The 123,798-nt window shown below is 37.7% G+C and overlaps 1 protein-coding gene and 1 long non-coding RNA gene across 4 annotated transcripts; both read right to left on the reverse strand.

Moving 5' to 3' along the window:
- Nucleotides 1–73,791: 73,791 nt before the first annotated feature.
- Nucleotides 73,792–106,878, reverse strand: SAMD9 (sterile alpha motif domain containing 9). Of its 3 annotated transcripts, none has more exons than XM_036864380.1 (3): nucleotides 106,814–106,878; nucleotides 97,527–97,622; nucleotides 73,792–80,993 (listed from the first exon to the last, which is right to left on the reverse strand). In XM_036864380.1, the coding sequence occupies exons 1-3, from the start codon at nucleotides 106,842–106,844 to the stop codon at nucleotides 76,234–76,236; spliced, it is 4,887 nt and encodes a 1,628-aa protein (XP_036720275.1). In that variant the 5' UTR covers nucleotides 106,845–106,878; the 3' UTR covers nucleotides 73,792–76,233. The 3 variants fall into 3 exon arrangements, with proteins under 3 accessions (XP_036720275.1, XP_036720276.1, XP_036720277.1); XM_036864381.1 differs by lacking the exon at nucleotides 106,814–106,878 and adding an exon at nucleotides 89,171–89,427 and having other exon boundaries at nucleotides 97,527–97,750; XM_036864382.1 differs by lacking the exon at nucleotides 106,814–106,878 and adding an exon at nucleotides 89,217–89,427 and having other exon boundaries at nucleotides 97,527–97,698.
- A 4,492-nt stretch (nucleotides 106,879–111,370) lies between these two features.
- LOC118900586 lies at nucleotides 111,371–112,077 on the reverse strand. Its single transcript, XR_005021169.1, has 3 exons — nucleotides 112,034–112,077; nucleotides 111,587–111,654; nucleotides 111,371–111,478 (listed from the first exon to the last, which is right to left on the reverse strand). It is a non-coding gene; the product is annotated as an uncharacterized LOC118900586 (long non-coding RNA).
- Between the last annotated feature and the right edge of the window lie 11,721 nt (nucleotides 112,078–123,798).

A 123,798-nucleotide genomic window follows, 5' to 3' on the forward strand; every position in this document is an offset into this window, starting at 1 on the left:
AAAAAACCCCAGTCAGTCACCTTTGAATGATGATAAAGAATCAATTTATTACTTTGAACACCAGTAAATAAAAGGAAAGAATCAAGCAATTATCCTGCCTTTTCAGATGAATTATATTACTGTGTAATCTAAAGTAGATGAAAGAAATATATCTTTATATAAGTATTCCAGCTAATGAATGTAAAAGAAATGACAGAATTAGAATATCACCATTTTACAAACCCTAATCAATGAATATATCTAAGCATCAAGCGTCAAAGGCTACTAACATCACATAAAGAGCTACATCATGTGCCTCCTGATGAAAGAACACATCACCGCCTATAAACTTGCCAAACCTGAGTCTGAGCAAGCCTCTGGCCCCAGCTGCCAATGTGCTGGAAATACAGAGGACAGAAGAAATGTTAAACTCTGTGCAATCAGCAAAATCCAGACTGTGGGAGTCTCTACAGGTCAAATGCCCTGGGTTCTTCAACAGATCACTTGCAAAGAAAAGAAACAGAGAGGAGATCTCTAGAATAAAAACAACTTAAAAGATATCAATTTTTTAAAATTAGGGAAGTATTAGAGTGTCTGAGGTGCATTGTGGGGTGGAAAAACTATGAAGAAACAGAAGGAATGATTACAGTGCTCGTCAGGTTGGTGTGTACTTCTGGGAAGAGGGAAGGTGTTGAATTTGGATGGGACATAAGGAGGTGTTTCAGGGACGTTAGCAAAGTTCTATTTCTTGACCTAGGTGGTGGTTACAGGGTGCTCCCCTTATAATAATTCATTAAGCTACGAATTTGTGTGGGTTTTGGTTTCTATGTTTCATCTTGCCACAGCAAGTTTGTAAAATAGGCATTCAGAATGAGAAAGGTGCCTTTCAGCTGCCTTGGTGAGTTCCCCTCCTCCCTGTTTCCTATGTTTCTCTCCCTCTCTTCTCTTTCTCTGTCTCTCTCGTCATCATAATTACTCTTCCCAGCTCCCAGCCCTCAGCCACTCTTTGGGCTGTAGCTTTTGGCATCTCCCTCATGTGGTTCTTTTAGATCCAAGTTGAAACTCTTGTCTGCTTGTTGGTTTTGGTAACTGCCTGTGCCTAGTCTCATGTCACAGCCAAGTGGGACAGCTGGGAAGAGAAAAGAGAGTCCAGAAATATGCTTCTTTTTTGTTGGCTTTCAAGCTCTGCTGCTAGACTGAATTTCGTCATGATCACGTCCTATTAAGGGTTTCCCACTGTATATTTTTATACATTTACATGATTTCCTATTTCTTTTAAACAGGTTTATCTTCTCAGTTATTTATAAATTTAACAGACTTAAATGGTAGACTCAAAAAGGATGAGTAAATATTTTAGACAAATGTGTTTAAGAAACAACTAATTAATTTTACTGAATACCTTCTAAAGGCCACGTGCCAGGTTAATTTTCTTTACAGCAGTTGTAAAAAAAAAATAGTAGCTACCATTTATTATGCATCAACTATGTACTAGGCAGTTTACATATTTTATCCCTAATCCTGCAAACGACAGATTATCTCTACAAAGTAGGTATCAAAGGAATTTGAGGTCCTGGAGGGTAAGATGAGTTTCTCAAAGTTTCTTGTGAAAATAAAATTGAATCCATGTTCTTCTGGCTCTAGAGTTTGCCCTTTTCACCATGTGTGATGACTGAATATTGACATATAACATGGAAGTTTTCATTATAGTTAAAGTGTTATTTTTATTTTTTTTTATTTTAATTAACTTCATGATGAGGTACAGCACTGGACTTGAGTTTCAGCCTGAGTTATAAGATTTACTATGGATGATGTTGCTCTGGGGTTGGGGTCCTTTCTGTCATGAGGGCAAAGCACAACTGTCACGGCAAACATATAAAATCATATTTGAGTATTACAAATTAAAGCTAATCTTACAGAAGGGTTCCTGATTGCCCCGCCAACTGTTGTCCTTCCTTTTCTACCCCTGGCTCTGCTTCACTTCAATTTTTCTCACTTCATTCACGATTTGCTTTTTCTCTGAGTACAGTGTAATAGAGGCTCATGTGTTGATAACACACTGCCAATTTCTTGCTAAATCAATGTAAAATGCCTTTTCTTCTGAACTATTAGATATTGATAAAGAACTGGAATACTTGTAAGGAGAATTGACCTCATATAGTATTCAATCTCAGAGCTCATTTACATTTGGACACATAGGAAACAGTAAACAAGATTAGACTAAAAGAGAACATACTCATTTTACTGTAAACTTGCTCTTCATGTGACCTAGTCCTCATCTAGAAAAAAGCCACCTGATGCTGGGAGTTTTTCTATTTTGAGAATTTGCACAATCCAGTTTATTTACTGCATGAGAATAAATATGCATAGACAAGGGGGTAAGAACTTGACTGAGTTTCTTGATTAGTAGCAATCTTATGAGAAAAACTTTTTTATTTCTTTAAAAAAAATTTGCCTTTAAAATTTCTCTCATAGCTTTTCAAATGGAACTTGAAACACATTATGATTTTTTGAGTGGGGAGAGACTTGTTTTCTGGTTTGCTTAAGCATTAATGTATTGGCAGGGTTTATTTAACTACTCTGCCACAGTGCAGCAGAAGAAGCATTAATAATATTTGTGTGAATCTTATATTGATAAGGTTATATGTTTTTTCATGTTTATAAAAGTGTGAATATCGCTGAGACTGTTTTCTTCTTTTTTAAAGAATCCAAGGGGAGAAGGGTGGGGGAAGGGATAGTTAGGGAGTGTGGGATTGACATGTACACACTGCTATACTTAAAATGGATAACCAACAAGGACCTACTGTATAGCACAGGGAGCTCTGCTCAATATTATATAACAACCTAAATGGGAAAGGAATTTGAAAAAGAATAAATACATGTATATGTATAACTGAAAAAAAATATGAACTACTGCTATTTAAAAAAAAAGAAAAGAAAAGAAAAATCCGAGATAAGAAAAAAAAAAAAAAGAATCCAAATCCCTCTCTCTCTCTCTCTCACACACACACACACACACACACACACACCCCAAACTAAAATCTGTGCTTTTCTTTTTGAGTTTCTTCAAGAGACAAAGCCCTCTAATATGCGGGAATGAGTCTTTGGCTTTTTTTGTTTTTCATGCAACTAATGATAAATTTTTAAAGTGCTAAACATGGCCCTGAGAACTATTTGTATGTTAACACCTGGACTTACTGAATTATTTTCAAAGCAATCAAGTTACATATCTTTCTTTTAAAGAACCTGGCTACCAACTGAGAAACTCAGAACACTCCACAGACATGGTAATTATATGTATACCTAAAGATCACTTAAAAAGTAAGAGTTCCAGGTTTCTGGCCCTGCCACACAAAGTGAAAATTATTTGGCCAAGTGAGATGCTTACATTAGTGGGCTATAATAAACAAAATCCCATAATAATTAAAACACGAATTTCTAAAAATCAGTCAGTTTTCAATAGCCAGTGGTTCTTGACTCGGCTGTGCATTAGTATTACCAGGAGGGAGTGTGTGTGAATGCTTTCAATAAATACTGATGCCTCGTCCTTTCCCAGGTCTCTAGGTGTGGATCACAGACATCAGTGTTTTTAAAAGCTCCCCAGATAATTTCCATGTGTCCCCAGTGTTGAGAACCATGCTCTACATGATAATTTCTAAATACATGGCAAAATTATTTATTCCTTGATCAGAAGGTCTGATTTAAATATGGGAGGCAATCAGCGAAGTTTGCTCACTGGCAATTCCTTTATTTCATTTACAAGGCATTGCTGCATGGGGGAATTGTGTGAAAGTTCCAAAGCTATTTTACCAGATATTTGTGGCACCAAAGGGTGTGGGAACTTTGCAGGCTGTAGATTTATTCACTCGGGACAGTGTGAAACAAGTGCTTTTCTAGGGTCTGGGAGAGCTTTTTAAATAAGAGCATTTAGGGAAAGTGAGGCAGTAAAGCTTTCTCTCCTCCCCTTCATTTTTATTTTCTCAAATGTGTCAGTGGTATCCGGACTGATCAAGATAATGATGGTCACCTGAATGACCCAGAATGATGCTTCTTCAAATGAAGGGCAGTTTGGTAGAAGCCCAAAGGTCAAACTTTACATCAAAATCCTGATCTTCATGTTCTCCAGAGCCATCTTCACTCACTGATAACAATTTCCAGTTTCTTTTGTACAGCGGGCATTTTGTTACGTTGGAAGGCATTTTTGTTTGCTCAGTTTATCTGATCTGAAACAAGGGTGGTGTGTGGAGAGGATTTGCTTTCTGGACACTGTGGCATTTTAGTGAAAAAAGACCAGCCTGTGTGGTTCATTCTAATTTTTTTTTTTTTTTTAATTTATTTTTGGCTGAGTTGGGTCTTTGTTGCTGCACGCGGGCTTTCTCTAGTTGCGGCGAGTGGGGGGCTATTCTTCGTTGCAGTGCGCGGGGTTCTCACTGCAGTGGCTTCTCTTGTTGTGGAGCATGGGCTCCAGGTGTCCGGGATTCAGCAGTTGTGGTTCGTGGCCTCCAGAGCGCAGGCTCAGCAGCTGTAGCACACGGGCTTAGTTGCTCTGCGGCATGTGGGATCTTCCTGGACCAGGGCTCGAACCCGTGTCCCCTGCATTGGCAGGCAGATTCCTAACCACTGCACCACCAGGGAAGCCCTGGCTCATTCTAATTTATCAAAAGCTGCCAGGCTTGGCTGCACTGCAGATCTAGCAATCTACTTCAATGTAAACATTTTAATTACTATTTCTAACATTTGGCTTTCCTTAAAAGCCAGAGAAAAACTTTAATTTTTTTTCATAATGCAAATACTGGAAAACCCCTTTAAAGAGCCATTCCATCCCTTCCTCCCTCTCCCTCTCTCTTTTCCCCTCCCCCATCACACACACACACACACACACACACACACACACAGTTTCGATTTAAAAACAAAAAGAAAAAATCTATAAATGAAAGAGGAAAATGAAGAAGAGGGGGAGAGAAGAAGGGAAGAAAGAAGGAAGAAAAGAAAGATGTATGACAGAAAAGAAAAGAAGAATGAACTCCTATCTTACACCACTCACAAAAATTAACTCAAAATGAATTAAAACTTAAACAGAAGACCTGATATCATAAAACTCCTAAAAGAAAACATAGGGAAGAAGCTCCCTGACATTAGTTTTGGCAATGATTATTTTGGATATGACATCAAAAGCACAAAAAACAAAAGCAAAAATCAACAAGTGGCACCACCTCAAACCAAAATGCTTCTGCAAGCAAAAGAAACAATCAACAAAATGAAAAGGAAACCTATGGAATGGGAGAAAATATCTGCAAACTATATATCTGATAAGGGATGAATATCCAAAATATACAAAGAACTCATACAACTCAATACCAAAAAAACCAAATAATGCAATTAAAAATGGGCAGAGGGAGAAATTATGGAAACACTCCCATTTACCATTGCAACAAAAAGAATAAAATACCTAGGAATAAACCTACCTAGGGAGACGAAAGACCTGTATGCAGAAAACTATAAGACACTGATGAAAGAAATTAAAGATGATACCAACAGATGGAGAGATATACCATGTTCTTGGATTGGAAGAATCAACATTGTGAAAATGAGTATACTACCCAAAGCAATCTACAGATTCAATGCAATCCCTATCAAATTACCAATGGCAGTTTTTACGGAGCTAGAACAAATCATCTTAAAATTTGTATGGAGACACAAAAGACCCCGAATAGCCAAAGCAGTCTTGAGGCAAAAAAAATGGAGCTGGAGGAATCAGACTCCCTGACTTCAGACTATACTACAAAGCTACAGTAATCAAGACAATATGGTACTGGCACAAAAACAGAAACATAGATCAATGGAACAAGATAGAAAGCCCAGAGATTAACCCATGCACCTATGGTCGACTAATCTATGACAAAGGAGGCAAAGATATACAATGGAGAAAAGACAGTCTCTTCAATAAGTGGTGCTGGGAAAACTGGACAGCTACATGTAAAAGAATGAAATTAGAATACTCCCTAACACCATACACAAAAATAAACTCAAAATGGATTAGAGACCTAAATATAAGACTGGACACTATAAAACTCTTAGAGGAAAACATAGGAAGAACACTCTTTGACATAAATCACAGCAAGATCTTTTTTGATCCACCTCCTAGAGTAATGGAAATAAAAACAAAAATAAACAAGTGGGACCTAATGAAACTTCAAAGCTTTTGCACAGCAAAGGAAACCATAAACAAGACGAAAGACAACCCTCAGAATGGGAGAAAATATTTGCAAATGAATCAACGGACAAAGGATTAATCTCCAAAATATATAAACAGCTCATTCAGCTCAATATCAAAGAAACAAACACCCCAATCCAAAAATGGGCAGAAGACCTAAATAGACATTTCTCCAAAGAAGACATACAGACGGCCACGAAGCACATGAAAGATGCTCAACATCACTAATTATTAGAGAAATGCAAATCAAAACTACAATGAGGTATCACCTCACTCCTGTTAGAATGGGCATCATCAGAAAATCTACAAACAACAAATGCTGGAGAGGGTGTGGAGAAAGGGAACCCTCTTGCACTGTTGGTGGGAATGTAAATTGATACAGCCACTATGGAGAACAATATGGAGGTTCCTTAAAAAACTAAAAATAGACTTACCATATGACCCAGCAATCCCACTACTGGGCATATACCCAGAGAAAACCGTAATTCAAAAGACACATGCACCCGAATGTTCATTGCAGCACTATTTACAATAGCCAGGTCATGGAAGCAACCTAAATGCCCATCAACAGACGAATGGATAAAGAAGAGGTGGTACATATATACAATGGAATATTACTCAGCCATAAAAAGGAACGAAATTGAGTCATTTGTTGAGACGTGGATGGATCTAGAGACTGTCATACAGAGTGAAGTAAGTCAGAAAGAGAAAAACAAATATCGTATATTAATGCATGTATGCGGAACCTAGAAAAATGGTACAGATGAGCCAGTTTGCAGGGCAGAAGTTGAGACACAGATGTAGAGAATGGACATATGGACACCAAGGGGGGAAAACTGCGGTGAGGTGGGGATGGTGGTGTGCTGAATTGGGCGATTGGGAATGACATGTATACACTGATGTGTATAAAACTGATGCCTAATAAGAACCTGCAGTATAAAAAAACAAACAAAACAAAACAAACAAACAAAAAAAACAGAGCCTGGACTATCTGATGGAAATTGAGGGAAAGGATGTTACCAGGAATTTGGGATGAGTTGCTTACTTCATCTGGGAAATGGATTTGCCTTTAATTTTCTTGTAAGTTAAGGGATAAAAGGAAACCTTTTTTTGGTTTTTGTTTTTTAACAGTTTCTTTCTTTCCTTCCCTTCTCTTGCCAAAAAATAAATAAATAAATAAAGTTGTCTTATAGATGGAAATGTTATAGAATTTACAATTAGTTGCAAATGTAAATGTTTTCAATAGTGGGCTCCTTTTTAATTTTTTAAGGTGTTTATATCATCACAACAATCTTCACTTTTGTTTCTGGTTTTGAAATATATATATATATATATATTTTTTTTTTGAGATGATATTGCCAAAATAATAAAATAAAAAGTTGTAGCATATTTTGATGAGTTCTTCCTATCTAGCTTCGAAGGTCACCATAAGGTTTGATTGGGCAGGATGTACATGAGAGTACTCCTCAACACTATTGGATAACACAAGCTACAACTTCATTTATCCTCCTGTACCAGGGGTGTTAGTTTCAGTTGACATGTACTTCTTGTGATATGTAATTCTATGTTATATGGTTAGTCTTAGTTCAAGGAATAAATTTATACTCTAGTAATTAGTGACATATCAAGATCTTATTGGTTCTTCCAAAAGCAGACAATGGGAGTAAAACAGGCTAGAAAGACAGTTGTGGGGAGGTCATGGTAGGCTGTGGCAAAGGCATTGGCTATCACCTTGAGTAATATGCGAAGCCATTGGAGGCTTTGGAGTAGAGGAGTGATATAATCTGGTTTATATTTTAAAGCAATCGCCTTGATGAATGGGTTAAGAATAGACTGCAGGAGACAAGGGAAGAGCAGGAAGATCAGGTAGAATATTCAATAGTCCAGAAAAGGGACGATGTACCTTGGACCAGGTTGATAACATTGGAGGTGGAGAGAGGTAGCAGAATCATGAATATATTTTAAATTTAGATGTGACAGGATTTGGTGATGGAATGGACATTTGAAAGAGAGGAAGGAGTCAAGAGTATAAGGTTTTAGCTTTGGAACAACCAAAACAATAGTAGTCATTAACCGAGATGAGGGAGATCCCTGAACAGCAGGTTTTAGGAAGCAGATTGGGGTTTCTTTCTTTCTTTTTGGATGTGTTAAGTTTGAGAGGCCTATTAAACTTCTAAGTGGAGAAGACAGCATTTTGTGGAGGACAGAATCGACTCTTCAGGGAATCTGGAGTTCAGATTAGATTCAGGCAGAACTAGAGATAAGAATTGGGTCAGAACCAAACAGTGTGGCATGTTATGTTGCTGTATAGTATCGGCAAAGGCATTGCTTATGAAAGAGTGACTTACAAAACTACTGTATTATGTCTTTTCAAGTAGACTTTTTAACTTTAGACTTTAAGCTATTACACTTTAAAAGTTTTAGCTGTTTTAATTTTATCTTTAATACCTACTGACTATTACTTGTTACAAGTATCTATGCTTTACGTATCTCCAGATCAACTGTATCCTCAGTGTCCAGCTCAGAGAAGCACTTAATACATATTTGGCGACTGCATAAATATTATGTCTTTATGTTACCTTTAAAATGGAGTCTAAAATGTTCTCTATATTGTTTAGCATGATTTATGAATATCTTAAGTCTTAAAGTCATATAATCACTCACATTATATGAAAAGTATTGGGAAAATATGATACAGGAACTCAAGCAGTCCACCATGTGAGGAAAACTGATGCCAGAGGCCAGTACTGAATCTTCCTTCCACCCTGGTCTGGACACCAGTCACTACCTAATGCAGGACCGAGGTCCTCGTAGTGTTTGGGATGGAAATAGCCCTAAAAATTCTGGCCAAGTTAGCCCAAGATTAACCATGTGAATGCTCAAGAGGCTGAAACTATCACAGCAGGTCTGGTGACAGGTGCTAGTAGGTGATGGCTTTAGAAGTTCTGGACCAAGTACAGTCGAAAGAACAAGTAAAGTGACCATATCATTTGACTGACCTTCCCAGGTAAGGTTTGGAAAAAATCTTCCCTTTTCTTCTGGAATGAAGAAGGCTTAGGGTTTGGTTGGTTTTCTCAGGTCATTTCAAGATGGAACTGGCATCTTCTGAGAGAGACTGGGTACTGGAGGTAAAATGGTACTTGCTTACAAGATGCTTTTTTGGCATCTTGTATGTGATACCTCTGAAGCCATGAAAGTCAGAGGAAGATGGAACTTAAAGGAAAATAGAAAGGTTCTAACTTTACCACTTGGATTCTGGCTTTCTGTGTACCATTCCACTTAGCAATGGTTTATGGAACACCTACTCTATGTTGGGGGCTGTGACTAATGAATTTGGTTTTATTACTGTTCTTGTTAAGTACAGTATATTTTTAAATTTAGAAATTTAAAATTAGAAAATACTTCTTAATTACTGTTACAATCAAGAATTCAAAGCAGCCAACATCAACAATAGAACTTTGGTAGAATTTAACTATAGGCAAAATTTTCACAGTGATGTAAAACTGTCCACTGAAATAGGATACTAAAAGACAATCAATATGTTGGAAGAAAAGTTTTGCCCCCAAATATGACAAGCAAATGGGCCTTCCTTACAGCAAAATATCTTATGCACTGCTTCTAAAAAATACTATAAAAACAGAGAAATAGATAAAAGAATCAAATTATTCAAACAAGAAATATAAGTGGCTGATAAATATGAAAAATCTTGAATGTTATTAGCAATAAAAATGTTTGCAACTACAAATGACCACAAAATACTATGCTTCCCATTAACTTTTTAGGAATTGGGTTTTGAAGATTGCATAAGAGTTTTATCTATCCATCGATCAGATGGGTTGAATGTAAATTAACCAAGTGGACAAGAGGGCAACGGTCTGAGAGGGCACTCTAGAGGTTTGAAGTAGTATTCTGTGTTCAGAGACGTGAAAAGTTCAGCTCTGTTAGAGATTATTATGCAAGAGGGAGGAGAGTGTAGAGTGAGGCAAGGTAAGTAGGAAGGGTCAAGATTATGGAGGACATCGGGTAGGAAACGGTGAAGACCTTTGACTGTATGCTGAGGATGATCAGGACCAAGGGAAGGACTTTCTACAGGGGAAATCCCAGCTGAATTAGTTTTAGGAAAAGTACTTTGACCCTGCAGGTAGGGTGAGGCTGAAGACAAGATAACCGCTCAAGTACTATAGGTGGTCCAGTGAGATGGGGAAGCCTGAACCTAGCCAAGAAAGAAAGGCTGGAGAGGAGAGCAACAAGCAGCTTCTGCAGCACCCCTCCCTGAGCTTACAGGGTTTAACTTATGATATACACTTACATTCAAAGGAAAACACCACCAAGGACACACTTAGCTTCTTTGTAATTTTAGCATAGTTTCACTTTCAAAGTCAAGATGCCCCCTCCTTTTTGTTTCCACTGGTGTAACTCTGGGGGTCAGGGGGTGGACAGGCTGTTAGCCCAGAGCTGGGCATAGCTTGTGGTCAGTAAATTTGTGGGCTGCTTTCTGCATGTCACTGTGGTTAGCTGGTCCTCACCCTGGCTGGAGGTATCTGATAATGCAAGGATTTGGGCCCAAGCTGTAGGTAACTCCTATCTTAAGGCTCCTGCCCAGACTCTAGGGGAGATTCCTGGAACCCTGAGCTCTACTGCTATACTCTAATCAGCTCTACTCAAAAAGGTAACCAGGGAGAGACAAGCTCTGAGGAAATAAGAACCCTACAAGTCTCAAGAAAGATGGAGAGGGTCTTCAAATTCTCATTTGGAATTTATTTTTTGCCTTTCCAGGAAAGTAACACATCTGGTTATTGCTCTTCTAATTTATTCTGCATAGAATGAGGGCAACAAATGTAGTTTATAGCTAACACTCTTCCATCAACCCACTTTTGTTTTAACTAAAAAAAATTTTTTTTATTGAAGTGTAGTTGATTTACAATGTTTCAGATGTACAGCAAAGTGATTCAGTTATACATATACATTTATATATCTATTCTTTTTCAGATTCTTTTCCATTATATGTTGTTACAAGTTATTGAATATAGTGCCCTGTGCTATACAGTAGGTCCTTGTTGTTGAATCATGTGGGTTTTCCTTTTAATTCTTTTTTTATTGGAGTATAGTTGCTTTTAAGAAAAAGAGCAGAGAATTTCACAAGTTGACTAGGATATGTACAATTTCACTTTTAAATTATAAATATATTTTTATGGCTTAGGGAAAATTTATATGACTAACATTTTAAATTACAGAGAATAGTTAGTAGTTCTAACTATTAGGTTTTTGGATCTATGTCGAATATTCAGAAATGGTGTAAATAAATCATTGAAGTGCTTTATGTGGGGTTTAAGCTGAGCCACTTGGAGCTAGTAAAAGAGCATATGAGTAGTCATTTGGCAAAAACTGAGTCAAGTATTGAAATGAAGTAAAAGCAGTTCTTTGCTGGGTGGTCGGGAATGGATGGGAAAACCCATAGATGTCGCTTCAGAGGTGAAGGTGTACAAAGCATAAACCTGAAGGGGATAGGGGTTCTGTAGATATTTTACAGATAAAGAATCTGAAACCCAAAGCAATTAACTGTCTTGGCAAAGTCACATAGCTAGTTAGTGCAGAGCCTGGAGCCTTACCTCTCTTGACTCAAAGTCCATTATTTTTTCCAGTATCCCATGTTATTCTGTGATTAACTATGGAATTGGAGATTTCAGTGACTATGGAGCCCCACAGATAATGACACCAGAATAGGAAGAGTGGTAAGATTATATGAGAAAATAACAAAAAACAGAGCTAAAACTAAAATAATAAGTCTGATTAGTCTTTCCAGGTTGTAAGAAACATAAGCTGTCTCTCCAAGCATGGAGAGAGGAGAAAGAGGGGGCTGTCATTGCAGAAAAGGTGCTCTGGGCCCTTCTTTGGTGTTTAGCTCAGGAAATTGTGTAAGAATTCAACCTTAAGAAAAACCTTCAAGTGATATTTTTCACACAGACACACACAAATGGCAAAGGATGAAAAGGTCCAATTAAGGAACTTATTCAATAGAAGACACATTGTTAAATAATTATATTGCCCTTCTAATTGCCAGAGAAGAGGGTGGAGATCTGTTAGAAGTATACAATAGACAAGGCACTAAAAGGAATCCAGATAACGGCCAACAGAACTGGTTATAAAAAGATTAGAAGCACTTGAAGTTGACCAAACAGAAGGCGAAGATAACACACATCTGCAGGTTCTAAAGGTGTGAGCAAGGGAACCGGTGAACCTTAGAACTGCAGGCTACATGGCGTGAAGTGGAAGGCTGAGTAAGAATCTGATTCACTCAGGTGTCAACAGTCTAAGATATTTTAGTAAAACAATTTTCTAAACAAAGTTGGTCTGAATGACTGGTCCTCAAATTTGGACAGTCTTCTGAAACTGAGTCATAAGACTTTCAGGATAGGTTTGAGAAAGAGCTCTCCAAGGACCTATGAGTCATAAAACTTAAGTATAGTGTTTTAACTAAGCAGAAAATAAAAATCCAGATATCAAGCACTTCCTGTAACCAGCACTCTGCCGGAGTCTTAATTCTAAGACCCTACTAGCTTAGGTGATGTTATCCCTATTGTAGAGATCACAAAAAGTGTTGATTAATTTGGAGAAGGCCATTCCACTAATAAATAATTGATGAAGCAGGAATTATTTCTGTGTCTGATGCCTGCCCATTTCTCATGCCCCACAAAGTAGATCTGTGGGAAGAGTTACAACTTCTCATTTTCTTCTCTGTCAAGGCTGGACCTGAGGGAACTAAAGAAGATGCCTAGAGAAGGCAGGTCAGTTCATTCTGTGTTGCTTAATGTGTGCTTGACCCTATAGGAAATGATACACTACAAAATTTCCCAGGTAGTTTTTAGGGGAACTTAGAAAGAGGCTGTCTGACTGTAGGCTCCAAACATTGGGTGGCAGTGGTTCCCCTACAACTACAGAATAAAATTTAGCATCCAAACTCTACATCCCGGCATTCAAGACCCTCACCAGTCTGCTTCCAATCTAGCAATTTTGCTTAAACCATTTTTAGTGTGAACTATATCAAATACACAGAAAAGTATGTAAAACATGTGTGTACAGTTTAAGAAATGATAGTTTATAAGAGTATATTCTAGGTACAGTGATCAGTGCTTTCTTCCTGTTATCATATTTGATCTTCACAAAAACATAAGGTATCTTTATTTTATGAAAAAAAAAAAGCAGAATCCAAAGGTAGATGGGTATGGGGGAGTTTAAATAACTTACTCAAAGTCATACAGTCACAAGCTAGTGAGAGAGAGGGATTTGAATTTCAGTCTCTCTGACTAGAATTGCGTACTTCCTGTTTGGCAAAGCATGTCCTCCCAAAGCTGCTTGGACACATCATCAACTTTTTCCTGCTCCATCACCATCCTTGCCAGCCTCAGCCTTGGTCACAGAGGTTATTCACAACAGTTGTCCTGATCTCAGGTGAGGAAAAATGGTCATGGGGAAGAAAATGGTCAGGAAGTCAAGATTTATGCATAGGGGTAGTGACCGTCTTCCATTGTTTATTTGTTTTAGGGTAAAAAGAAATCTTCATAGTTGGGAACTATTATTGTTTGGTCCCTGATAGGGCTGACAGATAAGGTGCCAATATAAGTATTTTCCAAATATTTCATCGGACTAAAAAATTATGTGTTGTTTATCTGAAATTCAAATCTAATTGTGTGCTTTGTATTTTATTTGCTAAATCTGGCAATCATAGTCCCTGAAGAGAAAGGCTTTTCAGTGAATATCATTCTTGGAGTAAAAAAATAAATGATAATAGCTAAAGCAAACACAGAATCAGAAGCAAAAGGGTCCATGGATCGCTAAATATATAGAGCAAAACTCTCCCTCAGATCTTCCTCAGGCTCTGCTCTTGGGGCATCACAGTTGAAGGCAGGTGTTTTAGATCTGCATGAACTGGAAGTTGGACTTCTAAATCTGTGTGGCTTGAGCAATACACTTAATCTCATTGAACCTAGTTTTCTTATTTGTAAAATCAAAACATTGGACAAGGTAACTTCTGAGGTTCTTCCAGTTCTAAAAATATTCTCCTTTCATAAAGGAAGTGAAGGGAATTCAAAATTTGGTGAATATATATTGAGTGCCTAGTACTGTACAAGACACTTTAATATCTTATTTAATTCTAAAAATAATTTAGAGAATCAAATTATATTAGCCTCATATTTAGAACCTGGCTGCTTTCTAGTGGTAACCCTCTTTTTCCCCTACTCCTACTTTGAAGGAAGACTAAGTACTTAGATGCCGTGTAGAAATGAGTTAAATTGCACAGCACATTAAATAGAAATGGATAGTTTGCTGAAGGTTTGGTGGGGTGACAGGTACCAGTACCATACCAGACCTTTCAGTTCTAAATTGTGAACTTCCAATCGGGCACCAGCTACCATCTTTCTGCTCAATTTCCAAGTTCCCTTCCTCCAGACCCTTACCAGTCATATTGTCCCCAGTCTTCTTTTTCAGTATGATTAAACTCAGAAATAAGGTAGAATTTAGGGCATTTTCAAAGAGTGGCAAGGCTGTTTAAACTGTCCAAGCGTCACCAAGAACTATCTTTCAAGCACTGAACATCTGACGGTAAAAAGTTTCTGGCTGACTTTCAAGAGAAGCTCTTTAACTTCCATTGATAAGTAGTTCAGTTAAGGGGGAAAAAAACTACAAATTTAACCAAATAGAAAATGCACATGAAAACTCTGTATTCTGTAATATGCCTCTCTGTTGGGCTGCAGTCCTAGTTGTTGGGCTGCAATCCTAGTTGTGTTAAAGAGGATAAATTTAGGAGCGTGAAATCATACAGTAGTAGGAAGCCCTTTGAATCTGGCTTCTTTCAGTCAGCACGATGTTCTTGAGATTCACTACACCACTGTGTGTATCAGCAGATGCTACTTTTTATTACTGGGTTGTATTCTATTGTATGGATGTGCCACAATTTGTTTATCCATTCACCAGCTGTTGAACCTTTAGGTTGTTTCCAGCTTTTGGTGACTATGAGTAAAGATGTTATCAACATTTGTATATAGGTTTTTGTGTAGAGGTATGTTTTTATTTCTCTTGGGTAAATTCCTAGAAATAGAATTGCTACACTGTATGGCAAATTTATGTTTGATGTTTGACTACTAAACTCTCTTAAATGTAGTTGTGCCATTTTACATTCCCACTAGTGACGTATAAGAGTTTCAAGGTACTCCATATTCTCATCAACACTTGCTATTTCAAAATTTTAGCCACTCTGATGGGTGTGTAATTATATCATATCAGGGTTCCAATTTGTATTTCCACAATGACTGATGATATTGAGCATGTTTTCATGTGCTTATTTGCCATATGTATACCTTCTTTAGTGAACTGTCTATTTAAATCTTTTGCTTATTCTTTAAAAATTGGGTGGTTTGCTTTCTTATGAGTTTTGAGATTTCTTTTATATATCTTGGATACAAGACCTTTATCAGACATGTGATTTGAAAACATTTTTTTCCCAGTCTGTGTCTTGCTTTTAATTTTCTTAACATTGTCTTTCAAAGAGCAGGCATTTTTAACTTAATGAAGTCCAATTTACCACTTCTTTCTTTCATGGTTCATGATTTCTATGTCCTAAGAAATCGCTGCCTAACCCAAGGTAACAAAGATTTTCTCCTATTCTTTAATTTTTCTAGAAGTTTTATAGTTCTAGCACTTATGCTTAATTTTGTAAGCCATTTTGAGTAAATTTTTGCATATGGTGGCCAATACCAAGGTTCATACTTTTTACAGAGGGAGATCCATTTTTTTCAGTACCATTTATTGAAAAGACTATTTTCCCCCATTGAATAATCTTGGCATCTTTGTAAAAAATTCATCAGCTATATATGTGTGGATTTTTTTCTGCCTCTCTTCTATGTTTATCCTTATGCAAACACCACATTGCCTTAATTACTGTAGCTTTATACTAAATCTTGAAATCAGATGGTAGAAGACCTCCAACATTCACTTAATGCTTTATAGAGTGCTCAAATTTGGAAATACTGGGAGAGGATATTTCTTTTTCTCACATAAGTACTCTGAACACTTGTACATATTTTGGAAGCATCCTTTGCTTCCTGTAATAATTTACATCAGTTGCTACTAAGCCTTAAGTATTCTGAGAGTTCATTATAAATTCTAGCTTTCACGTTCTCTTGCAAATGAACCTCTTGAATGGATCACTTTATGACCATGATGTGTGTAGTCTGTCGTGGAGGTCACTAATACCAGGTCTCCAGCACCATGGGAGGCAAGGGAGCGGTGATACTAAACAGCTCTACTTTTCAGACTGTCAAGTTATCTTGCTCTCCCATGGTGCCCTGATGCTTGGGAGCCTGGTTCTTCATTTCAGAGGCTTTGAAAACAGGTTGCGCAGGTTGCCCTTGAAATAGCAAAGAGCTAGCTTTTAAGTCTTGGGAATTCCAGGGGAAGTAGAATCTTTCACCAATTCAGTCCATGGAAATGAGGAATTAAAAGCATTAGTCATGCAAACTATTATGTCACAAATAAAGGGGATTTATGCTGAAGACAGAGCCCTATCATGTGTTTTGAATGCAGAGACGCTCCCCTCTGCCACCAAAGGGAGTTTTGGGACAGAAACATTCATTTGCTATTTTCACAGTTGAAGAAATGTGTATTATATCACACACCGTTCTGTAATTATTTTCCTACCTGTAATTTTCTTTTCCCAAACTAGTGTAATTTACTAAGTTACTATAAAACTTGGTAAATATGAGTTTACTGGTGAGAGAAAACTGTCTTTGCATAATAGCAGCTCATTTGTTTAGCAATATTATTGAAGAAATGTAACAAAGAATCATCTTAAAACTAAAACTTGGGACCTCCCTGGTGGCACACTGGTTAAGAATCCGCCTGCCAATGCAGGGGACACAGGTTCGAGCCCTGGTCTGGGAAGATCCCACATGCCACAGAGCAACTAAGCCGGTGCGCCACAACTACTGAGCCTGCACTCTAGAGCCCGCAAGCCACAACTACTGAGCCCGCGAGCCACAACTACTGAAGCCCGCGGGCCTAGAGCCCGTGCTCCGCAACAAGAGAAGCCACCGCAATGAGAAGCCCGCGCACCACAACAAAGAGTAGCCCCTGCTCGCTGCAACTAGAGAAAGCCCACATGCAGCAACGAAGACCCAACGAAGCCAAAAATAAAATAAACAAACAAATAAATACAAACTTTTTTCTAAAATGAACTGTACATTCCTTGTCTTCATAATGGAATACGCTGAACAAATTTAATGTCACCTGGTAACTCAGGGACTATTGAGGATACAGTGTTGTTTGCCCCTGTATGACATGGTTCTAAATTACTGTACTTTCTGTGTTCGTTTAATAGGTTCCCTACCCTCCTGCTGGTATGCCTTTTATTTTGCAATGAGATTACTAAACCATTATACTAGAAATGATAATTGAACTTCCTGGAAATGTGAGAAAAGTAAGAGCACATGGGGCCCAACGTCTTCTCCTGTGTGTGTGTGTGTTGGGGGGGGGTCTGGTGTGGTGTCTATGTGCTAAATATGTAAGAAGTATATACATGGATATATACATATAATACGTATTTTAAGTTCCAAAAGAGCTTCTCTATACACCTGTGTCTGGTATAAACTAAGCCCTCAATAAACGTTTGTTGAATTAATGAAAAAACATATAGACTTTGGGTTTATTGATACCGGATAGCCATAGCTACTGACAATTTTATAATTCATGCTGCAATGTGGGAAATGTGTTAGGTGCACTGGCATGATGCCCCAATTCCTCCTGGAAGTTATTCTGATAGCATCGTTAGGACTACTGGCCACACCGGTTTTGGGGACTATACTTCTAGGCAACCAGCTTTGTGTAGAAGGGTGTTAACTGCTGTGCCTGCCCAACTCAAAACCCCTTTCTAGGGACCAGGGGTGCCTTCAAGTCTAATTTTCCTCAAAAATGAAAGAGCATATTTGCCACCTTCTAGTTAGTAAAATGTTATCTGGAATATTGATATCACTAAGATATTCACACTGCTTTTGGGTTGAAGGGAAGTGCTTTCTTTAACTGCTAATGCTTTTGAGACTCAAGTAAATAAAGCAGAATTTAATGGTTTAGAAGCATTAACTGTATTTCCCTCTTGGAATCAACCAGTAAAACAGTTGGTCTGAGAGTGGAGAAAGGGATATTGGACTCAACATCTCACAGGTTTCATCTTATATAAATAAAAAATTTAGGACTAATAAAATTGGGCTGTCTCTACCATGAAGTAATATATTTGATTTGACTGTTGCTTTAAAAATTGTTTTAAATTTTAAATCTGTTTTTAATGATGTTTGGGGTCTATATGCATGAAGGTCCAGTTATTGCTAATGGTATCTGTAATATTTTTCCTTTTAATGTTTATTAGATTGGTTTTGCATTCATATCCTCTTCCAAATAAGGCTAACGTATCTTGATGTTTAAAATGACTAGTTTAGATCTTCAAATTGCATGAAGTTGACTTTGACTTTGGATCTACTTACTTTACCTATTGACACCAAGTCTTATCAGTAGCAAGTGAACACTTAGATCATACTGTAATCCCTAATGTAAAGATGATAGGCAGGGAGAACATGAAAGAATCCAGAATCTCATGAAAGACTCCACTGCAAAAACCTCTGACAATCTCTTGTGTACTCAGGGGATCTGATACAGTACTCAAAAGCCCAAATGTGTAGGCCCTTCTAATTGAGATAATCCTGAGATTATGATATCTGCTGGGGCTCAGATTCAAGATTATGTACCCACCCTGTCAGTTGGAAAGACATGTGAAGAGTTAAGCTTATGATATGGAAATGTAAACACAACATGAATCTTTGTAAAACTGTAACAGACCTTCTCACTGCAGAGATATAACACTTCCCTGGTCTGGGCATTGCACGACTGACCTGAAGTATATTCATACAGCATTTATCTTGTAGGAAAAGGTACTGTTACCAGTAGTGGATGTATCGGGGAGATCAGGAAGCTTAAATCTCAGGGCTCTTCAGTTGCATGGACCCTTCTAAATAAATCTTCATATCCATACATAACTTTGTATTTGTTATTTTTTAAAAATTCTTTTAAAGAAGGCCCCAGTATTATGTAAGTATCTAATTCACAAGACCTGGCTTTGCCCAGCTGTTACTGATCGGGTTTCTATGTACGGATGATGTGACAGAAAATGCTGATTTGTCAGCAGTGGGCTTTTCCATGCACACACACCTAAACATCATCCTTTTGTTTCCACTGCTTATCCATCTTGGTTTTGTTTCTAATTCTACTGTGTTGCCTCACAGCTTGCATGATGAGTCTGTTGAAAAATCATTTTTCTAAATCTGAATCTCCCTATGTTAGGCTGGTCTATCTGCCTCTTGTATTTCAGGGTAAGCCACGAATCCCTCCTCCAATCATGCCTCAGCCAGCAACTGCTCAGGCATTCTGCACACATCTAGTCTGGTGCAGATAGGCAACAGTCAGCCTAGCTTGGGGTTTGGTGGGTGGGCTGTTAAACATGGGAGACTAGTGTGTACCTGCAAATCTCAAGTGCTTTTCATCCTTGGAGTTGTGTGTACTTGTTGCATAGGATTTGCAGCTGTTTTTCTCTCCAGTTAACTGTCCGTCCAAATATTATCAAGTACATTGTTGGAAGAATTCTCTGTGTTTGAGTGTCATAGAATCTCTAATACGACAAGATTTCTGGGGTTAGACTAGGAAGGCAAAAGCTTGAAAATTCAGGACACTTTGTTTTATTATTACAGAAAGTCAGGATTTAAAAAAAAAATTAAAGTGAACGCATTCTTTCCGGGACTTGCCAACCCAGCTTTCTTGGATAATTTTTAAAAGCTTGGGAGGCACTGGGAGCTATGCAAATATTTGAAAATTGTATCACCTTGTCTGAATTAAGGGATTTTAATCCTGTCTGGTTGTATGGGTACCGGTAAGATCAGTTCATAATCGAGGTGCTGTGATGCTGCCCCCCCAGCTTACAAACACACCTTCCTGTCTACCTGATGGCCAGTTTCGGGATGGAGGCAAGGACTCGCTTCCATATCGCTTGGGCTCAGCACTCCTACAGCTGGCATTTCAATGTGCAGCTGAATGGAACACACTGTGGGAAAACCACCATCCCATGCTGAATTTCAGAGCCATTAGAAATGGATGGAGCCCCTCTCCCTGATCTGTAGGCTGTACAGCAACTTCCTTTTCACCAAGGCAATCAGTAAGGCCAATCGCTTTGAAATACAGCCCTCTGGTTACAAACTATAGGAAGTTTCCTGGAAGTTCTAAATATGCTTTCCAGTTAGAGGGTCTGACTCTGCTGTCCCATCTTAGACATAACGTCCCTTGACTTCGGTGCATGTCCCGCATGTGGGAGGACTCAGGGATTTGCTTTGAAAGAAGTTTAATGTTTTAAATTGGTAAGGCTGGGAAGTAGCTACATATCCATTGAATGGCTTCTTTTCTTTTCAGGCTTCTATGACAAGGAGATGCCTATTATGACCTAAGGATGGGGCAGTCAGTAATTATTAAACAATTTTATACAGGGAAGAATGATTTTTTTCTCTCCATGTCTGCGTATTTAAAACTCTTTCTGAGTCTCCATGGAACGTCCTAATGCTCTCCTCTAAGAAAGATTAAGAATGAAGTCCTCTACTCTTCCCATCTGTTCCCTCTTCTTAAAAATGTTCTCAGGCTTTCTTCCTATCACTTTTCCTGAGATCATGGCAGAGGTACACAGATGAAGACTGATTTCAAAATAAGCATGTCAGTGCAAGGAAGTGAATAAAGAAAAAAGAATGGTGGCCTAAAAGAATGTGGAGGTTTAGAGAAATGATGTACCTCCTGTAAAAATCTTAACTGCTCAGAGAGTCTCGGTTTCATGGAATGCCTCTTTGGAATGATTTTTTTTCAGGGGCTGCAATACATAAAGGCCACTGAAACTTGCTGTTACCCTCCCTCTGCTTTTTATAACCCCTGAAGTTCGGGTCAGTTTTCATGCATCTAAGCCCGGGTGGCAACTCTGGTTTAAATGTCATTTCATGCCTGATAAAATTTCATTAGGCATTTTAACTTTTAATTTCTTTTATTGACTTATCGTGCAGATGGAGAGAAATGTTTAGAAAGGGAAAAAAATTTAAACAGGGATTTACTGAAGTCATGTTTCAGTAAGGAAGGAAATACCATCGACTTTATTACAGCTGCCTAATGTTTTCCACAAACTGTAGAAATAATGCGTTGTATCTTGGTGACCTACAATAGCAGCTGACTGCTTGCACATGATGGAAATGCAATTTGGGTTTGCTAAAAATTAACTATTTAATGCCCTTGTGTCCGTGTCTCACTGTAGCTTGTGTCTGGTTTGTTCTATAGGCTCTTTTCAAGTCGTGGACGGTCATTTGCTACAGGTCTGAATGCGGGTGTTCAGCTTCCTGAGAAGCGGCTGGGCTCCAACGGGGAGAGGCGACCCGTACCCATGTGTCTGTGTTTACTGTCCCTATATGGTCCTAAGAGCTGATGTGAAGATTTCTTCTGCCTTCTTCCTCTGCCCCCTTTACCTGCCCCCCAGCCCCACCCCCTTCCAGCCCAACCCAGCCCAGAGCCCTCCCTCCCTCTCTCCCTCCCTCCCTTAGCTGGGCCTTATCTGGTATGTTCAGTGATGCGATAAAACAAAAAGGGAAGTTTTTGATTGCACGAACACACCCTTTGGAGAGATTCCAGCTAGAGAAGAGTCCGTTAAGGAAAGTGAGAGCAGTGGAGGGAGGCCTAGGTGCCAGGAGTGAGGGAAACGCAAGCTTAGGAGGAAAAAATAATAACATGCCAGAATGGTGGTAGTGGTTTTGAGAGGTCTGGTGGGTGGAGGGAGTTCAAAAAGGAACTTGCCTAATGAGGCCTCTCTGAAGATTTACTGCTGTGGCTGCTGCTGAGAAGAGGATCCAGAGAAAAGATGTTCTGCCCTGACTAGCTTCACAGGAAGTCAGGCAGGGCTTGTACTCTCTGGCAGGCAGAGGAGAGAGACTGCTCAGCCGGCAGCATCTAGGGCCTTTTAGTGTAAGTGTTTTTAAAGAGCCCCCTTCCACACAGCATTTGTGACCCTTATACATATAGCTCTCAAGGCAGAAAACCAAAGAGAGAAACCATTCTGGACGAGAGCCATTCCCTAGTTTGTCCTAAGGATGACCACATCAGCTCCCTGGGGGTCCTATTTCCTTCCCTAACTGCACCTCTCCTGGAGTTCCATCTCATCCTGCAGCCATCAGCTTCTTGGCCGAAAAGATGCACCAAACCATCCACAGCGCTCAGAACGCTGTCTGTCCTTTACCCAGCCGAGTGGGGCCTGGCCTCTCCCCAGTTCCCCCTGCAGCACCCGAAGCCCCTCTTACTTCCAGGAACTGGAAGTGAAACTCTGCAGTGCAGATGCCAGCATTGCAGGCGGCCCACACTCAAACAGGGATGCTCTCTTCGTGCTTAAGGAGTCAGGAGGATGAAATCACTGGCAGAAAACACTACCCTCCGGGTGAAAGAGCTTCATCTCTCCACATCGTATCTGAGGCACATACTATCACTGCCATTTGACTCATGCGGAAAGGCGGGCTCAGTGAGCAGAAGTTATGTGCGCAAGGACGCAGAGAGACCTGGCCTCAGAACACGCCTATCCCATCTGACCACCGGAGGACACAGGCGCCCGGCTCCAGCGGACTGGCTGAGGTCATTTGAGAACTCATTCCGGATAATAAATCAGAATCCTTCACGGGGAAGAAAGACAAATGACATTCTGGGTGTTTTCTCACATGAGACAGGAAAGCAGCCCACCTGGCTCACCATGTAAATCATAGAAAGTGAGGCAGAATATGGAGGTTCGCTTTTCCAACCCCCCCCCCATCCTACACACAGGCGAACTGGGCTCTAATAAAGTGAACTCAACTCACCAGGAAGGCTCAGGTAGATCCAAGGAAGGGCAGAGCGCGGCCACGGCGTGGGGAGAAAAGCAAAGGAATTCTGGGCGGCACGTTCTTTGCTCATTTTTCTCAAAGACTGAGGGAAACAGAGCAGCGGGAGGAGGAGGGTCGCCCTCGTTCTCTCAGAGCTGTGTGTGTGCCAGCAGGTAGACCGCCGCGTGAGGGGAGGGAAGCTTCGGACGCGTGAACGCGGCCGCCAAGCCGGAGTCGGTCAGCCGCTCGCTAACCAGCTTCACGTGCGTTGGCGGGAGGGCGCGTGCACGTGCGTGCGTGTGCGTGAGGGATATTCACACACCTGCAGAGTACGGTGCTTCACAGACGTGCTTCTGCGTTGTTGAATGAGTAGGTGTTACAAAGAACCTCTCGCCAAGGAACCATAAGCAGGAAATAACTTCATTAATATTTGTTTTCATTAAAAGATAGTAAGGGCTGCTAGTTGCTTACCGAATATGTTTTCGCCTTTCTATCTTCGTAACAAAAACCTAATTTGGGCTGAGGGGGACGTAAGTTGCCTATCTATGGCTTTGATTTCTCAACCTCCCTTGTTACTAAGTTCTGGCCAGTAGCACGTGAAGTAAATTTATTTGGGGGAACATCTAGGAAAGTTCCTTAAAAGAAGAACAGATGGCAGCTCTCTTGTCATAGTGAAGTGCAAAGCTAGGTGCTGAGGATGTCAGAACAGAAAGATGGAAGTAGTCTGTGTCTCTAATGGCGTCTTGTTGGCTGCATAAACACTGGATTTCCTTTCCCAGATCTCTTTTACAAGAAAGAATAAATCCCCAATTTGTTTAAGCCACTGTGACAGGGTCTGTGTTACTAGCAGGCAAAGCCAATTCCTAACTGATGCTTACTTTTTTCTCAATACGTGGGTAGTCCCATGACCCAAAGAAGTGAACGCTCAAACTGTAAATTAAGTCAATAAACACAAGGGGTAGATTCTAACCCACCTCTATTACATTCAGCCTTTAGATGTGAATGTCATAACCTTTAATGTCACAGACCCTTTTGAGAAACCGTAGGAAGCTGTAGACAATCTCTTTAGAAGTGCATATACACATTTACACAGAAAATCCTCACACACCATCTCAAGCATTTTATGGAATCAGTGAAGCCAGTCCATGGAACCCTTGTTAAGGATTTCTGTGTTTGGTTACAATTACTTCAAAAGGTAGAAAAGAAGGGACTAGATCTGGCTTGGCTAGTGGTCTGTGCATTCAGTCTTTTTCTCAAGGAAGCTTAGGACAAGACTGGGTTACCTAGCTAGTCACACGTTTTTCCAGGAGCCTTCTAGGAGAGCAACCTAAATCTTCTCGATTTGGAGTTGGTTGGTGAGACCATTTGGTGAGGGAGAAATCAGATGCTACTCTGAGGTCTGGCAGAACCAAGGACAGGACAGGCCATCACAGGAGCTTCAAGGGCTTCTGAGGCTAGCTGTAGCCCATGGTAAAATAAATAAATAAGTTAATTCACTCTGCAAACCTGAGCAAAGGATATTGGGAAGGGCTTTGTGACTGAATGTGAACTGTCTTTGGAGAACTATCCATTCTTGTTCATTGGATTTTAGTAGATTTTGAATAGTTTTACAGGACTGTGCATGTTTGTGTGATAACACTAACAAGACATTCTGAATAGCTGGTTGGTTAATGAAAATGTAACAAGATATTTTACTTGTAGAGCAGCTGTTCCAGTGTTTGGGCATTCCACTTCAAGCTGCTATGAGCTGATCTAGTCCAAAGAGGCTTTACTGAAAGTATGTTGTAATAAAGTGTCCATTGGGTGAATTTGCCTAAATAGTTTTTTGTGCTTTATGTCTGTGAGAAAAGACATATGATATTTGGGAAGCTGTTTTGCTTTGATTTCCCAGCAAAGTAATCCTTCTCTCACAAATTCTAATTGTATGACGCCATAGAACAGGCTTAACCCAGGTTGTAAAAATGTGTAGGTTCTACTGTCTTAATTCCCCTTTGGAAGATATGTATAATTCGTTTCCTTAGATCTTTAACATGCATGCTTTCCTCTTGAACTATTTGCATATCTTTCACTCCTTTTAAACAAAACCTCCCAAGCAAAACAACAAATATCCTGATTTTATTCATTTCAGCCTCTGAGATTACATGAAGGACACGACATAGTGTTTGTGGAGCATTTTCTCATATTTTTATAGCATACTAGAATATTCTGTGGCAGTTGTTCTCCAATTTCAGTGTGCAAAAAATACCTGTGGAGTATATTAAAATGCAGGTTCCAAGGCCTCTCAGGGCTCTCACTCAGGGGGCCCGTGGTACAGTTGGCAGCTGTAGTGCTTTAAGACAGCCACAGTTTGCATTATAGACCCAAGATCTCTTTTAATAAAAGGGTGGAATTGTTTCCTTTATTTGATTCTTTCCATTTGAAGACCTTAGAATGCTATGCAAACACTTTAAAACAATCTTGTGCTAGACAATAATGGGAATAGTGACATCAGGGAGAAGCTAGGAAAGAAAAGAAAAAGTTTGGTTCTCATAGCTGTTTTGCTCTGGGTAGGATACAGAGTTACATTTGACAACATGATGTATATGCCAGGAACATAGTTGATGCTTAAACATTGGGGTGAATTCTGAGGCACCCCATCATTTCTGTGGTGCCTCCTAAAAACTGTGTCAGTTTAGGATTTGAAAACACCCTTCTCAGACTATTCAAGTCATGATTGAGTTGATGACAATGTCAGGAAGAGAAACGTTTAAGCACTCCTCAGATGCTATTCCATCTGCTTCATGTCATAAACCCACAGATGTTCTCTTCTTTCTTTAGGGGACTTCTAACATTCTTGTTTTACAATGTTAGGAATTATAATATATACAATATGCTTCTCTGAAAGTGTCATTTATGTTTGTAATATATTGTCCTTTGACCTAGAAGCACGCATCATGTAAACTACAGATGTCTATTTTTTTTGCATTGTGTGGAGGGTCTCAATTACTTGCTGTCTGCTTTCACTAAACCTTAGTGTGCAAAGAGTTTTTCTCTATGTGTTTGACTCCACTTGTGAGAGTCAGGGTAAAGCTGGGCAGAGGAATGGGGCTTCTCCTGAGAGGGTCCTACACTGAGGAGGGATGGGGTAACCCACAGTAAGCAGTGTTCAAGAAAGAGAAAGGTCAAGTCAGGAGAAGCCCGATGCATCCACCATCAGGGAAAGTGGAGTGTGGATAGCCAGGAATGAGAAGAAGAAAGACCAAGATGATAGGAGGGGGCAGGAACTGATAAGAAAGGTAAGAAAGAAGTGAGAGGGTCAAGGCCATTGTTCCATGGGGGGGTCTGGGATTCTCAAAACTCATTTTTAGTAACATGAAATTCCATTTTCTGGACAATGAAAGCCTTTGTGGGTTACGTTTAAGTAAGTATTCAAGGCATCTTGCTCTTTCAACTACCTCCAAACACAGGATTTATAGCAGCTTTGGAATCTTACCTATTTATTCACAGAAGACCTTGGGTTTCTAAAGGTAACTCATACCCAATATCCTCGTGTGATTTTGCTACAGCTTCTCTGTTGGTTTCAGCCACCTTTGAATGGCATTAAAGGTGCCATTAGGGGCTTCCCTGGTGGCGCAGTGGTTGAGAGTCTGCCTGACAATGCAGGGGACACGGGTTCGAGCCCTGGTCTGGGAAGATCCCACATGCCGCAGAGCAACTGGGCCCGTGAGCCACAACTACTGAGCCTGCACGTCTGGAGCCTGTGCTCTGCAACAAGAGAGGCCGCGACAGTGAGAAGCCTGTGCACCGCAATGAAGAGTGGCCCCCGCTCGCTGCAACTGGAGAAAGCCCTCGCACAGAAACGAAGACCCAACAAAGCCAAAAATAAATAAATAAATAAATAAAATTAAAAGTAACTTAAAAAAAAAAAAAAGGTGCCATTAAATGGTACCACTGTCCCACCACTGCCCTTATCTGGGATAAAGGTCCCTCAACGCCTTTCAAGCTGCCAGTCCTTAACATGCTAGGGCAGGGCAGCATCCCCCAGAGCCCTCAAGGTGAGAATGCTGCTGTGTCCAACCCCAATATGGGGAGCGTAGTTCTTCCTACCTGGCTGTCATACCTGGTCTCCAGGCCCCAAGCAGTGGGGTTCATACTTCCTGACTCACAGAGTTCTTCAGGAAAACTCTTCCTTCAATTTCTGTCTCCACAGGGCTCAGACATGAGACCATGGGGCTGAGATGAGGGACTAGAAGCCATAACACATAGCACATTATTCTCTGTGATCTCCTTTGTCTGAAAGCCCACTGCCTCCTCCGGTTCTTCAGACACAAACCCTCACGCAAACCAACTCCTGGGACCAGCTCCCCTGGTTCATTGGATGTGCCTGGTATGTCTACAACCCTCTCTGCTTCTGGGATCCACTTCCCCACGTAGGCATTGGTTGGCTTGGTTTGAAGCCTCGGAATCTGTGCAGACAGCATGGAACACCTTGCACTCACTGCCCTAAACACAGGTAGCTTGCTAGCATTTGCCATTGCTTTCTCAGAAGACTGGGAAGCATCTGAGGTAAGCAGCTGAGTTAACTTCAGAGGTAGGGAACATAAGGGTCTCATATTATGGCTAATATGTATTTGCTAAAATAGTACTACCTCTCAGGACCTGTGGCATTTCCTGCATGTATTCTGGGGTTTAGTTATGAGCCTCCAAGGATGAACATGTTGTCTAATATCCTGGGTTGTCCCAAAGGACTTTCAGCTGGAAAGAGTAAAGTTGGATAATTAAACTCTATGAGTATTAATTACCTTCTTGCCTGAACAGAGCCTACTCTAAACAACCTTATGATGTAGATGAAGTTGTTCTGGGGGCACCACCAGCTCACACTTCTCTCTGCTTCTGCCCCCATCTCACCCTTTCCTAGGAGCCCTCTGGACCACGGGGAAGTAAAGTCCAGAAGCATGGGGACAAGAGGCAAGGCTGTGGGGTCAGAAACCTGTTTCAAAGCTTAGCCTTGCCACCTGTTAGCTGCATGACCTTGAAGCAGTTCCTTAATGACTATAAGCCTCAGTTTCTTTATCTGTCAAATGGAAATAACCTCACAGTGTTGGTGTTAAGGTTAAATGTCTGCCTCATAGTTAGGACTCAGTAAATGAAAGCCATTATTATTATTGGATTTTGCTTGTATGATTCTCCCTACCAAAATGCCCTGTGTCCCCAGAGACATCCTTTCCTTCCTCCCCCTCAATTAAAACCTGCTCTCAGAAAAACATCAGAAAAATGATTTTTTAAAAATTATTGCTGCTAAGTACGTTTTGCAGCGGGGACTAGCATGGCTGTGGCACATAGTGGACATCTAAATACTTTGACTGAGTCAATTAAATTTCTAGTAATGAGTATTACTGAAGGTATTTGCATTATTAAATCATGATAAGAAAAAAGCATTTCACTCATTCAATAAACTCAGTTTTGAGTACTGTTATTGAGTTTCAGGCACTGTGCTAGGTACTTGCTATATGTATGGTAGTATTCCAAGCTGATAATGTACTACGTTTGTAGAACTTTGAATCTAACAAACCAAAAAATGATAATAGTGGGACTTCAAACACTGGTGACTTTGTAAGGTGGGAAGTAAATTTCAGGCATCCTCCTATTCACAAACCACTATATTTTATTTTATAGTTTGATGAGCATGATGGAGCAGAGAGTTTTAGGGGGATTAGGAGATTAGGAGGGATGATGGGGAATAATGAATTAAAAGAGGAAAAAATTAAATGGACAATTTAAATTCTAAGTAAAAGATCATTCTAACAGGATGAAAATAATCACACACAAGCAGTCCTAATTTCAAATGGTCTCTTGACTGTGATTCAAGATTGCAGACTCGCTCCCCAAAATAGCTGGGACTCAAGTTCAGTAAAACATGCCTTTATGGCCTGACTTGGGACTGGAGTCATTCCATAAAAATGGATATTCTGGAAAAATAGAAATTGGCACTTTTCTTAAGAATTTTACTGAAAAGAATTCTCTTCTTCAGCAACCAAATGCATGTACTTGTTTTTTCTTCTATTAATAAAATTAGGATATGCAAAAGTCTAATAAAATTATATAAACACTCACAAAATTATTTCAATCTTTATTGGTCAATTTGCATAAAACCACCACATTTCACCTAAAATGGGATTATGTAAGAATGAAATCTTTTCTTATAAATTAAACAAAATCTTGGAACTTTGGAAGAACTAATAAACTTTGTGCAATATATAGTTTCATTATTTTCTAAATGCAATTTTTAAAAATAAATTTATTTATTTATTTTTGGCTGTGTTGGGTCTTTGTTGCTGCACATGGGCTTTCTCTGTTTGTGGTGAGTGGGGGCTACTCTTCACTGCGGTCCACAGGCTTCTCATTGCGGTGGCTTCTCTTGTTGCGGAGCACAGGCTCCAGGCGCGCGGGCTCAGTAGTTGTGGCGCACGGGCTTAGTTTTTCCACAGCATGTAGGATCTTCCCAGACCAGGGTTCGAACCAGTGTCCCCTGCATTGGCAGGCAGATTCTTAGCCACTGCACCAGCAGGGAAGTCTCCTAAATGCAATTTTTAAAAAGGATTTAGAACTCATAAACCCTAACGGCCCCTCCTACAGTGGACCAGGCACAGTGGTAGGCACATTTATAGAGATTTTCCCTTTTAATCTCATTTAATCATTGACATCATCCTGTGAGGTGGGTTTTGTATTCATTTGACTGGTAGGAAACTGAGGCTTAGATAGGTTAAGAGAGTGGTAGGTGCACCTCCAGCCTAGAGCTTTTACTGTTAGACCAAGTGGTAGCACACAAGTCTCTATGGATGACAATGGTGGAAGTTTAGGTTTTGCTTTTTATCTGAAAATCGCTTATAATTTATTCTCTGATTTACAATCTGCAAGGATGTGGATTGAGTTATTCCGTGGAAGCAATTAGTCTGGACTTGAAGGGACTTTGAAGCACCTTTATATGACAAAACCACAAAATCTCTTAATGATCTCACCCCAGGGTTGCCAGGGAGGAATTAAGAGGGGCAGGGTAGGCAAAGAGCAACAGGGATAAGCTTTTGGTACAGGAGCAAGGAGTAAGAGACTCTGATTCCCATGAGAAATTTCCAAATGAATGAGGGAGAGACACATGTTCAGTCCTTCAGGACCTGGTTACCTGCTTACTGTAGGCTCCTGAAGACCCCATACCTTTTTATACTGGAGGCTCACTGAAACTAACTTAACACTTTGTATTCATGCTCATACACAAGCCAAGACAGCTAAACATTGTAAATTTTGGATGATTCCTGGAAATAGATGACATTTGGTTTCAAGTATAGCAGACAATAATCTGTTAATTTCCATTTCTATCCAATGCCAATGGATAGAAACCAATGTGATGGACCAGTTTTATCTTAGCTATATATGTTCAAGACCTGTATTGCATTTTGATAATGCCAAACACAATAAGAACCAGGAATAATGATAAGTAAAAACTTATTAAAGAGGTATTTGAAATCTGGAATCAATATTTACAGTATAGATACGATTCAGGCTCCTGCATAACAAGTGATGGACAGTTAAAGACAGTGCCCATTTTGGGCATAGACACCTTCAAAAGCAAGAAAATATGGAATATAAATTTGAATTTGCCGTGTTTAAATTCTTATTAACATTTCTAACAAAATCACTTTAATTATCCTTTTATTTCTAGAAATTATTTGTAAACTGGTTTAAAAATATAAATATTAATGAATAAAAAGGACTCATTGGCCCAGATGGTAAGTGGTGATGACTTTTTCCTAGAATACTGAAGATTATTGAGCTCTCTTATATTCCAATGTATATCAATAATTGAATGGATAAAGGAATGAATCTAGACCCAGTTAATACAGATATAAGAGGATCTTTAAAATATATACAATAAAAGAACGTAAAATAGAGAGATCAAACTGAATATTTTTATTTAAAAAATAAATTTTAATTTTTAATTTTAGACCTTGAGAAATAAGGGAAAAATGGCTACAGGTTGCAGCAACCTCTAAAGACTTTTTATCTGCAGGGAACTTTATGACTATTCCTGTCCTGATTATTATGGCAGATCAGATTCCACACCCAGTTTAGTTACAAAGTTGGAGACAGAACTTTACATATCTTCAGGTGTGATACTGAAAGAAGATTCTGTGAGAACAAAGAGTGTCATGACTGTGAAAAATGAGACCTTTCACACCCTAATGCGACTTTTAATGAGTCTACTTTCTGTTTCTATAAGCCAGTTGTAACCAACTGCTTTGCAATTTGCAGCCTTATACTTTATGCAACACCTATACTTCACTTCTTGCTGCCTCTGTCTGCTCAATTGAGAGTTTCAGGCAACTGCATCTAAATACAATATGCTTAAACTTTATGATGTATATGCAAGGATGTTTATGGCAGAATTATTTGTATTACTGAAAAATTGGGGATAACTTAAATGACCATAAATCTAGGAAGGACTAAATAAACCACCACATATTGGTATTCTGGAATATTATAGACCACTAAAAAGAATGTATATACTGGCATGCAAGGTTGTCTATCATATATATTTTTGAGTAAAAATAAGGAAGTTATGGAACAATATATTTAACAAGATCCCATTAAAAGGGATAAATCTTCTCTATATAGATATATTACATACATATTTCATTTATACATCCATATGTAATACACGCATACATATTATATATACATATATATATTATATACGTGTGTGTATAAAAGGACTGGAAAGATACTCATAGATTTGTAAGTGATTATTCCTGGGGAGTGGGAATGGGGTAATGTGTACTTTTTATTTTAAACATTTCTGTATTATATTCTTTCTTTTTTTTTTTTTGAATAAGAAAGTAATACATTTGTAATTAATTTTTTTTTAAGTTAGAGCATACCTGCTATCAAGATTGTAAAAGTACCATAAGTGGATGTCCATTTTTCAGGTCTTCTCCAAAAATGAATTATATTTAAAACTGGGTCTTTAGCACCTGACTTTTCATCCTTGGCTCACATATGTTTCCTAGGTTCTTGAATCTGCCATTATCATTGTCTATTTGAAGCACAGAAAAGGTAAAGGGAGGCAAAATGATTTTTTTATCATCACCCAAGCTCCTGGTGTTGTAAGGTCTCATACTTTTTGTTACATCCTAAGGACTACATTGGCCGGCAGGAGAGCCTTTGGATCAACTTGCCATTGAAACAAAAGAAAAAAATCAAAAAATAAGAATAACTCCCCCCAGACAACCCAACCCCTCAATAAATAAATGAGAATCAATATTTCAAATAGCTACAATGAAGTAACATTGAATTTTATTCTATATGACGAATTAAAACTGCATTTCTGAGACAAACACAAATCAGGGACCGTTTGCAAAACTTCGCCGTCACTTCCAAAAAGCCCGGCCCTAAGACTGATGTGGGTTTTTCCATTCCCACTCTCATCCCCCAGACAACACAGTTATTGGGAAAAATGCAGAGCTGAATTTCAAATTATTTTGTGGGGACAATTCCCCGCCCCCTTCAGCTCAATCAAGGAGTGCTTTCTTGTTTGCTGGTTGCTTGACTGTAAGATATCGTCACGTAAGTTTCCCAAGAATGGAATCATAGATATGTTATGACAACACATATAGGCCTGCTGTACTTTCTCAGATACTTGCTTTTTTTTCAGAAATGCATCAGTTCCATAAAACAGTTTAAAATCTCTTTCGTTCATTCACCCATTCACCCATTCATTCGTTTCTGCAAAGAGTGAGCGCATTTATGTAAGAACCTGAGCTCACATACCTGCACACACGCAGAAATACCCAGGTACTCAGATGGTACAGCAAGCCCGTGTAGTCAGCCACCTACTACTAAACAAATCTAGGCCGAAGACAACCATGGTCCTGTAGCCCTACAAAGGAGCTCAGTGTGTGCATGCTGCACGGAGTTGGTGCAGACAAACCGTTCACGGAAGGGTGAAGGCTCATCAGCTCCCCTGCTGCCGCCGCCGGGCGCTGGAGCAGGCAAGGCCAGGGAATCGCCTTCCCCCCGAGGCCGGCCAGGCAGAGACTCGGGAACATAAAACACATTCCAGCGGTTGGCATCTGGGCGCGCAGCTGCCAGGAGCAGCCAGTGTGTGGCCTTGGGGCCGCGGGGCGGGGGGCTGGCGGGGGCAGAGCAGGTCCGGAGGTAGGGACTGCGGAAAGCCGCCCGCAGGCCGGTGTGGCTCTGCAGCCTCAGGCCTGGTTATTGAGAGCAAGTTTTATCTAGAAAGTGTGCTTCGGGAGGTTGGAATCCCTGTGGGGGGCGGGGGGAGGAGGGGGAGGAGGGGGAGTACTCTCTGTACCTTTGTGCTCCCGACTCAGGCCAAAGGGAAACCCCAGAATTACCACAAACTCATCCCAATCCTGGCTTGGCATCACCAATCGGCTAAAGGCAATTTTTGGAAGATGTTTTCATTTAGCACTTAGAAGCGCATGTTGGTGTCCAGTTTGTGTGTGTATATGTAGGCATGTTTTAAAGAATGAATTCTTCTCCTAATTGTCATCTTTGCACACAGATGGGAGGTGTGAGGGGGTAATGTCTGTTAGAACTTCAAGGGATTGGTTTTCACATGAAAGAGCGTCATAAATGAGAAATTGCTGAAATTATCTTGTAGTAGCTTTGGAGGGACATTTACCATGGATTCACTTTTTAAATTTCAGTTCATTTGAAAGCCAGTATGGTTAAATTAACCAAAACCTAAATTTAAAAAAAATTCCTTAATTCTTCCAGGCCTACTTCACATCATCAAACTAGGCCCTGCTGGAGGCCCCATTAAAATGGCAGCTCCCACTGAGAGAGAGACAAAAGCCCCCTCTCTGAATGGGGATGCTGAAACAGTGATGGGCTCTCAGAACTGCTTTTTTTTTTTTTTAATCCATTAAAAAAAAAAAAGTTACCTCTGTATTGACTGTGAGAGAGTATTTATTTAGCTCTCCACACTGTGGGAAACAGAGGCGTTCTCCCTTATAAGGACACCCAGACCTTCTTGGGAGAGGAGAGAAATATGAATCCATAACATGGCTGAACAAATTCCTCCTCGCAACTGAATTCATGGAATGTTTCGGACGTGAACAGCTTAATTTTGGTGTGGTCTGGGACAAATTAATATGACTCAAATCCCACCTCACACAGGAAGCTTCTCCTGATGAAATGGGTGGGGTGAGTACACTTACTTCCCTCAGAATTCTAACAGTCGCCTCTATTACATTTAAATGTGCCCCCCTCTCCTCAGTGAGCAAACCTTTAAAAAGGAATAGAGAAATCAAGAAATAAAAACACATCTAAAAAACCTAACTGTGCAGTGTTCAGCATATGACTCTGTGATATTTTAGGCTACGTGAATGATACGTGAGTTTTTATGCAACAGAATTAAAACTCCTAGAGGGTAGTCCAGCACCTTTGTATTTGGGGAATAAATATAATAAACACAATAATAGCTCTTCCAGTGTTTCTCATGAAGCCTCGGGAACAGTTATTCCAACCACACAGGCTTAGAGACTCACAAGGAAGCATCACCCACTTCTTCCAAAAGATGGACAAGGCTTTCCCCTGAACACCTAATCAGATACTTCTGTTCTGTCATAGAGAGCTCAGTCTCTTCAGCAGTGAAGGACAATTATCTACGACTTAAAATGAACTTTGATGTCATTCTCTCCAGGATTAAATTTCTTTACTTTTGCAAAGTGGGAATAAAATTAATTGCTACCACATAAGGGAGTAGGTTCTGGAGGGAAAACTACTACAAATATCAGATATGCACTTTGGATTTAGGAACCCACTTGCAGGTTGTTCACACACGTTACCTCTTTAGTGACCTTGTATTTATAGAAGGGAGTAGTGAGAAAAGTTACTTCTTGATGATCCATAAGAGAAATCACTTGTATTGGCTTTGAACTGCATCATACGCTTATTCTTTCTGCAAATTTATGCATGTAATTATGTTCAGGTTCAGTTAGTGTTAAAGTTAGATTACTTTCCCTGAAACATTGATAATCAGGAGAGGTTCCTCAAGAAGCAATATGGGTTCTTAGATGCTTAGGGGTGGAATGCCAGGCAAGATGCCATTTTTAAGATGCTCTTAGGCAGATGTAACCAGATGAGGGCAGTAGGACTTAGAGACCATGAAATATGGACAGAACAGCTGACACCACCACTCTGTGGGACTATCTCTTCAGTGTGGAGGGGGTGCATGCAACCCAGGACAGTGTTCCCATTCCAGATTCCAGATTAGGCTTCTCAGAACACGTGTGTGTTTCCATATGCATCTGTAGTACATTATTTCTCTATCAGAATAGTGTTTTGGTCAAGAATCAATAGGAATGATAGGTCATTTAATGTCACTGACAGAAGCCTCTGAAAAATGTTTATCAATAAGGGGTACACATTTATGCATTCCTTTTTCATTACAAGAATTATAGGCCTTTGGAGGTAGAAAGAACATCCTTGAGAATGGATTTGCAAATGCTTTTTCCTCCTAGTAATGGACCCCTTTTAAAATAAAATAAAAATAAATACAAGCCTACATGCAATTCTAATATGTAAAATAATACTAGGACATCTTATTGAACTGTGGGAACATTTAGGGTTCCAGGGACTTGTTTTGAAAATCACTGTGCTAACATGGTTTTTAAACTTCCCGAATAAGAAGCTGTAGGAATCATCGAGAATGCAAAGGGACAGTAAACAGAGATACCAGGGAAATGGGATACCAGGGAAATGGGATACCAGGGAAATGGGATCATCGTACTAGAAGAACACCTACTTGATATACAGATGAAGAATGGTGGTTTGCTGCAAGTAGCTCAAGGTTACACAGCTACTTTGTGTGAACTCAGGACCCAAATTCAATTTTTTTTTTCCCCACTTGCAAGCCACTATAAGACGCTGTCTCTGAAGTCTGGAGTGTCTTTGAAATCAGGCCGTATGATGCTCTAATCAATTTTAATGATCTAAAGCTTTTAGAACTTGGTGAAAAGTTTTATAGCAAAGAGCAACTTTCTACATTGTTCTGTGCTGACATAAAACTGATCATGATTCTCAGGGATATTTTTATGTTGATGATAATCATTCCTTTTATTTATTCAGTCTGATATGCATGGTTTAAACACTGTCGCTTGCATCCTGGAGTTAGACATAGGACATGACATCCCTGACCAGTAAATCCCTTGAGTGAGTGCATTTTCCCCCTCTGTGCATGTCTCCTTCTCGTCCATTGTCTGTCTTCTTTTCATGCCTGTCAGGCGGTGGCCATGACTGTGCACTTATAAAGGTCAGTGACCCAGCAGAGAGGGCAGGCCCTGCAGAAGGCGTGTTGATGAAGCATTTCAATGCACACTGAATTTGTTAGCTCTTTGGCTCACTCCCAGGAGCTGGCTACAATTGTTTCCTGTGTGGCATGGCACCCACCCGGAACTCTCATGGTATGGGCCATTCCAACCAGGAATCTATAAACCATGTCCTACAAAATAAACACTCCACATTTCCCAGCACACTAAATTCTTTTACCTGGCTCTCTTTCCCTTAATTTGTCCAGTATACCCAGTAAAACTAATTAAAACAGAGGTTTCCTTTATTTACATAAATGGTCACTCATGAGGATGTTTTCAAAGCATTATTTGTAAAACTAGGAGGCCACATAGACAGTAAAATCACATCTTTCAGGCTGAAGAGTTTTAGAAGGCTGAGGTCCTAAGTCTCTATTACGCATACTAAGTTATACAAAAGCAGACATAGTACTTCATCTGAAATTGTCTCAAGAAAGGCAAGCATCTGTTTCTTTGGTGCACCTACATTTTAGTAAAGCAATGATGATCTAGAAGTGGAAGCCAGTGATTCAAAAATGAAAGGCTCATCCCCAAATTTCAAATAATCTTTGCTGCAAGTGTAGAAGGCAGCTATCACTTAGGTGAAATCAAATGAAAAAGTTGCCTGTATATGTTCTGGTTCTAATCATGGTGGAGTAGCTTCTGTCAGACTATCCTTCCTACAGATAGCAATTATAAACTCTGGATAAAATATTAAAAGACAACTATTTAAATGTATTGGTCAGATACCAAAGCAGGCAGAAACTGGAGGGAATTTTATTCTTGAAATAAGAAACCACACTGGATAAGATCAATATGTTTATCGATTTTCCTGAGTGTACTCTATAGTCCACCTGTTACAGGACAACTATAACTCAAGCAGAAAGCCACACATCATCTTGTTGGCCTGAGAATTCAGAGAATGGAGTTTGGGGTTATCACAGTGACTGGAAATTAAGGGGTAAAAATCCCCAAAAGAGAGACGACAGAGGAAGTAGACACCAAAATCTGCTTATATTATCCTCTCAAATCCTTGGCTGACCCCTGAACTGCACATGTGAAGGGGAGACTTAGAGGAGCCCAGTGGAAAACCACAGCTGGGAGACTGAAAGAACAGCATAGAGATTTCAGGTCCTGGTCACTGTATAGGACAGAGTTTAGATTTTGAGTCCTGCCAACTTTGGTAATTTTTCAAGGTTTTGACTTAAACTCTAGAAGAGTTATGCCTTAGGTACAAAGACTACATATTAAGGAATTTAACCTAGGACTAATGACAAAACTGAAACAGACCCCAACAAAGCATCAAACCAAGCCTCTACAATTTCAAGGTGATCAGTCAGCAATTTAACTGGCAGATGGAACAAAATTCAATACTGTTCACAGGAAAACAACAGAAACCAGAGCCTATAATGTATTCTCTACAATGTCCAGTATACAATAAAAAATTACTAGGCCTATGAAGAAATAGGAAAATGTGACCAAACAGTAAATGACCTGAGATGACCCAAATGTTACAAAGACTTTAATGCAGCTATAATATATTTGTTTAAGGGCTAAAGGATAAGATAATTATAATAAACAGACAGATAGAAAATTTCAGCAAAGAAATGGAAACTACAAAAATGAGCCAAATGGAAATTCTAGAACTGAAAAGTACAATATTTAGTATAAAACTCACAAGATAGTCTTAAGAGTAGTATAAAGGGTCAGGAAATTTGAAGACATCAATAGAAACTATCCAATCTGAAGAATAGGGAGAAAAAAAGTTTTACAAGTATGTGAAAAGAACTTCAGGGTCCTGTGGGAAAATATCAAACAGTGTAACATACATGGAATTGGCTTCCCAGAAGAAGAGGAGAGAAAAAAATGAAAGAGAAAAAACAACTGAAAAAATAATAGATGAAAAATTCCTAAATTTGATGAAAAACATCAAATTACAGCTCCAAGTAGATTAGCAAACTGCATACAAAGTAAGTACAAAGAAAACCACATCTAGGCACAGGTTAGCCATATTTCTGAAAACCAATGATAAAGGGAAAATCCTGAAAAGTTCTCAGAAGGAAAAGATATCACATAAGGGGACAATGATACAGATAATAACTGACTTTTCAACAGAAACAATGGAAACAGAGACAATGGAACAATATCATTAAAGTACTAAATGATAAATTCAGTCCATCCAGAATTCTACATCCAGCAAAAATATCCTTCAAAAATGAATGTAAAGGCTGACTTGCTAAAGATGTGTTAAAGGAAACTTTTCAGGCTGAAAGGACATAATAGCAGATACAAACTCAGATCAACAAAAGAATAAAAGCACCAAAAATAGGATTTTTAAAGTGGGTAAATATTAAAAAATTTTATTCTAATTAAAAAAGAATCCATTCATTGATAGATATATGGATAAAGAAGATGTCTCACACAAACACACTCACAGGAATATTACTTAACCAAAGAAAAGAATGAAATCTCACCATTTGGGACAACATGGGTAGACCTAGAGGGTATTATGCTAAGTAAAATAAGTCAGACAGAGAAAGACAAATACTGTGTGATTCCACTTATATGTGGAATCTAAAAAACAAAACAAATGAACACACATAACTAAACAGAAACAGAGTCATAGATACAGAGAGCAAACAGGTGGTTGCCAGAGGGGAAGAGGGTGGGAGGAGGAGAAAAATAGGTGAGGGAGGTTAAGAAGTACAAACTTTTAGTTACCAAATAAATGAGTCACAGGTATGACATGTATAGTGTGGGAAATATAGTCAATAATTATGTAATATCTTTGTATGATGACAGATTGTAACTAGACTTATCGTGATGATCATTTTGAAATGTAAGTACCAGGAACTAACATAGTGTTTTAGGTCAATTATACTTCAAAAATAAACAAAGACAAACAAACAGACTCAGAAAAAGAGATCAGATTTATGGTTACCAGAGGTGGGGGACGGGGAATGGGGGAACAGGGAGTTGGATGAAGGTGGTCAAAAGGTACAAACTTCCAGTTATGAGATAAATAAGTACTAGGGATGTGATGTACAACATGATAAATATAATTAACACTGCTGTGCGTTATGTATGAAAGCTGTTAAGAGAGTAAATCCTAAGAGTTCTCATCACAAAGAAAATATTTTTTTCTATTTCTTTAATGTTGTATCTGTATGAGATGAGGGATGTTCATTAAACCTATTGTGCTCATCATTTCATGATGCATGTAAGTCAAATCATTATGTTGTACACCTTAAACTTATACAGTGATATGTGCCAATTATATCTCAATAAAACTGCAAGAAAAAAAGAACTCACTGTTTAAAGCAAAATTTATAATGTATTTTGGTATTTATAGTGATATATAATATAGTGATATATAATATGACTGGGCATTAATGGAATTTTACCTTTGTTGGATTTTTAAATTTTACATAAAGGGGTAAAACATCCAATCTAAGTAGGCTGTGGTAAGTTAAGAATGCATTTTATAATACCTAGAGAAATCACTTAAATAATACAAAAAGGTAGAGTTAAATCCACAGGGAAATTAAGGTGAATATTTAAAAAATATGATTAATCCAAAATAATGTAGGGAAGGAGAAACAAAGGAAAAAGATGGGACAAATAGAAAATAGATAGCAGAATGGTAAACCTAAGTTCAACTATATCAAGATTAAATAAGCTAAACACTAATTAAAAGGCAGATATTGCCAAATAGCATAAAAAGGCAAGATTCAACCATATCTAATCTTTAAGAGATGCACATTAAATATAAAGAGACAGGTTGAATATAAAAAGTTATATCATGCAAACTGTGACATGAGAAATATGGTGTGGCTATATTAACCCAAGACAAATGTGGACTTCACACAAGGGAACATTATTAGAATTTAAAGGCATTTCATATTGATAAAAAGATCAGTTCAACAGAAAGACACAATAATCCCAAATGCATATGGAGTCAATAACAGACCTTCAAAGTACATGAAGAAAAACTGACGTAACTAAAAAGAGAAATAAACAAATTCACAATCATAGTTAAAGACTTTAATATTACTCTCTCAGTAAATGATAGACCAACTAGATGAAAAATCAAGAGCATAGAAGACTTGAACATTATCAATCACCTCGACCTATTTGACATTTATAGAATGTTATACCTAACAACTTCAGAATACATATTCTTTTCAAGTTCACTTAGAGTATTCATTAAGATAGACCATATGCTGGGCCATAAAATAAGTCTCGAATTTCAAAGGAGTGAAATTTTACAAAGTTATTTTCTTATATAGTAGAGTTAAATTAGAAATGAACAACAATAATATATCTTGAAGACTGCTAAATGAACTGTGGGTCAAAGAAGAAAACACAAGGGAAATTAGAAACTACTTCAAAATGAATGATAAGGAACATACAACATATTAAAATTTGTGGAATGTAGCTAAAATCAGTGCTGAGAGGGAAAAAAACCTTAAATGCTTATATTTTAATAAAGATATAAAATCAATGATGTAAGTTTTTACTTTAAATTGCTATAAAAACAAGAAAAAATTAAAGGAAGGAAGGAAATAAAAATGATAAGAGCAGAAATCAATAAAATAGAAAACAATGGGGAAAATTACCAAAAGCCAAAAGTTGCTTCTTTAAAAAGATTAATAAAATTTATAAACTCCTAGCAAGGATGATTATGAAAAAAAGAGAAGCACAAATGATAAATATCAGGAACAAAATAGAGAATGATACTACAGGTCCTAGAGACATTAAAATGACAATAAAAGAAAATAAGGGAGTATTATACTTTGGGGCCAACAAGTAATATTCAGCAAATATAGACTCAACGAATGAGCTCAAAGCTCCTACTTCACACCAGACACAGAAACTGAGATGAATTTTATGCTTGAACCTAAAAGCTAAAACTAGAAAGTTTGTAGAAGGAAGCATAGGAGCCTATCTTTGAGGCCATGGGTCAGCAAAAATTTCTTATGAGGGGACAAAAACACTAAACATAAGAGGAAAATTTATAAATTGGACTTTATCAAAATTTAAAAACTTCTGCTTATCTAAAGGACCCATTAATAAGGTAAAATGATAAGCCACAGACTGTGAGAAAATATAACACACATATCTGAGAAAAAACTCACATAGAGAATACATAAAGAACTCCTACAAATCAACAATTAAAAACCAAACAAGAATTTTAAAATGGATAAAATATTTGACCATATACTTCAAAAAGAAAAGATACGTACAAGAGTAAAATCTCAAACATCACTAATTGTCAGAAAATTGCAAATTAAAATCATGATAATATATCGCTTCATACCAAATGGCAAGACTCACCAACTGGTGAGACTGGCAGTGTAAAAATTTCATACAGTGTTAGTGGGAATATAAACAGTACCACCTGTATGGTAATTTCTTATAAAGTTAAATATACAACTATACCATCACTCAGTAATTCTACTCCTAGATACTTACTCAAAGGAACGAATTATGTCCAGAAAAAAATGTGTATGAGAATATTCATGGGATTTGGGATATACTGGAAGTGGATATAGAGGAACTTTCTGAGGTGACATAAATAGTGTCAGTTACATTTACCAGAACTTATTGAATTGTACACTTCAGATATGTGAGCTTCATTCTATATGAATTTTACCTCAAAATTTAAAAACAGACGCCAACAACATTGTTAAGATGTCAGTTCTACCCAGCTTATCAACACAACCCCAATCAAAGTTCCAGAAAGTTATTTTGTGGATATTGACAGACTGATTCTAAAGTTTATATGGAGAGGCAAAAGACCCAGAATAGCCAACACAATACTGAAGAAGGAAGATTGGAGGATGGATGCCTCCTGACTTCAAGATTTACCATAAAGCACAGTTATCAAGACAGTGTAGTACTGGCGACAAAATAGATCAGTGTAACAGAATAGACAGCCCAGAAGTAGACCAGACATATACGGAGTCCACTGATCTTTGACAAAGGAGTAAAGGCAATACAATAGAGAAAAGACAGTCCCTTCAACTAATGGTACTAGAACAACTGGACATCAATAAGCAAAAAAATCAATCTAGACAGAGACCTCATACCCATCACAAAAATTAACTCAAAATGGATCATAGACCTAACTGTAAAATGCAAAACTATAAAACTCCTAGAAAATAACATAGGAGAAAACTTAGATGACCTTGGGTAAGGCAATGACTTTTTACATACGACCTTAAAAGCATGATCCACACACACAAAAATAAGTGATAAGCTGGACTTCGTTAAAGTTAAAAACTTGTGTTATGTGAAAAATAATGTCAAGAGAATAAGAAAACCAGCCACAGAGTGAGAGAAAATACTTGGAAAAGACACATCTGATAAAGGACTGATATCCTAAATATATAAAGAACTCTTAAAACTCTGATAAGAAAACACCCTGATTATAAAATAGGCCAAAGACCTTAACAGACACCTCACCAAGGAAGATATATAGATGGCAAATAAGCACATGAAAAGATGCTCCACATCATATATCATCATGGTATTTCAAATTAAAATAACCGTGAGATACCAGTACACACCTATCAGAATGGCCAAAATCTGGAACACTGACAACACCAAATGCTGATGAGGATGTGGAACAACAGGAACTCTAATTTATTGCTGGTGGGAATGCAAAGTGACAGCCATTTTGGAAGACAGTCTGGCGGCTTCTTACAAAATTAAACCTGCTCTTACCATACAATCCAGCAATCAGTCTCCTTGGTATTTACCCAAAAGAGTTGAAAACTTATGTCCACACAAAAACCTGTACACAGATGTTTATAGCAGCTTTGTTAATAACTGCCCAAACTTGGAAGCAACCAAGGTGTTTTTCAGTAGGTGAATGGATAAACTATGATATAGGCAACCCAAGAAAAGACACAGAGGAACCTTAAATGCATATTACTAAGTGAAAGAAGTCAGTCTGAAATGGCTACATACTGTATAATCCCAACTATATGATATTCGGGAAAAGGGAAAGCTATGGAGACAGTAAAACAGTGGTTGCCAGGGGTTGGAGAAGGGGGATGAATCAGTGGAACACAGAGGATTTTCAGGGCAGTGAAAATACTCTGTATGATACTATAATGATGGACACATGTCATTTTACATGTATCCAAACTCATAGCATGGATAACACCAGCAGAGAACCCTAATGTAAACTATGGACTGGGTAATTACAATGCGGCAGTGTAGGTTCATCCATTGTAACAAACGGTACTGCTCTGGTGGGGGAGGTTGATAATGGGGGAGCAGTGGGGGGAGGAGGTATATGAGAAATCTCTGTATCTTTCCCTCAATTTTGCTTTGAACCTAAAACCGCTCTAAAAAAACAGTCTTTAGGAAAAAAAAAAAGCCAAGAAACAAACCAACCTCATGCTTACCACTCCCCCTCCTAAAATAAAGCAACAATTTCACAAATATTGTTAGAAAAATGTGGGAAGTATCCTTAAATAGTGATCCTGAAGCCTTTGCATATTGCATATTCTCTGTTCATCATTCCTATTTGCTTGGTCTGTGAAAGTAAGAATGGTTCCTAATTCATGTAAAGAGTTATAAAGAAAAAGAAAAAAAAAGCTAAACTAATAATTGGTACACATGTAACTTCCCAGAGGTTTTGAACGACAACTTGACAGGGCCTATGAAAACTTGAATAGCCGAACCTTTGACCCAGCAATCCCTCTTGTAGAAACCTGCCCCTAGAAATATTTACATTAAGTGCATAAAGATACATGGGCCACGATTTCAGTGAAGTACGGTTTGGAATAGGAACAAATCGGAGACACTTCACTCGTTTATGGATAGGGAAATGGTTAACCAATTAAGGCACATCTATGTTAACAAATATTGCGCACCTGTTGAAACAAAATATAAAATTAGATGTCTATGAGATAGTTGTGTGTGAAAGAAGCAGGCTACAGAACAATATGAACAATATCATCCCAGTTCTGTAAAAATAACTCCCTCCCTTCTCTCTTCCTTCTCTCAGTTTCTCTCCTTCCTTCTTCTTTGTAAATAGAGAACACCCTGATGGATACACATCGAACTATTACCAGTGGTTACCACCTGGAGAGAGGGGGTGGAGAGATGGCAAGTGAGAACTTTCATCTTTTTTAAACCTTCTATATACCTATACTGTTTAATTCTTCTTCTCAATGAATGTATTGTTGTGCTGTAATTAAAAATGTTTTCCAGTTTTATTGAGATGAAATTGACATATACCATTGTATTAGTTTAAGGTGTACAATATAATGATTTGATATGTCTGTATTGCAAAATGATCACCACAATAAGTATCGTTAACATCCATCACCATACATAGTTGGAAATTTTTTCCCTTGTGATGAGAATTTTACTATTACTCTCTTAGCAACTTTCAAGTATACAATAGAGTATTATTAACTACAGTCACCATGCTGTACATCACATCCCCAGCAACTTACTTATTTTATAACTGAAAGTTTGTACCTTTTGACCCCCCTCACCCATTTCTACCTCCCCACCCTGCCCCTACTCCACTTCTGATTGTTTCAAAAAGAAAGGAAGAGGAGAGAAAAGAAAGACAAAAAGAAAAGAAGGAAAAGGAAAAGAAGGAAGGGAACGAAAAAAGGAAAGAAGGAAAGGAAGAAGGAAGGGAAGGAGGGAAGGAAGGCGGGAGAAAAGAGGGGTCTGCACTGCAGAGGCAGAGAACCACCTAATCATCAACGTTCACAATTGGTCAGGACTTACTTGGAAGAATGATCCCTTCTAGTGCATTCCCTGACTTCAGCTAGGGACAGATTTGACACTCCAAATGATTGTGAATATTTCTTACTTTTAAAGACAGAGCAGAAGATTCCTTCAACTTCACTTGATTGAGAATCTCTGTCCCTAGTGTAGAAACAGAATAGCTGATCATCCTATACTAACTCGCACAATGTTAACTTTCAATCACCCATGTTAAGGTTAAGAGAGGAGCAGTGACTTGGATGAGGAACCCCTTTCCACGCTCTTATTTCTATGTTTCTGTTTGTAGAGCCCATCACTGTAAAGCTTGAAGAACTTGAAGAACAGAGGTATGCTGTACAGCCACAGCCTCAGAATCGGACAGAACTGAAAGCCCAGCTCTGTCTCCTACCAGCTGTGTGCTCTTGGGCACAGTAATTAACATTCCTGACCCTCAGTTTCTTTCTTTGGAAATGGTTATAATCATAATAGTAATGATGATAATAATCCATCCTACCTTGCAGGCCTGTTGTAAGAATTTTAAGAATAGATTAAACCTTAAGAATTGATTAAAAACCTTGCTCATAGTAGGTGCTCAATCATGGTTTTCGTTAACCCAGCCTTCTAAGGTAACCCAGAAAGCTAGTGGAGCACAGTGGAGATAAGAACACTTATCTCTTTACTTCAAGGTCAGGTCTCTTTACATTACAAAAAGGTTTTGTTAGAGAGTCTCTTTTGACACAATAACTTTGGGTCTCTTATGACTTTACCTGGCGTTACAATGCTGCTGCTGCTTTGCTTGTTGAGATCTACTTTGTAGTTCAGGAGAGCCTTATACACACATACTCCAGGATGTGAAGGTTTGTTCTCCACATGAGGATGGCAGGCAGTTTATTCCTTCATCCTCACTGGAAAGGTTCACACTAGAGGAAATGGGATTAAGTTTCACCAGGAGGGATTTAGATTAGACGGGAAGAAGAACTTCCTGACTGATGATTTCCTTTCCTGCAGTTTTAAAAATAGAATAGTTCCCCATTTGTCAGTTTCTAAGATGCAGGCAGTTAGAATACATGGTTTCTCAAGATCTCTTTCAATGTTAGTATTAATTTTGTCACAGGGCTGTATTTCTAAGATGAACGTACAAATACGAATTGAAGACAACTTAGAGGGATTTTCCTCCCAAGCAATAGGAAATGCTTTTTGTCTTTGTCTCTTAAAAGGCTTATAAAATTATGCAAAACTGCTTTAGCAAGCTAAATAATAATTCATGGAAAATATACAGAAAGAGATTTAAGAAACTATTCTGTGATAAAAATTTACATTTACATATAGCATGTTAAAATTATTCACTATAGATATTATTATTTCCTCATTATTAGATATTTGAATCAAACCTAAAAGGGCTAGAACTGGGTCTGAAATCTAATTTGTTGGACTGGGTGGTCTTTGGCGCAATTTGACTTTAACATGTGGGCAAATGAGAATAAATAATATAAGGTAACACTGACATCTAGTGGATTCTTTGTGTTACTGCCACTATTTAAGGTGGAGCTTAAAACTCAGAGCTAGCTTTAATATTTTACAAATTGGAGTGGACGGACCTGAGAGTCCTTTCTCCTTATTTTAAGAGTATATTTTAAAAAAAGTTTTCAAACATATGTTACTACTTAAAATTATCATTTTATTTTTTTCTAATTTAATCTTACTGTAGTAATGGAATGTGATCTGTGTGATGGTTTGGAATTTATTGAGACTTCTTTTGAAAGCTAACCTGTGCTTTTTGTCATTGTTCTACGTGCACTTGAAAGAACATATACTCTTCGTTTCTTTGTTGTTTTGTTTTTGTTTTTTGTAGAATTCTATGTATACTTGTGAAATATAAATACTGACTCGGTTGTTTAAGTTTTCTGTATCCTAAGGTTTTGGGAGTAGGAAAGTCACTCGATTTATCATATTCTCATACAGATGAGATAAAATCTTTCTCCATGATTGTGTTTTTCAACATCATGTTATACTTTTGTTAGGTTTTTGCTTTCTTTATATACCTTAAATGCACACAAATTCATGGCTGTTGAATCTTCTTAGTGAAATATTCTTTTTAATTGTGTATTTCTCTCTTTATCCCCATTGTTGCCTTTTGCCTTAAATTCCAGTTTATCTAACATTAATATTGCTACAATCACTTTCTTTAGGAAAAAATTTGCTTGTATTTTTTGTCTCTTTTAAAATATTTAACCTTTCTGTGTTCTTTTGTTTGAGGTGTGTCTCTTGTAAACCATACATGGCCGGCTTAAAAAAAAAAAATCTGAGGATCTTTGTATTTTAATAGTGAGTTTATTCTCTTTCCATATATTGTGATTATTTAAACTTACGTCCACCACCTTATTTTGTGTTTTTTATTTACTGTTTTATTTTTTGAATTTTATTTTTCTTTTTCCCTATGATCTATTGGATTGATATCTTTAAAAATTCTTTTCTCTGCCATTTTAGGATACATTGTACTCCTGTTTTTCTTCTACATGTTGTCTTTTACTTTTAGCTACTTTTATTATGAGATCATTCAAATATACAGATAAATATATGATGACCTCTATGCCCACCTCCCAGCTCTAAGAAGTTTTAACAGCTCTAACATTCAGCTGGAACTGCTTTAGATTTATTAAATAAGAAAGAAAATTACAGATTCGGTTGAAACCCCTGTGTACCCCTCAATCTCATTTTTCTCTCTCTCCCTCTCAACAGTTAACTTCTATCATGAATTTGATGTTTATTAATTCCATGAATGTTTTAAAATTTTATTCTATATTTTCTGGCTAAACAATGTATTTCAATAGTTTTAAATGTTTTGCTGGTTAAAACATTTATATAAATGATATTTCTTTGTTATCAGCATTATGCTTTTGACATTCATTCATGTTGTCATATACATCTGGTTCATCATTTTCCTGTTGATGAATATTAAGTTTTTTCCTAAGTTTTCCTTATTTCAAGCAATGTTAGAATGATGTTCTTTTACATTTCTCCATGTGCACATGTGTAAGAATTTCTTTAAAGCAACTTTTTTGATTTTTGTATCCCCTAAAACAATCTTGACAAACTATGTCATTCCTTGCACATTTTAAAGATAATATTTAAGATTTTTCATTTCAAATTTGAATAGTGGCAAATGATGTGATTTTTGGTTTATTGTAAATATTGATATTTTAGAGTACAGCTAGTTGTTCAGTCTAAGGAAAGAGGGGAATTCCAGAAAGAAGCTGCTGCCACATGTTGATGTTTCTTTTCGAATTAAGCCTAACATTCAAGTCGATTTCTGTAGGTTGAAACTACTGAAGAACGAAAACAAAATTGCCTCAGGCAAAAGACCAAAACAGTAAATACAGAGATCCCAGACTCCAGAGCTTTCAGAATCTAAAAATAAATAAAGAAAAAGTATCTCTGGACAGGTAGAAAGCTCATTGTGAGAACTTCATTCCAAATAGCGATGAGCTTGGAATCTTGGAGAACTATAGCAAAATCAAAGGGGTTCTACCCTTCTCCCCAGAATGCTCCCACTCACAATGGAATAGAAGCCAAGAGAAAGGAAATTATCATGGAGATTCATCTTGATGCAAAGGTGGGTGCCTTTATTTGTAGATACAGTGCCCTTCTTGCAGCTGAATGGTTTACTTCCTGACAAGACACATTTAGGATTGTCATTCACTCAGATTTACTAGCAAACACTAGGCAGTAAATTATTTCTGGCTATAAAAACGTGCCTGATTTATCTGCATAGCAGAGCCCATAAGTATGACTATTACAATGGCAATAGACAGTTTTTAAGTTCTAATAGTCTCCTTATGAACATTTTTGAACATCATTTTAAAAGAGACAGAGAAAGTTAGCGAATTGGCAGATGTCAGACAGAAGAAGAATTTTTTATTTTGCTTTCCATACCAAAGAGTCTGCTTACAACAAATTTCATCAAACAAACATTTTGGCAGGGGAGGCAGAAGAGCTGTGGATTAGTGGCATTTAGGGTCCAGTGGACTTGAGTGGGCATTCGTTTTTGCCTCTTCCTTGTCATGGAGGCAACTCTCTCTCAGAGCCCTAGTGTTTTCTTCAGAAAAATGTGGATGCTAGTTTAAGGCTCAAATAAGATATTTTGGGTTGTAAGTGTAAAGAGCAAAGTACTAAAAAAGGAAAATACAATAAAATACAGCTGTTCAAATGTCAAAGCAGGTTGATAGACACCGCCATCAATAGAAAGAAACATAAAAAGCACTATCATATATCAATAGTAGTCTGAAATTGTACATTGTTTTTTCTTCACCTTGAACTCACATTTCCATTCTACTTCACAGAGATTTATCCTAATGCATTTTTTGATGTTTGAAAAATATTTTCTCAATCGCCCTATCATATTTCTCTATAACAAAATATGAATCAAAATTTTAAAACATTTTTTCTCTGAGAACAAAATGCTTGGAAAGTTAAAACATTTAATTCTGAATTGAGTTATTAGCACTGTCATTAGTAGCACAAAATTGGTCAAGGCACATAATTATTTTGGTGAATACTTATCAAGAATAAATGTTAAAATTTTATTAGAAACGTATTTGATAAGATATACTTGAGTGTTTTTTCAGTTTATATAACCATCAAAAATAACATTTATTGATAGAAAGATATGAATTTAGCATCAGTTCTGTTACTGCTTTTTATTGTTATAGCTGAAGCTACTGAAAATCGTGTTCACATGGAAAAGTGAATGGAGTGTTTCTCTAAAACTATGTCAATTATTTGAACTTATGATAAGTTATACTATAAAAATAATGTAATCTATTATAAAAGTTAATGATCTGGCAACTCAGTTATGTCTGCATTCAATTTTATTGAATGCAAAGATTTGGAAACAACTTGACCTGCAAAATATTTTGTTATATGGATATTATAATCATTCACTTTCTCTGTTTCTGGGAAATATACCAAAAAGGTTAGCAGTCCAATGGGAAAACTATTAATTGTATTTGTTGATCTTTTACTTAGAAGCATCTTGTTTAACTCAATATAACCAGAAAGTTTGGGGAAAATAATTATATTGTTAATTTCAGTACAGCTTTGCTAATTGTAATTTTTTATAAAATGCTATAATCTCATGTTTTAAAGATTTTCATCAAAATCTTAGAACTATAGATTTATCTAATTCATTGAAAATGACAACCTGAAATTTAATTTGCAAATCTATCAGCCAAATTAAACTTTCTGTCAGAAAGTGTGACTTTAAATTTTAAAATCAAATATATGTTAATACACATTTCAAGGTATATTACAAAAGCCAGTGAAAAAATAAAAATGCATCTTGTAAAACAGACTAATAGAAGAAGACAGGGTTAATGTGATGTGGTTCTAACATAAATTATTCTTTTCGTGTCATAATATAAAGTAGGACAATAATGAAGCCTTTCATTCCTTAATCTGAACTAACACAACATAATATGCAGCCAAAATTACATGTGTGAAGCAAAGATAAACAATGATGTAGGATTTCTTTTGGTAAGTAAGTGAGTGTGTGTGTGTGTGTGTATTGAGCTCTGGTTTTACCTTCTGGAAATAATTAAGAATTATGTAAAAAAATTAGAAATAACTTTAATGATCTCAATAGACATATCTAAACTTTTTCCTCTTGATTTAATAAAAAAATAAAGTTATATTTGCTGTAAATACATTGGACCACATTTTAACAGGAATTAGAAACAAATATTTTATAAGGTGATATCAGATCATCTTATATAATGTTAATAATTTATATTATATAATTATGTAAGTGTTATAAATAATTCATAATATAATTTGCTAAATATGTTTTAACTACCTCGTGGAATATTTATTCACTAATTTATTTACTGTTTAATAGAAAATAGCTTTTACTCTGGTCCAAGTGCTCTACAAATGTTCACTGCTCTATCTCTCATAACAACCCTGTCAGGCAGTTACCCTAATTATCCCCATTTTATAGCCGAGGAAACCAAGGCCTGGAAAAGTACCTTGAACACTCACACAGGTAGTGACAAGCACAGTAAGTTTATAACAAACAACCTACACTCAATCTGAAGGATTGCCATAAAATTGTCATCCCTAAATTTCATGTGGTATATTTTGAAACATTAGGTGGTCCTGAATATCTTTCCACTTTTTTTGAAATGAAGCAGCAACATTAACTTGTCTTGCTTCAGCTGTTCAAAGACTCATTTCTTTTCAGATGAGGGTACTTCCTAGGATTTTGAGACTAGCCTATATAAGTCAATGACATTTAAATATGTGAAAAGAGCCTTTTTGGCATTATTTCCTACTAATGTTTTCCCTGCACCACTCTTAAGGGACTTTTCCCCAAGAAGAATTCTTTGGCAATAGGAGAGAGACTGAAGAGATGAAGTCATTAAATGAATGTTATCTCTCCCATCTTCTTACACCACAATTTAAATTCACAACATCCCAACATGTGCCAAAATATCCTGTTCCTAACACTTGGCTTCTCTATCTTAAAAGAAACATGTACGAGCCAGAAAAAAGACTTTGGTTTATGGTGCATTGGTCAATCATTAAAGAAGAAACCAATATTTCAAACTGCTGTTTGGTTTGGTGCCCTGGAGGTTTCTACACCAGGAGCAAGTCACCATAATAAAGTTTAGAGTGAGCAGGGTCATGTCTCTGTATCACTCAGGATAGGCAATTTATGCTATAGTGACAAACAACCTCTACATTTCAGTGGCTTAAAACAAGGTTTAGGGACTTCCCTGGTGGCGCAGTGGTTAAGAATCCGCCTGCCAATGCAGGCGACACGGGTTCGATCCCTGGTCCGGGAAGATCCCACATGCTGTGGAGCAACTGAGCCCCATGCACCACAACTACTGAACCTGCACTCTAGAGCCCACGAGCCACAATTACTGAGCCCACGTGCCGCAACTACTGCAGCCCGCATGCCTAGAGCCTGTGCTCGGCAGCAAAGTAAAGCCACCGCAATGAGAAGCCCGCACACCGCAACAAAGAGTAGCCCCCGCTCGCCGCAGCTAGAGAAAGCCCGCACACAGCAACGAAGACCCAATGCAGCCAAAAAATAAATAAATCTATTAAAAAAAACCCAAAAAAACCCCTCAAAAACAAGGTTTAATTATCTCTCATCCTACATGCCATCTTAGATTAGCTGGGGCTCTGCTGAACATTATACCCACTCTGGTACCCAGGCTGACATAGCTGCTTCCATTGGGGTGTTGCTAGTTATTGTAGCAAAGGGAAAAGAGCTCTGGAGTGGTTTGCTTTGGTAATTCAATGTTCTGAACATTGTAAATTGGGCAGGGTGTTTGTAAAAGGGGAGGATGAACCTGAGAGTGAATGGAGTAGGCATTCTTTTAGGTAGATTACTTTTAGGAAGAATAGACATAAAAGCTGAAAGTTTAAAACTGATTTCTTTCTCCATGCCCTGGTATGCATTGGAAGGCTTTCACACACCCTCAAAAGATACAAGGTCTCTGGTTTGAAGATCCACAGTTCAAGGGACTATAAGAAGTTGAATTGCTGGGTTAGAACACACATGCCTTTAACTTTGTAATATATTGAGACATGATTGCATGAGTGTTTGTTCCAATTTTCGTGTCCATTGGCAGTAAATGAGTATTCCCTTTGTCCTACATCCTTGCCAACACCTACTATTGACGGTCTTTAAAATTTTTGCCAATCTGATGGGTGTGACTTATCTCTTTATTATATTAAAATTCACTTTTTCTTCTTTGCTACTGAGTTTCAGCATCTGTTCATACATTTATTGGCCATTCAGTTTTTCTCTTCTGTAAATTGCATTTATTGTTTCTTTTGTCCTTTTTTCTACTGTTTTTTTTGGTCTTTTTCTTGTCATTGTGTAAAATAGTTTTATATATATTTATGCACTTTCATCTGTTATCTCTGTTGCAAGTATTTGTCTCTAATCCTTCGTTTGTTTATTGTCTTTGTTTAAGGTATATTTTTCCTTATTTAGAATCAATATATTAATATCTCCCAAATTTATATCTCCAGCCTAGATGTCTCCCCTGAACTCTGGGCTCATTTATCCTTCTGTTTACTCAGCATCTTCATTTGGATGTCTAATATGCATCTCAGCCTTACAGTAGCCAAAATGGAATTCCCTATCTTCCTTCCATACCACCTCCATCTGCAGTCTTTCCCATTTCAGTTACTGGCAGATTCATCCTCCCAGTTAGGTTGAAACTGTTGGAATTATCATTCATTGTTCTTATTCTCTCCCAATCCATATCGAATCTGCCAGCAAATTCTGTCGACTGTACTTTCAAAGTGTACCCAAATCTGGGTACTCTTTGCCATCTCGGTTGTGATCATTCTTTTGGAAGCCACCATCATCTCTGGCCTGTATCATCACAATAGCCCATAGGCCCCTGGCTACCCTCTGACTCATGTCCTGTTCTTTCCCACTTGCTTATGCTGCTCCAGCTACACTGGACTCCTTTCTATTCTTCATATATGCCAAGCCTGTTCCCACATTAGGGTTTGCACTTGCTGTCTCCTTTTCTGGTTATATTGTATGTGACCTGCTCTCTTGCCTCCTTCAAGGCGTAGATTCATAACACCTTAATCACCATTATAGTGAGGACTTCCCTGAGCACCCTGTTTTAATTGCCCTCCTCCCCACACACTCCCTGGCCTGGCATTCCCTATGCCCTTTTTCTGCTTTATTTTTCTCCATGAGTTTAAGCTAGGGATATACTACATAATTAACTTATTTCTTTATTCTATGACTCCCTCTATTAAAATTTAAGCTCCAGGAGGGCAGGAAATTTTGCATTTTGTTCACTGTAATATCCTTAGCATCTAGAACCAATGCAGAGTAGGAACTCAATAATCCTAGTGGAGTGAATGAATAAAAAATCTTCTTCTTTTATGCAGGCAAATGTATGTATATATTTACTTTTATGGCTTCCACTTAGATTGTACTTTAGATTTGGTTTCAATCTTTTTATCATTTTGCAATTCATTTTTTTAATATATGCACTCAACATCAGAGGACCTAAACATACTGAGCCAATTTCTTACAGATCTGAAGGGAGAAATAGGCAACAGTACAGTGATAGTAGGGGATTTCAATACATCACTTTCAACAATAGATCATCCAGACAGAAAATCAATAAGGAAACATTGGACTTGGACTATACTTTAAACTAAGTGGACCTAACAGACATTTACAGAACATTCTGCCCAATAGCAGCAGAATACATGTTCTTCTAAAGTGCACATGGAGGGACTTCCCTGGCGGTCCAGTGGGTAAGACTCCACGCTCCCAATGCAGGGGGCCTGGGTTTGATCCCTGGTGGGGGAACTAGATCCTGCATGCATGCTGCAACTAAGAAGTCCGCATGCCACAACTAAGAAGTCTGCATGCCACAACTAAGAAGTCTGCATGCTGCAACTAAAGATTCCACATGCCACAACTAAGAACTGGCACAGCAAAAGTAAATAAATAAATAATAAATTTTAAAAAAATATATTAAGTGCACATGGAACATTCTTGAGGATAGATCATATGTTAGATCACAAAACAAGTCTTAACAAATTTAAGATCACTGAAATCATATCAAGTATCTTTTTCCGACCATGATGGCATGAAACTAGAAATCAATAACAGAAGGAAACTGGAAAATCCACTAATATGCAGAAATTAAACAAAACACCCCCGAACAACCAAGAAGTCAAAGAGTAAATCAAAAGGGAGATCAGAAAATATCTGGAAACAAATGAAAATGGAAACAACATACCAAAACTCATGAAATGCAGCAAAATCAGTTCTAAGTGGGAAGTTTATAGCAATAAATATCTACATTAATAAAAAAGATCTCAAATAAACAAGCTAACTTTACATGATTATATATCATGATTAAGAGGGGGCTACTCCTGGGATGCAAGAAAGTTTCAACATACAGAAATCAATAATAGAATACATCACAATATTAGAATGAAATAAAAATCATCTCAATAGATGAAGAAAAAGCATCTGACAAAGTTCAACATCGTTTCATGATAAATATTCTCAACTAATTAGGTATAGCAAGAATGTACCTTAGTATAATAAAGGCCATAATGACAATCCCACACTTACATCATACTCAGTGGTGAAAGGTTGTTCCTCTAAGATCAGGAACAAGACAAGGGTGCCCACTCTCACTACGCATACTCAACATAGTACTGGAAGCCCTAGCCAGACCAATTAGGCAAGAAAAAGAAATAAACGCATTGATTATTCTTTTTCTCTTCTGTGTCTTTGCAAATCCTTCCTACATTCATTTACATGTTTTTAAGCTTGCAAATCACATTCTTCACTAGAATATAATTTCCATGAGGGACATGTCTTCATCATCACTTTATCCTGAGGGCCTAGACTAATGTCTGACACATAGAAAGTGCTCAGTTATATTTGATGTGGGAGTAAATGAATGAAGAGGCAGTATGATATGGCAGAGAACATACAGGTTTTGATATGGAATCAAATCTCTGCTAAGCCACTTACTTGTGTGACCCTTACAAAATACTTAACATCTCTGAGTAGAGTTTTTCTTGCCTATTAGGCTAGGAAGAGTGTACCCACCTTGTGATATTCGAATTTAGATACAAACATAGGACAGGAGATACCTGGCTTTGTAAGGGTTCATGTGAAAAAGATGGGAGTGTTGTAGTTGATTCGATATCAATCAGGATGATGGTGTGTAGTAACTGCCAAAAAAGAAGGCAGGTATAGTCTTGGTGACGTTAATCAGTCTAATGTCTTTAGCAAAGTAGTCAGTGGGGCTCAACTGGTCAGAACATGTCTCCTGAATTGTGTTCTATACCAAGCATAAATTTTAAGAATGAAGTGAAAACTGAAGCACAGCCAGAAAAGGGCTACAAGCATGGTGAGGAGTCTGGAAACCATCAAATGTCTCAGAGGAATAGTTTTAGATCTGGTGGTGATGGATGATTTTTGTGGAGAAACTAAGTAAAGGCATGATTACTGTTGGCTAATATTTGAAAGACTTTCCTGTAAATAGGGAGAGGAACTGCTCTTTGTTCTACAGGGAATGCTTGGCACTAGCTGGTGCCATGCATAGGGACACACATTTTGACTTAATATACAGAAAAACTCTCTTAACAGGTGGAGTGCCTGATAAAATAGGGCCTTACCTGTTACCTGAAAGCATTCAGGTGGCTGAGTGATGACTTGTCAGGGAAATTAGAGCAGGGCTTCTAGCAAGGAAGGAATATTGGACTGAGTGACCTTTGACAACCCCTTTCAACTCAAAGTTTCTGTGATTCCATGACTCACAAATTGGAAGCCACTAAATAATACCAGATGGTAACTGTTGAAGGCTGATTACTACTTAGCCTGGGAAGGGTTCCTAGAGGAAGATAAAAATAATTAGATAAAGATTGACTCAGCTGGTGATTGGGATTTGTAAATAACAAAGGAGGCATCCATGTTGACAAAGAAACAGATCTTCAGAGTTTTGAGTGGCTATTCATAATAAGCAGCCCTTTATGGGGCATAATTTGAAGTACATCAGACTGGAATAACCTGACTCTAAACTGTACACTGTTACCAGTTCTAATTCTGCTGTTACCTGAAGTCCTACCAGAGGTTGCTTTTTGAATCTTAAAGAGTTTTGATTTGTCAGTGGTTATCTATTAAAGTGAATTAAACCAGTAGTCAAAAACTTTTTATTTGTTGGAATGAAATTACTTTTCAAATAAAATTTCATATGGGACCGCAGCATATAAATTAAAAAAATTAAATGTTCTGGATGAAATGGGTATCAGAAAGCTCTACTTACTGAGGCTGTCTCCATTTTTGCTATACTTTCTTTCCCAAAGACCCTCCATCAAAATTTTGGGTTCTGCAAGGCAGAGTTTAGAAAACAATCCATAAATTTAACAATCCAATTAAATTAAAACTAACAATCCAATCAGTTAAGGGAGGGTTATATAGAGTATCTGACCTGAGGGGAGGGAAGGAGGAAAAGGGCCCGATGCAAATTTTTTCGTTTTCTCATTTTGGTGAGGCTGAGGCTTTTGGGCTTACTAGTACCAAGAATGAGACTTTTCTTCAAAGTTTCCATCCCCTCTGGAATTGGCTAAGGTCATTCCAAGTTAATCACATCCAGCCACTAGGAGATGCTTCAGAGCAAAGCACAGAATATACATGCGTCAGTCAGATGCTAGCAGGAAACAGATTACACATGCAAATTAGGTTAATTTGAGGAAGATTATTAACTTCTATAACACTGTCCTGGAGTTACTGGCAGCAGAGCTGTTCCCCTTAACCCATGAAGAAATGAAGACAGGGAGAGGTTTCGGAACCCAAAAAGAGAGAGAGTCTTGTCAAGCAGTCTCCCTAGAAAGAAGCAGTTACCTTTATTCAGGAACATAGCCAGAAAGGTGACTTTGCAAAGAGGCAGCCAGGGTAATAAATATCCTTATTTTTCTCCTTCCCTCCAGTTTCTTACTGAGGCATCCTTAATAGCCAACCCCAACTGGAAACCAGAGTGCCAGAGGATGCCTATTGATGTGGTCCATGTAGGTGAGCACCTTTGGCAGAAAGGAGAGTGGGGACGGGTGGAGAATAGACCCTATGGGGCAAGTGGAAGCTATCAGAACAATAAAAACCTTTGGAGAATAAAATTTAACGACCAATAAACATGTTTCAAATGCTGGCTAGTGGAAAATAATGCGCTAGATGCAGAGTAGAAGAGGAAAGTATTCTACATTTTTCTAAAACCTTCAGCAGTGATTCAGATCAGAGAACTGCTGAGCCTTGGGGTGCTGGACAGTGGAATCTAGCGTCTATGACCTTTTTTACCATGACTTGAGCATATCATTCTCTGTCTTCATTAATCAAGTGAGCCTAGCAACTACCAACTCATCCCACGCACTTCATAGTTACTATTTCCTCTGTAAGTCTCAAATGTATTACAGAGATAAGTGTGTCTCCTTCCACTGTATCCCACAGAAATTTACCACAGATGAAAGTCTTAGTAACTGCAGTGCTATAGCTTGCCAGGGGCTACAAATAGGTTATTTTAACTCACATCTATTATTAGGCATATATTCATATACATTATATATTATTTATGTTATACACACATATATGTGCATATATATACATTTATTCATTTACTCAAGTTTCCTTAAATTATAGAAAGTTTACAAAATTAGCTAAAAAAACAGTAAGCTTAAAAAGTCCTATTACTATTATGGAAAATTAAACTATTGTTTTTAAACCTTCTTACAAAAACAACATAAGCCAAATAGATTTATGTACAATTTCAGGAAGCTATAAATAATATATATGAATAAATTCATACATATGTGAATAAACACAAATATATGTGAATAAATCTATAAACACAAGTTCATGTCTAAGAATTTAGTAGTTTGTTTTCAAATTTGTTGGTGTAAATTTTTGGTAGCAGTCTCATTACATTTTTTTTCTCATTAACTTTTTTTTTTAATTAAAAAGCTTTGGAGGGGAAGATTGTAGATTCACATGCAGTTGTAAGAAGTAATTCAGAGAGATCCAGTGTATGCTTTGCCTACTTTCCCCCAGTGGTGGTAACATCTTGGAGAGCTACAGTATGAAATCACAAGCAGGTTAGTGACACTGATACAGTCAAGATACAGACAATTCCATCCCTACAAGGATCACGTCTATTGCCCTTTTATAGCCATACCCATTTTTCTCCCTACTTCCCCAGACTCCTGGCAACCAATAATCTATTCTCCATTTCTATAATTTCATCATTTCAAGAATGTTATATGAATGGAATCACTCAGTATGTAAACTTGTGGGATTGAATTTTTTTACAGCCAATTCCAAGACGTTGAGTGTATCAATAATTTATTCATTTTATTGCTAAGTAATATTTTATAGCATAGGCATTTTATAGTTTGTTTACCTATTTACCATAAGGACACCTGGGTTGTTTCCAGTTTTGGAATATTATGAGGAAAGTTATTTTAAATATTTATGTACAAGACTTTGTGTAAACATAGCTTTTCATTTTTCTGGGATAAATGCTCAAGAGTGCAACTGCTGGATCGTATAATAGCTGCACAGTTAGATTTTAAAGAAACTGCGGGGGGAGGGGGAATCAAGATGGCAGTGTGGGAAGACGTGGAATTAGCATCTCCCCACAACTAGGGTGCCTGCCGGCCGCTGGTGGGGGACTCTGATCCCCAAGGAGATGGGAGGAACTCCAGAGTGAACCAATAGGATGTAGGGGGACCGAGGCAGGAGGAGAAGTGGAGGCCAGACAAGATCAGCACCCCTAAGGCCAGGGAGATCAGGAGAGGCAGGTGGGAGGGACTCTCTGGGAAGAGCTGGAGAGCAGCAGAGGGTGATCGCCTAGCGCACTTGGGCCAGGAGCCTGCTGAGCTCCCAAGCCAGTTCCCCCCACTCCAAAGCCCCATCCAGGCAGCGTGGGTCCTGGGGGCATAGGAGGGAGGCTGGGGAGATCAGGAGTGGCAGGTGGGAGGGGTCCTCCCAGACCCCAGACAGGAGGAGCAGTAGAGGAGAGGAGGGCATTTGCCCCACCCACTCGAGCCCAGGAAGCCTGCTGGGCCCCCAGGGGAGGTCCCCTGCCCTCTGAGACCAGGGGTGGGGGGCACACCTGGGCCCCTTCTGTTCTTTGAGCCTAAGCCCCACCCCCTACAGCCCCCAGGGCGTTTTTCAGCCCTGTGGGTCCTAAGCATTGGCCCCACCCACTGCCCAAGCCAAGCCTTGCCCTTGCTTAGGCCCTGCTCTCTGCAGCCAAGGCCTTCCACCCCCATTTTTTTTTTTTTCCCTCCTCCTCTTTTTACTACTGTGGTACTGATGTACCTTCTGGTCGTTGATTCATCTATATTTTTATTTTTACATTCTTTCTAACATATCTGTTAGTTTCCTAGTCTAATTTTATTTTTTACTTTGTTATTGTTCTTTTTTTTTTTTTTTGCCACCCCACTCAGGCTGCAGGATCTTGTTTGAGAGTCTGGGGTCCGGTGGAAGCTCCTGCAGTGGGAGCTCCGAGTTCGAACCACTGGACTATCAGAGAACCTCAGACCCCAGGGAATATTCATCAGAGTGAGGTCTCACAGAGGTCCTCATCTTCTCAGCACCAAGACCCAGCTCTACCCAATAGCCTATAAACTCCAGTGTTGGAAGCCTCAGGCCAAATAACCAGTAAGACAGGAGCACAATCCCACTCATTAAAAAAAAAAAAAAAAAAAATGAGACGGCAAAAAAATATGTCACAGAAGAAGAAGCAAGGTAAAAACCTACAAGACCAAATAAATGAAGAGGCAATAGGCAATCTACCTGAAAAAGAATTCAGAGTAATGATAGTAAAGATGATCTGGAATCTCAGAAATAGAATGGAAGCACGGACTGAGAAAATACAAGAAATGTTTAACAAAGACCTGGAAGAACTAAAGAACAAACAAACAAAGATGAACAACACAATAACTGAAACGAAAAATACACTAGAAGGTATCAGTAACAGGAAAATGGAGGCAGAAGAACGAATAAGTGACCTGGAAGACAAAATGGTGGAAGTAACTGCCAAGGAGCAGAATAAAGAAAAAAGAATGAAAAGAATTGAAGACAATCTCAGAGACCTCTGGGAAAACACTAAATGCACCAACATTCGAATTATAGGGGTCCCAGAAGAAGAAGAGAAAAAGAAAGGGTCTGAGAAAATATTTGAAGAGATTATAGTGGAAAACTTCCCTAACATGGGGAAGGAAATAGTCACCGAAGTCCAGGAAGCACAGAAAGTTCCATACAGGATAAACCCTAGGAAAAACACACCAAGACACATATTAATCGAACTAACAAAAATTAAATTCAAAGAAAACATATTAAAAGCAGCAAGGGAAAAACAAAAAATAACATACAAAGGAATCCCCATAAGGGATTATCAGCTGATTTTTCAGTGGAAACTCTGCAGGCCAGAAGGGAGTGGCAGGATATACTTAAAGTGATGAAAGAGAAAAACCTACAACCAAGATTACTCTACCCAGCAAGGATCTCATTCAGATTCCATGGAGAAGTGAAAAGCTTTTTAGCCAAACAAAACTAACAGAATTCAGCACCACCAAACCAGCTTTACAACAAATGCTAAAGGAACTTCTCTAAGCTGGAAACACAAGAGAAGTAAAAGACCCACAAAAACAAATCCAAAACAATTAAGAAAATGGTAATAGGAACATACATATTGATAATAACCTTGAATGTAAAGGGATTAAATGCCCCAACCAAAAGACACAGACTGGCTGAATGGATACAAAAACAAGACCCATATATATGCTGTCTATAAGAGACCCACTTCAGACCTAGGGACACATACAGACTGAAAGTGAAGGGATGGAAAAAGATATTCCATGCAAATGGAAATCAAAAGAAAGCTGGAGTTGCAATACTCATATCAGATAAAATAGACTTTATTTTACTTGTTATTTTATTTATTTTTGGCTGTGTTGGGTCTTCGTTGTTGTGCGCAGGCTTTCTCTAGTTGCAGGAGCGGGGGCTACTCTTTGTTGCAGTGCACGGGCTTCTCATTGCAGTGGCTTCTCTTGTTGAGGAGCACAGGCTCTAGGCTCACGGGCTTCAGTAGTTGTGGCACATGGGCTCTAGAGCACAGGCTCACTAGTTGTGGTGCACAGGCTTAGTTGCTCCTCGGCATGTTGGATATTCTGGGATAAGGGATCGAATCTGTGTCCCTGCACTGGCAGGCGGATTCTTAACCACTGTGCCACCGGGGAAGTCCCTAAAATAGACTTTAAAATAAAGACTTACAAGAGCTAAGGAGGGACACTACATAATGATCAAAGGATCAATCTAAGAAGAAGATATAACAATTATAAATGTTTATGCACCCAGCATAGGAGCAACTCAATACCTAAGGCAAATGCTAACAACCATGAAAGGAGAAATTGACAGTAACACGATAATAGTAGGGAACTTTAACACCCCACTTACACCAATGGACAGAGCATCCAAACAGAAAATAAATCAGGAAACACAAGCTATAATGACACAATAGACCAGATAGATCTAATTGATATTTATAGAACATTCCACCCAAAAGTGGTAGAATACACACTTTCTTCTCAAGTGCACGTGGAACATTCTCCAGGATAGATCACATCTTGGGTCACAAATCAAGCCTCGGAAATTTAAGAAAATTGAAATCGTATCAAGCATTTTTTCTGACCACAACGCTATGAGATTGGAAATCTAAAACAGGAAAAAAACTGTAAAAAACACAAACACATGGAGGCTAAACAGTGTGCTACTAAATAACCAAGAGATCACTGAAGAAATCAAAGAAGAAATAAAAAAATACACAGAAACAAATGAAAATGAAAACACGATGACCCAAAACCTGTGGGATGCAGCAAAAGCAGTTCTATGAGGGAAGTTTATAGCAATTCAATCTCACCTCAAGAAACAAGAAAAATCTCAAATAAGCAATCTAACCCTACACTTAAAACAACTAGAGAAAGAAGAACAAAGAAAACCCAAAGTCAGTAGAAGGAAAGAAATCATAAAGATCAGAACAGAAATAAATGAAATAGAAATGAAGAAAACAATAGCAAAGATCAGTAAAACTAAAAGTTGTTTCTTTGATAAGATAACCAAAACTGGTAAACCATTAGCCAGACTCATCAAGAAAGAAAGGGAGAGGATGCAAATCAACAAAATTAGAAATGAAAAAGGAGAAATCACAACAGACACTGCAGAAATACAAAGGATTATAAGAGACTACTACAAACAACTATCTGTCAATAAAATGGAAAGCCATGAAGAAATGGACACATTCTTGGAAAGGTACAATTTTCCAAGACTGAACCAGGAAGAATTAGAAAATATAAACAGACCTATCACAAGTAATGAAATTGAAACCATAATTTAAAATCTTCCAACAAACAAAAGTCCAGGACCTGATGGCTTCACAGGCGAATTCTATCAAACAATTAGAGAAGAGCTAATACCGTTCCTTCTCAAATTCTTCCAAAAAAATTGCAGAGGGAGAAACACTCCCAAATTCATTCTACAAAGCCACCATAACCCTTATACCAAAACCAGAAAAAGATATCACAAAAAAAGAAAATTATAGACCAATATCACTGATGAACATAGATGAAAAAATCGTTAACAAAATACTAGCAAACAGAATCCAACAGCACATTAAAAGGATCATACACCATGATCAAGTGAGATTTATCCAAGGGATGCAAGGATTCTTCAATATACGCAAATCAATCAATGTGATACACCACATTAACAAATTAAGGAATAAAAACCATATAATCATCTCAATAGAGGCAGAAAAAGCTTTTGACAAAATTCAACACCCATTTATGATAAAACCTCTCCAGAAAATGGGCATAGAGGGAACCTACCTCAACATAATAAAGGCCATATATGACAAACCCACAGCAAGCATCATACTCAATGGCAAAAAACTGAAAGCATTTCCACTAGGATCAGGAACAAGAAAGGATGTCCACTCTTGCCACTCATATTCAACATAGTTTTGGAAGTCCTAGCCACAGCAATCAGAGAAGAAAAAGAAATAAAAGGAATCCAAATTGGAAAGGAAGAAGTAAAACTGTCACTGTTTGCCGATGACATGATACTATACGTAGAAAATCCTATGATGCTACCAGAAAACTACTAGAACTAATCAATGAATTTGGTAAGGTTGGAGGATACAAAATTAATGCACAGATATCTCTGGCATTCCTATACACCAACAATGAAAAATCAGAAAGAGGAATTAAGGAAACACTCCCATTTACCACTGCAACAAAAAGAATAAAATACCTAGGAATAAACCTGCCTAAGGAGGCAGAAGACTTGTACTCAGAAAACTATAAAACACTGATGAAAGAAATCAAAGATGACATAAACAGTGGAGAAATATACCATGTTCTTGGATTGGAAGAATCAATATTGTGAAAATGACTGTACTTCCCAAAGCAATCAACAGATTCAATGCAATCCCTATCAAACTACCAGTGGCATTCTTCACAGAATTAGAACAAAAAATCTTACAATTCGTATGGGAACACAAAAGACCCTGAATAGCCAAAGCAATCTTGAGAAAGAAAAACGGAGTTGGAGGAATCAGGCTCCCTGTCTTCAAACTATCCCACAAAGCTAAGTAGTCAAGACAGTATGGCACAAAAACAGAAAAATAGATCAATGGTACAGGATAGAATGCCCAGAGATAAACCTATGCACATATGGGCACCTGATTTATGACAAAGGAGGCAAGAACATACAACGGAGAAAAGACAGCCTCTTCAATAAGTGGTGCTGGGAAAACTGGACAGCTACATGTAAAAAAATGAAATTAGAACACTACCTAACACCATACACAAAAACAAACTCCAAATGGATTAAAGACTTAAATGTAAGACCAGACACTATAAAACTTTTAGAGGAAAACATAGGAAAAACACTCTTTGACATAAACCATAGCAAGATCTTTTTTGACCCACCTCCTAGAGTAACAGAAATAAAAACAAAAATAAACAAATGGGACTTAATTAAACTTAAAAGCTTTTGTGCAGCAAAGGAAACCATAAAGAAGACAAAAAGACAACTCTCAGAATGGGAGAAAATATTTGCAATTGAAACAACAGAGAAAGGATTAATCTCCAAAATATACAAACAGCTCATGGAGCTCAATACCAAAAAACAAACACTCCAGTTAAAAAATGGGTGGAAGACCTAAAGAGACATTTCACCAAGGAAGACATACAGATGGCCAAGAGGCCCATGAAAAGACGCTCTACATCACTAATTATTAGAGAAATGCAAATCAAAACTACAATGAGTATCACCTCACGTCAGTCAGAATGGCCATTTTCAATAAAGCTAGAAACAATAAATGCTGGAAAGGGTGTGGTGAAAAGGGAACCCTCCTACACTGTTGGAGGGAATGTAAATTGATACAACCACTATGGAGAACAGTATGGAGGTTCCTTAAAAAACTAAAAATAGAACTACCATACGACCCAACAATCCCACTACTGGGCATATACCCTGAGAAAACCATAATTCAAAAAGAGACATGGACCACAATGTTCACTGCAGCACTATTTACAATAGCCAGGACATGGAAGCAACCTAAATGTCCATTCACAGATGAATGGATAAAGAAGATGTGGCACATATATACTATGGAATATTACTCAGCCATAAAAGGAAATGAAATTGAGTTATTTATAGTGAGGTGGATGGACCTAGAGTCAGTCGTACAGAGTGAAGTAAGTCAGAAAGAGAAAAATAAATACTGTATGCTAACACATATATATGGAATGTATATTTAAAAAATGGTACTGATGAACCTAGTTGCAGGGCAGGAATAAAGAGGTAGGCATAGAGAATGGACTTGATGACATGGATGGGAGGGCAAAGTGAGAGTAGCATCGACATATACACACTACCGGATGTAAAATAGTTGGCTCGTGGGAAGCAGCAGCATAGCACAGGGAGATCGGCTCGACGCTTTGCAATGACCTAGAGGGATGGGATAGGGAGGATGGGAGGGAGGCTCAAAAGGGAGGGAATATGGGGACACATGTAAGCATATGGCTGATTCGCTTTGTTGTGCAACAGAAACTAACACGGTCTTGTGAAGCAATTATACTCCAATAAAGATCTATTAAAAAAACAAAAAAAAACAAAAACCCATCTGGATTCTCATAAGCCTAACATCAAAGAGATTTGCAAAAATGTAAAATAATACCATGCTTCTCCCTACTTTATTTTGGAAAATATAATTTTTTTCATAAAAATATGTTAATATGCAATGGGTTTACTTTATTAGTTTTAAATAAATAAATATTTTTAAATTAAAAAAAAAGAAAGAAACTGCCAAACCATCTTCCAGATTGGCTATATCATTTTATAACCCATCTACAATACATGTGTTTCTCTGCTTCCTTCCAAAATATAGTGTTGGCACTACTTTTTTATGTTAGCCATTCTGATAAGCATTTAGTGATAACACATTTTGATTTTTTAGAAATATCTTTACTGGAGAATAATTGCTTTACATGTTGTGTTAGTTTCTGCTGTACAACAAAGTGAATCAGCTATATGTATACATATATCCCCATATTCCCTCTCTCTTGAGCCTGCATTTCCCTAATGGCTAATAATGTTGAGCATCTTTTCATGTGCTTATTTGCCATCTATATATCCTCTTTGATTAAATGTCTCAATGTTTTTTCATGTCCCTTGCCCATTTCTGATTGGATTGGGTGGTTTTGTTTTTAACAGGTGATATTTTAGGGTTCTTTATATATTCAGGATAATAATCCTTTGTTAAATATGTGGTTTGCAAATATTTTCTTCCATTCTGTATCTGTCTTTTCATCCTCATAATAGGATCTTCACAGAACAAAATTTTTGATTTTGATTAAGTCCAATTTATTAACTTTTCTTTTATGGTGCTTTTGGTGTCAAGTCTAAGAATTCTTTGCCTAGCCCTAGATAACAAATACTTTCTCCTGTGTTTTTTCTTAAAAGTTTTATAATTTTATAAAATTTTAAAAACTTATAATTAAATCTAAACCTGTGATCCATTTTGAGTTAATTTTTGCATTAAGTGTGAGGTTTAGGTTTAAGTTCATTTAAAAACCTGTGGATGATCAATTGCTTCAGCACCATTTGTTGAAAAGACTATCCTTCCTCCATTGAATTACTTTTACAGCTTTGTCAAAAATCAGTTGAGCATATTTATGAGTCTATTTATAAGCCTTCTATTCTGTCCCATTGACCTATGTGTCTCTTTCTCTGTCACACAGCCTTGACCATTTTATAAGATGTGAAATCAGGTCAAGTCGACTCCTCTCAATTCTTTAAAAATTTCTTTTAGCTATTCTACTTTTTTTGCTTTTCCATATAAATTTTACAACGATTTTGTCTATACAAAGAATCTTGCTGGAATTTTAATAGAAATTTCACGAAAAATGTATAAATTTGGGGAGAATGGATACATTTATTATGTTGAGTCTTTTAATCCTTTAACATAGTGTGTCTCTCCATTTAGTCAATCTTTGATTTCTTTCATCAGCATGTTGTAGTTTTCAATATAAGAGTGATAGGGAGGGTGGGAGGGAGACGCAAGAGGGAGGAGATATGGGGATATATGTATATGTATAGCTGTTTCACTTTTTTATAAAGCAGAAACTAACACACCATTGTAAAGCAATTATACTCCAATAAGGATGTTAAAAAAAGAAAAAAGAAAAAAGAAAAAAAAGAGTTATGCACATGTTTTGTTAGACTTAAATTGAACTATTTCACTTTTTTGAGTGATTATCAAAGATATTGATATTTTTATTTTAGTGTCCATGTGTTTATTGCTCATATATAGAAAGACTATTTATTTTTGTATGTTAATTTTGTATACTGTGACCTTGCTGAACTCGCTTATAAGTTCTAGGTGGGTTTTTTTGGTAGATTCCTTAGGATTTTGTATGTAGAAAATCACATAATTTTCAGTTTTTATTTCTTCCTTTCTGATCTGTATGTTTTTATTTCCTTTCTTGCTTTATTGCATTAGCTTGAACTTCCAGTACAATGTTGAATAAAAGTGGTAACAGCACACATCTTAGCCTTGTTCTCATTCTTGGGGTATAAACAATTAGTCTTTTACCATTAAGTATGATGTTAACTGTATGGTTTTTTGTAGATGCTCTTTATTAAGTTGAGGATGTCCTCCTCTATTCCTAGTTTTCAATGAGATTTTATCACAAATGGATGTTGAATATTGTCACATGATTTTTCTCTATAAGTTGGCATGTTATGTAATTTTCTACTTTAGCCTGTTAATATGGTAGTTGATTAATTTTTGAATATTGAATCACCCTTGTATTTTGGTATATACTCCACTTGCCATGGTATATAATTCTTTTATATATTGATGAATTCTATTTGCTTATGTTTTGTTAAGGATCTTTTGTGTTTATGTACATGAGGGATATTGGTCTTTACTTTTCTTTGGGTGAGGCACTCTCTTTGTCTGGTTTTGGCATCAGCGTAATTCTAGATTTATAAAATCAATTAGGAATGGTTCTTTTATTTTCTGGAAGAGATTGTATATAATTGGCATTAATTTTTCTTTACTTGTTTGGTAGAGTTCTCCAGTGAAAGTATCTGGGCCTGGGGACTTCATTTTTGGGAATTTAAAAATTATATATTCAATTTCCTTAGGGGTTATAAGGTTATTCAAATGATCTAATTTACACTGGATAAGATATAGTAGTTTGTACTTCTCTGAGAATTGATCAACTTTATCTAAGTTGTAAAATTTATCTGTGTAGAGATGTTCATAGTATTCCCTTATTATCCTTTTGATGCTTTCAGAGTCTACAATGATATCCCTGTTTCATTCTTGATACTGGTAATTCTTTTCTTTTTTTTCTTTATCAGTCTTGCTAGAGGTTTGTCAATTTCATTGATCTTTTCTAATTACTAGCTTTTTAAAAGTTGATTTTCTCTATTGTTCTGATTTCAGTTTCACTGAATTTTGCTCTTATCTTTGACTCTAGTATGTGTTGGTGTGGTTTTCTTTGGGTTTATTCAAGTGAGGTTTCCTTTGCTCAGCTTTTTGAATCTGTAGATTTATATATTTTGCCAACTTTGGGAAGTTTGTAGCCATTATTTCTTCCAGTAATTTTTCAGTCCCATCCTCTTTCTCCACTCTTACGATTACTGTTAAATGAATAATAGATTTTTTTTTTTTAATGGTCTCACAGTTCCTGAATCTCTCTGCATTTTTTCAGACTGGTGATTTCTATTATTCTATCTTCAAGTTCACTAATTCTTTCCTCTGTCCCCTGAATTCTGTTGAGTCAATCCTTTGTGTTGCCTATTTTAATTATTGTGTTTTTAGTTCTAAAATTTCCATATAGTTCTTCTTTACATCTTCTATTTGTTTGCTGAAACTCTTTTTTCATTTGTTTCAAGTGCCTTCACAGTTCCTCACTGAAGCACTTTTACTATGTTTTAAAGTCTTTGTTAGAGAAGTCGAATCTCTCTGGCATCTTGGTGTTGGCATCAATCAATTGTATTTTTTCATTCATTTTGAGTTTTTTTTTTTTTTTGGTTCTTTGTATGATGAGTGACTTTTTTTTTTGAAACCTGTACGTTTTGGGTACTCTGTTATGAGGATCTAAATCTTATTTAAAGCTTCTGTTTTAATTGGCTTTTGTGACATCACTCTGTCAGGGAAAATGGCGGTGCCCTTTGCCTTGTTCCTCCCTGGTGGGGATAAAAATCCAGCTTTCCCACTTGGTTTCCATTAACACCTGAGTGGGGCATTACTACTGAACAAGGGTGAGAGTTCTGGTTTCCCATTTGGTGCTGATAACACCCTGCATCATGTTGTTTCTTTTGATCTCTAGGTCCCTAGTGAGTTTATCTTCCATTCTCTACCTTTAAAAGCCATCTTTTGACATCTTTTGTACTTAGTGAAAAGAATAGGGGGAAATGTACCTACTCCATCTTCATAAAAGCTGAAATCTGTATTTTTAGCTTTATCTGTAATTATGTTTCTTTTTCTTTAATTATTTTATGATCAATCATACCAGAAGTTTGTGTATTTTGTTAGTTTGTTTCATAAAGCCAGTTTTTGGTTTATTGAGCTCTTCTGTTTTCTTCTTTTTTATATCATTAATTTCTGCTATTATCTTTATTGTAATATAAAATTTTCTTTGAGATATTCTATTTTTTTTAATTTCCTAAGTTTATACCTAATTGATTTTCATTATGTTTTATTGTCTGGAATAAGCAATTAAGGCCATACATTTCTCTCCATGCAACAGTTTTGCCTCATCTCACAAGTTTTGAAATGTAATGTTTTAATTTTTATTCAGTTATAAGTGCTTTAAAATTTCCTTTTTTTCCTTTAGCTTATAAGTTTTTTGGTTTGATTTTAAATTTCCAAATATATAAGGGTGTTTCTGTTTAGTTATTTTTATTATCCACTTCAGACTTCCTTGCACTATAGTCCAAGAATGTGCATCGCTTATGCTTATTGTTTGAAGTTGATAATACCTCCTCTATAGACAATAAATTACCAGAAACTCAACCAAGTAGTAGCCCTAATTGCAATTTCATTGACAGTTGTGGTATCTTTCCTAGAGAAGATTAGAATGATCTCAGGCACATGGTATGAGGGCATTGTTTTAACCAATGCCTTATATTCTAGCCCTATCAGAAAAAAGGATCAGAAATGGACAGCAGTATACAGTCAATAGTTTTGCCCAAGGACTACATAAACTCTTGGTCCCTCTGTCATGATATCAGTTGCACATATCTGGACATCTTGCTGAACATCACTGTGATCCCTTACGTTGACAACATCATGCAAATCAAGTCAGATGAGCACAAGCTGGCCAGCACATTAGAAGGTTTGGTAAGAAACAAGTGCCCCAGAGGATGGGAGATAAACACTCTGAAGACTCGGGGACTGGTCACATCAGTAAAACGTGTCTGAGTCTGCTTTCAGGAGAACGTGAACTGCAACAGATTTTCTCACTAACTCTAAAGATACCTGAACTATTGATGCCATATTTAATGTAGGCTAAAATAAATTAAAAGAACATTATTGCTACTTTTTTGTTTATCATTTTTCTATTGCTGATTCTGTTTGGATTTGTTCAAAGAACAAATGAAATCCTAAAGCCCTACTTCAGATCGCAGAATATAATGCTGAATGAAACACACTAACAGCATGAAGTAAACAGCCCATTTCTGTGAATGGCTAATTTTCCTTGTTTTATATGATCCCTCTCATCCTATATCTAGTCATTACCATGGGCCAGTGAATCTGAACTATGTGCAGATCAACTTCTTTCTTATCCAATAAACTAGCTATAATGCTTTTTTTTTTCTGTATCATGATTTTGAATTAATGCTAAATTATTTTTAAACACTTAGCTCACTTGGAGCTTTCTCTACAGATATTTATATTTGGAAACCTCTTTGGGTAGACATTCAGAAATCAGATTGCCTTAGTTTAGTAAATGGGATCTGTTTTTATCTAGGACTTGGAACTGCTTTAATTTTGTTTTATTTGAGTTTGGTGTTTGTGATAGCCATGGGAATGCACTTTGCAGATCTCTAACCATAGGGAGCTTAACTGACCAAGGGCCTTTGCTGCTGGGCTTTGAAATCCATTCCTGCATTTGCACCAAGGCAAATTCCATGGGCTTCTTGCAGCCAATGATTTATCAAAGCAAGAATACTAAGGCAGGCTGGTTTCTGGGATATCTGAGACTCCTGATGGCTGATTTTTGGTTTAAGGACTGTGATAATCAGTTCTCCAGAGAAACAGAACTAATAGGATGTATATATAGAGAGAGATGTATACACACACACTCCACACTCACATATTGTGTGTGTGTGTGTGTGTGTGTGTGTGTGTGTGTATGTTGCAGCTGGAGTCTGAAGGCAACTTCTCTAGAATTTCTTCTTCTTTGGAAGACTTCAGTCTTTTCTCTCTTAAGACCTTCAACTGATTGGATGAGGCTCACCCACATTATGGAGGGCAAGCTGCTTTACTCGAAGTCTGCTGATTTAAATGTTAACATTATCTTAAAAAAAAATACCTTTGGGACTTCCCTAATGGCACAGTGGTTAAGAATCCACCTGCCAATGCAGGGGACACAGGTTCGATCCCTGGTCTGGGGGAGATCCCACATGCTGCAGAGCAACTAAGCCCATGTGCCACAACTACTGAGCCCATGTGCCACAGCTACTGAGGCCCGTGTGCCTAGAGCCCGTGCTCCGCAACAAGAGAAGCCACCGCAGTGAGAAGCCCACACATCACAATGAAGAGTGGCCCCCGCCCGCCACAACTAGAGAAAGCCCGCACACAGCAACAAAGACCCAACGCAGCCAAAAATAAATAAATAAATAAATAAGTAAATAAATAAGTAAATAAATAAGTAAATAAATAAATTTATTTATTTAAAAAAATTACCTTCACAGCAACATCTAGATGGCTGTTTGATATAATATGTGGGTGACCAAATATCTGGGTACCTTGCCCTAGCCAAGTGACACACATCTTAAGTAAATCACTAAAATATGGGCTTAAACTATATTTTTGGCAACAAGGATGAGATGATGATAGCATTTCCCTAAAGGGTGAATTTCTGGATTTCAAACTGAACAACTGTCTCCTTCCACTAATGAAAGAAGATGCAATATTTTACTTACTTGGAATGTATTCAGTGGTGACATAGGACTCTCAGGCTATAAAGCCTGCCTTGGAATTGGAAACTCGTCTACAACGTTATGATGATGGTATATATACATATTTAAGTTTTAAAAATACAGAAAAGAACAGAGAATTATAGTACACATACTTTAATTAGAGCTGGGCTTCTTGACAGTAGAGAAGGTGAAAAATCTATAAATATTTCAGTGCATATGAACTCTTTTCTAGTATGTTTTAAGTTGTGCAGCAGGAAGACCTTTGGAGGAGCAAGAAATATAAAAATAAGTGAGAAAATAAAAATTTTTAAGAGAAATAACTTAGTCTATTCAATAAGTGAACTTCCCTTTGGGATTACTTTCTGAGAGTTTTCTTTGCTAATCCACATTCCAAATAGCCAGAAGCAGAATCCCATGCAGTTTCCAAAGCTCATTTGTTCTGGTCACCATTTGTTTTGAGTGTTGATTAACATTTCCTTCTGAACACTGAGTTGGGAAACTTTTGTATTACAATGACCTAATCAATTATTCTCAAGTTAAAAAAAATATCCGATGCCTTCTCACTCTAGGTAGGCTCTATCTGAATTGGGAGACAGAACAGGCAATTTGGAAAGACCTCTCGGGGAATTCTGTTCAGCTGAGAACTGCTGGCTTATGAATAGTAAATTATTAATATTTAAATCTTACATTCCAAATTTCTATTTTTCAAGACCAAATTCCATGGACCTAAGGAAAATATAAAGCTAAATAAAGAGAATTATGATAAATCAATGTGCTTGTCAAATTTATCCAGCGTAATTCAAGCTATGTTTTATTTGCAGAAGAAAAACTGACACATTTATTACTCTGCTGTTCCTTGGTAAAGTGGGCCTGAATGATGATGATGATGATGATTATCATCATTATTATTTTGAGCAAGATAAAAAAGTGATCGTGATCTTCTTGAGTTATACAATCATCTAAATTCCAAAGCACTCACAAAACTGAGCAAATAAAGCCAGTATTTGCATATTAGGGAAAGGAAACATATTGCTAATGGAAGCCACAGGCCTAGTCAAAAATAAATGTTTTAAATCAAGTGGTAAAATAAAAGAGGGATTCTACCCCAAGACCACCACCTCGATAAGGACCCATGAGTTACTGCAGCTGCAGGGGAGGGTCCACCAAAGCCACCTCAGTAAATAGCAGCCTAAAAAGCAGATGTGTTGGCACATCATTACGAGCCCCCATCCCACCCCACCCCATCATAGCCATTTGTTCTCCAGAGATGGTCTAGAGTTTCTTGCAAGGGAGAGATGCACTGGCAGGGCCACCTCCCAATTCCAAAACAGGGAGAGGCAGTAGCATGGGGCTGGCCTGGGGCTCTGACTTTCTGAGGGTGGACAAGTAAGGTATACAGACAGAACCCCTGCCTGAAGAATAATCAGATTTATCTGTGAAAAACAGATTCAGTGAGACAAAATGTTGTTAAATTTTAACTTTGGCCCTAAAATGATAGAAATCAGATACCAAAGTTAGGTGATACACCAAAATGTATATTTTCAAAGTAAATGTCCAAGAAACAATTAGACAATTGACCTACAATAAAGACATAAAAGCACTGACAGCATAGAGCAGGGGTTGGCAACCTTTTTCTGTAAAGAGCCAGATGGTAAATATTTTAGGTTTGTGGGCTGTATGGTCTCTGTTGCAACTACTCAACTCTGTTGCAATGCAAAAGCAGCCAAAGCCAATACTTACACAAATGAGTGTGGCTGTGTTCCAATAAAACTGTATTTAAAAGTAAAAGACAGGCTGCATTTGGTCCACGAGCTGTAGTTTGCCCACTGCTGGCACTGAGGAAGAGACGGTTTATGAAGAGGTTCTTTTGGTGAAAGTTCTCCCAACCACCACGAGAACCTCATCCTGAGCCTAGAGAGAGGGGGGCTTCAAGAGGACCACGTGAAGTGCTTGATGCATCCTCTTGACTTTATGGGGCATGTTGTTCCCAAGATTGGGTGTTAGCTGCACTCCCTACCAATGGTAGAACAAACATCCATGAGTGTTTCTCATGCACCCCAGGTAGATCACGGGGGAGACAGCATCTGCCTAAGCTGGTTTAATTTGAGTTCTAAAGGATCACCTGAGAAGGTAAGAGGACTCCAACAGAGACCGTTCTCTTTAGAGTAGAACGAAACCTGGAGCAGAGTGGGAAGTGGCCCCAGAGAAAAAAATGCAACTGGACATTCTCCTCTCTAAATTGAGACTGTACTTGAGCAGAGGATTTTTTTATGCCAAGAGTGAACTGGTAAGTTATGAAGCTGAAATTTCATGCAGGAGCAAAGGAAAAACCTCCTCCAGTGAAAAAATTTGAATGGGATTGTAAAGACAAAACAAATAGCATTTCTTGTTTGTTTTGTTTTATAAATATTTTATAACAGAAAACTTCAAAAGCACAGTCCAAAGAAGAGAGAAGAGTCTGATGAACTCCCATGTCCTCATAATGCAGCAATTGTTAACTCCTGTCGAATCTTGTTGCAACTATACTGCCCATCTACTCTCCTTTCACCATCCCCATACCCCATACACAGAATTACTTTGAAGCATATCCAATGTCTGTATTTCCTTTAAATTGGAAGTAAGATCCAGAGGCTTGATCAGATTCAGTTTCAATTATTTGGTGAGACTGTCTCACAGGTGTTGTGTGCACTCCTACAGGACTTCCAGGCCCATGATGTCTGGTTCTCTCTCAGCAATGTTAATATTGATCAGGATTCAGGACAGTTTGATTCATCTGTTATAGTTCTTTATCAGCTTTTTATCAGTTTTAGCAACCACTGATGATTTCCCATATCAATAATTTTATTAGGAAAAATTACATTTTGATTACCTCTCACTGGTTGTGCATAGGTTATATGTATACATGCTAGAACACTGGGATCCCCTGGATTGGGGACTCATTAGTCTTTTCACAAGAGTCCTTTTTATTCATTAGCTTTGGAATTTTGGTGTATTTTTGTTTGTTTGGAGGTCTACGAGCTTATCGGCTGTAGAAACGAAATTCATTTTTGCTCAACTGCCTGCTACTGCATGAAAAGGAAGCCTAATTCTCCAGCCTACTTACTTTGGTAAGATCTGCAGACCTCTATGGGTATGACCTTCAGAGAACTGGTTGGTCCTCTCCTTTGAAAGACCCTTCAGTGCCAAGTACATGGTACCTTTCTGGTCTGCCTGGTAGGAATAAATGTTGATGTTGAGAGTTTTCACCTGTTTTTGTGAAATGGTTTCCCAGATATTGTAATGTCTTGGTACCGTAACTATTGTTTTTCAATTCTGAAAAATTTTCACATTTAAGAAGAAAGTAGACAGTCTTCCTCAATCCATGCCTTGGTTGGTTAATTGAGGGAAGTGGTGGGGTTCTGTGTGGCTGAATGATTACATTCACCGCTCCTAATTCCATCCATAGCTCCTTATTTTGCCCTCGATGGTGTTGTCCAAGCCAGGGTAGATATTTGATAGTTTCCACATCTCTCATTCCTTCCTTTTCCACCACAGTCTACTTGGGACTCACAACATGCTTAAGAGGAAATATAAATATTGTATGTACAGGGCTGAAAAGTCAGAGGCTGTATCTATAAATTTGTCAATTTAAAGTATAGATCTTGGGTCTAAAAAAATTAAGTGCTTTTGTGTCCACATTCCTGGAGGGAGAAGATCAAACTCTTAAATAGCCTCAATGTCATAAGCAAGTGGGCCTCCAAAGGAAAACCCCAGGTAAAAAGATACTTTTTCTATGCTTCTACCACTTCTAAGTTGACCAAAAAAAGCAGGTGTGATGGGTATTGTGATTTTTTCATTGATTCCATATTCTATGTATACACAATTATTTTCAGCTCTTCCCTTTAACCGAAGCAAAAGTTCTCGGACTTTTTCCTCCTTCCATACATCTCCACTCTGCCACAAGGAATTAATATCAGCTGTCTTTCTAAAACATTGATCGATTTTTCCTTTGTGAACAAGTCTGTTCATATTGTTACCTTTCCCAAGAAAGAAATATGCAATTGGTTGCTTTGTACGATACATATGCTTATATTGCCCCCTGAAAGAATTTTCCAGCGACCAAGCATACTTTTCCATTTGTTTAGAATCTTGATCTAGTTGTTGGTTTCCTGGCCAGAATAACAGGGAAGCTAGGAAATAAGGTTCTGAATATCGACAAGCCGTTCCTACTTGTTGCAAGACTTCTCGAAGCTGATCTTTCAGTGTTTTAATTGGCTTCACTATTTTGGAGGTAGGTTTAATACAGTAGAGAATGATGTTGGCCAAGATGAAATTTTGCTTTTCCCTTGGCAGGATTCTGACACTGCATTGCTCAAAGAGAAAAGTATATTTGTTCATTATATCTTCCATGGTGCGTATAGCATCTTCTTGAGTTTTGATAAGATATTCCAAGAGCCCAGAAAACTTGTCTGCTTTTAGAACTTCTAGGCTTCTCCGATACAGCTCTACTTGAAGTGGCAAACTAAGCTTTGGTCCAAGATCTTTATTCTGTAATTCCTCTGAGGGACCGAATATATCTGCATACTTCTTAAAATATCCAGCCACCTTTCTCCGAGTTTTGGCCTCTGCATTTTGCTTAATATTGTTCCTGGGTTTTAGAAGGACAAAGTAATCATCAAAAAAATCAAAGGACTTTTTCAAAGAAAATTTCAAATTGGTTAGATAAGGAATAAAGTTCTTGAGGACTACTTTAAATTCATGGCTTGGATCTCCAGGAATATCATTACTTCCTGATATAAAATTGATCATATCTCTTTTAGATAGTTCACTTTTATTGTCAAAAAAAGGAAGGAGCTGGAGAATCTGGATTGTGTAGAGCCCAACTTCTATCTCCCCTTGATACCCGGCTATATTGTAAGTATCATACCGCCTTTTCGACTTCTGGTAAAACCTTTCCTTTGCTTCATACTCTCTATCCTCACTTTGCTGTTGAGATTCTTTGAATGCATTTGAGGCATGCACTGCTGAATCCAAAAGATCAGATAGATCATCAACTGAAATGTTCCTGTTTCTTCCATTATCCTCTATCCACCATCTAATTTTACTTTTGTACACTTGACCCAGTGTATCTGAGATATAAGAATTGTCAGGTGCTATCTTTTTTGCTTTATTTGCCCAACACAGAGCACTGTTAAAGTCCTTCTCTTTAATGTAGAAATGTCTTGTCAAGGCTTGGCAAATGAATGCATTTGGGTTGAACCGATGAATACCTTCAAGTAATACATTTTTAACTGCCACGTTCCCTTCATCTGTATGTAATGCTTCAATGAATGGGGAAAACCAAGTTCCTGTTTCACCTTCATGTTCATTGCGCTGTCTTGTGAGCAGCAGTGTTTGCATATCTTCTAAAAATTTGCTTTTTCCTATACCAGTTTCATAGAACACATTTTCTGTTAGCATATCCAGCATAATTTGACTTTTATGTAAGTCATAGCTTATCTTCAATTCTTCCAGTGAGCGAATGGCAATCAGAGGGTGAATAATGCGTACTCCACAGTAGTTCCCACATTCTACCACCTCTGTTTTTATTAGAATTGTAGAGTAGGTGCCCATCTTGTCTTCAAGCTTTTCTGTTCCCCAGAAAGCTTTCTTGTTTGTGATTCCTAAGAACTTTTCACACTGTGATAGTGAAATGGTGGTATCAGGCACATATGAATTAAGAAGAGCCAGAAAAGAAAAGAGCTTTGCTTCCTTGGTGGAAATATTTTGTCCTTTCAGAATATTCCTGACCACATTTTCTATGTACTTTTTATCAAAGTTGGTTTTCATAATCATGAAGGAATAAAAATCTTTAAAGTTTTTATGTTGCTCTTCAATTTCTTTCAGTTTAAGCTCAAAAGCTCTCTGTTCTTTGGAAGATAGTTGTTGTATTAGAGCAATACTGTCTGAGATCTTTGCACTTTTTTCAGGATGCTGTGATCTCCAGCAATTTAGGATGATCACTAGAGGCCTCTCATATCGAATATACCTATTAGCTACAGCTGTTTGAATAGAGGCCTGCAGAAGATAGACATTATCTTGTTCTTCAAAATCATCAACAAGCAGTAGTACAGGTAAGTATTCCTCATTATTTGTTGTCCCATAGGTTATTAAATTAGTCACTTGTTCTCCAATTTCAGAAAAATCCACTCTCTTGTTTTTCAGCACAGCACATCTGAATTTCTTCCTTAGTTCCCAGAGAACATGCATGGCCAAGGTAGTCCCACCACAGCCTGGATGATGAAACAGATGAATAATTTTGACACATGTTGGCTTAGAAGAATCTGCCCAGTTTTGAATCATTTCTTCAAGTCCTTCATATTTATCCCTTTTGACAAAAGGGGAAGAATAGTTTTCAGAAGAAAAGTAGAAGTTCCACCATGATACTTTGCCACCTCGATAGAAGTCTTCCTCTTTTGATGCTTTGAATTCAAGTAATTTTTTTTTGTCCTTCTCTAAGAGTGTACCTTCACACTCATTTTCACAGAGAATTTCCAGAGCAGACATGATATCTTCTTCTTTTTTCAGAAGGACAGTAGATGAACCAATAGATGGTAAAAATCTCTTTGAAGATTGAGTCACAGATTTTAGCTTAAGAATAGTTCCATTTATCTCTTCAAGACTTAAAGTAGAAACACATTGGCTTGATAATTCATCTTGCTGTTTTGTTAATCTTGCTTCAAGTAGATCTTTCCATCCCTGACATATGCGTGAATGTGTGCAAATACACAATATATTTTCCATTCCTTTGAGATCTTGGTAGAAAGCACAGAAGGTCTCAATGAGTGGGTCTCTTGGGTCATCCACAGAGGAGAGTAATAGAAATACCACCAAAAACTTCCCTCTTGGCATTATGTCTTCACGTGTAAGAAATGAAATCAGTTTCCTGACTTCAGACGCTTTTTCTCTTTGCCAGGAACTTGGATCTAAGGGTTTATATTTTTCACTGTCAAGGTCTAACCTGCCATTGCAGAAAATCCAGCTGAGTTGTTGATAAAGATTCAGACTAGTAATCTTCTCGTTAGTGGTTTTCCCTTCCACATATAAACTTGGGAAGTGAAGGTTTGCTACTCGGGTTTCTTTGTAAGCTTTGACCACACCCTTGCTCACAGATTCAGGATCAAACTCCAACACAGCAAACCATTTAATTTCCTTTAGGAAATCTAAGTGTTTTATTTGAGTCGGATGGCACTTATTTATTACAAGAATGTACCATTCATAGTAGGAATTATCTAACAAATCCTGATTTCCTGTCAACAGTTTAACAAGCTTTGGTCCCTCACTCTCTTTTTTATTTGTTTTCACTCTGCATTTTTCTTCTGCTTCTTTCCTAGATTCTGCCAGTCTTTTTAAATCTAATTTAAATGATGTGAAATATGCATTATTTTTCATGATGTCCTTAGAACTGGCCCCATCTCGCACAAAGACTGAGAATTTTGGACTTTGTGTCCATGTCTTCTTGCTGCAATTTTGCATTTTAATCTGGAAATAATCATGTTCACATTCAGAATGTTTTGGAACAACATCCACTTCAATAACAAATCTGTCAGACGGAGTACTATTTGGCATTAAAACTTCTACAAATCTTGGCTCTCGAATGCAATTCTTTGCTTTTTGGACCTGATGGTCTTCAAAATATTGGTGGATCATCAGATTGAAGTGGTCAATGAGGGCTTCCTTGGTGACAGTGGTGACTTCCACGCCAACAATTTTTCCATGGGGTTTGTCCTTGACTCCAAAATGAATGGTGCCATTGGTACGTGAATTCATACAAGCTGAAGCAAACCGGAAAACCTCATTGCTAAATTTCATCTTAACATCCTCTTCTGTGGCTGTTTCTGTATTCGTGAAGCCTTTGAATTCATGTATTGGATCAATGAGATTGAGTGGTCCTGTTTCAGGCTGTAGATTAAAATTTAATTTGTAACGATATGGATCACTGAATTCATCAAAAGGGTATGATACACATGTTGGTTCTATGGATGGCTGCTCTTCCTTTGTGTCATCTATTTCATCGTTCATGAACTCATTTTTTAGTGACTTAGAACCTTTAGTAACTGTACTCATTGTAGAGTCATTAACCATGTCTGATTTCTCTTTCTCCTTTTGTTTTTGCTTTGAAGTTTCTCCATTTTTCTCCTGTTTTTTAGGAACATTTTTACTGCCTTTCCCCCTCTTACTTGTCTGAAAAGGATCTCCAGAGGATGTTTCCAGCAACTCTTTGAAGAGATGTTCTATTTGGATAGCTGGTCCAAATGTTATGCCCATATCAACAAGGTGATCTTTAGTTAAGTACTTCAAGTTTGCGCCATTCACATCTTGTGCAGTCAAAATTTCCCTGTGTTTTTGGTCAATTTTATGACTTTCTAACCACCGATTTACATCCTCTTTTGTCCATTCATCTGTATTATCTGGTAAGTTAAGTTGTGCTGCCATTCTGATACCTATGTATAGAAAAAGAAAAATTATTTAGTATTTTTATAAGTAAATTTTAAAAATAATCAGTTAATTTTTCAATAGACAATATGTACATGTCTTATAAAACTGAAAAAGCTCAAAAGGATATACATTCCACTTAGTTACCCTCCTGAGAGGAAATTACCTTTATCAGTTTCTTCTATATCCTTTCAGAGAAATACTACCAAATACAAATGCATAAACACTTTTTTCCCATTCAAATGGCAACATACTATACTCAATTCTCTTTGCCTTGCTTTATTCACTAACTGTATCTTGGGGATGCTTCCAGTCAATATATATATATAGAGAGAGAGATGTTTCATTCTTCTTAATGGTTGTTTTCTATAATGTGTGTTAGCTCTATTGTTTATAAATATTCAATTCTGCTATAGAAAATAAGAAAAACAAAGGAGGCTATATGAAACTAAAGAGAGAAGGATTATGATATGAGGAGGATATATGAAACAAGGTATAGAAGCAAGTAGTTTGTGAAACATGTTATAATAGACATAGATAAAGTAAATAAAGCATATGAGCGTTAAACATAGTTAGGAAGAGAAAGAAGGGCCAAGTAGGTATTAAATATTCATGAGGCACACTTGAAGCACTTTATATTTTTGACATCTTAACTGGGCCACCTACTGTTGACACCCATTCTGATCCTTTGTATACTCTAATTAAAAGACATAAATAAAATCCAGAGTAGCTTATCAGGCTAACTGATGAGTTAGAGCTGTGGTCAGGCATATAAGCCCCTCTGCATCTCTCTGATTGGAGCAAGTGTATGTCACTGACACAGAGGTGTCTTGTATCTGTTGATCCCCCCTGGACAGACCTCAACTCTGGTTCTCAAAATCACACAATCAGTGGAGAATGCTGATACTGCAGAGAGGGAGAGAGAGGATATATGAACTTGTATAAGTCAGGTAATGAGATGCTTCCACCCCTCTTGTACCTTATCCAAAGTGTGTTACCCATCTCTTTCCCCCTGCTTTTTGTTGTGTATTTTAATTGATTTAATAAAGATGTGCCTCAAATACCTTAAATTGATCTGTGAGCCATTCTGTTCCATGACTTCTGGGATAGCTTGCTGGGTAGTGAACTTGGGGGCTACTATTATATCCATGTAAATTTTCACATAATATTTGGTAATAGCTAATTCCTGGGCAGTAACAAATGGCATTACTATTTGGTATGCAGATTGAAAGACTACTATTTGGAAAAATCATTGGCCATCTGGGTTGCAGAAATATAGCAATGGTTAGAAAAAAACACAATAGAATCCAGATAATAATAGTCAGCTTTAAGTACAATCCAAAAATGGCTCAAATAATGTGAGCCATTCCTATAAAATCACCATGGGAGAAATCAAATCAACAGAGAAGATAAGCCTGGAGAATAGTGGAAAATAGACTATATAGGCACACTTCCATGAAATAATACAAAGGAATATTACCTACCAGTGGTACATAAAAAATCAAGGTTAGGATCTATCTTCCTGTCCAGACATAAAGCTGCCAAAGCAATGGTCCAGTGTTAAAGCTATTATTTTTTGGTTAGTAACTCCTGCATTCATATTAAGTGAATAAAAGGTATACCTTACAGCTACATTAATACAAAAATAGGCAAAGATATGCACAACTGATGGAAATTTTACTCTCTTACAATACTATGACAATCAGAAACCATGGAGATTTAATGCCTTCTTAAGAAAGTGAACGAGGTGAAATTTCTTTCAGTTATTTGGCCTGTAGAGATTAAGAAGCTCAAATTTAAAATAAGCTGGGGAGAGAGAAAAGAGTAGAGGTGGGAAATTGCTTTAAGTGCACTAATTTTTAAAGTAAGCCCCCCCTTTTTTTTCTCTCTCTCTTTTTTTTTTTAATCTCCCTCCGTCCCACCCTCCAGTAAGCCCCTTTTGTGGGACTATATCAAACTTAGAAACTATGCATTGAAGGACACAATGAACAGAATGAAAAGGCAACTTATGGAATGGGAGAAAATATTTGCAATGTTTTCAAATCATAGATCTGATAAGGGGTTAATATCTAAAATATATTTTTAAAAACTCCTGCAACTCAACGACAAAAAAAAAAACCTGATTAAAAGTGAGCAAAGGATTTAGACATTTCTCCAAAGATGATATACAAGTGACCAACAAACATATAAATTGATGTTCAACATCACTAATCATTAGAGAAATACAAACCTAAAACATAGTGATATATCATTTCACATCTACTGTGATGACTACTATGTTAAAAAACCCCAGAAAATAACAAGTATTAGCAAGGATGATGTGGAGAAATTGGAGGAACCCTTGTGCACTACTGGTGGGAATGTAAAATGATGCAACCTACACAACCTACCTTAAGAGAATGGTTAAAGGAAGTTTTCTAAACAGAAAGAAAATAATAAGAGAAGGAACCCTGATACATTAGGAAGATAAAAGAACACAGTAAGCAAAAATATTGGTAAATATAATAGACTTCTCCTCTCTGGTTTTCAAAATTACGTTTGATTTTTGAAGCACTGACTGATGTGGTTCTAAATGTATGCAGTTAAAATATTTAAGACCATTATATGTGGATAGGGTAAAAGGATATGAAGGGAAGTAAGATTTCTATGCGTCACTCAAACTGGTAAAAAAAACACTATTAGGGGCTTCCCTCGTGGCGCAGTGGTTGAAAATCTGCCTGCCAATGCAGGGGACACGGGTTCGAGCCCTGGTCTGGGAAGATCCCACATGCCGCAGAGTAACTAGGCCCATGAGCCACAATTACTGAGCCTGCGTGTCTGGAGCCTGTGCTGCGCAACAAGAGAGGCCACGACAGTGAGAGGCCTGCACACCGCGATGAAGAGTGGCCCCCACTTGCCTCAACTAGAGAAAACCCTCGCACAGAAACGAAGACCCAACACAGCCATAAATAAAAAATTCAAAAAAAAAAATTCAAAAAGAAGAAAAAACCACTATTGGACTGTCATAAGTTATGTATGTATAATGAAACATCTAGAGCAATCAATAAAAAAGCCATACAAAGTGACACACTCAAAAACACTGTAGATAAAAGTGGAATTGTAAAAAAACTTTCAAGTAACCCTCAGGACATCAGGAAAATAAGATAGAAAATTGAAAAATATAAGTCCTAACATATAAATAATTACATTAAATATAAATGGCCTAAATACAGAAGTTAAAAGACAGAATTGGTAAAGTGGATTAAGAACATGACCCAACTATATCCTGTCTATAAGATGCTCACTTGAAAATATAATGATATAAATAGGTTGAAAAGAAAAGTATGGATAAATATATATAATACAAATATTAATCAATAAAGACAGGAATGGTTATGTTAGTGTCAGATAAAGTAGACTTCAGAGAAAAGAAAATTACCAGAGACAAAGGCATATGACATAATGATAAAATGTTCAATTCGATAAGATGACATAACAATCCTAAAAGTGTGTGTGCCAAACAAGAAAGTTTCAAAATGTTTGAAACAAATACTGACAGAACTTTTCAGTTTTAGACAAATCCACATTTATAGCTGGATATTTTGACACCTTTCTCTCTATAATTGACAGAAAAATTAGACAGAATGTTAGTGAGGTTACAGAAGAACTCAACACCATCAACCAACAGGTACCAAACCACATTTATAGAACACTCTATTCAACAACAGCAGAAAATCTTTCTTTTTAAGTGCCCAAAATAGACCATAACCTAAATGATAAAACAAACTTCAACAAGTTTAAAATAATTGAAATCATACAGAATATGTTTGCCAACCACAATGGAATCTTATTAGGAACTGATAACAGAAAGATAAGAGGAAACTCACTAAACACTAAAACTACACTCCTAAATAATTCATGGGCCAAAGAAAAGTCTCAAGTGAAATAAAAAAAATACATTGCAGTGAATGAAAATGAAAATACAACATACCAAAATTTGTGGTACATGGTTAAAGCAGTATTGAAAAAACTGTTGCAATAAATGTATACATTAGAGAAGAAAAGTCTCAAATTAATCATCTAAGATCTTACTTCAAAAACTTAGAAAACCTTGAAAAAGAAAAGTAAAATAACCCAAAGTAAGCAGAAGGAAAGAAATAATAAAGATAAGAGCAGAAATCAATTAAATTGAAAACAGAAAACAATGGAGAAAATCAATGAAACAAAATCTGCTTCCTTGAAAGATCAGTAAAATCGACAAAACTCTAGCAAAACTGACAAAGAATAAAAAAGAGAAGAACAAGGAATTATACTCCAATAAAGATGTTAAAAAAAAAAAAGGGAACAAGGGAGTAGTATGAATAACTTCACACACACAAATTTGACAACTCAAATGAAATAGAACAATTCCTCAAAAATCAAACTTCCACAGTCCATTCAGTATGAAACAGATGATTTGAATAGTCCCATACTTTAAAGAAAACTGGATTTTTAATTTTAAAGATCTCCCTACAAGGAAACTTTTCCAGGCCAAGACAGATTCACTGTCTTTGGAAGAATTCTGCCAAACATTTAAAGAATTAATGCTGATTTTATATAATCTCTTCTAGAACACAGTAAAAGAGGGAGTGCTTCCCAATTCATTTTACGAAGCTGGTATTACCCTACTAGCAAAGCCTCTGCAAACCCAGCCTTCAGGTGAGCTCCCATGAACCAAGGCTCCTGCCTTGCCCCAGTGCCAATCCAGTCCCTGAGGCCCCAGGCTCAAAGCAGTCTCCTGAAGATCCAGGCTCCTGCCTCACTCCAGTGCAATGCCAGCTCCCATGGACCCAGGCTCTTTGCCTGCCCTGGTGCTGGGCTGGGTTCCATGGACACAGACTCCATATTGATTCCTATAGACTCAGGCTCCTGGCTTGCCCCAGCCTCCAGGTTGGCTCCCGAGGACCCAGGCACATGGCCAGCCCCAGTGTCAGGCTACACCTCATGGACCCAACCTTCAGGACAGCACCTGTACCCCAAGGCTATAGGCCAACTCCTGTGGCATCAGAATCCAGGCCCACCACCAGCACTTCAGGGGCCAGGTCCACCCCATGGACCCAAATGCCAGCCTACCTCTCTAGACCCAAGCACTAGTCCAGCCCAGCCACTGACCCAGGCACCAGACCTTCCCACCTGAGGCTCAAGCCCATCCTCAGAATCTACCAGACAATTCACCCACAATCTCTGGACAAGCTGACTGGTGAAGGGCTTTTCTGGCCCAAGCCCAGTCTGTAAAGACCGAAAGAGGTGCCTACTTCTTCAAATGTACAGACAATAATGCAAGGCCAGAAGAATTATGAATAATCAATGAAACATGCAAGGCCAGAAGAATTACCAATAATCAATGAAACATGACACCATCAAAGGAAACTAATAAAGCTCCAATAAATGACCCTAAAGAAATGAAGATCTATGAACTACCTGACAAATTATTCAGAATAATCTTCATAAAGAAAGTCTGTGAACTACAAGAAAACACAGATATACAGTTAAACAAAATTAGTAAAACAATGCATGAACAAAACGAGAGGTTCAGCAAAGAAATAGAAACCATTAAAAACATATAAATGAACAAACAGAAATCCTAGCATTGCAGAACACAGTGAATGAATTGATGAATTCAACAGAAAGCTTCGAAAGCAGACTCATCCAAGCAAAAGAATCAGTGAACTTGATGACAGTACATTTGAAATTCTCCATTCAGAGGAGCAAAAAAGAATAAAGAATGAAAAAGAGTGAAGAAAGCCTATGTGAACTATGGGATACCACTGACAGTAAAATCTACTATTGTTGGAGTTCAAGGAGAAGAGAGGAAGAAAAGGGCAGAAGGCTTATTTATAGATATGGCTGTGAATTTCCCAAATGTGGGGAGAGATTTGGACATCCAAGTTCCTGAAGCTCATAGGTGCCCCAAAAGTTTCAACACAAAAAGATCTTCTCTAAGACACATAATAATAAAACTACCTAAAATCAAAGACAAAGAATTTTAAATGCAGCAAGAGAAAAAAATTCCCACATACAAAGGAACCTCCATAAGACTATCAACAGATTCCTCAGCAGAAACCTTATAGGTCAATAGAGAGTGGGATGATATATTCAAAGTGCTGAAACTGTCAACCGTGAATACTTAAGAACCTTACAAGTTGTCCTTCAGAAATGAAGGAGAGATAAGGACTTTCCAAGACCAAAACAAACAAACAAACAAACAAAAAAGTTGTAGAGTTCTTCACCACTAGACCTGTCTTACAAGAAATGCTAAAGGGAGGTCTTTGAGTTGTAACAAAAGTATGTTGACAACATGAAAAGAATATGAAAGTATGAAACATAGTGAAGGTGAGAATACAGTCAAACTCAGAACACTCTAATACTGTAATGGTGGTAGATAAATCACTCTTAACTCTGGTATAAAAGTAAAAGATAGGGACTTCCCTGGCGGTCCAGTGGTTAAAGACTTCACCTTCCAATGCAGAGGGTGTGGGTTCAATCTCTGGTTGGGGAGCTAAGATTCCACATGCCTTGTGGCCAAAAAACCAAAACATAAAATGGAAGCAATATTGTAACAAATTTAATAAAGACTTTAAAAATGGTCCACATTAAAAAAAAATCTTTAAAAAAAAAGTAAAAGACAAAAGTATTAAAAATAACTATAGGTAAAATAATGTGTTAATGGATACAACATATATAAAAGATGTAAACTGTGACATTAATAATATAAAATGTGAAAGGAGAAGTTAAGTTAAAGTGTGGAGTTTTCGTATGTGGTTGAATTTAAGTTGTTATAAACGTAAAATAGACTGTTATATCTATAAGATGAATAATGTAAACTTCATGGTAACCACAAATAAAAAACCTGTAGTAGATATACAAACAATAAAGAGAAAGGAATCAAAGCATACCACTACAAAAGGTCATCATATCACAAAGGAAGACAGCAAGAAAGGAAGAAAGGAAAATGAAGGAATTATAAAACAACCAGAAAACAATGAACAATATGGCAATAGTAAATCCTTACCTATCAATAATTACTTTAAATGTAAAAGGATTAAATTATCCAATCAAAAGGTACAATGTGGCTGAATGGATTAAAAAAATCAGATCCAACAGTAATATGCTGACTACAAGAGACTCATTTTAGATTTAAGGACACACATGCACTGAAAGTGACGGGATGGAAAAACATATTCCATGCAAATGGTAACCAAAAGACAGCAGGAGTGATTATAATTAGACAAGATAGACTTTAAGTCAAAAATTGTCAAAAGTGACAAAGAAGGTTACTACATAATGATAAAGGGGTCAATTCATCAAGATGATATACAATTGTAAATATATAATGCACCCAAATTTAGGTACTTCAGTGTACCTAAAAATATAGCAGATATTAGCAGAACTAATGGGAGACATAGACATATACAATAAGAGTAGGTGACTTCAATATCCCAGTTTTAACAATGGATAGGTCATTCAGACAGAAATTCAACAAGGAAACAGCAGACCTAAACAACACCATAGATCAAATAGACCTAGCAGACACATTCAGTACAGTCCATCTAATAGCAACAGAGTACACATTCTTTCAAAGTGCACATGGAACATTTTCCAGGATAGACCATATATTAGCCCACAAAAGAAGTCTTAACAAATTTAAGAAGCTTGAAATCATATCAAATGTCTTTTCTGACCACAATGATATAAAATGAGAAATCAATAATAGAAGGAAAATTGGAAAATTCATAAATATGTGGAAGTTAAATGACACACTTCTGACCAACCAACAGGTCAAAGAAAAAATCAAAAGGGATATCAAAAAATATCTTGAGACAGTTAAAAATGGAAACACAACATACCGTAATTTAAGAAATGCAGAACAGTTCTAAGACAGAAGTTAATAGTGATAAATGTCCACTTTAAGAAAAAAGAAAAATCTCATATAAGCAACCTAATGTTACACCTCAAGAACAAACTCAACCTAAAGTTCACAGAAGGAATGAAATAATAAAATCAGAGCAGAAGTAAATTAAATAGAAACTAGAAAAACAATAGAAAAGGTCACCTCTTCCTGGTGCCGGACCCCCCGGGCTGCGGTGCCTGACATGGGGCTCAGAACTCTCACTCCTGTGGGAGAACCTCTGTAATATAATTATTCTCCAGTTTGTGGGTCACCTACCTGGGGGGAATGGGGTTTGATTATATCACTAGTTCTCCCCTCCTACCAGTCTTGTTGTGGTTCTTTATGTCTTTAGTCGTAGAGGATCTTTGCTGGTAGGTTTCGGTCTTTTTCAATGATGGTTTTTCTGCGGATTGTTGTGATTTGGGTGTGCTCTTGAGACGAGATGAGCTTAGGGTCCTTCTACTCCACCTTCTTCAAGAGAAGACCTTCCCATTGATACCAAGTTTCTTAAAAATAGCATGAAGGAAATAATACTGCAGAGAGAAAAGGAGACCAGCCAAATTAATGACCAAGGCATCCATCTTCTCTTACCACTAAGAGCTGTTTTTTGTAAAGTAAACAAAATTAATGAACCTTTAGCTAGATTAAGAAACAAAGAGAGGAGACTCAAATAAATAAAATTATAAATGAAAGAGAGATGTTACAACTGATACCACAGAAATGCAAAGGATCATAAGATAGTGCTATGAACATTTATATGTCCCCAAACTGGACAGTCTAGAAGAAATAAATAAATTCCTAGAAATATACAAACTACCAAGACTGAATCATGAATAAAGAATCTGAACAGACCAATAACGAGTAAGGAGGCTGAATCAGTAACTGAAACCTCCCAAGATGGAAAAGCCTCGGACCTCATGACTTCACCAGTGAATTCTGCCAAATATTTAAAGAAGAATTAACGTGAGTCCTTCTCAAACTCTTCCAAAAAATAGAAGAGGAGGGAACACTTACAAGCACATTTTATGAGGCCAGCATAACCTTGATACCAAGGCCAGATAAGGACAGTACAACAAAAAGAAAGTTACAGACCAATATCACTGATGAACATAAATGCAAGAATCCTCAACAAAATACTAGCAAACCAAGTTCAACAGAACATTATAAGAATTATAAAGATCATATACCATAATTAAATGTGATTTATCTCTGGGATGCAAGGATTGTTTGACATATACAAATCAATAAATGTGATATACCACATTAAAAGAATGAAGGATAAAAATCATATGATCATCTCAATAGATCCAGAAAAAGTATTTGATGAAATTCAACACTATTACATGACAAAAACCCTGAACAAATTAGGTACAGAAGTAATGTACCTAAACAATAAAGGCCATATATGACAAGCTCACAGCTAGCATCATACTCAGTAGTGAAAAGCTGAATGCTTTTCCTCTCAGATCAAGAACAAGACAAGGATTCCCACTCCCACAACTTTTATTCTATAAAAAACTAAAAGCTCTAGCCAGATCAATTAGCAGAAAAAGAAATAAAAGCCCTCCAAAAAGGAAAAGAAGGAAGTAAAATTGTCTGTTTGTAATGATATTATACACATAAAACCTTAGACACCACCACCAAAAAAAAAAAAAAAAAACCGTTAGAACTAATCAACAAATTAGGTAAAGGTACAAGATACAAAATCAATATTAAAAAGTTGCATTTCTATACACTAACAGTAAACTATCTGAAAAAAAAAATTAAGAAAACGGTCTCACTTAACAATAGCGTAAAAACTGCTCAGGAATACATTTAAACAAGTAGGAGAAAGATCTGTACACTGAACACTATAAAACATTGATGAAAGAAATTGAAGAAGATACAAATAAGTGGAAAGGTATCCTGTGTTCATGCATTGGAAGAATATTATTAAAATGCCCATACTACCCAAATCAATCTAGAGATTCAATGCAATATCTATCAAAATTCCAATGACACTTTTCACAGAAATAGAAAAAATAGGCATAAAATTCATATGGAACTACAAAAGACCATGAATAAACAAAGCAATCTTGAGTAGAAAAAACAAAGTTGGAGGCATCACACTACCTTATTTCAAAATATACTATAAAGCTATAGTTCAAACAGCATAGTACTGGCATAAAAACAGACATATAGACCAATGGAACAGAATAGAAAGTCCAGAAATAAATCCACAGGTTAATGATCAATTGATCTTCAATAAAGGTGTTAAGAAAACACAATGGGAAAAGGACAGTCTCTTCTTTAGATAATTTGGGGAAAACTGATTTTCCATAAACAAAAGAATGAAATTGGACCCTTATTTCACTCCATATACAAAAATCCACTCAAAATTGATTAAAGACTTAAATCTAAGACCTGAAACCAAAAAACTATAGATGAAAACATAGAGAAAAAGCTTCTTGACATTGGTCTGAGCAATGATTTTTGGATATGACCCCAAAAGCACATGCAGTAAAAGAAAACATAGATAAATGGGATTGCATCAAACTAAAAAGCTTCTGCACAGCAAAAGAAACAATCCACAAAATGAAAAGGCAACCTATGGAATGAGAGAAAATATTGGCAAACCATATCTAATAAGGAGTTAACATCTAAAATACACACGGAACTCAAACTACTCAATAGCAAGAAAACAAATAACCTTATTTGAAAAATAAGCAAAGGACCTGGATAGACATTTCTCAAAAGAAGACATACAAATGGCCAACAGATATAGGAAAAAGTGTTTAACATCACTGATCATCAGGAAGATACAAATTAAAACCAAAATGAGATTATCACCTCACACTTGTTAGAAGGTGATTATCCCAAATAAAACCGATAACAAGAGTTGGTGAGGATGTGGAGAAAAGGGAACCCTTGTAGACTGTTACTGGGGATGTCAATTGGTACAGCCATTATGGAAAACTGTATGGAGATTCCTCAAAAACTTAAAAACAGAACTACTACATGATTCAGCAATCTCACTTCTGACTATATGTCAGAAGGAAATGAAATAGGTATCTTGACGAGAGGTACACTCCCATGTTTATTGTAGCATTATTTACAATAGCCAAGATAAAGAAACAACCTAAGTGTCTCTCTGTCAATGGATGAGTGGATAAGGAAGTGTGATACACACACACACACACACATTATTCAGCCACGAGAAAGAAGGAAATCCTTCCATTTGTGACAACATAGATGAAACTGAAGGATATTATGCTAAGTGAAATAAGCCAGAAAGAGAAAGACAAATACCGTATGATCTCATTTATATGTGGAATCTAAAAAACAACTCCCCCCTGCCGCCCCCCACCAAACCCAAAGTTGAAATCAGAGAACAGTGGTTACCAGGTGCTGGAGTGGGGAAGGGGGATGGGCAGACTGAAAGTGAGGGGGAGGAAAATGGTATTCCATGGAAATAGAAACAAAAAAAACCTGGAGTAGCAATACTTATATCAGACAAAATAGACATTAAAAGAAAGACTGTAAGAAAAGACAAAAAAGAACATTATATAAAGATAAAGGGATCAATCCAACAAGAAGATATAACAGTTGCAAATATATATGCACCCAACACAGGAGCACGTAAATACATACAGCAAATATTAACAAACATAAAGAAATTGATACTAACACAATAATAGTATGGGACTTTAACATCCCACTTATATCAATGGATGCATTATCCAGACAGACTATCAATAAAGAAACACTGGTCTTAAACAACACGCTAGGTGAGGTGGACTTTATATATATATATATAACATTTCATCCTATAGCAGCAGAATACACATTCCTTTCAAGTGCACATAAAACATTATCAAGGATAGATCACATGCCATGCCACAAAACAAGTCTCCATAAATTTAAGAAGACTGAAATCATGTCAATCATCTTGTTGACTACAACATTCTGAGACTAGAAATCAACTACAAGACAAAAACCTCAGAAACACAAACAGGTGGTAGGTAAACACTATGCTCCTAAACATCCAATGGATCACTGAAGAAATCAAAGAGGAAATAAAAAATACCTGGAGACAAATTAAAATGGAAACTCAACAACCCAAAATCTATGGGATGCAGCAAATGCAGTTCTAAGAGGGAAGTTTATAGAATACAAGCCTACATCAGGAAACAAGGAAAGTCTCAAATGAACTACATGACCTTACACCTAAAGGAACTAGAAAAAGAAAAAACAAAACCCAAAGTTAATAGAAGGAAAAAATCATTAAGATCAGAGCAGAAATAAATGAAATAGAGACTAAAAAAACAATAGAAAAGATCAATAAAGCTAGGAGCTGGTTCTTTGAAAAGATAAACAAAATAGATAAACCTTTAGCCAGACTCATCAAGAATAAAAGATTGTAAAACACACCATTGTAAAACTAACACACCATTGTAAAGAATAAAAGATAACTCAAATATATAAAATCAGAATGAAAAAGGAGAAGTTACAACCAACAGCACAGAAATATAAAAGATCATAACAGATTACTACAATTATATGCCAATAAAATGAACAAACTAGAAGAAATGTATAAATTCCTAGAAACATACCATCTTCCAAGACTGAATCAGGAAGAAATGAAAAAATATGGACAGACTGATTACCAGTAATGAAATTGAATCAGTAATAAAAAAAAACCCTTACAACAAAAGCCCAGGACCAGACGGCTTCACAGGTGACTTCTATCAAACATTTAGAGAAGAGTTAATGCCTGTCTTTCTCAAACTCTTCCAAAAAATTGATGAGGAAGGAATGCTTCTGAATTATGAGGCCAGCATCACCCTGATAACAAATCAGGCAGATACCACAACAAAAGAAAAACTACAGGCCCATATAACCAAGGAACATAGATGCAAAAATCCTCAATAAAATATTAGCAAAGCAAATTCACTAATATATTGAAAGGATCATACACCATGATTAAGTGGGATTTATCCCAGTGATGAAAGAATGGTTCAATATCTGTAAATCAATCAATGTGATAGACCACATTAACAAATTTAAGAATAAAAATGATACAATCAACTCAATACATTCAGAAAAAGCTTTTGACAATTGATTTATGATAAAAACTCTCAACATAGTGGGTATAGAGGGAACATACCTCAAGATAATAAAAGCCATATATGACAAACCTACAGTCAACATCATACTCAGTAGTGAAAAGCTGAAAGCATTTCCTCTAAGATCAGGAACAAGACAAAGATGCCCACTCTTGCTACTTTTATTTAACATAGTATTGGAAGTCCTAGTGACAGCAGTTAGACAAGAAAAAAAATAAAAGTCATCCAAATTGGATAGGAAGAAGTAAAACTGTCCTTGTTTGCAGATAACATAATACTACATATAGAAGATCCTAAAATGCCACCAAAAAACTATTAGAACTAATAAATGAATTCAGTAAAGTTGCAGGATATAAAATTAATATACAGAAATCTGTTGTGTTTCTATACACTAACAATGAACTATCAGAAAGAGAAATTAAGAAAACAATCCCATTTACAATTGCATCAAAAATAATAAATACCTAGGAATAAATCTGAGGTAAAAGACCTGTACACTGGAAACTATATGACACTGATAAAAAAAAACAGATGGAAAGATATATTGTGGTCATGTATTGAAAGAATTAATATTTTTAAAATGACCATACTCCCCAAGGCAATATACAGATTCAATGCAATCCCTATCAAAATACCAATGGCATTTTTCACAAAACTAGAACACATAATTCTAAAATTTGTGTGGAACCATGAAAGACCCCGAATAGCCAAAACAATCTTGAGAAAGAAGAACAAACCTGACAGTATCATGCTCCCTGATTTCAAACTGTACTACAAAGCTACAGTAATCAAAACAGTATGGTACTGGCAAAGAAATAGACATATAGATCAGTGGAACAGAATAGAGAACCCAGAAAAGAACCCATGCTTATATGGCCAATTAATCTACAACAAAGGAAACAAGAATATACAATGGGGAAAAGATAGACTCTTCAATAAATGGTGTTGGGAAAACTGGACAGCTCCATGCAAAAGAATAAAATTGGACTACTTTCTCACACCATATATAAAAATAAATTTGAAATGTATTAAAGACTTAAATGAAAGAACTGAAACCATAAAACTCCTAGAAGAAAACATAGGCAATACTCTCTTTCACCTCAGTCTTAGTAATATTTTTTTGGATATGCCTCCTCAGGCAAGTGCAACAAAAGCAAAAATAAACAAATGAGAATCAAATTAAAACACTTTTGTACCGTGAAGGAAACCATCAATAAAACAAAAAGTCTGCCTACTAAATACGAGAAGATATTTGCAAATGACATATATGATAAGGGGTTAATATCAAAAATATACAAAGAACTCATACAACTCAATATCAAAAAACAAGCAACCCAAATAAAAAATAACAGAGGACCTTAATAGACATTTTCCCAAAGACATACAGATGGCCAACAGACATGAAAAGATGCTCAACATCACTAATCATCAGGCAAATGCAAATCAAAGCCACAATGAGATAACACCTCACACCAATTAGGGCAGCTATTATGAAAAAGAAATAACAAGTGTTGAAGAGGATGTGGAGAAAAGGGAACCCTTGTACACTACTGGTGGGAATGTAAATTGGTACACACACTGTTAAAAACAGTATGGAGGTTCCTTAAAAAATTAAAAATAGAACTACCATATTATCTAGCAATTCCACTTCTGGGTATTTTTCCAAAGAAAACAAAAACAGTAATTTGAAAAGATAATCACCCCTATGTTCATTGCAGCATTATATTCAATAGCTAAGACATGGAAGCAACCTAAGTGTCCATCAATAGATAAATGTATAAAGATGATATGGTATGTACATACATACACATACGCACAATGGACTATTACTCAGCCACAAAAATGAATGAAATCTTGCCATTTGGGACAACATGGATAGACCTAGAGGGTACTATGCTAAGTGAAATAAGTCAGAGAAGGACAAATACCATATGATTTCACTTACATGTGGAATCTATAAAACAAAACAAATGAACAGAAAAAAGAAAACAGAAGCAGAGTCATATATACAGAGAACAAATGGGTGGTCGCCATATGGGAGAGGGGTGGGAGGATGAGTGATGTAGGTTAGGAAGATTAAGAGGTACAAACTTCCAGTTACAAAATAAATGTGTTGGGCATGAAATGCAGAGTGCGGGGAATATAGTCAATAATAATATCAATAGTAATATCTTTGCTGACTAGATTTACAGTGGTGATCATTTTGTAATGTACAGAAATATTGAATCACTATGTTGTGTACCAGGAACTAATTATACTTCAAAAACAAACTCATAGAAAAAGACATAAGATTTCTGGTTACCAGAGGAGATGGGTGAAGTGGCTTGAAGGTGGTCAAAAGGTACAAACTTCCAGTTACAAGATAAATAAGTACTAGGGATGTGATGTACAACAGGATTAATATAATTAACATTGTTGTATGTTATATATGAAAGATGTTTAGAGAGTAAATCCTGAGAGTTTTCATCACAAGGAAAAAATATGGTTTTCTTTTTCTTTTATTTTATATCTACATGAGATGATGGATGTCACTAAACTCACTGTGGTCATCATTTCATGACGCATGTAAGTCAAATCATTATGCTGCACACCTTAAACTTATATGACATATAAGATATGTCAGTTATATCTTAATAAACTGGAAGAAAGAAATTAAAAAGTCAGAAACATAATCAGGGAGAAGGCTAAATATGGGTAGAAGAGGAAAGAAGGTGAAGCTATGGAGTAAAGTCAGTGCCTAAAGTAACTTTTCAGTTCTATATACTTTACTAGAATTGGCCTGAAACTTTTGTTCTGAGCTTCTTAGCAACCCCATAAAAAATGGAAACATAATTTGTTACATGATTGATCAAACCCACATATATTTATGAACCGTAGGGTTAACTGTAGGGCTTGTTAGCTTTTCTAAAGGAAGTTGAAGGGCAGGCCTTTAATCTAAACCGTATTTCCCCCAACTCTTTGTATTACCTTGTTCCTTACTTTGGGGGAAATCAGACGTAAACCCAGGATTTTTTAGGAAGAAATAAGAAAGCTGTCATAATTTCAGGTGCTTCCTGTAGTAGTCTGTCTTCATCTCTATCACTGTCTCTGTCTCTGTCTGTCTGTCTGTCTGTCTCTTATACATATAATTTGACACTAATATCTGAGAAGTTATCAGGGAGTTTTATTTTCTGGCAACTCCTTAGAGTAGATGGTGGAAGGGATCTTTGATTAATGTAAAGTACATCTTTAAATTTTCATTATCTGTTCTTTCTGAAGATGCTCCTAACGCCTTGGGGGATTTCATCAATAAAAGTGCCTCTAGTTTTCCACTGCATCTTTTACGGAATGTTGTGACTCCTTCTTCAACTAATATAAAGCAGACTCTGTCACAGCAATGAACAGTCTAGGCTTAAAATATTTTTAGGCTTAAAATATTATTTTTGGAGTATATTTCAATTTTCTAATTGAGAAGTAGATGCCTTCCTAGTCAATAAAATGCTGCTATAGAGAGTAATAATACTATTAATAACAGATATTGTACTTACCCAGATTTTTCTTGCAAAGTTCTTCCACATAAACGAGGGAAAAACCATGTGTTTCGGTGTAGGAAACATTCAAACGTCTGTGTTTTCTTCTTCCTACTGGGTTAGAGAAAAATACTTTTTTCACTCCAGTTTTTAATGAAAGTTTCTCCTCTGCTTCCACTTCAATCTGAACTCTAATCGGCTCAGAAAGGGCAGTGTTTCTCAGTAATGGGTGTGCCGAAACTGGAAGGCGGGGGAGGAGGAAGCCTGCAGAATTGATTTCAGTTTCGTTTCCTTAGACCTGAATTTACTGAAGTGACTTTGCTCTCTGAAATGATTTTTTTTTTTTTTTTTTTGGTAAGCCATTACTCTTCCACCTTCTGGTGTGTTTGGTTAGAAGCCAAAGGTTTAAAATCTGTTCTTTGCTTGAGAGTTTCGAGGGCTGCAGAGAGCCTAGAACTTGGGTAGGGAAGAACGTATGTTGGCATTTCACTGGTCTTCCTGGGTGGACTATCCATCCATCTCTGTTTTCCTAAAGATAATGTAAAGGAATGGCTTTCGGGGACTTTTTGGAGCTCCCTATAAATGCTAAATTCCTCTGGGTTAGTTCTGCAGGGCAGACCAGGGTGGGACCCCTAGTGGCCACATTGCAGGGATTTTCTTTTCTAGTGTCAGCCTCAGGGACAGGCACAGAACAGCCTGAGTGAGAGTGAAGAAAATAGCTAGCATTTAAAAAATTGATAGCAAGTGTTAAAATTTATTGTGTGTGCTCAGTTAGCTTTTGGTTTCCACATTCCACTGTTGATTCACACTGGCTTCATATGTTTTTTAAACACTTATTGGGCACATACTATGTACCAGGCACTGTTCCAAGTGCTTTACATTAATTTATTTATTCTTCACAACAATCCTCTGAGGTAGATGCTATTATTATTTCCATTTTACAGCTAAAGAAACTGAGGCGCAGAGACGTTAAATAATCTCTCTCTCTCCCCCCACCTCCCTCCTTCTCTTTCTCCAATATGTACTACTGGTTCTGCTTCTCTGGAGAACCCTAATACAAGCGGTTTATAAAAATTAACTTCTCTGCTGTCTCAGAGCAGTCTTATTCCCCTAGCTTATCTCATTGCTAACATTCCCTGTGAGGCCAGGTTCCAGATCTTCAGCATGAGCAACCTTTCTCTTCTATCCTGTGTCGCCCTCCTCACGCTGCCTCTCTGACCACCCAGACAGTGCTTCTCCATTTCTTTATTAGACTATTGCCCCGTTAAGGAGGGGAATTTTAACCTAGTTGTCCCCTCCCTTGAAATTGTAATACTACAGATATGCTGTATATCTGTTTATGTGTATCTGTGCTTTATACCTAAAAAAGAGCATCATATGCCATTAGGGAATTGCAGCTTAAAACAATGAGATACCAATACACACCCATCAGAATGGCCAAAATCCAGAACACTGACTCCACCAAGGGCTGGTGAGGATATGGAGCAACAGTAACTCTCATTTATTGCTGGTGGGAATGCAAAATGGTACAGCCACTTTCCAAGACAGTTTGGTGGTTTCTTACAAAACTAAACCTACTCTTACCGTATGATCTGGCAATCACACTCCTTGGTGTAAATTTTACCCAAAGGAGTTGAAAATTTATGTCCACACCAAAAACCTGCACACAGAAGCTTATAGCAGATTTATTCATAAATACCAGAGCTTGGAAGCAACTAAGATGTCCTTCAGTAGGTGAATGGATAAATAAACTGGTATATCCAGACAATGGAATTTTTATTCAGTGCCGAAAAGTATTGAGCTGTCAAGCCATAAAAAGACGTGGAGGAATATTAAATGCATATTGCTTAGTGAAAGAAGTCAATCTGAAAAGGCTATATACTATATGATTCCAACTATATGATATTCTGGGAAAGGCAAAACTTTGGAGACAGCAAAAGGATCAGTGGTTGCCAGGAGTTAGGGAGGAGGTAAGGATGAATTGGTGGGGCATAGAGGATTTTTAAGACAATGAAATTATTCTATATGACACTATAATGGTGGATTTATGCCATTATATATGTATTTGCCAAAACCCATAGAAGATACAACACCAAGGGTGAACTATAATGTGAACTATGGAGTTTGGGTGATGATGTGTTAGTGTAGGTTCATCAATTGTAACAAATGTGCTACTCTGGTGAGGGATGTTGATAGTGAGGGAGATTAACTTTGGACACTCTGAAAATATATACCCTCTCCCCCAGAGGGTATATGGGAAATCTCTGTACCTTCTTCTCAATTTTGCTATGAACTTAAAACTGCTCTAAAAAAATAAAGTCTATTTTAAAGAAAGGTATTTTTTTTTTTTTTTTTTTTTTTTGCTTCCAAGAACAAATTTTTACTCCCTTGGAGGTGATAGCGTCCCAGTTGAGAATGCATGATCTAGACTTGCAAATATTGTTTGCCTGGATTCCTCATTACTTCACCCACCATGTTGATTCAGTCCTGCTATTGCATACGAACTTCTTGGGCCAACTGTTTCCTGAAACAGTCCTATAGAAAAGGGAAACCAGTTATGCCTTTCCACCTGAGGGGATGGATCCTGCTGGTGAATTCTGATGTTGCCTAGCTATCCCTCTCCTCCTGCGCTCTTGGATCTCAGTCTGGTTCTTCACCCATCAGTCCTCTCCTTCAAGTAAGCCTCTGAATAATCCTGGGATGTGGCCTGTCTCACTAGAGGACACGCTCTATATTTGAGAGGAATTCTCTGGTAAAGATCAGGGGAAGTTCCTTCTCTTTTCCAGGCCTTCTTTTAAACTCTTTTATTTAAATTATTTCAATAATCCAAAGAGTGAGGATCCCTTTCTTAAGAGTGTTCGAAGTTAAGCTCCCTGGATACTATCTGATCAATGTTTCTCTTTTAACTCATTTCGGGTCCTTATGCTCTAATAAAATTATTATAATGTAGCAAGCACAGAAACATGTGTCATGATCTAGAAACACTCTGTAGAATATCTCATGCTTTCATTCCATTCTCCTTTTTTATAAAATTTCTCTTAGGAACAGAACCACCAACAGTTTTACATTCGATCATGTTCCTCTTTCTCTCAGATGAAGGAAGTATTGCCATATTATAATACCAAGAAGCCTCTTAGTCCATGAGACAGGATTTTTGCAAGTGTCCGGAGCACATTTCCCTTGTTGTTATTGATTCAGAGTAATTAGGACTGAGTTTTTTTTTTTTTTTTTGGTTGTTATTACTGGTCTTTTTTTTTTTTTTTTTTTGTATATTGACTTTGCAAGTGGCAACCTTGTGAAACCATTTTTTTTCTTATAAATAACTGCATTTTTTTTTTAAAAGAAATTCACGTTCTTTTATTTATTTATTTATTTATTTATGACTGTGTTGGGTCTTCGTTTCTGTGCGAGGGCTTTCTCTAGTTGTGGCAAGTGGGGACCACTCTTCATCGCGGTGCGCGGGCCTCTCACCATCGCGGCCTCTCTTGTTGCGGAGCACAGGCTCCAGACGCGCAGGCTCAGTAATTGTGGCTCACGGGCCCAGTTGCTCCGTGGCATGTGGGATCTTCCCAGACCAGGGCTCGAACCCGTGTCCCCTGCATTAGCAGGCAGATTCTCAACCACTGCGCCACCAGGGAAGCCCCACTGGTCATTTTTAAGAAAGTAATATTTATAGTATATTTTTCTAGTTAAAAAGCTAATATGTGTTCAATTAAAAACATCAGAAACAACTAGAAAAAAAAAGAAGAAAAACAAGCTCTACCTGAGTCCCATCCCCCATTCATAGTTATGAACATTTTTGGTATACAATCTCTCGGTCTTTTATAGATAATCTCTCAGATAAATAGTTGCCCAATAGTAGAAGTATATGCCTTATAATGTTTTGTTCTTCTACTTAGCAAAATATAGCTTCTGTTTCCCCACATCATGAAATAGACTTTTATGGCATAATTTCTTTGGAGAATTTTAAATACAAACAAAGTAAACAGGACAGCATAATGAATCCCCATGTAGTCACCACTCAGCTTCAAAGCTATTAGCTTTCTGCTATTCTCTCTTTTTTACATTCTGCTACTCTTGAGGTAAAACTGGAGTGCACATATATTAAATGTAAAATTTTGACAAACCACCCCAATCTAGATATAGGACATTTCTGTTATCCCATGTCCCTTCTCAGTTACTCCTAACCCCCTCCAGAGGAAACCACTCTGCTGATTTTTTTTTTTTGAAAAAGCTTTGCCTGATCCAAGTGTTGATATACTGGAATCATATAGAATATACTCTTCTGTGACTGGCTTCTTTTATTCAACATAATGTCATTGAGATTGGTCTAAGTGTTGCATGTATCCATAGTTCGTTTCTTTTTATTGCTGAATAGTATTCTGTTTTATTAACATACCACACTTATCTAATGTCCTTAAATAGACATTTGAGTTATTTCCATTTTTGGCAATCACACAGAAAGCTGCTATGACTATTTCTGTACAAGTCTTGTGCAGACATATATCTTCATTTCTCTTAGGTAAATAACCCTGGCAAGGAATTGCTGGATCAAATAGGTGCTTGTTTAACTTTATAACAAAACTGTTAAGCCTTTGTCCAAACTGGTACCAGAAGCAATACTCTTTAAGGCATGGTGAGTCTTTGTATCAGGCGACTCTATCAGTCAAAGTGAAATAAGGAACTGGTGTAATCTCACCTGGCAAATTTAGGAATAAAGAAATAATGATACTTGGCACATCCGTATCAAAAGTCTGAGGCTGCCAGACATCACAATTTTACCCCACCACACCTGTGAGTAAAAGGGGTTTAGTTTAATTGGTACCCATAATATCTGGCCTGATGTTAGAACTGTCTAATATGTTCTCACCATCTTAGGAGTGGTCAGATGTGGCACTCATTAGTCAACGTTTATATTTTTACAATAGCTGTAATGAACATCATTTCAGGACTTCCAAGATGAGCCAGCAAAGCGAATCTGCTTTATACATATTGAGCAGGCAGATAGAAATTTAATACAATTGGTTGAAAGAACAAAGTAAAGTGACATTATAAGGGTCACATATGGATATTGTATCCTACTAGGCAGTTCTTGCTCCTTTGCACACAATGGATATCTTTTAAATAACCGCAGACCACATGGATATCTCCTATTAACTCTCTAACTATTACTAATTTTTTCTTTCTGGATGGAATTATATATTGTATGCCATGACTCATTTGAATGCTACTTTCCACTTTTTCTAAGAATGTAAGAATAAATTGAATCTTCCTGTGGCTATTTATACCCAATACACATCTTCAGTCTTTTGGACACATGAAGCTCCTTGAAGAGCTGACTCCATTCAGGAACTGGCTTATATCCTATGAGCAATAGCTAACGCATTGCCACCTGTCCACCTGGAAGGCCCAATTTTCCCACAGGGACTAGGCATGTTTGGACAACAGAGTCTCTAGTCCACAAAATGTTTAAAAAAAAAAAATTGGTTAAACTCAGAGCATATAGGTATGCTTTATTTACCTAAGGGTTACTCAGCTTTAAGCAGAGACCTTTGACCTTTGATGTCTCTTAAAAAAATTTCTTCCTGGGAATTCCCTGGAGGTCCAGTGGTGAGGACTTGGTGCTTTCACTGCTGGGGCCTGGGTTTGATCTCTGGTCAGGGAAATAAGATCCCGCAAACCGTGTGGTGCAGCCAAAAAAAAATTTTTTTTCTTGCCTCTTGTTACATATCTCTTTGCTAAGAGTCTTTTTGGTAACTTAAAATACTATTTACATGATTTAAAATTCCACATTGGGCGTGCATTTCTTATTATAGGTATTTCCAAACTAATATACCAGTTATCCCTTCAGAGTGATACCAAGCTTACTGTAAGTTTTTCTCTAATCCAGTCTCTTTGTTTATCTAGTCATGTGTTTTGAGGAAACATTGGAAGTATTGTTAATATTGGAAAATAGAATGATTGTTCCCTAAAGGATTTGCTGATCCGAAGGGCCTGTATTTATCCATCCCTCAGGAAGTGTTGTAACATGGCTTCACAGTGCTCAGTAGAAGCCAACCACGTTTAAAGATATTCTGGCTCTTAGATAACTCATGCAAATTTGATATTCAGGAACGATATTTATTTTCTCAAATAAAAATGAAAAAATAAAACATTTAAATGGTTTGAAGAAACATTCTGGGGTATAATTGTTTTTTCACTTTATACTTAACTTAGGTATGAGTAATGAACTAAAAAAAACCTATGGGTTTGTTTTTTGTTTTTTCATCCAGTTGTTCATTTCCCTGTTTCCAATGTGATAATTAGTTTTCCAACTACTGGGAAAATATTGTTTTTATTTAAAATCATATAAACTGATGTACTGCAACATATCTACCTGTGAAGATGAGTATTGGAAAAGGGGTGAACAATACAGTTTGAGAAAACTAAGGTTGTATGTTTAGGGGAAAGGGCTTGAAGTAGAGTGTCAGTAAATAACTTTCTTTAACCAAAGACTGAAACGGAGTGACAAAGACAGCTATTATTTAAATTCAAGAAGGCCTTGGCAAACTTGGTAAAACACACCCATCTTAGATCAATAAAGCAATATTCATTTAGTGCTTCATAAAAATAAATTGCCTTTCATGACTGAATAAACAAAATGTGGTATATCCATATAATGGAATTTGTTTGACAGTAAAAAGAAATGAAATCATGATAATGCAACATGGGTGAACCTTGAAAACATTATGCAAAGTGAAAAAAGCCATTTACAAATAAACACATATTGTGTGATTCCATTTATATGAAATGTCCGAAATAAGCAAATCCATAGAGAAAGAGAGTAGATTAGTGGTTGCCAGGGGCTGGAGGATGGGGTAATTGGTGATTGATTGTGCACGACTCTGTGGATACACCAAAAACCACTGAATTGTATAACTTTATGGTATGTGAATTATCTCAATAAATTTGCCTCCTAATAAGAACCTACCAAGTGCCAGATATGTAACTTGTGCTATCCAATTTAATCCTCATCAGACGCTTGCAAACAAAGTTTATTATCATTTCACAAATGAGAAAACAGGGTTCTAACTTACCTGTGTACACTCACTTGATGGATGACTGGCACAGGTGGGCTTGCATTGTAAGCCTATTTTCTAAGTATAAGCTTCTTCCACTGGCTGTCTTGGTTCACCCTGTTTCCAGAGTTTTATACTCCAGGTCCTCAGTGAGCTTGACTCACAGGGTCTCTGCGTTATCCTCTGCCGTTTTAACTGCTCTGGTTGTTCTGGGCAAACGGACTTTCCTCTGGAGATGCTCTTATCATTCTACACAGACTTGCTCTGCCCAGGTCCGAGGCACTATTTTCTCTTAGCTAGAGTCTTCTCTTAGTAAGCTACCCACCCGCTCCAATGGGCGCCCCAAAGACTGTAAAGAGAAGCTCTAGGTTTTCTCTCCTGTTTGAGCCAGTGATTGCAGCAATTGCCCCTGAGCCCAGCATTCTACAATAAACAGCATATGAAGGACTTCCCGCTTACCGGCTATTATTATACTCGCCCAGAGACATTGTACGTGCATACGCACGCGTGTCCACGGGCACGCACATGTGCCCGTGTGTAACATGGAGATGGTGGGAGGGCTTGTCTTTGTGCCACCTCACAGGGAAACAGGTTCCTTCTTGCTTTCTCCTTTATTGTTTCAATTCTCCGAGGAATTCTATCCAGGGAGATGGAATAGGGTGACTGACATCTGTTCTCCCCAAGCCTGTCTTTTTATCTCTACCTTATCTCAAAGGTTCCCCCATTATTCAAAGATGAAGACCCTTTATAACATTAAAAAATTTCTCAGCTGCCACTCCTATGATGGGAGCTGAGAAGATACATAATGATCTGAAGCTACTATACATTTGGTAACGCTTTCAGATGAATTTTGTACTCTGTCAATTATATAAGCAACTTACGTGGTCTCTGATCCATGTTTGGTTTGGAGCTATGTATTTAATTCAAGGTGAGAATGATTTGAGCAAAAAGGTTTTAATAATGCTTTGACATAACTCCTTGGCCCATCAGTGCCTTCAACCTTTTTTTCAGTGATGATTTGTTAATATTTATATAGAACTTTAATATAGTTCACTGTTTTGAGGCTTACAAAGTCCTTTCATGAACATTATCTGATCAGATTTATGTTCTGGAGTGTTGGCATATTTTTTAACATGAGGGACCTTTATGTTTGGCAAGAAGCTGCATAGTGTAAGTAAAGGGGGAGGAGTTGTGATCAGGAAAACTATGCCATAATTAAATTATGTCTCCTCTTAGACAACCTGTTTTCCCATTCATTGTGCGTATAGGGGAATTGGACCAGAACCAGTGTTGTTTGTTTTGCTTCTTCAAAAGAAATGCACATGAAACTTCTGTGTCTAATTGGGTAAAGGTGGAACTGCTCTGTTTGGAACTGGGGGAAGAATTACACTTTACCTTCTTTATTCTGTTCTGGGAAAACTTTGCACCCTAGAGTTCTCCTTATGAGTACTTACTTTCAGGATCCATTCCCTAAGGACTTTTATTTTCTCTCTTTGGGGGGTGAGAAGGAAGGATCAAACTAGCAGCTTTCAGGGTGAGAACAAGTGCCCACCCCCATCTCTAGGAGGCTGGGCCTTGGCAGCCTGCAGGTAGTCATGCCTCCAGGGAAGGATGCTCGAAGTCCTGGCTGGAGCTCAGCAGGCTTATGCCCTGCTCTGATGTTCTTCGGGACTGAAACTACAAAGCTAGCTACTTTCATTTTCTGGAACTATGTTTAACTACATTAACATTATGTGATTCTTCTCATAGTCTCTGTACAAGCTAATTGTGAAGGAAAGCCTTAAATAAAATGTTGATTAAACTTCGGAGGGTTTCATCTTTAACTAGATGTAAACTTTTGATATCATCTTGAGTTACACAGGACAGAATTTTGCATAGCTGCATGTGGTCACAATTTTCCACACAGTTTCGTATGCTTGAATTCCTGATCTTCTGATCTACATTTTACTTAGGTCTTCTAGCTTCATCTCCAGAGCCTTCCACCATCAGAAACATTCTGAACCTTGCTTGCTGGAAGATTTCTTTTTTTGAAGAACTCTGCAGTCAGCACAAGTGGCATCTGGCGATATGTATATGAAAGCAGTGAGATTTCTCATTCCTTTTAGAATCATTTTGCTAGAAATGGCTTATGTACACTTGGAAGTATATTCATTTCCAAAGTTCTGCTTTAGTTTTTAGAATTAGTTTTTAAAGATAGCTTTGAAAGAAAGTTGATGAAACAGATATCTTTAAGGATTAGAAACTTACCAGAGCTTTTCTGAAAACTTCTACTTTTCATATCAGCAACTTGAAATAGTTCTTCAAGAGGTTCTTTGACCTCCAGCAGTTAGATGAGTTGCATTTTCTTGTGAATTTGCAGGAGTCACATCCCGGAAAGCATCTATGAGGAAGTAGATATGTGAGAAGAATAGACCTGGTCATTTCCTAGTTTTACCTGAGGGTATATTTGTTGAGAATCTACTACATTAAAAAAAAAGAGATATCACAGCAAAATTAAAATGTAGTTGATTGGACTGTTGCTTAGAAATTGTTTACAGGACAGATTTTCCCCTTAACTTTCCACTATAAAAATTTTCAAACATAGAAGATTTAAAAGAACATCCTTCAGCTAGATGGCATCTCTTCCTATATTCCTAAATACTGATACTGTTAATAAAAAAAATAAACATTCAAAATATGTTGCAGGCATACTTTCTCCTTCTCTTCTCCCACATTCTACATTCAATGTGGAGAAAATCCTATAGGTTGCTTCAAAACAAGCATCTGATTACCAGCTACCACTTCCCACCAGCTGGTTCAAGTCCCCATGTCTCTCTCCTGAATTATAGGAGTGGCTGTCTCACGAGTTTCCCTCTTGCTGTTATTGATCCCTTCGGGAGCTTCTCAAAATAGCAGCTAGAGTGATCCTTTCAAATGTAAATAACATACCAATATTCTGTTCACTCCTTCCAGTGGCTTTCCGTTTGACTTGGAGTGAAAGCTGAGCTCCTTATTATGAACTACAAGGCCTCATATGACCTGGCACCCTGTTACCCCTCTGATATAACATCTTAGTTTTATTTTTCCTCTCTCTAAATCTGGTACAGCTCCCTGGCTGCCTTGTTGCTCCTCACATGTGGCACCTGCTCCTTCTTCCAGTACTACACTTGTTTCCTCTCCCTGGAATGTCCTTAGACACCTGCAGGGCTCACTCCTTCACTTCCTTCAGGTCTTTTATCAAACGCCACCTTCTCACAGAGGCACTGCTCTGCCAGCCTACTGAAAACTATCCCATCTCCCAAGGTCTCCTATCCCTCATCCGGCTTTTAAAAAAATCTAGTTAAGACTTACCACAATCAAGTATTCCATTCCATATATTTTTACGTATTTGCCTTGTTTATTTTCTGCCCCACCCATTATTCTGTGTGATTCATGAGGACAAACATTTTTGTGTGTTTTGCTCACTTATTTTACAGTGCCTAACACATAGTAGCTTCTTAACAAAAATTTGTCGAATAAATAACATATTTTCTTAGAGTAGTAAAAAATAATGAATTTTTGAAAACCCTTGAGTTAGCAGTGTCTGTGGGTCAAGGGATTTTGCTCATTTCACTAGGTCAATTATTTTACGTGGCTTGAATCCCAGACTGAAATCTGGGGAACTTTCTTTTCTGTGCTGCCTGTTAGGCCAGAACTAACTCTAGCTTCAATCATCTAGTCACAAAAGATTGAAACAAAGCTACAGTAATCAAGACTGTATGGTACTGGCACAAAAACACAAATATAGATCAATGGAACAGGATAGAAAGCCCAGAGATAAACCCACACACATATGGTCACCTTACCTTTGACAAAGGAGGCAAGAATATACAATGGAGAAAAGACAGCTTCTTCAATAACTGGAGCTGGGAAAACAGCTACATATAAAAGAATGAAATTAGAACACTTCCTAATACCATACACAAAAATACTCAAAATTGATTAAAGACTTAAATGTAAGTCCAGACACTATAAAACTTTTAGAGGAAAACATAGGCAGAACACTCTGTGACATAAATCACAGCAAGATCTTTCTTGACCCACCTCCTAGAGTAATGAAAATAAAAATCAAAAATAACAAATGGAACCTAATGAAACTTAAAAGCTTTTGCACAGCAAAGGAAACCATAAAAAAGACAGAAAGACAACCCTCAGAACGGGAGAAAATATTTGCAAACGAAGCAACTGACAAAGGATTAATCTCCAAAATATACAAGCAGCTCATGCAGCTCAGTATGAAAAAAACAAACAACCCAATCCAAAAATAGGTGGAAGACCTAAATAGACATTTCTCCAAAGAAGACATACAGATGGCCAACAAACACATAAAAGGATGCTGAACATCACTAATCATTAGAGAAATGCAAATCAAAACCACAGTGAGGTATCACCTCATACTGGTCAGAATGGCCATCATCAAGAAACATACAAACAATAAATGCTGGAGAGGGTGAGGAGATAAGGGAACCCTCCTGCACTGTTGGTGGGAATGTAAATTGATACAGCCACTATGGAGAACAGTATGGAGGTTCCTTAAAAAACTAAAAATAAAACTATTGTATGACCCAGCAATCCCACTCCTGGGCATATACCCTGAGAAAACCATAATTCAAAAAGAGACATGTACCACAATGTTCATTGTGGCACTATTTACAATAGCCAGGTCATGGAAGCAACCTAAGTGTCCATCGACAGATGAGTGGATAAAGTAGATGTGGCACATATATACAATGGAATATTACTCAGCCATAAAAAGGAACGAAATTGAGTTATTTTTCATGAGGTGGTTGGACCTAGGGTCTGTCATACAGAGTGAAGTAAGTCAGAAAGAGAAAAACAAGTACCGTATGCTAACGCACATATATGGAATCTATAAAAACGGTACGGATGAACCCAGTGGCAGGGCAGGAATAAAGATGCAGGCTTAGAGAATGGACTTGAGGACCCGGGGGGAAGGGGAAGCTGGGATGAAGTGAGAGGGTGGCATTGACATATACACACTACCAAACGTAAAATAGATAGCTAGTGGGAAGCTGCTGCATAGCACAGGGAGATCAGCTCCGTGCTTTGTGACGACCTACAGGGGTGGGTTAGGGAGGATGGGAGGAAGGCTCAAGAGGGAGGGGATATGGGGATATATGTATACTTATAGCTGATTCACTTTGTTGTACAACAGAAACTAACACAACATTGAAAAGCAAATATATTCCAATAAAGATATTAAAAAAAAGGAAAAGAAAAGTTTTTATCAAAAGGAAAAGAAAATGAATATATTTCCTCCCCCAGTCCTTCTAGGTACCCCAGTTCCATAATACCCCATATCAGTTTTCTGCTGTGTCATTCTCAATCCCCAAATGAAGCCATTTCTCATACCAGGTTTTCCCCGGCATGGGTTCCTTTTTCCTCTGGGTCCTCAGCACCTCTGCTGTTTTAATCTCCTGCCTCTGCTCTGGGAAGCTGATCTCCAGGTGAGGGGCCTGCCCCTTTCCACAGACACACTCTATTTAGGTCCGATGCAATACCTTCTCTTAGCCAGAGTCTTCTTTCAGTAATTTAACCATCCCCCCTCTCTCTGCATATCCTAAAGACTGAGAGGACAGACTCCAGATTTTCTCTTTTGGTTTAACCAGTGACTACAAAATTCCAATAGGGCCCAACCTTCTGGAAATGAAGCAGCGCATCAAGAAATTCCCTCGGCAGTAAGCCCCTTATTCTTACAGCTCTTTGGCCTCTATACCACCAGTGACTCACTGTGTGCTGTGTCTGACGTAGGGGATGCTGCAAAGGGAACTTTGTGCCATCTAAAAGGTGACAGTTTTCTGTTACTTCCTTTTGTTCTGATTCTGCCAATAGATACCAGGGAAATAGAAATATTCTTCTCAAATAAGGTCACTGACATTTATTCCTCAAGTATGGAGTCTTTTCTTCTGTTAAATGGAAACATCAGGAATACCTGGTCTCAATATTATATACTAAACTCTTCAATAATATCCTTGGACTGATTATAATGTCAAAAGTCACTCAACTCCCCTCTACCCACATGAGAGCTGTTGTGAACGTATAATGATTTGAACCTATTCTATCAGTAATGCTTTTTACAATTTATTTATTTATTTATTTATTTTTGACTGCATTGGGTCTTTGTTGCTGTGCGCAGGCTTCTCATTGCGGTGGCTTCTCTTGTTGTGGAGCACGGGCTCTAGGTGCACAGGCTTCAGTAGGTGTGGCACGTGGGCTCAGTAGTTGTGGCTCACGGGTTCTAGAGCACAGGCTCAGTAGTTGTGGCACATGGGCTTAGTTGCTCCGCAGCATGTGGGATCTTCCCAGACCAGGGATCGAACCCATGTCCCCTGCATTGGCAGGAGGATTCTTAATCACTGCACTGCCAGGGAAGTCCTATGAGGAATGTTTTTAAACTAGTTTATACTTTATTAGTTTTAAAAGCATATGTATATATATTGTTGGAGATACATAAAGATTAAAATGACTGGTGTGGACAAATTTTGAGAATGCCTTGATATAACTCTTGGCTTCCTAGGGGCCCTCATCTTCCTGTTTTGAAATAATCACGAACACAGATCTTCTTATTAGTAGTAACATTAATTATTGGCAAAGGAGCTATAGGATGCCATTCTCAAGTGACTCCTCCAGTTTTCTCTCTTGAGGTATTAAACAAGAAGTAACAAATCAGCAGAGCTCTTAGGGACAAGTCCTCTTAGGGCTAAGTCCACCCACCGTCATCTCAGGAGCGTCCTCAGTAGCACCCCAGATATCCATGCCCTGAAGAGTTGTTCTGCTCCACAGGACGTAGAGCTGATAGTGGGGAGAGACAATTCAGAATCCTGGCTCTTGCCTGGGACGGCTACACACACACTCCCCCAATGGTCTGATGAGCTGAAACCACACATAAGCCAAGTTAGGCTTTATTTTCCTGAGGATAAGTTTTTATTTTAATTTTTAAACCAGATTGCTGTATGACATGGATGTTAAGGAAGCACTTACATTGAAAAATAGCCTCTGGAGGACATTATCTTTGATTAAATGTAAAACTTCTAGTAACATCTCAAGTTCTGGAAGACAGAATTTTGCATAATTGCACACAACCACAGGTTCCTTTATAGTCTTTTATGCTTAACTTCCTGAACTTCTTTGCACTGTTTCTGTATCATTTTTCCCACTGCCCTACATGACCAGAAACACTCTCGCCACCTTAACGTATACTTGATGATCCATTTCTTTGCAGAAGAGCATTTACAAAGTTAGCTTCAGTTAGATATACTGATAGGTATTTAACCCATTGAAATTTCTAATTACTTTCATTAGTTTTACGAGTAATTGGCTTATGCACAAACACATGTTTTATTATAAAAGAAGTACAGCTGGAGTTTATGAAAATAGCTGTCTCCTCATAAGCATAAAAAATAAAAGTGTAATGATTCAGAAACTTACCAGGATTTTTCTGAAAACGTCCTCTTCTTATGTCAGAAACTTGAAACAGTTGGTTTTTAATCTTTGCTTTCTTATTCCTCTTCTAATGGGTAGGAGATGTATGATTGTAAGGATCCTTTTTAAAAAATAAGCCTTTAAGTTGTGAAGTTTACTGGTCTCCTGATGCCCTGCCCCTGTGCTGATGCAGAATGAGGAAGTAGAAAAGCAAACAGTTTCAGTTTTGCTTCAGAATGTATTTATTTAGGTTTATAAAATATTAAATATATTTATAATATATGTAAATATATTTTAATGGTTATAAAATATTAAAAGATTAACATCACAAAAAATTACCAATAAAGTTGAACCATTGCTGAGAAACTATTCACCAGAGTTTCAAGTTATAAGAGTTAAGAAATCAAGGTGAAAAAACACCTATAGAAAAAAACACTGGGAAAATATTAAAAACTCAGTGTGATCCAAGTGCCTGTTATGGACTGAATTGCGCCCCGCCCCCAAATTCACATGTTGAAGCCCTAACCCTCGGTATCTCAGAATGTGGCTGTATTTGGAGATAATGTCTTTAAAGAGTTAATTAAGTTAAAATGAGGTCACTAGGGTGGACCCTAATCCAGATATGACTGGTTTCCTTGTAAGAAGAGATTGGCACTTGCATGCTCTCTCTCTCTCTCTCTCACACACACACACACACACACACACACACACACACACAAGACTGGGTGAAGACACAGGGAGAAGACAGTCATCTATAAATCAAGGAGAAGGCCTCAAAAGAAACCAACTCTGCCAAATCCTTGATCTTGGACTTCTAGCCTCTGTGAGCAAATAAATTTCTGATTTTTCAGCCACCTAGTCTGTGGTACTTTATTATGGCAGCTCCAGCAAACTAATACTTCTGTGTGCTGGGTCGTCATTAATTTCATTATTTTTTGAAAATTAAAACATTAGTCTTTTCAGTATGAATATGACTAAAATTCATTTTCAAACTTAAGAAATACAGAATATGGAAAGAAGCAGGGAGAACCATATTATCCAAATGCAATCTCTATTTTCCATTGTATTTTTCTCTATTCATACATTAAAAAAATATAAATTTAATATTTGGGAAATTTTACCAAACCTTGAAACATATAACTTCAAATAGGTAGTGAACAGTGCCTGGTAAAAGCTGAATTTTATTTACATTTATTTACATTTTATTTCTTGAATTAATATGATATGAACATCAAAATTCAGGACCACTGGAATATGCCAACTTTTGTTTTGGGGTTGTGTGTACAGTTTTTGTTAATTTTTTTTAAAGAAACAAACTGCTACATCTGCTAGTGGAAGAAAATGCTTTGTTCTGCTTTGAAGTTCTGAAATTGTTCAGGTGTATTGTGGTTCATAGATTACAAAGAATAACGTTAGTTAAATGCCAAAGAATTATTTTTACTCCTTTATATGAAATGCACAAATTTTGGGAGGGTGATAGTGGCAGTGGTGCCTCCTACTACCTTATGTAAAGTACTTGGACATTCTCATCAATATTGCCATCAGCTGTTTAATGCTCCCAGTATATTTTCTCAGTCTGTTTACTTAAAATTGTATGGAATGATATAATTAATAAGCAATAAAATCTGAATCACACACACACACACACACACACACACACACACACACACACATACAATCTTGGTTAGCTTGTTAAGAAACAAAATTCTCTAAGAATGTTTTGAACATTTTTTCATTATTAAATGAAGATAATTATTTATTTATTTATTTATTTATTTATTTATTTATTTATTTATTTATTTATGACTGTGTTGGGTCTTCGGTTCTGTGCGAGGGCTTTCTCTAGTTGCGGCAAGTGGGGACCACTCTTCATCGCGGTGCACAGGCCTCTCACCATCGCGGCCTCTCTTGTTGCGGAGCACAGGCTCCAGACGCGCAGGCTCAGTAATTGTGGCTCACGGGCCCAGTTGCTCCGTGGCATGTGGGATCTTCCCAGACCAGGGCTCGAACCCGTGTCCCCTGCATTGGCAGGCAGATTCTCAACCACTGCGCCACCAGGGAATCCCTTAAATGAAGATAATTTTTATAGCTGTTTGAGGTGCTGTAATATCTACTGATACTCCCAGTTGTTTTACCAAACTGGTTGGCTGTTCTAAAAGCCAAGTGAGGCATGGGTTTTCAGAATGTGCATGCTCCTGTGTACTACAACATTCTAAAGATGAACAATTCACCCCAGTAAGACTCTTGCTACAGTTTTTGTCAAATTCATTATTTTCAGAGTCTTTCGTTCTTATTTCAGTTTGTCTCCCTCTCTCAATAAGCATAGTTTCCTAGATTCTCCACTTCCACCCCCCGACAATTTTGACCTCCATCACTCTCACCTGATGACATCTCTTCCTACCTAATGGACAAAATTGAAGGTATCAGGTGGGCTTTCTCACATGCTCCATTCTCCAGATCCCTAAACCCACCTGCACCCCTACATTCCTCTCCTCTCTGTACCTAATAGAGCAGTTCTCAACTCAGACTCCACAATAACATCATCTGGGGAGTTTTCAAAAAAAGCAGATGATGGGACTTCCCTGGTGGCAGAGTGGTTAAGCCTCTGCGCTCCCAATGCAGGGGGCCTGGGTTCCATCCCTGGTCAGGGAACTAGATCCCACATGCATGCTGCAACTAAGAGTTCGCATGACATAACTAAGGAGCCTGCCTGCTGCAACTAAGGAGCCCATGTGCCGCAACTAAGGAAACCGCCAGCTGCAACTAAGACCTGGTGCAACCAAAAAAAAAAAAAGAAACACTTAAAAAAAAGGCAGATGATGCCCAGGACTGCTATTGGGCAATCATATATCTCTAGGCATAGGGCCAAATATCAATAAGTTTTTAAAAGCTTCCTAAGCAGTTCTAATATGTAGACAGGGCAAGAATGTCTAGAATAAAATGAACTCTTCCTCTTTCCTTTTCTTTCCCTTACCTTTTTATTTCTCTTCCATTTTCAAACAATTATGCCCTACAATCATTACATATGCAGAGAAAGGTAGGTGTCTGTGGTGGGAGAGTGGGGAAGTCAGGGCTCAGGAAGGTGGCCCTTCAGAGAGGTGACCTGGGGTGAGGAGTCAGAACCTGGACAGTGTGAAGGGAGTATCCACCTGCAAGAGTGAGCCAGCATTGGGAATAAGAGCCTGAAGGAGGCGTGGAGGGTGTACAGGGGCAGCCTGGTTCGGGTGTCAGAGCCCAAGCACAGTGAGCAAAGTGTCTAAATGGAGAGTTGGCCTGGTGTGGGATATCAGAGCTCAAGCAGAAAAGACAATGTTCTTCTGGGAGAAGATCCTGAAATGAAGAATGTCAAAAATTGCACTGAGCAAAGTTAAACAGGCAAGGAAAACTTTATTCAAGACTATGGTAATAGAGGGGAGATAGACTGAACTCAACTCAGCTGAAGTAAAACATGGGAAGGTTTTTAAGCCCTGGAATGAACTAGTGGAAAAGAACTGGAGTACTATCAGGTAGGTTGGTCAGTGGCGTGTGTCAAGCGCATGGATTGCTCCTCAGTCTGCAAACGTTTTTCTCTGTGATTAGGCCACCTGGGTTTGCTAGTTGACGTGCATCCAAGTCAGGTTTCCACCCTCCTACTGATACTGGGAGACAGGGGTGCTATCTTCTTTGATGTTTACATTTCAAATACCTGGTTCCCTGGTGCTTGAGAAAGACAATCCTGGGTTATAAAATTGGCAACAGGGTGGGAGAAGATTTACATACATTTTAATATTTAAAAATTTTTAATATTTATTTATTTATTTAGCTGCACCGGGTCTTAGTTGTGGCACACGGGATCTTTTTTAGTTGCAGCATGTTGGATCTTTAGTTGCGGCATGTGGGATCTAGTTCCCTGACCAGGGATCGAATTAGGCCCTCTGCATTGGGAGTGTGGAGTCTTAGCCACTGGACCACAAGGGAAATCCCAAGATTTACATACATTTTAAAGGGGCAGAGAAAAAATTTGCCATTACAAATTTTCTAAAGTAAATGCTTTAAGGAAAGGGAGGCCTTTAGTCAGGGACCTATAGTCTAGAAGATGACTGTCCAAAGTTTAGTAAAGCTTAGGGGATCGTTAAAGGCCACTTTGGTCAAGAGTCAGATCTGAGTTGAGAGAGGAATGCACCTGTGCTGGGCAGGGGATTGCTGGGCATTGAGATAGAAGATTGATTACACAGAGGGATTGCTCAAATAAGGAAATATATAAGGAAATGAAAGCCATATTTCTCACTGTTGGATAAGTGGTTTACAAACACGAGAAGAGAGTAACTTGCAGTATGGAACTACAATTGGAGATATCTGTGTGAACTCATGGTTTTTAAATATATTTAGGTACAGAAATAAATATAGCTGTGAATATATTGTCTAGGCTTGCTGATTGAGAGGGAATAGAGACATCACAATAGCAATGAACACAACTAGCATTCAGATGGTGTCTTCTAAATGCCATTTTTCTCTATGAAGAACCAGGGCCCCTTGGAAAGACAGCTGATTCCAGAGATGGGACAGGGAAAGTATTAGATAAGCTTGGAACATCTTTTGTTCAGAAAGCAAGGAGGAAATCATAGAAAGATAAGGACAACATGAAAAGGTCTAGTCAACTTGTATAAGCTCCTACTAGTCAAATCTAGGACAATTGGAGCATCAAAATAAATAGTGTAGTAACAGATTATCCACTGAATAATCAGATAATTCACTGAATGAAATGGAAAACCATGAGTCCATACAGATAAGTAAATGAATAGATGGAAAATTTGGTGAGAAATAGTGTATTTACAAAGTTTCAAATTACCTCTCCACCAAATACTAATGACAAATGGGGAAAGACTTAACTTTACAGTGGAGAAGTCTGGCCTGTATGCCCTTTTTTCAGTGGTATTTTCAAGTCACTGAGGTGAACAACATCAATATGGGACAAATGAGCATCATGCACCACCTAATGGGATGCAATGAGTACACAGCATCACTCCTGTGATATTCCTGCCAAGATGCATAGCTTAAATCTAATGAAACATCATACAAACCTAAATTGAGGGATGTTCTGCAAAATAACTGGCCTGTCATCTTAAAAAGTGTCAAGGTCATAAATATCATGGAAAGGTTAAGGAAATGTTCCAGACTGGAGGAGATTAAGTGCAACATGTGCTTCCAAACTGGGTCTTTTTGTTATAAAAGACATTATTGAGACAATTGGTGAAAACTGAATGAAGTGTGAGGATTAGATGAACACAATCAACATTAATATCTAAGTTAATATACAATGGAATATTACTCAGCCATTAAAAAAGAACAAAATTGGGTCATTTGTAGAGTTGTGGATCGATCTAGAGACTGTCATACAGAGTGAAGTAAGTCAGAAAGAGAAAAACAAATATCGTGTATTAACGCATATATGTGGAATCTAGAAAAATGGTACAGATGAACCAGTTTGCAAGGCAGAAATAGAGACACAGATGTAGAGAACAAACGTATGGACACCAAGGGGGGAAAGTGGGGAGGGGGTTGGTGGTGGTGGTGGTGGGATGAATTGGGAGATTGGGATTGACATGTATACACTGATGTGTATAAAATGGATGACTAATAAGAACCTGCTGCATAAAAAATAAATAAATAAAATAAAATTCAAAAAGAAGCAAAAAAATAAAAGGAATGCATTCAAAGAAAAAAAATGTGTCAAGTATTCAGAAATTATATAACCAACAGCGAATACAATCCAGCTTTGTTAAATCTGCACATTTTGCATTATTTGCCTCAGATTTTTCTTTTAAGAAATAAAATATAACAAAACCAAAAAAAAAAAAATTGTCCATCCTAAGTTAACCATCTTGATTTGGATGGTTGTGTTGTGATTAGCTTTACTTATACTGTGGCTAGAATTTACTTGTTTGTTGAAATACACACTGAAGTACTGGAGGGTGATTCAGTATCTTACTCAAACTGTTCATTAAAAAGTTCTGTCCTTGCATTTCCTATCAATCTGTAAGTTTTTGATTGGTGGGTTGCAAGTTGGTGATTATTAAAAATAAAAAAGGAATCATACAATTATCACCTGTATAATAACACTCATAATCCCCAATAAAAGAAAGAAGTAAACTGAAGTTCATTCTCTCCTTCACTCTCAGGGACTTACCTCCAAATTAAAATTTCTCACTTTAAATGGCATCTTTCCCATCAGTATGCAAATAGGTTGAGGTTTAGAATTCCTGGATTTTCTTTGGAGATTTTACCACCCATAAAAATATCCACATACAATATACTGCTTAGTTTTGTCTACTGGAACTGGATTGTATGTATTCATACACTCAGCATTTCTTCTGAGATTCATCCACATTGATGTAACTGTAGTTAATTTTTTTCATTGCTATTTAATATTCTATTGTTTGACTTTGTCATATCTGACTTATCCATGCTTCTGTTGATGAATTTTAAGGTGGAATAATGTAGTTTTGAACATTCTTGCACATGTCTTCTGATGCACATGAACAAGAGCTATTCTAGAAAATATTGCCTGGAGGGGAATCCTCGTTGATGCACGCGATCAACATTCCTAAATAATACTCAAGTGTTTCTCAAAGTTGTACCAGTTTACATTCCTATTAGTAGTGAATTAAGAGTTCTCCTTACTCTACCTCCTTGATAATTCTTGGTATTATGAGACTTTCTAACTTTTGTCATTCAAGTGGGTGTGAAACTGCATCTTGCTGTGATTTTAATTTCCATTTCCCTCATTACTAATAGGCTGAAAATCTTTTCATATGTTTAGGGCTATTTATGCTTCCTCTTAATTCCTGTTCTTTGCACATTTTTTAATCAGTTTGGTCATTTTGTTTTGTTTTGTTTTGTTTTCAGATGTTTTAAATCCTAATCCTCTATTCACTGTATGTGTTGCAATTTTAATTCTAGCTTTTAGTTTCTCTTTTCACTTATTTTGTGGTGATAAACAGAGTTCTTAATTGCAATGTGGTTAAATGTATGAGTCTTTTCCTGTGGCTTATGCTTTTTGTGTCTTATTTAGAACATCTTTCCTACTTTGAGGTCATAAGATATTTTCCCATGTTATTTTGTAAATGCTTTCTAGTTTTGCCTTCTACTGGGCATGAAGTAAGGGGTTCACTTCCACGTGGTTAACAAAATTTCCCAGCACCATATCTTTAAAAATCCATCCCTTTCCTACTGACCTGCAAAATCATACCATATTTCAAGTATCAAAATATTTGTGGGCCTATCTCCGGGCTTCATAGTTTGTTCAGTTGTGTATTGACTATCCCTGTACGAAAATCATACTGACTTTATTATGATAACTTTATGTGTTGATGGCAGGTAAGGAAAGTCCTGTTAGCTTGCGTGTGTTTTTTTAATTGTCTTGGCTATTTTGGACTTTTAAAATTTTGTGTATAGAAGTTTTAAACCAAATTAAAGAATTTTCCTTCTTCAAAGCTTAATAAAATGAATAAGAGAAAATAAAAATCAGAGGAAAAATCTCTAACCACATACAGACAAAGGAAATGGTACAAGCTTATTCTATAAACTTAAGGTGTTAATCATGAAGAGAATTTACATGTGGCACCTACTTTTAAAATTCAAAATGAGGGAAGAATGAGTAAAATAAATCTGGAAAATTTCATTAGCCTATGGAGAACCAAATAGGTCAGCAGGCAACCAAGAGGAATGATGCAAAAAAAGCCCTTTCCTATCATCTCAATGTCTTCATCCTTACCCTAACCAGCGAGTAAAGAGATGGCAGAAAAACCAGATTTTTCCTTCAGTGAAATATCTCTAGCAATGAAAGCCGAAAAAGGAAAGTAATAGGTAAGATCCATGGAGGGCGTTACACACTGGAAAGTATGGTACATGGAGAGCTTCTGTTAAGTCTATCTTTTCACACACAGTTCAGATCAGTAATTATAATCTATAGGTTTCACCTCTTTTTCTCTATTTGTCTATGAAGAGAATGAGAACAGTTGATGAAGAGGCAAGTGAAAAAAAGGCACTTTAAAGGTGACCTAATCCTCTGAAAAAAAATGTATATATACTTTAAATACAATAACTATGGGATCTATCTCAGGGTAGATGGGGATGGTCTCTCTTGGAATCAATGTTTCTGGGCTTAACCTGATTAGGAGAATGATGCTAATAGTACCCCTTCCACATGGTGTCTATTACATAGCATGCTTCCTGATACGGGACCAAATAAAATTAGATCACTTAAATCTCCTTACAGTAAATTAAATGGCAGATGACCCAATGATTTAAATGTAATAAATAAATTCATTAATACCCTCTCAGAAAACATGAGAGTTTTAAACATGGCATGTATTAAACTTTTCATGTGAGCTTCTGTGCACGTTTTATTTAAATGGCAAGCTAAGCTATGTAGAAACAAATAACTGGAAAAATAAAATGATCTACTGTACTTTTCTTCCTTGCCAAGGATGTTTCCCAGCCAAATCATGATTTGTGGAGGAAACGGGATCCATTATCACCATTTTCCCTGGAGCATATGTTGAGTGTGGTGGCTATTAGAACCCAGCAACCAAAAGGTACAACTCATTTTAGCTTCAATGTTCAAAAAATTTCAATTTTCCTGTGTCAGACTTCAAAGTACAGTGCAGACTATTGAGAATTTAAAATTAGATGGCATCAGGTCAAATCATTTTAAAAAAATTACCCTGCTCTGGAATCAAGGATATCTAGGAGTTGGATGGGAGAAGGTAGAGAAGGGTTTGGAGGAAAGTATCTCCTGAGATAATCTCAGGAGAGAGAGTGAAGGGCAGGGAGAAGCTCCCTCCTACTCCCTGGGATAGTAGGAGTAGAGCCCAGGGCATGAGGGCTGATAGTCAGGAAGGAATAGGCTCTGGCCCCCAAAGGATTGTAATTTCAAGCGTTGTGAAGTGAGCTGGCAAAGGGTTCCACTGTGCCAACACCAAGAGGTGACTTGATAAATAAGAGGTGACGTTGGGGGATCAGTTTATATTGCCCACCCTTCAAGATCACTCCCACCAGGTAGCTATGAGGAAATCCCATGGGCCACTCTCTAGCTAACACTGAGAATCACCCACACAGAAAAAAAAGGCCACAAGGTAATTGCACAGCCACAGCACATAAGGCAGGGATGGGATCAGACTCTCTGTGAAGCTGAGCCTACTCAGGGAATTGGGAGAACACAGACATCATCTCATAACCAGAAATCAACCAGGAACTGAACCAACACAACTGGCCTAGGACTCCATCAGTGACAACTTCATCACCACAGTGCGATTCTGGATGCCAGGTGGAAGCAACTGCAAGTTTGCCAAAGTGGTGATGATAAGCTGGTGAAGAAAGAGATAGAGGGAGACAGAGAGAGAGAGAGGGAACGAGTTCACTTAAAATGAATTCACAAACCAAGATTCCAAAACACAGAAAGCAGCTAATGTCAGAGACGGACAACAAAATTAACTATACATACATTCCAAACAAAAATAATTAGAATTTTGATAAGCATGTTTAGGATTATCAAAGAGAAATGAAGAGATAATATCCACAAATACAACAAGAAATTATGAAAAATGTAGAAGTTAAATAAGAAAAGATAGGGAGATTGGTTCAAGATGGCAGAGTAGAAGGACGTGTGCTCACTTCCTCTTGTGAGAGCACTGGCATCACAACTAACTGTTGAACAATCATCGACAGGAAGACACTGGAACTCACCAAAAAAGATACCCCACATCCAAAGACAAAGGAGAAGCCATAATGAGATGGTAAGAGGGGTGCAATCACAATAAAATCAAATCCCATAACCACTGGGTGGATGACTCACAAACTGGAGAACAATTATACCAGAGAAGTCCACCCACTGGAGTGAAGGTTCTGAGCCCCATGTCAGGCTTCCCAACCTGGGGGTCCGGCAACAGGAGGAGGAATTCCCAGAGAATCAGACTTTGAAGGCTAGTGGGATTTGATTGCAGGACTTTGACAGAGCTGGGGGAAACAGACTCCACTCTTGGAGGGCACACACAAAGTAGTGTGCTCATCAGGACCCAGGGGAAGGAGCAGTGACCCCATAGGTGACTGAACTAGACCTACCTGCTAGTGTTGGAGGGTCTCCTGCAGAGGTGGGGCGTGGCTGTGGCTCACCGTGAGGACAAGGACACTGGCAGCAGAAGTTCTAGGAAGTACTCCTTGGCATGAGCCCTCCTGGAGTCCACCATTAGCTCCACCAAAGAGCCTGTAGCCTCCAGTGCTGGGTCACATCAGGCCAAACAACCAACAGAGGGAACCCAGCCCCACCCATCAGCAGACAAGCAGATTAAAGTTTTACTGAGCTCTGCCCACCAGAGTAACACCCAGCTCTACTCACCACCAGTCCCTCCCATCAGGAAGCTTGCACAAGCCTCTTAGATAGCGTCATCCACCAGAGGGCAGACAGCAGAAGCAATAAGAACGACAATCCTGCAGCCTGTGGAACGAAAACCACAATCACAGAAAGATAGACAAAATGAAAAGCAGAGGACTATGTACTAGAAGAAGGAACAAGATAAAACACCAGAAAAACAATTAAATGAAGTGGAGATAGGCAACCTTCCAGAAAAAGAATTCAGAATAATGATAGTGAAGCTGATCCAGGACCTTGGAAAAAGAATGGAGGCAAAGATCGAGAAGATGCAAGAAATGTTTAGCAAACACCTAGAAGAATTAAAGAACAAACACCTAGAAGAATTAAAGAACAAATAAACAGAGATGAACAATACAATAACTGAAATGAAAAATGAACTAGAGGGAATCAATAGCAGAATAACTGAGGCAGAAGAACAGATAAGCGACCTGGAAGATAGAATGGTGGAATTCACTGCCATGGAACAGAATAAAGAAAAAAGAATGAAAAGAAATGAAGACAGCCTAAGAGACCTCTGGGACAATATTAAATGAACCAACATTCGCATTACAGGGGTCCCAGAAGGAGAAGAGAGAGAGAAAGGACCCGAGAAAACATTTGAAGAGATTATAGTCAAAAACTTCCCTAACATGGGAAAGGAAATAGCAACCCAAGTCCAGGAAGTGCAGAGAGTCCCAGGCAGGATAAACCCAAGGAGAAACATCCCAAGACGCATAGTAATCAAACTGACAAAAATTAAAGACAAAGAAAAATCATTAAACGCAACAAGGGAGGCACACGCAAGATGGCGGTATGGGAAGATGTGGAGTTAGCGTCTCCCCACAATTGGGGCACCTGCCAGCTGCTGGTGGGGGACTCTGACACCGAAGGAGATGGGAGGAACCCCATAGTGAACCGGTAGGACATAGGGGGACTGAGGGGGGATGAGAAGTGGAAGCCAGACAGGATCGGTGCCCCTGAGGCCAGGGAGATCAGGAGAGGCAGGCAGGAGGGACTCTCTGGGAAGAGTGGGAGAGGAGAGGAGGGCGATCACCTGGCCCACTCGGGCCAGGGAGTCTGATGAGCTCCCAAGTCAGTACCCCCACTCCAAAGCCCCATCCAGGCTGCATGGGACCTGGGGGCATATGAGGGAGGCCAGGGAGATCAGGAGAGGCAGGTGGGAAGGGTCCTCCCAGACTGGAGGAGCAAGAGAGGAGAGGAAGGCATTTGCCTCACCCACTGTAGCCCAGGGAGCCTGCTGGGCTCCCAGGTGAGGTCACCTGCACTCTGAGACCAGGGGTGGGGGCACACATGGGCCCCTTCTGTTCCTTGAGCCTAAGTCCCAGCTCCCACATCCCCCAGGGCCTTTTCCAGCCCTGTG

The sequence above is a fragment of the Balaenoptera musculus genome, chromosome 9 (genome assembly GCF_009873245.2).
Source record: "Balaenoptera musculus isolate JJ_BM4_2016_0621 chromosome 9, mBalMus1.pri.v3, whole genome shotgun sequence".
Classification (NCBI taxonomy): Eukaryota; Metazoa; Chordata; class Mammalia; order Artiodactyla; family Balaenopteridae; genus Balaenoptera; species Balaenoptera musculus.

Coding starts and splice junctions, on each gene's coding strand:
- SAMD9 (XM_036864380.1), bottom strand. CDS start 106,844: ATGAAAAGTAGAAGTTTTCAGAAAAGCTCTG. Junction 97,623..106,813: donor AAGTTTTCAGAAAAGCTCTG/GTAAGTTTCTAA, acceptor TCTCTAACCCAG/TAGGAAGAAGAAAACACAGA. Junction 80,994..97,526: donor ACTTTGCAAGAAAAATCTGG/GTAAGTACAATA, acceptor TTCTATACATAG/GTATCAGAATGGCAGCACAA.